Source organism: Cygnus olor, chromosome 1, assembly GCF_009769625.2.
Source record: "Cygnus olor isolate bCygOlo1 chromosome 1, bCygOlo1.pri.v2, whole genome shotgun sequence".
Taxonomy (NCBI): domain Eukaryota; kingdom Metazoa; phylum Chordata; class Aves; order Anseriformes; family Anatidae; genus Cygnus; species Cygnus olor.
Window position 1 is genome coordinate 197,433,815 of NC_049169.1, and position 142,641 is coordinate 197,576,455.

Here is a 142,641-nt window from a genome sequence, read left to right on the forward strand (position 1 = left end):
TTCAGAAATTACAGGAGCTTGTGTGTCAGCGCTGCTTTAGTGCCTTGCTCTTTGGCATATAAGCGGTTGACATCCCAATGCTGGAATACGGCCAGAAATGGCATATTTGGAGTTGCTTGTGAAACCTGAGTTCAGCCAATGCTTATGTGCAGCCATTAAAACAAATTTTAGTTACACAGCCCTGTCGTGCTTTTCTTCCTTTTGAATCTTCACTAAATCCAGAGCACAGATGGGATGTCTGCATGGCACCCATTCAGGTTATATGGGGAAATTAAAGCCAAGCACTTCCTAACTTTTGGTACACATGGCATCGTAGCCTAAATGTTTCTTTCATGCTTTCATTTGTTGAATGCAACACAGATTTGACTACAAAACGAGTGGCAAGATAGGCACAGGTTGGCTGCTACCCAACTCAGCCTTGTCTTTAGCAAATGAAACAACACACAGCAAGGCCAATTAAGAACATCCTACACTGGTCAGCGTTTCCTGTGCTAATAGGAACAGTCTGAGACTGCTTGTAGGCCACCGCACACTCATTTTTATTTTGGGGGATGCTCCAGACCAGCTGCTACAAATGGTGACCCACCAGGCAGGTATTTTCGTGGCAGGAAAGGACGGGTATGCCGTGCACATCTGGAGGCACTGGGGTGTTTGACAAGGCACAGCTCGGCGGCACTGTGCCAGAGGATGCGTAGGGTGCAGGGACCTGGAGCAGACCCATCCCTGGCTTGCGCAGTGGTGATTCTGAAAAGGCAACATGTTTGTCACGAAGGCAGCAGGTTGAAGTGGTCTCTCCACCCCAGTCAGTAAGCTCACAGTTAAGCAGTGTGATTAATCCCGGCTCCAGCACTTCGGTTTGCTCCTCGTGCTTCTTATTTGTCAGCACTGACAGCGCTGTGATCTGCCATCTCCAAATGCAGTACCACTGGAAATGGAAATAAGCCATTTCCCTTGCTGCATCCAGCGGCATAGCGTGCCCTCGCTACCTTCCTGACGGTTTTCCACAGCTCACCCAGCGCAGAGAGGTTAGCAACACAGAGCAGATATTCAAACACCTCTCGAATACTTCACTTTTATTGCACTCTCTGTTAAGCCTGCAACTTGCCAGCCCTTTCATCACCAGAGCTGCACACCCTATTGCTTCTAAAAGAAAGCCAGGCAACTGTACGAGCCTTCCATGTGGAAATCTGAGTCATCAAGGTAAATAAAAGGAATTAATTCCTACTTCATTTTATATTCTAGATGCATCCTTCTTGCTTTTAATATCATTTCCAGATCTTGCCATCATCATTTCACTGTTTTATTAAAACAATAACACAAATGCACATTTTCCTTAATAGGAAGAGAAACGTGAATGAGATAAAATCAAGAATTCTTAACCATTTCCCTAATTGTAGCTATTAAATACACCAGTTGTAGATTAAGATTTCACTTTGAGAAATCTGTGCACACATACACAACCTAGAGACAGTGCTATTTCAGATAATGCAGATATAAAATTACCGGTATTTAAAATGAATGCCTGAAAATTGGTGTGTCAGGATTATCAAATAGATTAAAGATTTGTGATCCAAGAGGTACAGAGACTCTCGCCCTGCATATAAACACCACTTACTGTTAATCTTAACGAGAATGCTCTGTGCAGATGCTGTGATCTCAGAAAATCACTCTCCTAATGGTTGATAATGTTTAAAAAAAATGTTGCCTAAATGTCCTTCTGTCCTGCCTGATCACCCTACAAGTTCTGGAAATGCACTTATTTCCAGCAGTGGTGGTTTAACAAGTGCCAGAACTTTCAAATTTAACTCCTGTGAGTTATTCTTACTTAGCCTTTGCCAGACTGGAGACCATTACACAGATGGCAAGGAGCTGCTGAAGTGTTGCAGCCCAAACCTGTAGACAGCCAGACAGCTGCTGTGATGTATTTAGTCCTCCAGGAAGAAAGCTACAATACCACTTTATTCAAAGTGACATTAAAAATTGATCTCCTAAAATGACGTTGTGTTTCGCAGCGTGTAATGGAGGTCCCATCCCGAGAGCCCCCGGAAAGCAGCACGCAGCTGGTGAGACAGCCTCCTGCTCTCAAGAACGGGGTGTCTGCACCTCCAGGCTCCAGTCTGCGACAGCACTGAAGCACCTCCCTCGCCAGCCTCGGACTGGACTGCTGTTGCTTAGCCATAAGCAAGCGCACGCTGCACTATGCTGCAATAAATCAGTGTCTGCAGATGCCATTAAAAATTAAAAGCATAAGGCAGTCGAAAGGCGGGTGAAGTGCCTGGCTCCAGGCAGCGGTCCGTACACACCAAGCACACGTTGGAATGGGTCCTGACACAGTCATTAGCCCGTCTGATGTGTGATGGCTCACTGCTCCCTGCTAGCTGGTGGTGGGGGTGAGGGCGAGAAACCGCTCCCCAGGCGGAGCAGCAAGTGGGATAAATACTCCGCCTTTTTAGCGGTGCTCTGAAAACAGGCAGCAAGATATCACATGCAGGAGTAGGCTCCTGCACAGATCTCCACATCTGTAGCACCCTGTATATGTGCACAACTACATAAAAAAGGCATCAAGTGACAAAAAAATAATAATAATGTGTCAGAGGCCCACTGATCATTAGCTTCTGCTTCTATCAGGCGTGTGGGCTGCAAGGCAAAAGCACGCTCTGGGTGTCATCGCAGCCAGTAAAGAACCACACCACGGGTGAGGCAGGGTAACCACTCCGATCAGGATAACCTCAAGAACAGTAACCCTGGAGACATGGTGACAACTGAAGTGTGGCCATAAGCCCCTCTCTGGGTTTTGACGAGATTCCAGCTTTGACGGCACAGGCACCGTGCATCAGCAGGACCGAATCTGTGCACGTGCCCCATGACCATCTTGTAACAGATGTTCTTGCAACCACAAGCAGCTCTAACTCCAGATCGCAGCCACAGCATGCTGTTCTTCATCAGCCTCTGTGTGTGTGTCAAAGCTCTCGCTGTTTCTGACCTCATACTCTATCAGCTGATGGAGCTCAACAAAAGGAACACATGCCACCTCCGACGTGCTTTGGTGATCATACATCACAGTGGGATCCAGCCAGTGACAATCTGCCCTTCCCAAGGCACTGAGAATCTTTTATCAGCTGCCCACTGCCCTTAAGCTGTACATCAAGGAGACAAGGAAACGTAATAAATCTGAGAGCCATTTTAATGAATCAAAGGGAGAGACGAGGGTGTCTCTGGTTGTGTGGTTTTCAGAACAATTATGGGATTGAGTCATGCTCCAGATTTGGTGGACCCACTGATGTGGACTACTAGAGAAGAAGGCACAGTATGTGAAGCTGCTATTGCCATGAATTATTTAGTGCTGGTTAACAGGGCACAGGCAGGGGTACAGGAATGCATGAGTAGCATGGGGAAGATATGGGAGATCCGCAGAGCTCCATTGAGGAGAGCGAGTTTTAGATTGGATATGATTTTAATATTGGGGTTGGAGTGAAGAAGACAAGGGCACCATTTTCAAAAGGGATTAGGGCACCCGTTCCTTATTATTTACAGGCTTTTCAGATAACTGTGTTGGGTTGTGTGACGGGGAGGAGGGGGAGGGAAGGGAATGCCTGATGAGCTGTACCATGCAAGGGCAGGTTGTGACAAAGATTGCAGTGGGAAATGCTTTCTTAGAATTGATTCAGCACGTGGTCCTGCCTCACGATGCACCCTTTGACCAGTGTAGAAGCATGACTCCTCTGCTCCGACACCCGATGCCCCAGCTACATTCAGTCAAGGAGTCACAGACCTTGACCAAACATTCCCACAAGACCCCTATGAGCAGGGAGACAGAGCCAGGTTGTGCCAGGATGCTGGGCAGCGTGACTGACCTTAGCTTTGGGGAGTGCTGTGCTCATAAGGCCTGTGTGTGAGACATGAGAGCCTGTGTGCTGTGCAGCAGCAAAGCCAGGGAGTTCCAGGCATGGGATATTTGTAACATCTGGCACATTCATCTGTCTTATACCGGATGTGTGCGCTACACACACACACAGAGCTAGAAAGGCACTTACTTAACAGACACGCAGTTTAAATACAATGGATGCAAACACTATCTCCCTTTCACACTTGAAGGACTGAGCCAAAAATTTTACTTCCTCTCACTTAATCTTGTTTTACATGGTACATAAAATTATCCCCTTTCCTCTGTATTCACTGGAGTTTTGACAGCCTCTAAACACCTAAGAAAGAGGGGCTATATATTTTACACTTCTTTTGTGTTATAATCCAAAGTTAGAACCAAGTACAATTTCAGAACATACTGGAGGATGTCTGCTCATCCTTTACTTGGGATGTATCTTTCATGCCCTTGCTTCAAGAAACATTCTTGTTATTCTTTAAGGACTTAAGGATTTACTTCAGCTGTGTCAGTGACATGTCTTTAGAGATGAATACAGATCATTTTATTATTTATCCTTCATATTAATGTTCTTCTACTGTTTCCTGTGCTCAAATCACAAAATGATGGTGCATAAAAAAACAACTGATGCTACTTGTAAAATAATGGTAATAAAAGGGGTGTGGCAAGCAAAAGTAGGCTAACATACTGAAATGTGCTTATTTTGTATCAGTTATAAAACAGTCTTGTGAATTGCCCTTAATTGGTTTTGGTTATGTCAGGGCCTTTAGTTAATTCTCCATCACTTTTAAGAGCCGTGAGGTAACTCACTTCACAGACAGAAAATTCTGACTGACTCTGAAAACGTGGTATTGTTGAGCAAAAAGACTCGCTGAGCAGACTGGTAGTTTCTTTCAGCAGCAGGAGAGATCCAGGAGGTGATTAGCTTTGTTCTCATTTACAAAGCACCAGTGGGAATTTCTAAAGGGCTTCACAGGCCCTGGGGATAAGGCCAAGAACAAAACAGGGCAGTGAAAAGCAAATAGAGCACTTCATCAATAAATACTTAGAGATGCCACATCAATGGCAAATTAGGAAGAAAAGAAGGCACTCTAATACTTCCACATAGCAAAGGGGGCTTATATATTGTTTTTATTCCTACTTGACTTTTTTAAACAACTGCACCACTATCAAACTACCTTGGGCAGTGGGAGTAGAGGTAATAGCAACTCACCAGAAGGCTATCAGTCTGGCAAGACTTGAAAGGGAGCCCTGCACAGCTCCACACTACTTCTACAACACCGGCCTCTCCAAAGGGTTACCACTTTCAGGAGCTCAGTCCTGAAAGAGACTGGGAAGAGATTGCGGCAGGGGGAAAAGGTTTCCAGGAGGTATGTGACTGCTTCCACAGATGCACATCTACTGCTGCTACAGCACCCCCTGCCAGCTCCTCTCCAACAAAACGCAGCGGCAGCTCTGGAAGACTGCCTGCTTGCCCAAACGCAGGTGGGCATGGAAAGATGAAGCAAAAAAGAGTGGGGGGAGACAGTATCGCATTTGCCATTAAAAAATGGCACTTCTAAAAGGTTTCCTGCCTCAAACTAGGGGGAAAAAATCAACATCTGAAAAATTTTTACAGCAAGAACAAAATCAGCGCAGGTCTATTAATCATTTTGATAATGTCAAAGCATTTCGTTTTGATTTTAACCCTGCAATAAAACACTCATAATTAATTTTAATTAATTTTAAAAACAAAATTCTCATTTCTAAACAGAAAACAGTTTGCATTTTACAAAAGTTTACACGAGCTCTGTTTTTTACGCTAAAAAGAAAGGCTAGACAAACTCATTTGCCAATTTATAAACTTTTTTTAGAACACCAAGTTAAAAAAAATACAGTGAAAAATTGCCTTAACAAAGCTGTGCTTTCAAGTTCAAACCAGCTTGAAAACCATCCCACATCCAGCTTGCTCAACAGCAGCCGAAAGACACCGCAGGAAAAGCGAGGGAGGAAATTTCACAGCAGCTTAATGCTGTCTCAGGCGGGGCTGCTTCAACATCCTGCTTGTCTTCACCGGCGTGCGAGTGACTCAAAGTGCTCTGGAGTTATACCCCAGTGACAGGAACAGAACGGGAAACAGGCGGAGATATATCATCTAACTCGCTCTTTGGAGAGCAAAGTGATGTTTGAGTAACCATTTTAGAGCCACAGAGCATTCAGGCTGTTTGTGTTTCAAGTGGGGACGTCCATTTGGGGTGATGTTCATGGCATTGGGTGTTCGCTTTACCAACAGGCAGCACAGACAAGCAGGGTTTAGTGGAAACCCACCTGCCTATTAACAGGTCCCCAGTGTTTTGGTTTCTTGTCTGCCTTGTAGGATTTTTGTCAAAACAGCTGTGCATTCAGCACCCTCGCTGTGCGTGAGGGAAGCATCGGCTGCAATTCCCTAGTCTTTGTAAATAATGCTAAGAGCTCTTCTCTCGCTCGCCAGATTGCTTCAAGGAACTGAACGTTGCCCTTCCTGCAGAACTACCTGCATTTCGATAGCGATCTTTGACGGTAAAGAAACGGGCACAAACCATGACATGCTGTCAGCCCAATAACTTCTTGCTCCACACGTGCACAGCGGATCCATGCCGGCACCCTGTGGAGCTGCGTAATTTGGGCCTGGCATAGTGCACAGCACCGACCCCATCATCCTCAAATGGGTTCCTTGAGCAGATAGAGGTGATTAAGCATTATATAAGGGCGATTAAGGATTTTGGGAGCACAATTATGTTTCAGTATGCGAACAGAACTTGGCGTAACAGGGGGTCTGTGCCTCCTGCAAGCTAGTGTAACAGAAATAATGCCACAGACAGAGCCTCCTCGCCTCTAGGAATGACTTTGGTGTTCAGATGCACAGGGTGAATGCACAGGGGAGAGGAAGGGGGAACAGTGACTGGATTTGGCCAGGCTACCAAGGGCGGCTCCTCGCCCATTCTGACCCACCCAGCCGACACCCCACCGCTCCCTCCCTTCTCTCCCCCATCCCCACCCTTCTTCCCCCGCTGCCACCCCACCCCACACGACCGCAGCCCCCTCGCCACCCCCAGCCACAAGCTGATCCCCCGGGGGGGGGGAAGCCTGCGGCTGCTGGGGGCCGAGCCGAGCCCAGCCGCCCCGCCTCAGCCCGCCCTTCCCCGCGCAGCACGCCGGGCCGACATGGCCGCTTCCTGCGCCCTGGGCTGACAGCCGCCCGCCCCGGGGCCGCCCCGCCGCCCGGCATGGAGGAGAGCTCCAGCTGCGAGAGCCTCGGCGCCGGGCGGCCGGCGGCCGTGGTGAGGCCGCCCAGCGGCGATTCCCTCTCCAGGTAACGGGCAGGGTCTTCCCCCAAACCCGCCCGGGGCCGTAGCGGGGCGGCGGGGTGTGGGATGGGGGGAGAGGGTGCTCGGCGGCATGCAGGGCACGGCGTCGGGGCGGCCGCTGGGCAGCCGAGGTGGGGTTTTTAAGGCGTTTTGGTAGAGATGGAGGTGCCCCCGCCATCAGCGTTAAGGGAGATGCTCTCTAATTAAAGCTACGTTTCTTCGGTGGGTTTGGGGAATAAGCAGTAAAGGTGGGGGGGGGGGGTTGCTGGGAAGGCAGGAGGGATGCCAGGTGCATCCGGGGGTGCTGGACCCCGAGGTGTGCTCGCTGTGTGCTGGACTACCCGAGCTGGGCCTTGTTCTGTATCTTCAGTAACAAATCTGCTGGGATATGCCCAACGCTTGTAGTTTTGTCCCCTCCCAGCTTTAATTTGCAGTCTTAATGGCCTTTTAATTCTCTGTGGGTAATTTCCGAGGTCACGCAAACTGGAAAGAGGTGTCCCGTGCCTCGCACAGGTTATCAGGGAGGAAATGAGAAGTATGCAAAATAGTCATCTAATATAGCATCTGCATACTGAATTTATACCCATAAAAATCAGTTTTCTCTGTTGGTATTACGTGGATTTGGGATTGAATAAACAAGAATTACGTTGGTCTAAAGTTCACGACTCGTGCAAATGCTTGATAATTACATTTCAGGTAAAATTCATTGTAGAAGTCGAGGGGAGACCTCATCAATGTGTATAAATATCTGAGGGGAGGGCATCGAGAGGATGGAGCCGGTCTCTTTTCAGTTGTGCCCAGCAACAGGACGAGAGGCAACAGGCACGAACTGAAGCCCAGGAGGTTCTGGCTGAATATGAGGGGGCACTTCTGTACTGTGAGGGTGACAGAGCACTGGGACAGGGCGCTCAGAGAGGTTGTGGAGTCTCCTCCTCTGGAGATATCCCAAACCCGCCTGGATGCCATCCTGCGCAATGTGCTCTAGGTGATCCTGCTTGGCAGGGGGGTTGGACTGGGGGATCTCCAGAGGTCCCTTCCAACCTCGGCCATTCTGTGACTCGAAAGCACGTCTTGCTGTAGGGTGTAGGATCACGAGGCAGGGGAGGGATGGGACCTTGGAGTGCCTCAGCCCTCTGTCCCAGCAGGGACAGCGCTGGGGGCAAGTCGGGCTGCTTGGGGCTTTTATCCAGCCTGGTCTCAGAAACCTGGGAAGACAGAGACTGTGCAACCTCTCTGGGCAGTGCATCTCCTGAATACCATCCATGTAGGCACTGTGGGTGCTCGTGGGTTCCTCCAAAGTCCACTCTGCTCCAGGCTGGACAAGCCCAGCTCCACCAGTCTCTCCTCAAAGGGCAGGTACTCCAGCACCCCAATCCCAGCGGCCTCTCCCAAGCTCCCTCTGGTTCATCAGTGTCTTTTCTGTAACAGGGGGCTAAAAACTGTATGCCAGAAGCAATCCAGTTAGTGCGAGTAGAGGTGATGATCCTTTCCCTGGATCTCCTGGCTCTGCCACTGTTTCTACAGCCCATGGTGGGGTTGGCCTCTCTAACAGGTCACCCCACAGGCCCACGCTCAGCTTTATTGCCCCCTAGGAAGGCACAACCCAGTTTTCGCCTGGGATTCTTCCTTCTTGAGTCCTTCATGACTCCTCATCCTCATTTTTCCCTCCTTCATCAGATTGTTCTGTTCTCCCTAACAGTTTCTTTGTGCAGTTTACCTGTGCCCTGCCAGATGCCTAGAGGCCTCTTTTCACCTTTTCCTCACGTCCCCAGTATACATTTTTTTTCCCCTCTGCATCAGCTTGGGCAACTTGGACCCATCTGAAGGTCAGTCACTGTAAGAGACACTGGGGCCTGAGGCCATGGGAGGAAAGCTTTTCTTGGAAGAGCCTCTCTCAGCAGCATGCCCTGCACAGATGGAATCACTGGGAAATTGGGATGGTAAATCTGTCTCTACTGAGCATGCACAAGACACTCCTCCAAGTCTTGAAAGGGCCTACACTTGAACAGATTTCTTGGGGCATTAAAAAGCTTATCCAAAAACTTTCAGAATTTCAGGTCTCTGCTCCAATGTCTAACTTGTAGGAGAAAGCTAGCCAAGTTTTTGATGTGTTCCAAACAACGTTTCTTCTTCTTCAGCTGGATATCAGAAATACATCTTTTTCATTTGCTGTTATTAATTGAAAAGAACTCATCTTGAGTATTCTGTGAAGTAGTTAGTTGGAATGGTTAAGATTAGAGCAAAATTACATGGAAGTAAAACGAAGTTCTTGTAATGACAGATGCCTGGGGACCTTCAGAATGTTTATTACCAGCGCCGCTTACAAATCTAGTGATACTTGTACACAAATAATCAATTTTCATATGAACTGGACTATGATCCCTTGCTCATTTATTTTTTTTTTAAGATTTTTTTCATTAAATCTACAGTGCAATCTGATCTTATGCACCAAAACAATCTCTCTGAAGCTACTACATTAAACATATTTGTACGCACATACGTATTTTCATCTCTTTGTTATTGTGTTTTTTTTGTTTGTTTTTTTGTTTTCTAAAGTTCACGTTGGGGTTGATGTCAGGAACACAATGAATTGTGAGGGTGTTGTCACCAGTTTCTGTAATCTCTTTTAAATAAAAGGAATGACAACAACAAATGGGTAGAAAGGCACTCATCCCAGATTCACAGTTAACTGGCAATGTGAAGAGTGAGAGTTGTGTTTGACTGAACTGTTTTATGCAAGATTCCTAATACTCGGAAAGGTGCTGGTATCAAATATATCCAGCAATACATTCTTTGGATTCTTTCAGCTCCAGCTCAGAAGCTGAGTGAGTTTCATATTTCTAGAGATATTTACGATCTAACACCTCAGCAAGGCACGTCTGATAGAGTTTACTCACACGTAAAGTTGCTCACATAAATAAATGCCTTAAAAAAACACATATTAGTACGTTCATTTATCTTTCAATAGTGAAAATGGGATATTATAATAATGGTATTTGACAGCAAAAGTTGCTTTGACATTTTAATAGACCCAAGTAATATGCAGTACCAGTGCTCCTTGGGTAAGATATGAGAATGACCAAATAAATGTTATCTACTTTCCGTCCCAACTATAGATATTTGAAAGCGTGTGAGGCTCACAGTATAGCTGTTTGTGCATTGTAGAAAATCCCCAGCTCTGGGTGGAAATACTGAATTGGTTTCAAATGAGCAGGTCACAGGTAATTAACCCAACTGCCCTCATAATCGGGCTGATGCAGCTATTCTGCTTGCGAAGCCTGAGCTGTCTCACCTCATGCTAGCTTTGGGTGGCAAAGCACTGGGTTCCGCAGCTCCCCGTGGTTTCCAAAGGACAATATTTAGGATGGGCTTTCCCCCTGGATCCTGTTCGTGTAGAAGACAGGTGAGCATGAGCCAACTGCTCCTACAGAGCTGCAGTGGTTGGGAACTAGCAGCTTGCAAGGAGCATTTGTGTGCCGATTCAGGCCGGGAACAACCCATGGGACAGAAAGGAGCAAGGTAAAACACTGATCCTAATGTTGTCTTTGATAAACTACAGCATGACTACATGCAGAAGAGCAAGCTTTACTCAGTGGTTTGGACTTCTTATATATCTTTAAAATGGCCTGGGGATGCTGGGTGAGTGAGAAATACCTTTCACCTGTGGTAGGTAACCAGACTTCTTTGGAAAGACCTCTCGAAATGAATTTTTAGGTAGAGTTGTGGTTTTGCTTCTTAATTTGAAGCTGCACGTGGGCCCTCTGACCTTTGGAATTCAAAGTAACAGCCAGCAAAATTCTGCCGTGACCTTTCCTTTTGTGAAAGAAAAGCCAGATATAGCCGTGTATGACTTTAACGAAGTACATGACTTTAAGGAAAAGGTGACATCAAACTTCAGATATCTAATTTACTTTTCATTAACGGGGATTAGGTGTTTTGTTTGTGCAGCCTGTGACTATGTGCTTTGGTCTCCGAATGAGCGTATCTCCTTGTGTTTCTATAAAACGTTCCCTGAAAGGCATATTACAGCCCAGTCTGAACAACGGTCAAAGAAAACAGCTGAGAGTCTTCCTTTTAGATCCGCTGAAGGTAAACTTGTACTGCCTGTGCAAACGTGTGGAGGTGATTGTACTGGAAGGAAACTGCTGCAGGAGATGTCAGCGATATTTCAACCTCGGTATGAAATGAGAGAAAGAGATAAGGCAGTGGGCAGATGTTTCCTGCCAGCGTGAGTGTAGCAGTGTTTGATGTTACCACTTTCTGGTTGCTTGTTGCCACCTCTCTGCTGGTGATTATCATTCGCTGAGGTCTGCAGCTACAGTGGATCCCGTGCACTGCACTAATGCTGCTGCATATGAAAATAATCACGCTCCTTGTCCTTGTGTTTGCAGGGATAACGCTGAAAACATAAGCTCTGTGTAAATCAGTGCAGCAAGGCCTGCTGAAGCAATAGCTCCATGAGGTATGAACTCCCCCGTTCATCTCAAATAAGGTCCTGTCAGTACCTGGTCTGATTTAAGGCTATGTTGAAGGAATTCTTTCCCCACAGATGAGAGTGATGCTGGAAGGAGCTGGGTCTGTAAGCTGTTGGCTGAGGAGGGCTCGCTAGCACCACATTGCTACCAGATGTGTGAGATTTGCTGATTGAGTTGTTTTGTGATGAGTCATTGAAGTTAGAGTTTGAAAAGGAAGATTTTTGCCAGTTCTGGTGTTCGGTGAAATGTGAGTAGCTGTCTTTTTCTTCCTGGAGTTTGAGAGCATTTCTTGCATTTGATTTCTTATATGTACAAAGCAGGATTTCTTGAGGGTTATTGCCACTGAAGACAAGTACATTGCTGGCTGAGTGTTGATAATGAACTGATTTTCTGTATCTGAGAAACTTAACACTATGCCTCGAACCAATTAGCAGCTCCAGGCAGGCTCATTATCATTAATTTTAATAAGTGAGTGATAATTTATAACACTTGCAACTAAGGTCTGTTCTGAGATAGGTTCTTCAAGTACTGTATATTGTGAAGATAAAGAACGCTTTTACCTGCATGATTTGTAAAATCATAGCATCACGGAGTGGTTTGGGTGGGAAGGGACATTAAGGACCACCCAGCTCCACCCCCCTGCCATGGGCAGGGACACCTCCCACCACACCAGGTTGCCCAAAGCCCCATCCAGCCTGGCCTTGAACGCCTCCAGGGATGGGGCATCCAAAACTTAAATGGGAATCTGTTGTTAGAATTTGAGGATTTGGGGCAGAAAATCATGGAAATAAGGATCTAAAGTCTGTTAAGACGGCTATTTTTTGCAATGCACTTGGGAAGAGAAACTACTATGAAGAACATGGGAATTGTTTTTAGTAGCAGTTTTTGGCACCTGTGTTTCAGCTCCTGCCTCTCTTGGCACGCGAGACCTTCAGCCTTAGTTTTCCTGTCAGGCACATGCAAATTCCTTTGTCCAGGCTCTAAACGCTCAGTAAAAGTGCACACGTTTGTTTTTTAAGTATGTTTCCATTTGAGAGTACAAAACCCAACTGACATTCACCTGTTTCTTGTATCGTAATTAATGTTATATCCCTGTTTAGGGGCCTCACAGGGGTTTGGGGTGTCATAGCTCTGGCTGCTGTATAAATAGAGAAAAAAGCCATTTCTGTGTTGAAAAGCCAGGGACCAGCTATTGAAATATGCTTAAGCCAGCACTACTCTATTTTTACTAATGCCTGGCGGGTAACTTCACGAAGCTGTTGGACGTGCAGCAGAGTGCTGAGGCTCCTTGCTGAGATACTGGGCGAAGAGCGAGAAAGTCTGGGGATGAGATGAAAAACCGCTGTGGAGAGATGAGGCAAGAGCTGACAGCTGGTGAGGAGTAAAGCTAGGCTCAGAACACGGCTCTCTTGGGTCCTGTCAGGCGCTGCCTTTTCTGAAGAGAGATGGTGCTGTTATGTTGACTAACAGCCTGTTTGCTAGACGGTTTTAAGTCGTACGCATGGTTCCTTAACCACAGGCTGTTTACAGCAGCGACACCATCGCAGAACCCGAATGTTAAGACTTCAGCTGACCTGGTGAAGCCGAATTACACAACCCCTATCCGTTACGTGATTGTCCGCCTGCTGTAACTTAAGTTACAGGTTAACACTGATCTTGAACCGTGTTATCTGTTTCTGATATTTTACTGGCCACTTTTCCTTCCTTTCCTAATTCTTTTATCGCTCCTGTACAAAGGCAAGAACTGCATTTGAGAAGGTCGTAACACCTCTTGAATGGCTCAGCAGAGTCAATAGTCTTCAACTTCTTTTTCATGAATGTTCTCCTGATGACCTGCTTTGCTGTTACTGCTTTTTCATTCTGAAGGTATCAGGTGATGTAAAAAGAGACCCGATCCATACCCCAAACAGCTTGTGCTACCAGAAGGTGGGGGGGGGGGAAAGAGCAAGCATATGTTAGAAATGTGTCAGAAGTCTTCCAGAGGTCACGCTGATAAGGTGCTATATACAAGGTGTAGTTGTAAAAGGGGACGGGAGAAAAGTGATCTTGTCACTCGTCCACGGGAAGCCCATTTCAGCGTAACGAAGAGGGTGACGGGAAGGTAATGAAGTGCTTCGTTTGTAGAGGTGATCGGGATAACCCAGCGATGGGAGACTGCAGAAGAGATGTTTTCACAGTAATTATCCCAAGTCTTCGTTTTTAACTGAAAAACATCTGGCTGTTTTATAGCCCCAGTAACTGGGAGCTAATTGAAGAAAAATCCTGTGAAAGACAACAACAGAAAATCAGTGGAACTTTTCAAAAACACACACTTTTTTTCCTTTTCCTACCATCTGTGGCTGCTTTTGCCAGACAATGTTCTCACTCAGTAATTTTCCAGTGATTTCAAGGTAGTTCTGTTCCTTGCTTCTCTTTTGCCTGTCTGCTCCATATTTTTTTTCCATTGTTTTCTAAGCCCTGATGCATTTGATGAAGGGAAAGCGTTAGCAGTTTTCTCATCCATAACCCCTACAAAGTGATATTTCTAGTCATTTTGCTCCCACTTGACAGATCTAGTCTTTCTGTAGTCTCCTGGCTGTGGCTCCAGTATCACTGATGTTAGATCACCTGAAGGTTTGCATTTGATTTGGATCAGGTGTGAGTGTGTGATAATGTTTCTGCTGTTAGTTAGAGAACGCAAGTTTATGGTGTTTTTTTTCTTTATTCTGGGAAGACAGGCGACACCTGGTTAGAGTAAAACAACAGTTTTATCTAGATGAATTTACTGTGATACAAAGAGCCTATGTGCCAGCACAAAGTGTTGCACTCAAAATTTTGTTGATGGGCAAAAAGGCAACGCAGCTTTATATAGCCAGGAATTTATTGTTAGGGTAACTGAAATCCTGAAAGTCAAATCGTTATTTGTCCAGATTAAATTGTTACAGAAAAAGAATAGTAATGCAGTTAAAACTGTCATACATGCAGCTGATAGTTTCTGCCCATTTTCCTGGAGTTAGGCTCACCCCTTTCTTGCTCCTTTGGTTTTTAGGGTGAAGGTTTTATTCTGGTGGTGGTGGTTCTTGCAGAGAGTTGTCGGCATAATGCTGGGAGGAATGAAGTTCATGGTGGTTTCTTCTCTCCTTACTGCAGGATCCACCTGGGATCATTTCAATATATTTGCTAGTACAACTTTACACCTTTCTTCCTTCATCAGTCTGCAATTCCATGTTGCATCTGTTTTTTACTATATCTGGTTGCTTTTACAGATACTAGATACTCTTTCTTTGTTCTCTGTTACCCCTGAAACCAGTTTTGTCCAGGTCTGCATTTCTTCAACTGACCGTTGGTGAGTTGTTTATAGCCATGAGGTCTCCATGCCAAGCCCTTATCACCCTCTGCTTGTGCTCCTCTGTGCCACGTCCTGCATCCTCACTTCTCCAGGCCTCTGCTGTCATGCTCGGCTATTGTATTTCTCTATACAACATCGTTGTGTTAGTTGTAAGTATCTCATTCCATGTAGAATAACTGCTTAGTACTGCTGTCCGTACAAAACTGTGGTTGCACCATACACAGATAACAAAAACAGATATAGACACCTGGCCAAAGAGAGAAATTGCTGTCACAACTAAACCAAGTGCAACAAAGCTGCAGGCAGGGCAAGCCTAGCAAGCCTCAGTCCTGAGCCCTTGAAAACTCACTGCAAAGCTTACAGGCTATTACAACAGGATGGGAATACTTTATTACAGGGCTAAATGCTTAAAACGTTAACCCAACTGTATTTCTGAACAAAAATTTAACTGGTGGAGTGAGTGTATGTCTTACATTTATTGATGTATCTTATACTACTTGGTGTTCCGTGAGCAAATTGGTTTTGTAGTTGTTTGTTTTCTGTTTTTTTTTCTTTCCTGGCACAAAAGACACTGATCCCTGAATTACTGAACTCCTGAACCACAGCCTCGTTCGTACCTCCTGCCTCTCCTGAGAGTGAAGCATCCCTGCTATTTTTATCGCTCTGTTAGGAAATTCCATCGTTGATTTCAGTTGGTACCACTGCTGTGAGATGGTGGCCTTCTCAAAGGGAAAGACTGTGCAGGTAGGTGGCAGGACCAACCTCATCAGCTGTTTCAGCTGACTGCACTGAGCCGTTCGTGTGTGTAACTGGAGGGGCTGTCCTGCTGCTGTGGAGAGCAGATGCTGGAGGTAGTGGGGAGCGACTGCAACCTGTGCTACCAGAGGGGCACTGCTGAAGGGACTGATGACTAAACCAAGCTCTACTTGACTCAGAGCAGAGCTTGGTTTAACCAGCGGTTGGGATACCTCTAACGAGGACAAAACGATCAGCATCTCATTTGTAAGCAGAACACCTCTGGTAAAGAGATGGAAAGTGGGGGATCTTCTGCTTCCATTTTACCCAGGTTGGCTTTCAGAGTAGGCTTCTCTTGAAAATCCAGGCTAAATCCTTCAGTCTAGGAATCATCATCCCATTTCTACACTGAAAATGACACCCCACACCCTTGACAAAGTTTTTCCCGAGCCTTTTTGCTCGAAGGTTAAGGATGCTACCGGAATGGTCACTGAACGCCAGGGCGAGAGGAAGAATGGGATGGGGCTGTTTGTGGATGTGCTCAGGGCTTGTGCCCTTCACTTGCAGAAACTGCTGGGGTACGGCTCCTGGTGGCCGCTGCTGCTTCTAGCACCACGGGGCTGATAAGTCTCCTTTTTTATTTCTTCTAATAACTTCTAATTAATTAATAACTTTCTTCTAGTGACTTCTGATTCTGGACTCCACCTTGTGCTTCCACCTTTCATAAAGAACAATACAGGCATCCTGGATGAGATTTGCCTGCAGACCTCTGATACACATCTCTGCTAGTCTCTGGGTTTCTTTTTGTAGACAATGGGGAGGACTGAGTCATCTCGGTTTCTCCCCAGTGAATGTATGAGAGCCTACAGCGACGGCTTCAGATGCAAACACCTCCACCCCCTCCTCATCTTGCGTCAGGGACAAAAAGTGTATTGAGTTTGGCTTGGTCTCCGCTCCAAAAAAGGAAGGAGCTATTTCTTAACACGCTATTCCTCTTTTTCACATGGTAGCTAAATCTCTTGGCAACTGAGAGCAGAGATTTGTAGCCTGGTTTCCTAAGCCACGTTTCTGCATTTATGGGTGTACATCTGTCCACTTTGACCACCAATAGTTTTTGTAACCTTTGAACAACTTTATCCATGCTTGACAGAGGAGTAAAAGTAATAACTTAGGACAAGTTTTGCGTTTACACAGATGGAGATGTGAAGGGTGTCCACATCAGCTTTTCCGTTAAGGAAAACACTTGTTCCCTTTTCAACATAAGGGAATACCTAGATGAGAAAGATGTCATGAACGTGTGCAGGTTCTCTTGGACAAGACTTCTCTCGAGTTGAAGTATGTAATCTGTCTCTCATTTTTGCTTTTCCTTCTTTTCTTGTGCCTTCTCTGATGTCCACAAAAGGCTGTGCTCAATTGAAAACAAAACCAAATACAAACTTCTCCGCCACATGGCACTCATCTTGTGGAAACCAGGGTAGGACCCAGCTCAGATTGCCATATCTCCATGTGAGGCAGGTATCTAAAACCTCCCTACCCTCAGCAGCATCAATACATTCCACAGGTAATTCAGCTGAGCAAAGATGGCTGTCCACGCTGACAGAGCAGAATTGTGTTCTCGACTCCACTGACGGGATTTCCATCGACTGAGTGGGAGCATGGAAACTGCTGGTTTGTGCCAGGAGGAGCTGAGCCTGTCCAGACCTTGTTGTTCCTACTCCTTATTGAGTTACGTAGATCTCTGCATGCACTGATTGCTTCTTGAGGCAAGCAGAAGTGTCGGGAGGAAGTGGCTGTGGCTAGCGGGTGATGGTGGGAGATAAGCTCACATTCAAATGCACGGGAACTGGTACGTACAGAAAATCTTCACCTGAGCTCATAAACTTTGTATGTCTCATGTCAACGTAAGGTGTAAGACCTTTGTTTTCAGCGTGTACCCAACCTACAACTGGCCAGTGAGGTGAGTGTGCAGAGCCCTTTCGCAATTTTGGGCCGTAACAGGAGTCAATGGCTGCTGAGCACTTTGGAAACTGGGCTTTGTATTTAGGTAATAAATGGGATTATGCTCTTGGAAAACCTGGACCGAGGTGTGAGTGGCGAATCTGGAGACTTTGAAGAACCTCAGTCTTCAGAGTTGTTGAGCAACCTGTATCTTCCATCAGCTTAAGGAGAGCCCAACATTTATGAAAACCTCCTGTATTGTCTTGGTTTGAACTTCTGGAAATAAACCCACCAAATTATCAAACACTCGATAGTATTTTAGCCTTGTAACTCCTCTGGGGACCACCTTTGTGGAGGGACTGTGCTGTCAACAGAGCATTGTTGTTCCAAATCCTTTTTTGAGCTGAGTGTGGAAGAGCACACAGCTGCACAGTGTCTGTGAAAGCGTATCAAGGTGTTACACCGCCTCAGTTTTGCTAGGTGATACGTGACTCTGCAGACTGGCTGTATTTATATATTCTTTCCTCCTTCATTTGATTATTCCCAGTATGGAGCAGCTCCTGTCTTTGATGAGTAAATTGCTGGTATTTTTAATTCCTGTGGGTGTTTGGTTTATTGGGGTGAGGGGGTTGCGTGGTACGTGTTTGAAAGAAAATCAGAACATTTAACAATACGTGTTACTTTCTTACTCAGGTGTTTTTTAAACAGGGAAATAGAAAAGAATCTAAGGAAAAACTGAAAGAGCACATGAACCGGGGGAAGTACACGTACATTTGGATACACCATACGTAACTGGGTCTTAGCATGTAACTAGAAACAAGAATTACCAGAATACGAGTAGTAAAAGAGAAGTTGTTATACCTGTCTATTTATCCAGATTTCCTTCCTGTCCTAAGATAAGTACCTCCTAGGTTAGGTAGTATTTTGATTTCTTTTCTTGATCAAATTAATAGGTTAATTTAAAACAGAGAACAAAAAACCCCAAGGTTTTTAAAACAAGCAAACAATTTATTTTTGATTATAATGTTTTGTTATATGAGATCCTATGCTGCTCTCTGTTTGTCTGTTTCTCCTTGCTCTCAAACTGTAGAGTTATTGCAACTCAGCGTGGCACTGTCAAAAACCTAATCATTTTTTTTCTTGCATGTTTTACTCTGGCTTCATGTACTTTAAAGGAACGAGGTGGAAGCTTGTATAGTAAATACTGTAAACAGCAAACGTGGTTTTGAATAACATTTATGATTTCCATAATGACTTTTGTCTGTATTCAAAGTACCCAAGGAGGAAGTTGGCTGTTGCCAGCCCACTGTCTCCTGGCGGGGGTAGCCAAGGTGGTAAATCCGAGGTGGTTCTGCTGGAGGAGGTGACAACCCCACCCAGGTCTCCTCCTTCTCTGCATGAAATGTCTTGAGCCCTGGAAATGGCCTCTTGCCCAGGTAGAGCTAAGAGCCACGGATGGTTTCGTAACACCAGCAAATGCTTGGATTTGGATTCCCGAGGGTCTGCCCTGGAGATTGCAAACCCCAAAGTTTTTAAGCACAGGTGCAGAAACACCTGCAGAAAGTGTGTCAAACCTCTCTGACATGAGCGGTAGGACAGAGCCGGAGCAGCTGGCCTGGCTTGCCACTCATCTTGCCTGGAGGTGGGTCGCTGGCCCAGCTGTTAATGCTGCAAGTGAAGTAGCTCACAGCAATGGTGGCTGCTGCAAAGCAAACGTATTTCCATTAGGAACTGGATTCAGACCAAAGCGTTGGATTATCAGCCTGCTTTCAATAGATAATAACTAATTTTGGACTCCGAGAAGCTGGTGAAACAGGTAAAACGTCAGTTCCAGTCTAAGAACTCCTTGAAAAAACACATTTTTTTGGCTTTCTGTTTCCTTCCTCGTAGCTGTGTATGATCCTATACCAGCCTGGAGCTTGTCAGAAACCTAACGCCCCTTTTGTTCCTCGTGTGAATACGGATCGTTTCATAATTATCTTCCACGTGCTGATCAGGACATATTGGTTCAGGCCTCTCATCGCTGCTGTTCTTCCTCTTTTTTTACCTTCTGGGTCGTTTGACTCATGAAAGCATGATGCTTGGGGCTGCTTGCCGTTATTAATTACGTGCCCCATATTGGTTTGTCTTTGGGTGTTGGCTTTCTATTCTTGGAATCCTGCAAATAGTTTAGACAATCGGCCTATTGTTTAGCAAGTGCTCTACGCGCACTGTAGGCCTTTTGTGAATTTCTGGTAAGAAAAAAAAATAGAAGAATGACTAATGGAGCATGAACAGTGCTTGTGACACTGTAGTCCATTGTGTAACTGTTGAGAGCAGCATTTGCATTCCTAGAAAAGCGTGTTCACGGTCAAAATATAGGACGTTCCCTCTGTGGCTCATGGGAAAACGTGTACTCTATATTCAGCTCGGGATGCTGCTTAAAAGGACCAACTTTCACAAAATGACATTTTCTTCCCCTGGAACGTGAAGTCAGGCTGAGACCCGGGTTTGCTTGGCAACAGAAGCGAATCCTTTCCATTCAGGCAAGTGGCACGGGGGCTATTTTAGACCCGTCACGCGCAGGCGCGACGGTTTGTTTGCTGAAACGGCTCCTTTTTGTGTTGCGAGCTCTGCCGTCGGCAGCCCTGGTGAATGGCGAGGGCACGTTATTTTATGATATAAACTGGATGCCGGATAGAGCCTGGCACTCGGTTCTCTTCTTCCCTTCAAGAGCGTGTTTGCATGTGGCTTTCTGCCGCCTCTGAGCCTGTGGCAGGTCGAGCAGGGCTTGGAGAGGGATATTGAAATGGTTATAAGAACTGTGAGTTCCTAAATGTAGCGGTGGTGTGTCCTGCATGGGGGGGAAACGAGGGGCCTGTGTGTCCAGGGAGCGTGAGGGTGCATCTTATACGTGCTGTAGGTGGTTTCTGTTGGTACCTAAGTGCCATTTTATATTCCTCTGTGAAGATTTAAGATCGGGTCCCCGCTCGCTGGCCATGCTGCTCCTTCGTAAGCTCCTCAGGAGAGGGGCTGCCAGTTGTTGTGGGCGCGTACGGTGCCAGGCACAGCAGGATTCCCATCCCGGGACAGACGGCGGTGTGAGGGCTCTAAAACTTAATTTGTACAGCTGCAGAGCTCGGTACGGCCCTGTGGCGGAGCAGATGCCCACGCACAACACCCGGCTCCTGCTGCAAGGCCTCGCTTCAGACAGACACCGGCCATGCTGTAAGTGCCCTCCTGGAGGAGGGTACATGTGGAGGGGACTTCCCATACAAACATAGGTACCTATAAGGACTGCGGGGACCTCCTCGCCTTCCTCAGCCCCACAGGGAGCTGCGGGAAGCGGGAGAGCCTGATCCCTCAGCAGCTGGGTTTCCCAGGCAGTTCCAGCTAGGACAAAGTGATATTCACGGTGAACAAGCGCTGGTTTGTCTCCTGCTGCTCTGATAGGACCCAAAAGGTTTTTTTGGTATTTCTCTTCCCTTCTGTGAAGGAAACGGGAGCCTTAAAAGTATTGAAGAGGGAGAGTTGTCGGCTTGAATGTGGGAAGGGAGCAGGGAGTGCTGAGTACCTCTGTGTAATTATGCTCTTAAGAAAAGTGCCCAAGTGCTGCAGGTGCTCCTATTCCTGGCCCTGCTGTCAATTTGAACCTGCTGGATCCTGTTCCCTTGGCATCTGAAGCTTCCAAATGAAATTGTATTTGCCACCAGTCAACATTAATTTGCTGTTTCCACCTTGATTAATTTTTAGGAATGTGCATAATGAGAAACTTTCAGAAAAACAGGAAGAAAGGAAATGGAAGTTTGCACTCTGCAGTGCTTTTCTCATTTATGACCTTTGCAACTCGGACTGTATCGCAGTGGTGCGTTTTGTCACCTGTTCTCCGTGTCGTTCCTGTGACTATTGAAACAAAACACACAGGCTGATAGAGAAGAAATGGTGTGAGCAGCCGATGCCAATTAGCATCTGAGTAATTGGCACACCTTTGCAGGCAAAGAAGCAGCTGCTTGTAGTGGCAAGGAAGGAATATTCTTAAAGAAAGCGTTGGAGAGATGACTTGATCATCTGTGGCTGCATTTGGGTTGCGTTATTTATCGGAGGGAGCCAGGTTAGTATTTTCAGGTGTTGGTTGAAAAAAAACAAAACAAAAAAAAAACCATAAAACTGTCCTAAAGCCCTATGCATATGCTGTAAATAAAAATGGCTTATTTTCCAGAGATATATTTCCCTCGTGTCTCAGCAGGTTTTCTGAGAGTTCAGGGTGTTAAACTCACGTATATTTTCAAAGTCTGAAAAAACGAACAGCGAGTAGTTTTTCAGAGAGTTGGTACCCAGTCCCTTTCTGCACAGGACTGTGACTTATCTTTAGGAAAGTGTATACTTTTTATATATATATAATGTTTTTGCCAAACAGAAAGAGGCAAGCCTCCGAAGATGCATTCTTGGAAATGGTGATTCTCAGCATTTGCAAGGAGGGGTGGTTCACCTCGATCATCTCTCACGGTTATGCCGTGACTTTTGTCTAATTTTCAGCCAGAAGTTGCTGTGAAGTTTTATGTCGTAGGTGAAATCGGTTGTCATGACTTTCTTCTCATATCACACGACCGAAGAGAAGAGGCTGTGGAGAGTGCTTTGTCCTTCGGCCTGGCTTTCACCAAAAGCTCTTCCCAGAGATCTCCTGGGACCTGAATTCACGGGGTTGCTCCTGGACCCTCATGCGGTCAAATTGCCACCTTCAGAAGTTGTGTTTGTGCTTTCTTCTTCCGTGCAAAACTGTTGCTTATATACTCTAGGAAAGCAGTAATCTCATACTCAGACTCGTTAAATAACAGTGAGCAAAGCAAATAGCAGTGAGTTTATGTTCCGTGTCCTTTGCCTTTTTATACACCACGTTATTTGAATTGAAACAAGGGTTGGAGGGTGGAGGTTGCCTCGGATGGCTCTGGCAGATGTTGTTTGATGGCAGTTTTTGAAGCGACCTAAGACTTTACCACTGCTTTCCCCTGCACCTTCACAGCGTAACAGGACAAGTTTGCGTGCCTCAGACACTTGTTTGCAGTTTCTATACATCATTGCTGACAGTTTAAGCTGAGCGTGCTGGCATTCCTTCAGTTCTGCTGCAGTCAGTAATACCTTTCAACTGCCTGAACAAGAATCACCAGAGGGCATCTGTCTGGGTTTGAGTTGCGTTTGAAAACCACCTGGCGTGTTGTGGGATAGTCCTTAATAATAACAATGAGCACTTTATCAAGAGTTGAGTCGTTATGCTTGGTTTCCATTGTACTTCTCGCATTAATTGTGTACGTGTATTCCGTGTAGCCCAGGGGTTAATGCTGCATGCAGGTACTGTATGAGACCGTTGTGCTGGCAGATCTCATTTGGGCTCATTTATCATTCAAAATCTGGCCATAAAAATGCATTTAAATAATAATAATAATTACCAAGATGAAAGACATATATCAGTGTTAATGGCATCCTAAACCCGCTTTCGGCTTCTGCTTGGGGAGAGAGGAAGGAGGAAAGGGAACAGCAGTAACAGGAGCAAGGTACTTTCCCTGAACTGTTGCAGGGGTCTCTTCTGGCACCTAACAGAGACATCAGGATGGGTGCTGTGGAGCTGCCTGGGCCTGCAGCATGGTCCTTGGTCTTCATGGGTCTGTTCTGGAGCATCTGCACTCTGTTTCTTTCCTTTAGCAAGAGCTGAAAGTACTTGGTGAGCCCGAATAAACGCTGTGTCCTAGAACCTTAATGAGGTTCTGAGACAAGGGCTATTTACACGCTCCCCGAGCTGTATTGAACCAGACTTGCAGCCAGCAGTGGCTGGCACAGCTCCAGGGGTCTTTAACCCTTGCTGAAGGGTGGCCACACGTACCTGTGCTCTAAAATGTTTGTAACCAAACCCAGCAGTTACATCTGACCGTCGTGCTCCTGCTGTCACGCAGGTTTGCCCCGTATTGCCTTATTTGTGAAAGTCAGGTGTTTGGGGTATTTCTCTGTGAGAGTACAGCATCCTTAATGGGGTCCTCAGCATTTTAGGCTAACATCAGAATCACCCCATCATGCTGCCAAAACCTCTGTAGGAGTCAGCTTTAACTTTGTGGAGAAATTGCAGCAGAAGCAGGATTTGCCCAGGTCTCCTCGCCTTGGGTTTGTGTGGCAGCCCCAGGACCCGTCCCGAAGACGTGTTAAGCTGCATGGCTGGAGGATCTTTCTTCTTGCATTGGCAGCAGGGAAGAACTCCGGATTGACTAAACCACTGAAGCTAATCAACTTCTCGTGTGCCGTCAGGTTAATTAGTTCTCCAAGCAGCGGATCTGGAGCCGTGCAGCTGCCTGAACGTGGCAGGAGGTAGGGAGCCGCGAGGCAGCAGCGGTTCGGTTCTCTGCTCCAACCTGTGAGTAGCTGAAGAGGACAGACGCGAGCAGCCCCTGCACGACGTACACGGAGCTGTGCAAGTGGGATTGTTTGTGTGCACGCAGGCACTGCTTTCCAAAAGCTGTCCCTGATGCCACGGGAGGCTTCTGCAGGAGCACGGGGATGCTGGTGGGTGCTGGTGCTGGGAGCCTCTGAAAAATCCCTTCTAAAATGCAAATGCTTTCCTTCATTAAAACCCACTTGAAGCCAGGCGTGATCAACAAACACAAAACACTTTCACAGCTCAGAAACGCTGTGGATTGTGGTTCCCTTTCTTTTTTTTTTTTTTTTTTCCTGCACAAAGCAGTTTGCCCTTCAGCCTGCCAAAGCAAAATTAACCAAGAATTTCGTAAAAATCTTTGGTTTATTATGATTAGATAATCACTGCTTGTGTAGTAGGTAAAGGCTGGGATTGTACGGGGGCAGACAAGTTGTGTAAGCAGAAAAACTGGCGATTTTTTTAATCCTTTTGTTAGTGCTTTCCCCTGGGAGCAGTTAGGAGCAGGCTAGACAGAACGTGGGAATCGCTTGGGTGTAGCTCGTCCTAGCTTGGGGACAGAGGAAGAGGCTGATACTCCTGGTGAAAGGTCTTTCCAGCTTCATTTTCTGTGACTAAAGGACATGAAATCCTTGATGTAAATGTTTGTATTAATACGTTACTGCTCAGTGACTTGGTGGTCACTCGGTGAGGGTGCAAACGAAGGCCAGGCACGTGGGTTAGCCGCTGGTGCATCCCTTACTTAGTTATTTCCACCTGTGCTGAATGTCTTGAAAACGCTGAGTGTTGTCGCTCACCCTAAACACGCATTTCAATGCACACAAGCCTGGGCTGGTGGAGGCTCCTGCTGAAGCTCTGGCTCCCCCGGCTGGAGCTGCCGGAGGAGAAGGCGCAGTGGGGACCGAGGGAGAGGTGTCAGAGCCCACGGCCCCTCCAGCATCTGCTGACTCTTCGGTGAGAGCCTTCTCCGTATGGGCTGCTGTACAGTAAGTTAGCGCTGCTTTGAGGAATGATTAAATTGTGATTTTTTTTTTCTTTATCTGCCTTAAAAAATCAAATGAATTAAACAATTGCAAACATCAGGGCGAGCGCTTGGAAGATGAGGTCTGAATGTGAGGAAACCGGGCTGAAACGAGTTTCAAGGGCGCGCATCCAAGGGGTCTGAGCCGGTTCAAGTAAAGCAACATAACGATGTGGTTCAGGGCTAAGCCTAATTTAGCATGCCTGCGGGCTGCTGCGAGCAGAAGTGCTCTCAGCCTTCCTCATCGTCTCCAGACACGGATTCCCTCCTCCTCCTGTGTACTGCCTCTGATTTATACGGCCATGTAATGAGTCCAGCCAGCTTTGTTATGCAGCACGAGACTTTCTTCAAGTTTAGCAAGCGTTTGCTGCCCCGAGAGATGAGCAAGTGGAACCGCGTGTCCCCACGATGCCCAGGTCGAGGAGGGGAGGAGGAGGTCAGTTTGGTTGTCCCATGAAACCACGCGCTAATTCTGCGGACACAGGAGGCCCTTGGGTCTGTGAGAACAGCAGGCTTTGCTGATTTGGTTCCCGTTACGTTGGTGTGCGATTATTTTCTGTCTGGGCCAGATACGGCGGCGTTGTGTGCTCGGGTGATGCTGTCCGTGGCTGGTAAACTCAAGAGTTAAGCGAGTTGGAAAGCTGAGCGATTAGCTGTTGAGCTGTGCACAATAAATGCATTCAGTGGAATCGTGCTATTCAATTGGCACAACAGTATCGTTTATTTTATTTTATTTTATTTTTTTTTACTGTTCCCAAAACTTCCATTTCTAAGTTTCGGTTTCAAGGATTAAAAAGTTGCCAGTACTCTTTAATCCTTGGAGGGAAAGGAGTGACTCCCAGCAAGAGCCCAATTTTAGCATAGTACCTCCTGTTTCTAACGCTGCCCGTGTAATACTTTGCCAAACTTTGAAGAATAGAAATAAAACCAGAACATTTTGGCCTTTCGGTGGCTGTTTACCAGCAGTTAAGCAGCAAAACAGTTTTCAGACAATTAACAGATCTCCAGGCCCTTTGGAAGCTCAGATAACGCTGTTTGACCGTCGTCAAATGTCTAATTAATACGACTACTAATGGTAATACTCCTGAGAATATCCTGCCTTTGCCAGGGCTCGGTTTGCAGCTCGGTAGCTGCTCCTTAAGGGTGCCTTTACACCCAGGTAAAACCTTTCTGGGGTCACTAAGGGCGTGGGAATGAATTGCTCCAGGTATCATTTGCTGCCTTGCTGTGGCTTTGGGGGGGACGTTGTTCCACAGAGGGTCTGTCTTTACAGTCAAGAGGGGTTTTAAAAGCATTAGTATCAAATGCTAATTTCAAGCAATTACGGTTCTACAAGAGCTTGCAGCATAAAAATGCCATAAAATAAGCTTATTTTAATTGCTTACAGCTGTCCTAGAAAAAAACATATAGAAAAAGGTGATGGCTGTTTTGCTTTGTTTTTTAGCAAGTCGCGCTTCGTATCGCGGCAGAGGTGTGCTGGTACGCTGCAAGAGTCTTCCTAATTCTCCCGGGGGTTGTGCTTACACCTGAAAGAGGAAAGCTACGTGTGATGGAAAGAGTTTTAATTCTGAATTTATTCCACGGCTGTAAAGCTGCGGTTGGAGTTGTGCTGGCGTGCGTTCAGGATCCTGTCTGTTTTCATCCAGTTGCAGCGCACTAATTCCTCCCATCTGAAGGCCTGAAATTGAGGCCCTTAGTTTCGGTGACTTAGGATTTGATCAAGTTTGCGATCGTGATAGTGTTGGCTCGCTCTGAGCTGGGATTTTGTAACGAATCGTGTGCGCTTCGGTAATCCGTAGCCAGGGAAGGTAAAACAGGGTCTCAGAAATGACTGCTGGGGACTAAATAACAGAATGGGAAAGGTGGAAACTGGGGGAAATTGCCTGATTCCACTGCAGGTGAGTGGTCGTATCTGTAGGCTTTTGAGTAGTCGTGAGCACGGTTTGATTCTGTGGTGTTTGTCATTACAGTGCTTCCACTTCTCACTCGGACCATTCTGTCCATACCAAGTCTGCTTCTGCTGTGTCATCGGACTCGGTCTCTACCTCAGCAGACAACTTTTCCCCAGATTTAAGGGTACGTATGCTTTGTCTCAACAAAGAAAAAGAAAATATGTGTGTCTGTGTGTGTATATATAAAAATATGTATATAATGGCCTCCTTCGCTGGCTGTTTCTTGCTCCTCTGAGTTTGGATACAGTAGAATGATTTCAGCTTTCAGGTTAATGCCAAATTTTATGTAGCCAAGGCATGAAAGGTCCCAAAGTCAAACAAGTGAAATAGAAATTGAACTTTAATCTCTGCCATATTATTTCCCTCTTTATAAAGTTGTTTAATCTTCAAAAAGCTGTCTCTGCAACCCACATTTGGAGATGAATTTTCAAAGGAATTCCATTTTCTTTTAAGTGCTTTAAGTAAGTGAAGATCCTCAACCAGCCAGTTACGTATCCTTTTCTTCCCTTTTTTTGTGTGTGTGTGTATATCTATGAGATGTTCTTTTTGAAAACTCCTGCTTGTTTGTAAACACTGAGTCCTTGGAAGTATCTTCTTTCAGAGAAAGATTGTTATCTTCAAGCTGATAGTCTTCTGTTACGATAAATTGCTCTTGCATAAAAAATTCCAAACAAGGCTCTTCTAGGTCTGTTATTGATTTGTTAATGTCACATCCAAAGCTTTAGTTTAGTGTCAGAAAAGTTTTGAAAACTACATATGCATTCCTCTTACAAAACCGAGGGGTTTGCTGATATTCATTAGCTTTGCAAAAAGGTCCCCTGAGTACAGAACTGGTGGTATCAGTGCGTTCTAGTAATGACTTCTAGCATTTCTCAACTGTGGCTGAGCAGCTCTGTAAAATTTAAACACAATTGCACAAAAACTCTAAAGGCAAAACTAATTTCTTCCTCTGACAACCATGATAATTTTTTGTTTTGTGAGTTGTCTCAGTAGTTCATAATTAGCAGAAAGTCCTCCTGTTCGTAAGTGACAAGAAAGCAAATGTTGTTTTTTTTTTTTTAGAGGACTCTTATTAGCCAGTATTAAGCTATGATTTGAAAATGAATCAGTAGTTTTTTAAACATTATTTTGCACCTTTTACCTACAGATACCTAAAATAGTTTTCAGAACGTGTCTGGATAAAATTATATGTAATAGGGCTGAAGTTTTTCCCCTGTGAAGTGTTCAGTTTCTCCAGCATACAGAAAACACAGAGTTTAGGCTAAGTAATTCATTGATATAAATATAAATTAAATTGCAAGCACTGCTACAGCTGTAACTGCGTATATAATGCCATAAATTTTTACACTGACTTTTTTTTACACTTAATTTTGCACAAGCGGGTGCACAACTTGACTGCTCTTTTGCAATTTTTGTTGCATGTGGGGATTACCTTTACTGATAGAGAACCAAGCAATGTTCCTCATCTAGATTCAAGGCTTTCTTTGCTTCCTAGTGGTTGCGGTGGCTCAACACGTTTTCCTTGTAACTCCGGATGAGTCTTGTGTCTCCTTCCCTCCTTTTGTCACCTTGTCTGCATGACATTCGAGCCCTTTGGAGTAGGGTCTCCTCATGCCATGTATTTGCCTGGTTCCCCCTCCAGCAGGGCCCCCATAGTCACTAGCAATCAAAAATGATGTTTGCAGAGGAATGTTCACTTAGCTACTTAGCTGCATGATACATTTTTCAGGCTGAAGATGCGTATGTATTGTTTGCTGGAGGTCATTAAAAACCACTACTTCCTTGCTGTGCCACAGTTCCTGTAATTTGCAGAATGATTTCTTCACAGCCTGCCTTTTTATTTTTTTAATTTTAATTATTAAGCAACCTAAATTTCTGCCATGGTTGGAATAAATGCCGCTCCCCTTTCATTTTACAATAGAATTTAAGGAGAGATGGTGAAAGCAGAGGATTATTTATCTACAACAAAGGTGCTTCAAGCCAAGTATGAGCACATGCCTCCGCTGGCAAAATGCTTCCTGCTGTTAACGTGCATCAGCTCTGTTGGGCCCGAATTTAGCGTCTCCTGCTGTGCTCCACCTCAAGCCTTCTCCCACAGAGGTGGTGCGGGTGGCTGCGATGCTGTCGTGTGTAAGCACAAAGCTGGTTCTTGTGTTTGTGCTTGAGTGAGAGCTCGTCGATGCTGGCTGCAGAAAACTGATTCCTGTGCTCCTACATGTAGTGGGGTATGGTGAGGAAAGCACAGATTCTGTTGGGACAGGTTGCCTTTCTCTCTATTCCAGAAATTCCAGCAATAACCAGGTCTATCTTCATGACTGAGAGTGGCTGGTGTTGGCAAACAAGCCTGGGAGGATGCGATGGAGATCTGTCCCCTTCCCGTGGACAGCTTCTTCTGTTGGTATCGCCAGTGTGGCTGCAGTCCCACAGCCTCTCCTCAAAGCAATTACAGCCAATGCTAGTGCATGTGTGTGTTCTGGGCTTGTTCTTGCAGCCCAGTGCTAGCTCCTCGGTGAGAAGGCTCGGGAATGGAAGGTTTGTTCTGTCTGCTGATCAGCTAAAACTGATTTCTTTCCGCTCTCAAAACAAGTAGGACAGATGTACTCGCTCTGGGCTCATCATTCTTTGTCCAATTTTCTCTCAATTAACATCTCTGTCATGTGACACTTTGTTTTTTTAAGCCTGTTCACTGAGATCTTCAAGGTCCTGATTGTTCTTTCTATTTTCTTTGACCTTTCTGAGATGTGGCTTTGCCTTTGAGATTGCAGATAAGTTCACAGCATTAACTGGAACAGCAGCACGAGTGTGCTCTGCACACTGGACTGTTCCTTGCACACCTGATTGACACAAGGCAGTGAGAACTCCCAAGTCTTAATACCTACTGAGGTTTGAGCTAAGCACCTTCTTTCTTCTAAGAACAAGAAGTTTGTTCCACATTGCTCCAGGAAAAATGTAAGAGAATAAGCACTGAAGTGGGAACTAACGCATTTCTGGTACCTCTGTGATACGGGAGGCAAGTGCCTGGGCTCCACGACGTTCTCGCAGGAAGGGGTTGCATCAGTGAGCTTTAAGAGGCTGAAAATAAGCATTTCAAGATTTGGAAGTGGATCTGCCAATTGTGGGGTTATGCTCCTGATGCGTATTTAAATTTTCCCCGCTAGAATGAATTGCTGCATAGATCCATCATCACTCCTACCTCTGCTTGATCTCTGCCTCTGTGTGTGCATCGACTCAAATTTAGGAACTAAGTTTCTGTGGTGATGGAAAAACACTTTGTGATAGCTACAATTAGCACTCTTTTTTTTTTTTCTGTGGGAAATTTTTAGCAGGGTAGTAGGCGTCCGTCACGGGGAGGGAACGAGGGGAAGGACCCACATCATTTCTTGCGGTCTGTGCCTGCGGATTCCTTTTGGAGTGCAATTAACACTCAGTGTGTGCGCGTGCATGTGTGTAATGAGGTAAATGAGACAACCACTGGGGATTCCTACTGGATGCGTGTGCAGTATTTTTCCTAAGTCTTTCTCCAAAGTAGTTCATAATAGCTTTCATGATTTTTTAAATGTGTATTGAGCATCTCAGTATCTGGAGCTAAGATTAAATTTATACTACACTACAATTTATAGAATTTTCACTTCATAAACTAACTCTAAATAACTTTTGGCTGCTTTAGTTGGCTGTATTTTTAAATAAAATAAATTAAAATACCACCCCTCGCCCCCTTCGAAAGCGTAAAGCACTATTGGGTTCTAGTCGCCTACTGCCCCATCCCTGTCTGATCTCAAATCTGAAGCTGTTGAGGATTGATTTAGGGAATGCGCTTTTTGAGTGAATTTTTAGCAAATACCCTGCCATGTGTTTTAACATACGTTATTGATCAAGCAAGGCCAGAATCGAGTAATTAAAAGTGAAAACGAACCGGAAATTCATAGATAATTTGTAACTTGGGATGGGAGTTTAAAAACCCTTTGGAGCCAGCGTTGCCAAAGGGGTTGCCAAAGGTGCATCAGTATCTCTTACAGATGTGGGAACTTGGTGATTATTAAAGTATAACGAGATTCTTGCTCCAAAGTCCTAAAGGTGGTATCTTCTCTTATGCATGTGGGCAGATGAGGCTGTGCAGTTTATAGCACTTCTCTTAAGCTTTGTTGCTAATTGCTCTAGCTTATCAGTCGGGGCTTTCATTTTGAGTTGGCTGTTGATTTACAGGATAATGCCTGAAGTTTACTATGCTGAAAGCTTTGGAATAGCTCTCAGAGAAGGGTTGGATCCCTTCCATCAGCAGTTGGGAAGCAATGCATGCGGCCGGCAGAGTTTGCTGCCACTGTCCTTAAGAACAATACTTTTGCCTGAAAGTTAAAGGTTGATTGTATTTAGTTTGGGATTGTATGCAGCAACAGGCGGAACCAGAGCCTGGAAATTCATAATGTTGGCTTTATGTTGCTTCTTGATGCTAGTCTGTGGACAGAGGAAAATCCGTTAGCAAGCCTCCAGCATGGCAGACCCATATGTCACCTGCTTGGTTGTGCAGCCTTCAGAAGAAGTGGTCCTAATCTTTGTTTTTGCCATTGTTGTTTGTGACCACTTTGTTTGTGGCCTCCCCTTTGAGGACAACACTAAGATCCACAATTCCTGTTATTCCTCTGAAGTCCAGCAAAATATTGTACAAGCACATGTCCCATTCGCCATGATGGTTTGCTCCATCCACAGTAACATTTTTTTCCTTTAATATAAGAGGAATCAGTGGATTTGCAATGGACTTATATAAAAGATACAAGAACACTTTTATGGCGTTCCTAGGACTCAAAGGTTAGGAAAGGGAGGAAACACACAGTTGCTTGCATAACCTTCATTTGTTATTCATTGCGTGTATTGTCGAAGACTTTAGACAAGCCCATGTGGTTTGTTTTGTAAGATACATAACTCATGCATGACAGAAGGTATATGAAGTAGTTTTTTCCTTCCAAGACAGTAAATGGATGCCATCCCCATCTTCGGTAGGTTTCCAGAATGAAATTCTTTCGAGCAAGCCTGTATTCAAGCTAGCCAGCCACAAGTTCTCTGTAGTCAATGGAAAGAAAGACGTCGTTTACAACGTGATTTATCGTGGCTTTAAGCAAATGCCACGCTAGGTGAGAACACGATGTAGCTGAGCCATGGAAGCCCTTGCTGCAGGACGTTGTGAACGCTGTTGGAGGGGCAGCAACTGGTTGTTCAGAGTGGAGCTCACCTTCAGCTGTGCTCCAGAAAAAGTGTACTTTTGTGTCATTGGAAAACTCTCTGTTTCTCCTCCAGTTACGAAGAGAGTTCAGAATAACTCGTCCAGATGTAGACCTCTAAAATTCAAGTAAATCCCGTCCCCCAGGCCGTGTTGGGTAGGATTAACTGAAACGCCAGTCACTGACTTTGCCACCTTCGTGTTACTTTATTCTAGCTGTGGTGCAAAGTGGCTTAGACTAGCTTTATGTAGAACATGTATATTGTTAGTAGGAAAACATATTGAAGAAAGATGTGATTTTTTTCCCCCCTATCCTTTGCTGTAAATCACTAAAACTAGCCTCAGCGAGCTTTTCCATTGCTATCTCCCTGCCAACGCAGGAAGTGTGTCAGGCTTTGGTTATGCGTAACACATGTTTGACGAGAGCTGGGTTGTAGAGAGAGGCATAACTTTTTAAGCTTTAGGCATTCATTTAAGCTATGTTTTTTACTTTTGCTTTTAAGGCGCTCCTTGGTTAGTGAACGATGCTAGCTTAGAAGCACTAAATCATGGGGAAGACATCTGCCTGAGCACCTTCAGGGCAGTTCAGGGCACTGTCCTGCCAGTCGGTCCCACCCCTCGCTTGGCAGAGCTCTCCTACTTCAGCCTGGCCCATGACTCTTCGCATGGGGCTGCCCACAAGAAGACTGGTTCACAGCAAATGCAGAGATGTCTCTCGTGATGGGAGCCCTCCTTCCCAGCTCACCGGACTGCGACTGCTATTAAATTAGAGCCCATGTTGCATAAGCCACCAGATGGGGAAGATGCTTGACCTGTGGTCACAGAAGGCATGGCTAGATGCGAACCGGTGATGCTGCGGTGGATGCAAATAAACAATCCATCTTTCTACTGTCATTTGTGAAGACCTGACCATACGTGTTGCTCTGTGTCACCGCTTTGGGCTCTGTGATAGCCTCACACAGAAGGGACACCTCACGTTTCTGCAGGTGTACTGAAGTAGAAGCTTCCAGGGCAGAAAATCCAAAGTGGCTGAACTCGGTGCCGAATCCAAGAAGGGCCGAAACTTCACACTATCATAGGGATCAAGTAGGGGGACTTAAGGTGTCTGAGAAGTAGGAAAATCTTAGGGGGAACAATTCTGACTGTGTTGAAATTCTGATTTTTGGCTATACTAGTGGCATATGCGTGTCTGTGGGAAATGGGCTTCCTTTCTCCTCTGGAGCTGACAACGAACAAAGGCACAAAAGGCTGGTTCTGGAGGATGAATGATGCTCTTGTCCATAAGCATGGTCATTCCAGGACAGCCCAGCGAGTGACTGGAATTCAGCCCCCGCCGTTAACTTGTTTTTCTAAGGCTCCAGTTTCCAGGACTGTAAATGCTGTATATTTTATGAGAATTACAAGCTTTTTAATCTGTTTTAAGAGATGGAAAATCTTGGTCCCCTCCCTCCAGGCTCTAGCCTCTAAGTCCCTCTCTGTACCTCCCCTGTCAAGGAAACAGAAACACTGAGTAGCCAAACTCTGCGTTGCAAAATATTGATTTCATGCAAATTAGATGGGGGAAAAAACCAGATGCAGTCGGTTTTCTGTCTCCTTTACACGGAAATAATACCCCGTAAGTGCTTCTCTAGTTAGAAGAGAGCAAAGACAGCAATCGTTGCTAATTTTTATTATATAGAGGTACCTGAATGTTTGAATGTGAAGTAATGCGAAGTGAAGGAAATCTCTGGAAGTGTTTATGATTGCCATCTACTAGGAATGGAAAATTGAGGAGAAAAAGCAAATGGCCTTCAGATGTTCCTTTATAATATTTTCAGCTCCTCCTGATCAACTGCTGTGTTTCTCCTAGCTACAAAGTGCAAGAGTTCTCCTTTGGCTGATTAAAACTGGGTAAGAGGTGGTTATTTATTTTTCCTATAGTTTTAGTTTTGTAGATCGAAGCACGAATCAGGCAGGAATGAACAAGCACGGTATTTAAAAGGAGCAGTCAGATTTGTGACTGCATGTAGCACCTGCCAAGATTTGATTTTTCCATAGATGTTCTTGCATCAAATGAAACGTCCTCTTTCCCCTGTGTGTGATTGTTTATTGGTTGTAACTATATAATTATTTATGTCTTGATTCCTTGTCATACATACCACTCATCTCCTAACTGAAGTTCTTGGTAACAGAGACACTTTTCTGTGGCTTATTTTAGTTGGCAGAATTTGTAACTTTCATTGGTCAGAGCCTTTTTCTGTTATTTTTTCAGACTGATGGTATGAACTTCACTGAACAAGTTTAAGGCTTTCCTTGAAAATTTTAATATCTTTTCCCTTATCTGTTTGCTGAACAAAGCACAGTAAAAGCAAAAAGAGGAGAGGGTGAGGCTAGAGTGCTGTCCAAAGTTTTTGAGCAGCCAATGGAGAACAGAACCGTTGTCTTTCAAGAACCCTTGGCTCCAAGGAAGGTTCTGTATTAAAAATTGTTGGACTTGTTTGAATAGACAATATCGGCAATCTTCTGTGCCAGGGACTGTTGCTGTGTTGAGTCAATGACGACTTTCTGCCGGAGCCTAATAAGAGAATTGTCTTGAGGCACCAAGCCATGCAAACTTGAAGAGACAAGCCAGCCGTGGTTGAACGAGTGGCCCTCAACAATGTGTTCCTTTGAGCTTCTAAGCTTTGCGTTGTATTTGTGCAGCAAGGGCCCACAGGACTCACCAGCCTGAAGAGACTGTTCTTCACCACTAGAAGCTTGGGTCTGAGTGGAGAAGGTTCATTGTGGAAAAACAAAGCAGAAAACCCCAAGGAAATACTGCAAGGTGGCTGCTTCCTCCTCCAGAGGAGTTCCTTTACTACCCACCTGCGTGTATTATTATTTTTTATTTGTAACACACTAGTCTTCAGCTTCTTTTTAAAGATTTTTCAAGGCGGTAGGAAGGAAGCAAGTGGATTTCTCAAGCCTTTTTATACTTTCTCAAAGCATACACGGTAGGTAGAGATCACAGTTTGTGATTTGTTTTTTTTGGACTAGGAAAGCATAACTGAAAGGCAGTTGCAGTGTATGTTGTATGTGACTATTTTCTTCTAGAGTACCGTAATAATCTGTTATCAGAACATTTTATTGATAACTTAAATGCCTCTTATGATGTTTTTTTGACCAAGCTAGGTCTTTGGTTGTGTGCTTGCTTAGGAGCCGAATAAGTTTGATGTGGTCTTGAACAGTATGTTTGATTCTCTGTGTACTATTCTGAAATGATCCATGCGCCCATGGTGTTTTGTCTTTTTCCCCTATTCAATTTCTAATATCCCAAAAAGAATAAGACACAAAGCATTTCCCTGCGATTAATATCTTGCTGGTCTGAATGTCTAACAGTTTTACAAAGCATCTGGTCATAATCCTCAGAAAAATTGCTGTGCCTCAGACATGCAGAGATACTGCTGTTCTTTCTGCTGTGGTATTCTTAATGATTCAAAAATAATCAACAAAGTCCATTTACTTGCTCAATTTATGTTTTATTACATTTCCAGTAGGATAGTACATAAATCTTCTCAGAGTGCACTTGAAATAGCCACGAGTGGCAGCTGAAAATCTCTCCAAAGTAGCACAGCATTTGCAGTTTAGAGGAGGATTTATCAAGTAAGCACAGCCACTGTTTTACAGCTCTCCTAATTGAGCGTTAGGAAGGCAAGAAGCATCTTGGCAGCAAAATGCTAGAAAAAAATTTGCCCTCAAAATTTACCCCTTCTCTGGTGTAAGAAGTGTTTCATTTAGAGATGAAATCAATGTACCAATGAAAAATTATCCAAAATAAGCATGTGGGTCTTGATTCTGCACATATTAGTGTCAGTTCTGCAGCTTTTGTTAACACAGGCTGGACAGAATTAGGCCTCCATGTGTTTTCTAAGGTGAGTGGAGAAAGAGCTTCTGTATCTGTTTTATTTCAGAGGTTTTCACACCATCACTGGTGTAATGATGTGTCCTGATACACCCACCGTGGTGGCACTGTCCTTTGTTGATTGGCATGCTTGATAACAGTTGTAAAAGAGGAAAGGGTTGTGGGGTGGCAATTCAGGGGAAGCAGCAGATGAACGTGGTCTGAGACAACCAAAAGGCAGTTAGAAGGAGAAGGGCATTGGTTACTGTGATTTACAAAGATTAAAAAGTAAAATATCAAGTATGCAAAAATAATCCTATGTCTAAGCCTTTGCTGATGTGAGACAGGAGAAAGGAGCCATCTCTAACCCTAAAGCTGTCGCTGGTAACTCAGCTAACAAGCCCTGTGCTTTGAGATTGTGCCTGTTTTAATGAAGTTGATGGAATTTTTGGGTCTGAGCATGCTCATCTTTTGCTGCCTCTCTGCGCACAGTAAGTTTGGAGCTCCCTGGAAAGTACAGGTTCTCTGTGGGATGTCCAAGAGACAGGGCACTGCTACACTGGGCACAGTGAGACACAGGAGCTGGGCTTCACCCTGCCAGATGTGGATATCTGCATCAGATTGAGTTACCCTAGTTCTCAGTCATCCTAAAGGTGAATGTTCCAGGTCTCCTCCTTTCCCCCGCTTGTACAGAGAGCCTGTGGTGACTAGCTCGGACGTAGATCTGTGGTTTTAGGTGAAATAGATATTCCTGCAGTGTGCTGGCTGCCCTGCCTGCAGGGTGGCACGAGTGCTGATTCAGGAGGGCACTTAGTCATCTGCCAGTCCTTGAGAGAAAGGCTAAAAAAAAAAAAAAAAAAAAAAGGAAGGCTTAAATTTGGTAACTACAAGCAGATTCCCAGGTAGACAATTACAATTTGAAATATCAGACAAATGTTTTCCTGTAGGAGATAAAACCTTTCCTTGGCTATCAAGTTTCAAATCCACAGCATCACTCCCGTAATTTGAAAACAACTTATTCTTACACACAGAGAAGTAGCAGATTTCATTCTTACATACACGCATACACAAATTCTTGTGCCCCCAGCATGAATCCTGCCTGCCGCTGCTTGACCGGCGCACGAGACAGACGTGCCAGATCTGTGAATTCAGGGGCTGCAGATGCAAAGGCTTTTTTTTTTTCTGTGTGTGTGTGTATAATGTTTGTCTGTATGCACAGGTTAAATATGTTTACGTCAGGGGACCAGTTAAGAGACCAGTTTCCTGCTGTAGGAAACAGAACAGGGCTGTGTGTTGCTGGAACAGACGCAGCTCCAAGCCTGGAGAGCTTGGCTCTTGAATAGACAGAGCAGACATGGTTTTGGGGGAAGGAATAATGCAGGAGCGAGGTGGTCAGTGTAGGCTTGGACGTGTCGCACCAGCGCCGTGGCTTTATACATAATTAATCTATTCAAATGTGCAAAATTCATTCGGAGCGTGTAGGAGGTTAGCAAAGAGAGATTAACTCAGAGGGGGGAAAAACGACAATTTTTAATTGTTGTGCATTTTGATTTTGTCTAAGACAGAAACGATTCATTTGGTTCATTCTGGTTGTGGTTCAGAATAAAGAAATCTACGCAGAACCGGGGAGAGACTGTTACACAACGATTTAACAGAAACCTGCAGTCTCCCCTTGAAAAAAATGCATAAAGACAAAAAAAAAAAAAAAAAAAAAAAAAACTTTGTCTGTTTGGGTTTTGGGACTCAAGTATTCAGGAGAAAGTAGAAGAGAATAATTAGAAAATGAGAAGCCCCAGGTGCTCTCCTAGCTCACCTCTTTGTCCTGAGGCTGCTGGTTTGCTACCAGAAAGTTTGAGCTGTGGATGTTGGTGTCAGGGCCGAAGGTACTGTCCCAAATCACAGAATGGTTTGGGTTGGAAGGGACCTTAAAGATCATCTAACTCCAGCCTCCCTGCCATGGCCAGGGATGTCACCTACTAGATCAGGTTGGCCAAGCCTGGCCTTGAACACCTCCAGGGATGGGGCATCCACAGCTTCTCTGGGCAGCCTGTGCCAGGGCCTCACCACCCTCACAGTGAAGAACTTCTTCCTCATATCTAATCTAAATCTTCCCCTTTTTAGCACCTCTCCTGTGAAGACAGGCTGAGGGAGTTGGGGTTGTTCAGCCTGGAGAAGAGAAGGCTCCGGGGAGACCTTACAGCAGCCTGCCAGTACCTAAAGGGGGCTACAGGAAAGCTGGGGAGGGGCTCTTTGTCAGGGGGTGCAGTGTTAGGACAGCAGGGGAAGCCTTTAAACTAAAAGAGGGGAGATTTAGATTAGATATAAGGAGGAAATTCTTCCCTCAGAGGGTGGTGAGGCCCTGGCCCAGGCTGCCCAGAGAAGCTGTGGATGCCCCATCCCTGGAGGTGCTCAAGGCCAGGCTGGATGGGGCTTTGGGCAACCTGGTGTGGTGGGGGGTGTCCTTGCCCATGGCAGGGGGGTGGAGTTAGGTGATCCTAAAGGTCCATTCCAACCCAAACTATGCTGTGATTCTATGATTTAAAAAAAAAAAAAAGTCAAGCTAGCCCAGGCATCTTGTCTGAACCAGATATGGGAGCAATTATGTGAGCTGCTCTGCTGGCAGATTTGACAGGAGGCGGTAACCCTGGCTCAGCCTCAGCCAGAGCAGGATGTGTGCTGTCATCCTGGCCGTGCAGCACAGCCGGTAGGTAAAAGCCCGCAGGAAATACAAGAGGAAAACATCAGTTGTTCTGTTCGCAGGCACAGGGAAACTCTGGATCCAGAGTTTCAGGCACCCTCTCAGGTACCGTGCCCCAGCATCCAGCGATGCTCAAAGCTCTGAGACCTGCACGTGGGTTTCTGGAACAAGGCTCACCCTGCACCCCCCGAGCTGGCTGCAGCCACGCAGGATTAGCTGCCTGCATGAGTCGTGCAGGAACATGAATCGGGAGAGGGATTTTCTGGCTGCTGCATTAGGAAGCAGCGCGAACACGCGTCTGGAGAGGCTTGGCAGAACCGCACCGTCCTGAATCACAACAGGAAGGCGTGAGGGATGAAGCAAGGAGCAATCTTACCCCCTTAGCAGGACCTGAACCTCCTTGCCTGACCCCGTCCATGTGAGCAAAGGAAGCGATTGCTTTGTTGCTGAGATCTGGAGGTTGTGCCCGCAGCAAAGGGTTTTCCTGCCTTTGGCACCGTAAGTGGGAGGGTAGGAGAGAGCTCTGCTTCCTCAGCCAGGGGTGGGTGGGATTGAGCTGACACAGGCTGGGATCCCGGAGTACGAGGAGCAGCTGTGAAATGTCGCGAGTGTGGGTTTGTTCTGCCAAGTCGCCGCTTGAGAGGAGGACAAAGGTAGGTGGTGGCATGAAGTCCTCGCACCCTCCCCGAGCTGAGGCAGGGCTGGGTTAGGTGCTGAGGTGCCTGCTCACTGGCGTGGAGCTGATGGGTGCAATGGGGAGATGATGTTACTTGGTAAAAGAAGGCAAATAAAGGTCATTCTGGTGTGTAACTAAACTCATCATTCTCCTGGAGATTCAGTTGCCAAGCATAATATTTTTCCGAGGAAAAAGATACTGAGGACCTAGTTTAGCTTAGAGGCAAGGCAAACTAGTCTACGGGTTTTTGGTGCTTGTATTTGTTTGTTACAGAAATTAGTGATGGCTGTGACAGACATGGCCAGTGCATGGCTCTACATCAGAGTGGTCCCATTCCTAAGTAACATGGTTCTGCCCAGCTCTGGCCCCAGTCTTCACTGCAGGTCTCAGAGCACTGTTTGGTTTTGTTTCCACTGAAAATTCAAAAACCTGAGGCTCAAAGAGGTGCAGCATTTCACTTACAGATGTATATGATTGCCCCAGCAGCATTAGTGCATCAGTAGCCAGCCCACCTCTCAAGGCTGCTGGACTGGCGTCCCAGAGCTCACCTACCTGCTTCCTTGCCTCCCTGTAGCCCTTACTTTTGTTTTGCAAGATGTGCAGAGGACTGAATTTACATTTTCTTTGGGGTCCAGGAGTGTTATTTTTAGAGCCTTGAAAATAGGCTAAAGTACATAAAAAGATTTTTCTGACAGCTGATGAACCATTATGGGGCAGGGGACACACACAGTAAGACAGGGAGGCTTTCACACCATTCCCTTACTCATACAAGGGGCAGAGGGTCCCTCCAGGGAGCTAGTATTCTCCCAGAGCTGCACATGGCTGCTTCATCATCCCCTCCCTTTCTTTCCCCTTGATCTGTTTCCAAAAATGTTCTTTTCTTATCCACCCGTTTCTCTTCCCTCCTGTAGCTGCCTGTCCTTTAGTGCTGCCCCAGACGTCTTCTCCCGTGCCCGCTGCCTGCGTTGTCAGCTGTACACAGATTGCATTTCCCCAAAATCAATGTGAAGGAGCCATCAGTGGAGGCGGGTTTCAGCAAAATGCCTACTGCTTGTTTCTAGGTTTCTGCCAGGACGGGTTTCAAGTATTCCTGTTCCAGTTCGGAGGCTCTTTCAAGGTCTAGAGCCAGGCAGATGCTGCAAAGACCGGCACACCAGAGAAGTGTTTGGGCTGGGCTTTCTGACCCTTTCTGTCACAGCCTCTTAGGAAGGGTGAAAGTTATATCCCTGGGGGATGTGCTTTGCAACCATCAGGAAAGCAGTCCGTGCAGCCCTGAGGTGCGTCGTGTGCCTGAGGTCAGCTGGAGGATGGTAAAGATGATGATTTAGTCCTTAACTCTGCACAAAAGAACAAAATTAAGTGTGTGTGTGTGGGGGGGGAATAAAAGGCAAAAGCCTCGACCCTTAAGTGCTGTGCTTGCAGGAGATCATCTGTCCGCTGCTGTGCGTGGAAGCGAGCGCAGATTTGGATCGCTAACCCCTTCCTCTGACCCTGGGGACTCCGTCTTTCAAAGAGCGTGAGTGAGCAGCTGGATTTTATTAGGCTTAGAAGAGCCAGTTTTTAAACCAAAAAGACTTTCAACTTTGTCTTTGACAGGATGGTGTGGACACAGATCTGTCTTCCCTCCTGCTTTCCTCTTTGTCCTTCCCTCCCCTGCTTTCAGTGCGGTCTAAAGCCCACCTGGTGACCGCAGCAGCTCTTTGCCGTTCTGAATGCTTTCTCTACACCTTACCTCATACTCGTTTTGGCTTAAGATAGAGCTCCGTCCTCCGAATGTTTACTGCTGGACCTGCTCCCGCCGACATCTGCGGGAGGGCGGCGAGTCCAGCTGGTGGCCCGGGCGGTCCCGCAGCAGCTGCTGCCCGTTTGGGCACGGACCTTCGCGGAGGAGTCGTGCATCGTGTCCCGAACACAGAGCGTGGTTTTCACTCACGTCCTTCCAAGATAAAAGGCAGCAAAGACCACCACCGCTCAAGGACTAATTAGCGAGAAGCCTCCGTCTCATTTGGCATAATCCGGAGAACATCTGGATTACGCCAAGTTTCAAGCCGGCTGATTTCAAGGCTGCTGTTCGAGCGCAGAAATTGACGCAGAGGAGTTGGGACTGGGGCTACATCACAGGCTTTCGCTGGGGAGGCTGTCAGTCAGGGCTTTGATGGGGCGTGTGATCTTTGGCCAACACAGCTGTGCTGAGGAGAAGTCCCCAGCACAGTTATGCCAGCAAAGCCCTGTTTTCACCGGTGTATTACTTTGGGGGGGGGGGAGGGGAGAGGGAAGAGAAGTTTTCCTGCGTGTTCAGTGCTGCCAGTGTGAGCAGTGTCAGTGCTGACCTCCCTCTGTCCATCCCCTATACCCCAGCCCTGCTGCACTGGCAGCCTCCCAGGTAAGAGCTGGTGTAAGTGGGTGTGGTGCGTTCCTGTATTGCTCTTCCTGGTAGGAAGTCAGCACCGTGCTTGCTCTTTTGTCTTTTTTTTATTATTGTATTTTTTTAAGTCGCTGGAATGCTTTTTTTTTTTTAAACGTACATCTTGTTCTCAAGAAGGCTTTGATCTCGGTAATCTTTTCATCTATCCATCAATCTGTTGTGTGAAAATGCTGGAGCGTGCTTTTATTGTGGCATGGGATTTCTTTGGGTTTTGTTTTCATTTCTCTGCATAGTTTAGAGAATTTTTCCTCCCCAAGGCTCTCCCTCTGGCTTGATCCTACATGAAAGTTGACCGCAGATGTGTCAGGGCTGTAAGTGCCACTTTAGGCCATGTCTTTGAATTTTCTTTGTAGGGATTTCCGGATATCAAATTAAACCAATTCTTTCTCCTTCCTCACATTAAGATAAAGAAGGCATGTTGGCCAGGTCTGCACATTTTTGTGAGCAGCTGTGAGCCCTCTCTGCCTATCTCTACCAGGAAGGATGCACGCCAACTTTAAATCCAAACTCTTGTGGCTGTTACAGGATGAGGCAGAGGCTGGACTAGCTTTCCTGCTCTTCTCTGCCTGTTATTAGGTTGAGCAATGTGGTTGACTGTGTTTTTTTTGGCTGTTTCAGGGCGTGGGCATTACGATTCAGATCCATCTATGTTTGGCCATGTAGACTTAGCCTTAACCCTGGTCACTCACATGTGCTCTTCTTGCCTACTTCTTACCCGATGTCTAAACCTATGGCTATGCTTCCATAGTTAGGGACGTGCTTTCTTAAAATGGCCATCTCCTTGTGCTGTTTTCCAGTGAAAACTCTCGTTTAAATGCAGTTATATCTGTGAGAAGTAACGCCCTGTGGTTAACTTCTACCCAAGGGAAGATGGAGGAGGAGGTCGTTTGGCAGCCACCCCTTAACCCAGATACCCCAGCAAACCTTATGACCTTTTTTTTTTTTTTTTTAACAAATTATGACTACTGAGCCAAATCAAGGTCTTTGCAGTTGTCGGACCCTCATTGAGGACATCAACATGATAAGGTGTCTCCTGTCACTCTCCTTAACGTGAACTACCAACTTCTCTACGCAGTAGTTGATAGCATCATGGTACTGGCTGATCACTTTAACTGATCCCTTTGGTTGTGTGTGTAGCTGTGTGGACAGAGAGTTTAGCTTGTGATGGTGTATAGGCTGAGGAGGAGAAGGTTGGGATGTGAAAGCCCCCTGGTAAGTGTCCTGCCAGAGCACACAGCCCGCTCCAGCAGCTTCTCCATCGCAAGCATCCTCGCTTAAACACTTCTGCCTGGCCCAGTGGCATGCTCCAAGGTTGCGGGACTGTGCCGAGGTCTCTCACGTGCTCTGTGTTGACCTTACAGAGGCTGAGACACTGGGCAGTACCTCAGGATCTTTGAATATTTGTTGTTCCTGACATTGTTGGCCTGTTGCAGGTAGGTGTAAACTTCTCACTGTATGAAAAAGTAATGATTTGTTTTTTCTGCCTCTCTTATGTAGGTCCTGAGGGAGACTAATAAATTGGCTGAAATGGAAGAGCCACCCTTGCTACCAGGAGAAACCATTAAAGACATGGGTAAGTGAAGAGTAAATTTCCTGTTGTTTGCTGGACCAAATAAAAGATCGTAGAGCAAAATGCCTTGGTGGTCGTTGACCAACAATAGCAAATTGCTGATATTTTGTGACCCATGATCAGATTTTCATTAATCATTGCGCATCACATGAGCCAAGGTAACTGTGTGTTTCCTCTTAGCGTGGATCAAATACAACGCTATTCAATCTTCCCTTTGTCTTAAAGTGATATGGAAGAATGTAACTTCAGTCCTAAAAACAAACAAACACACCCCCTTGTTCATCCCTCCCCCCCAAAAAGCCAATCCCCAAAACCAGAACATCTCAATGCTCAGTCCTTTTCTCTGCTGCTTTCCTAAAGACTCTGAACTCTTCCTCTAACTGCGGACTGCAGACTGACATCTAACTCGCTCCACGGGCACAGTTAGCTCTGACAGCAAGACTCTAACCTGTTCCTGGGAATTGTTTCCAGCATCTTTCTCACATATGGATTCTTATGTCTAACAAAGACTGAGCTTCTTAGACTTTCCTTTGGTAGCAGCACTAGTACAACCCCTCTTTCACACTTGGCATCCATTCTCCCAAGCACTGAAGGAATTTAATACCTTGGAGAACCCTGTTCATCAATGGATGCTGCTGGAATCATACAACCATGGTAGGGTTAAAGTCAAATAGCCAGGCGTATGTATCCATGTGTGTAGGTATGTGTGTACGTGTGCAGGGTAATTAAGTAAAATTGTTTCCTTAGGAAACCAAGCTAATAAAATGTAAACATGAAGCGTGGTGTGGTTTGTAAGTTGGTAAGACCAGCTGGAGATCCAGCCTAGGACTCGTTACCTGGAAAACATTTTTCTAGCTCCTTTTTCCCTTTACTGAGAAGTCAAATGTATGTGCACATTTCTCTTATTGGATGATGATGATTATTATTATTACTACTACTATTATTATTTTAGAATGTTTGGAAACTGCATTTTCAATAGAGAACTGTAGTGGAAAACCCAGGCAGGGAGCCCTTGCCCTTATTATGTGTTTCATGAGTCTGCTTTCAAACCTCTGTCAATCCGCTCTTTGAAAAGTGATTAATAATCAGCCAGTAATGAAGTATTGGTTTAATTAGAGCTGAAACATTTTGTGTTTAATAGCCCTTCCAACAGCGACATTTCAATTTACTTAAATAATGAAGTCGCTAGCGTATTTATTTATTTATATTTTAAACCAGACATTCTGCGCTGCCTGTTTTGCTCCGAACTCGTCGCTCCCCAGCCCCTTTCTCCCCTGAATTTTCTAGCTGAGGCTCTGAAAGCAACCAGAGCTGGTTCAGGCTGACGTTACCGCTGTGCTGCAGACCCTGCCTGCTGTTGATTTTTCAGGATTCCTCGGGAGTCAGCGATGACTATGTAGACGCAGAGCTGATGTGAGGATGAAACGGGTGCCCTAGAGCCAAGGCAGTTTGTCTCCCTCCCTCCAGGCTGAATCTCTTGGGGTAAAGGTGGAGGAAATTTGGGGTGTCAGGATGAAGACCCAGCAGCTTTGTGCCTCTTGTGCATGGAGGCTGTCACCTGGCTGGGAGGCGAAGCTTTCTTTACCGATTTCACGCAGCCCTTGCAAAATGAATCCCCTAGGGCTCGGAGGCTTAGGGTTATTAAAATGGCCCGGGGATTTTTGTTTTCTTTTCCAAATTTCGTGGAGCTGTCAGCTATAGTCGGAGGGTCTCCTTCTGAAAGGATGCCTGTGTGTTTGAGGAGTATTGCTACTTGTCGGTAACAGCATCAGTCGTGGCCACGGCACAGCCAGCCAACTGTTCAGTGACAGAAGGTGTGATGGGTCGTGGTGGGCGCTGGGGGGGAGAGAACAACTTGAATGTTGGCGTTTTTAATTGATGTAAACCAGAAAGGCAGTTAGGAGAGGTGTTTGCTGTGGAAAACCAGCAGCACCTCTTGCCTTTTGCTGGCACAAGTGAGCAACGTTTGGGGCCTTTTACGAAGGGGACTGTTTTGAGTCACCGTCACTCAGGTTCAGAAGTAATTGAATTGTTGCAGAGTAACTTGATCACCGGCTTAAGGCTTCAAATCACTGGCAATTGGGTGTTATCCAGATTTTTGGCTGCTGGAAGTCACTGTAGCTCCACTGGTTTCAATCAGGGCCATTAGCAGGGACTCTGCATCCCAGGGCTGACTCTGTGTGTAAGGGTGTACAAGAGGACCTCAGCATCCTAAAAGCCATCTGTAGGAGAGCTGCTTTCTCTTCCTCTTGACGGCACAAAACAGATTACTGGCAATCATTAGTTTTTTATGCAGATTGATGTCAGCTTCAAATGCATGCATTCAGGCAGGAATTGCATCCACTTCTCACACATGGTGTTCTCAGCTACTGGTAATGCATTGCTTGCTAAGTATTGCACCGAAGTTTGCACCAAATACTGACACCCCTACTGGGGTTGTGGTTCTGTACAAATGGGGGATTGTAGGTGACGGTGCTTGCCTGGAGCTTGACTTACACCCAAACTCTTATCTTCTCAACAAAACTAAAACTTCCATCTTAGCTCTAGGCTAGCACCCCTGATTAAGCTTGTTTTCATTTCATGGTCTGAAAGGTAGAACCCCCTCAGTGCTTTTGGTGTAATAATTTTCCTCCCATAAATTAACCATGAAATTAACTCTTTTTTCTTTTTTCTTTTTTAAGCTAAGGATGTTACATACATCTGCCCCTTCACTGGAGCAATCAGAGGAACCCTCACTGTTACCAATTACAGACTGTATTTTAAAAGCATGGAACGGGTAAGCTTTTGTAACCATCTGCTTTTGTGGGTTGTTCAGTCTTTAGACCTAGGTGTGTTTTGTTTTCTTTGCTTTTTATTTTTATTTTTATTTTTTGCGTTGTTCTTTGTGAATCATAGTTGTATGGTTGGGCGTATAGGCATAAGGGAACAGGAGATGGGTTTTTCACCCCCCTCTCCTTTATAAACTCACAAATTTCAACTGTCTACAGGACCCTCCTTTTGTCCTAGATGCATCTTTAGGTGTAATCAACAGAGTGGAGAAAATAGGAGGTGCTTCCAGTCGTGGCGAGAATTCATATGGGCTGGAGATTGTATGCAAGGTAAATTTTTATGTCTGTTTTACAATGGGGGAAGGGGGAAATATATTTTACAAGGTTTTCTCTATAGTACTGTAAGAAGTTCAGGATGAGATACAAACCTTTTTTCAGGATTTATGCTAGATAATGTCTTTCTTCGTAGTAGAAGCCTAGGTCTGCATCCTAGTAATGCAATCCTCAAGGCTTCCGTGTTGCTCACCGGGATATCCCAGGAAGACTCCACTCATTGTGCTGCATGGGATGACTTTCAGGCACTTGCATTCAAGAGCAAGAACGGGGTGCATGTTTCTCTCTAGATTATTCACTTGTGTCCACCTGCTGCTGTGCTTTGTGGTGAGGGACGGGCGAGTAGCCCTCAGTTCTCCTTGAGGCTATTCCCTTCCTTTCAAGGGAGTAGACAGTTGAAGTATGCTTCTCAAGACCCCTTGGAGTCTTTGAAAATGTAAGCTTTAATAAAAATTATCAATTCACTTCCCACTGTCTATTTATTGTAGACCCAAAAGTAGGTAAAATCACCATCTCCAGACCTAAACCCGTACCTCCTACCCACGAGGGCACAGCCCCTTTGCTTTCCTGGGTGGCAATGTGGGAAGAGCTGGATTCTGAACCTTGTAGGTCTCGGGCTGCTTAGAGCTCTCGTCAGACCCCCCTGAAGGCAGAAAGAATACTACTTTCTGGATAAAAACAGATGGAGGCATGAAAACGAGCCCCAAACAGCTCTGGTCACTGCTGTGATGTTGAGGCACTGGGAAGCTAAGCAGACTCTCAAGCTGCGGGCACGCTGAGTCACGAGCGTTGATATTATCTATACCAAATCATCCAGCTGCTCCCTCAGCCTACTGCAGTCGTAATCCTCTCTGGCTACCGTGGGGTGCCTGTGCTGGCAGGCCAATTTGTTCCCTCTTTTGCTTTGGATTCTTAGTCCTCTTCTCAGCCGTTTTGCCTAGACGCAAACATGCACACACAGTCAGGTTTGGAGAGAACTGCATTGTTTCCCTGGGTGGGAAACCCAGGCACAGAGTAAATGATAGATATCTTGGCCCTATACAGTGTATTTATATACATATATATATATATTTATACATATATATATATATATGCCAGCCCACCTGGTCCAGGCAATGCAGAGCAGCTTAGTGCTGGTAACAGAGTTACAGATACAGCTTCTACAGCCTGAAATTTTCTGTCTGAGACCTGCCACCTCATCTCAGTCTTGTAAGACAGCTAACTCTTTAGCCATTTTTCTCACTCTCTGACTTGCTGTGCTGTCTTTGTGTGCTTGACCTTGATGGATCATTTCCTGCTGGTGGCTTTTAAACTGTTTACTACAAGTGTTTGACTTGTAGGCTTGGCTGAAAAATCTTGGCACCTTAGAGATGCTTTATTTAGTTTCTGAATTTGATTTTGGAGATGAGTTCAGAAAGGAGGTCCTGCCTTGCCACTCGTTGTGGAAACTGTGCTGCTATGCAAAGTGGAGGAGTTGTCAGCTTCACACAGCCTTTTGAGTGCTCTGAGGTGGAGGCTTTAAAGGAAGATGGCTTTAGTTACTTTGCACTGAACTAGCTGGACTTGGGCTCCCTACGGAGCTCTCTACGGAGATGCTTTGTGAGGCAGTCCCTTCCAGCTGTCTTCTGGCACAGCTCAGCTTGGGAGCCCAGTAAGAGCTGGGAGGTCTGTCTCACAAAGTCCTGCTGATCAGAGAGAGCCTGTCCCTGAGCCAGGTCTCTCCCCTAGGTTTTCAGCAGGTAGAGAGCTTCGTTTAGAGGCAAGACACTGCTGATTAGTTGCACCTCTGCACTCCCTTTGCTCTGCTGTGGTTGTGGCAGGCTTTGTTGGAGGCTTTGGGCCAAGCTGAGTTGCTGTGCAGCACTGTTCAATGTGCAGTACTAAACTGGTACTACAAGAACATCATGATGTGAGCCTGTGTTGAATGCTGGGTTTTGGAGTTCCTTTGGCTGCTCAAGGGAGTTGGAGTTAGAAATCCTACAGTTTGACTTCCTTCTTTTTCCTAGGACATTAGAAACTTACGATTTGCTCATAAGCCTGAAGGGAGAACTAGACGATCTATATTTGAGAACTTGATGAAGTATGCTTTCCCAGTTTCAAATAATCTGGTAAGTGTTTGGGGTTTTTCTCCCCCTGCCCCATTACCAAAAGGTGTGGCAGAGTGGCAGTAAGCTGTTCTGTTGAGTCTCATCTGTCTGATACAATATTCTCATGGTGCGTTTTTTGTTGAACAAGTAGAAATGCTGATTTTTAAATCAGTCTGAAAATTAGTTCAGTAGGAATTTAGATTGTATAGAAAACAGGAAAAGTCTACAGCTATGGGGCTGGATTACTTCATGAATGGAGAATGACATACTGATTATCCTTGTAATGGATGGAAAATATTCAAAGCACAGTGACATCCATCAAAGATTTGCAACTAATGGTGACTGCACTGCTCCCAAATCTGGAATGCAGTTCATCTGTTCTGTCATTTTGTGACTCTGCAATTGTTGCTTCAAATACTGGCTGAATCACACAATCGCTGGACAGTTGAGGTTGGAGGTCATCTGGTCCAGCCCTTCTGTTCAAGCAGGGCCACCTAGAGCAGGTTGCCTAGGATCATGATCATGTTGAAAGGGTCTAGTTCTTAATGTGTAAGAGTGTTCTTGCACAAGTAGTCTTTTCTTTCTCTCTTTTAGGATAAACCCCTTTTTGTCCGTGAAGTATTGGGTCATGGGCAAGAAGGATCAGGGGTACAGAGGAAGGTACATTGTTGTTGTACAAATTACCTACTACAGCCAGTCTGTTGATCTTTTTCACAAAACCCGAAAAGAAAAGTAGTAGGACCAGTTGAGAGCTGTTATTGTAGATATTAAACATCCTGAAAATGAGCTCTGAGTGGGCTCTTAAGAGCAAGTTTTTTTCTTTCAGCCACTTTTTGCGTTTGAGTACAAAGAGGTTTTTCCAGAAAATGGATGGAAGGTGTATGACCCCATTTGGGAGTACAGAAGACAGGTGAGTACTGTGCCACATCCTTCCTCATCCTCTCTACTTTTCAAAAGTGAGGCTCTGTGCAGCAATGTAATTACAGGTTGCATGGAACAGAGAACAATTCTGCTGACAAATGTCTTGCAAAGTGGACTAGGACATTGTTCTCCATAGTGCAGTGACTGATGACAGCGGTACAGCTTTAGAGGTAGTAGCATCCACCGATGGGAGATTGTTCAGGCTGCAGAAGGCTGACTTCAGGCTTTGGTAGAAAAGACTATTGCTCTGGCTTAGTCGTCAGCCACTGCTGGTGGTAAGGAACTGAGGCAGTTATTTTTGCAGGTATAGGCATCTCATTATTGAGTTTCACGCCTCTATTCATGCTGCTATTAGTTCTAATTCTTTGCAGATTTCTATAAGATATCTCAAAAAGGAACTTGGGAGGAAACAAATAGTGTAGAATGTCTTCATTTTCTTGGGGAATCAGAGTAGGGACAGTTGTAATGTATCTAGAAAAGGCTGGTCAAAGGTTTTAATGATTGTGAAGTCACAGGCTGTCAATTAGGAATGCTAGCATAAAAATCAGAATGTTTCTCCCTGGGGAAAAAAATATAAGTAATTATTATTATTTTTTTATAATGCACTCATTCTTCTCGTAAAATCCTCAAGTTGAGGAAACAACATGATTTGGTGGCAGTTCTGCCCTGGATACAATAAACTTTTGCCTCATCCAGATCTGTCAGGATAAAATCAATTTTCCTGTGTAAAATTAAGACATTTACAGCCATGTAATTTAAAGATTTATTTGGATCTTACCCATAAAACAGAAGAAAACAAGACCTATGTCCCAGTATAGTTGTTCATCTGATTCCTAACATCCAAAACCTAGGGAGGGGATTCATTTTACTAGCTTTAGTCTTCTAAAATCTGGGCATGCCTTCTAAATTGCTCATCTAGGCCTGTCATTAACAGATGGGGAGAGAGCGCTTCACTGTTGGGGGTGATTTGTTCCCTCCTAAAATAGCTGCCTAAGATAGATCACTGGCTTCTAGGCTGCTATTTGAAAGTGAGATGAATTTTACCCCCATCTTCATTGCAAAAAAAGTATGTATTTTGCAATGAGATAGCACAATGCAAAATCATAGAGACAAACTCAAATTAGTTATGATCTGTTTGACTTTGACTAGTTATACCAGATAATGCAGAGATTATTGCTGCATTTACAGTCTTACCTCCTGGTAGTATTTTAATGATCTGTTTTATATAGAAGGATCTGCAACCCAAGTTGTGTGGGAAAGATGTTTCTTTATAGGACTGGGAACTTTGGTGTAAAGACTAAAGGGTATGTGTTTGCTATCAAAATAATCTCTATTGAAAAGCACAACATATACTTAGCTAAGCTTCAGTTAAAAAAGATGGAGGATAAAAGACATTCTTACAATACCTGGAAAGAAGGAGGGGTGACCTTTGAGGATTTCAAGGAAAATTAATCCAGCTTCTCAATTCTGGCATGTCTGTTTTTAGCATATACGGCTTTTCTGTCCATATTAGCTTTTATATTGTGACTGGCCATACCTTAGATTTGTCAGGAGCTTGATTATACAGGGGAAGCATACAGGCTTATTTAAGTGCATGAGATTTGAAGCTTTTCATGGTCTTTCTGGAAAGCAAATAAGACTCAGTGTCATGGGGTCTTTGTTTCTGGTCGTGTGAGGTTGTGTGTTAAGAATCTCACGGTCGTGACATTGCTTCAACATGAGCTCATCTTGTTATGACCTGCCTTTGTGTCATTTTTGAGTGGACAGGAAGAACTTAGCCCGACTGCTTTTACGTCAAGAAACCAAACTGGTGTCCATATGCTAACGCCCCCAGCCATTTGCTTATATTGGTAACTGCAAAAACGAATCCAAACCGGGATGTTTGCAGCCATGGCCTATCTGAATTCTACGCATGATGGACCACAGTCATTCCCATTCCAGATCACACAATCCATCTGTCCCAACAGTTTATCTCCCAAAGTGACCAACGCCAGCTGCTGAAGAAGTCGTCTACAATGATCTACCATGCTGCGGTAGATGTTTGTGTTGTAAGCTGGCCAGGAGGAGAATTTCATCCCTTTCGTTAGAGTTGATTTAGGTCCTGCAACATGAAGTTTTATTTTCCCTCCAAAACTTTAAGATATTTCAGTCTGTTTATTTAATTTTGGCATTTATAACTATGGATGTTCAATTTATCTGTGTGAATGTCTTAGCCTTTTTTTTCTTTCTCCAGCCATGTTCTGTTAAAGCAATAACTACTACTACAATAAATCAGGATTACGTCCTGAAATAGCAGCAGGGATTCGTTAACAGTGAAACAAAACTGGCATCATCAAATCAGATAATGGGATTACCTGTCTCTGCCTGTATGAATTGTGATCAGAAATAGAAGAGCAGGACACGTGCACTATCTGCAGGACCTTTTGGAATTGGTTTAAAAGCTAATACAGAAGAGGTGGCCTAGGGCATAAGCAACCCAGCAGTACGGTCAGGCGTTAACTTGGTGCATTTTAGGCAAGGCCAGTTGGTTCCCTGTGGGAGCAGGGACACAGAGAGGGGAGCAGAAGCCAACTACAAGGCATCTAGAAAAGACTTTTAGAGGAGGGTCCATGGTAGGATCTATGTCTACGCTGTTAGACGTGACAAGTTCTGCGTGTGGCAAGGATTTTTTTCAGATTAATAGAAGTGTGTTGATATGATAGAGATTTTAGCAATTAGGAAAGACATTCAGTAAACCTCCAACTTCGCTGCTAGTGTTCTTGGGAAAGATGGAAATATGTAACTTATTAAAAATCTGCGATTGTGTAAAACTACGGGGAGTAATAAACAACCTGTGGAGAACAAAAGGAACTCAGAGAGATTTGGGATTTAGTCAGTAAATGGAATCACATGTGGCAAATGAAATTTAAAACTGAAATTGCTCCCTGATTTTTATTACACACGGGCTGGCAGAGCATGAAACAGAATTGCAAAGTGAGTAAGACTCAGTTGAAACCAAAAGGCCTTGAGATGCCTTTGGAGTAACTTAAAGCTTTCATTTTCCTTAACAAGGTGGGGAGGATTTGGAAAATATTACAAGGGGTTGTGAAGTTGGAAATGTGTGATGTTTCGCTACAGAAGTTGTGCTTGTCTAATCCTATGCTCTGGTCTTAAGTACCAGGGAGCCACAGTACAGGGCTGTGGCTGCTGCTTTCAGAGAAGGCATGTGGAAATGAATTATTTAGAAGAGAAGCTGGAAGTGGCAAGCATCGGTTCACAACCAGAGTGGGGGAGTTAGAGCACGAGAACAGAGACCTACAGAGGAATGGCGTGTACAATTTAGGAGAGAGAAATGAGAATTGAATCATTAAATGTCCCGTAGTTTAACTGAGATTCTGCTTGTGCAAGGTGTGTCTCTACTGCAAAACAGGTCACAGCTCTCTTGTGACAAGTGGAGACAACCTGGGCTGAGCACATGGCAGAGGGGCCAGCTCGGCTCTGGCAGCTCTAGCCTCTGTTGGTGCAGGGATGTGCCTGAGCTAATATGCTCAGCATCTTGGTATCTCGTGGCCCGAAACCAGTTTGGGAGGGGAACTGCTGGTCTGTAACTCAGGGTCCTCCTTGCCTTGCCTACTGCAGCTCAGGGTGCACCTGCGTGGCTAAGCTCAGCATCGGTCGGTTGGGTCCAGCAGAGAGATTCTGCCTGGCGAGGACATGATGTTTGTTTTTTCCTGTCAATGAAAGATTGTCATCTGCTTAAATTTAAACACGTCTGTGTGCTTTGAAAGGTGCTGATTGAAAGTGCTGATGGTTTGTCCAGCAGTTTTAACCTGCGGACAAAGTGAACTCCAGAAGGCATGCAGCATGTAGGTCAAGTGATAACTGAGCACGGGCGGCTGAAGTAAGGCAGGAGTGACTAGCCAGAGGAAAACTGAGTCTGCTTTGTGCGTGGAGATTGTGCAACAGCTGTGTCTTTTTGGTTAGATGATGTGGCTGTAAGGAGCGTAACCGAGCACTGGGGCGACTTCATCCCAAGTTCAGGCATAGCTTCAGTCTCTCTTTTGAGTGATGGTGTTTGAGCATCTCTATCCATGCATGAAGATGCTCTGCCAGCAGATTGGAAGTATAAATGTACTGGGTAACACACAAAAAAAGATAGCTGGGATTTAACTAGATGTTAAGCTGAGCATTAGTACTTATCCCAGAAAAGGCATCAGAAGAGCCTTGGAGAAGACAGACCTTGTGCACCAATTGGGGCAGCATGTCAACTAACATGCTTATTTGGCAGCCACGTTCCCCAGCAGCTTCAGGATTGCTGTACCCCGTTAGTGAGGCATGCTTGAGTTCGTCCTGCTCCTGGTGCTGGTCCTGAGCCTTCAGATGATTCCTGAGTTGCATCAGTAACAATTTGGGTTGCCTTGATAGTAGGCTTTTGGGTGCTTACCACTTACCAGGAAGCAGTGCAGTGCATCTTATATAAAGCACGTTGGTATTTCCTCACATCATGTTTAACTTTTTCTATTGATTCCAGCTGGAGAAAGTGCAAATCTGACGCAACACGAATAAATGCATTAGTTACACCGCATCACAGCAAATGTCCTGGGAAGATGTGAATTCAGCTCCTCCTCTTAGCCCACTTTGCTTAATTCTGCTTGCTTCGAGTCCTTAGAGAAAATCATGATCTGAATCCAAAGTCCTCTTTGGGTGGTGCTGTGATTCAAGGCTCCTGTGCCGGGGAAAGCAGACATCCCCTGTGATTCAAAGGAAGTGAAAACCTCAGTGACACACACCCTTTTCTTTCTCTGGAGGTTGTCATGGATTTTCTTGGTCTGGGCTATTGTAGAGAAAGGATTTCATTCGGATTTGTCACGGTGGCAGCAAGAGTGGCAGCTGCAAGACTTGGAGCTTTGGAGGTGTCAGTTCTGGACTAAGCAGCGTGTGCTGAAGCCATCCTGCCCAGTGTTGTGAAGAGGATGCTTTGCAGTGCCACTGACTGCTTAATCTTCTCTGTGAGCATCAGTAGAATGAAAGGAAGCTCTTCTTCCGTGCAACTGCTTGTCAGCCCGTTTTACTTGCCAAGACTGTGCCAACAGTATAGTTTTGATTCTAATTTGGGGGTGGAAGGGGTGAAATCTCCGAGCATTGTTGATGGATGCAGCACAGTCACGTACTGTGAGAAACATCTCAAATAATTTTCTTCAGACAGGATCTTCTGTGAAGCTACTTTATTCGCGATTGCAATGGCGGGCGTCCTGCCAATCAGGAGTGCATTTTAGTAAACAAATCATAACCTTCTATTCCCTATTACACGACGCCTGATCACCTCCCCTGTTTCCTCCTTGGCTGAGTACTACAGGCTCACAAGCTACTCGACGCTCCTCTATACCATATATGTACATTTTTTTCTTTTTTTCAACCCTTTAATTTCTCCTTTCTTATGTTTTGAGAACTTGTGATCTTTGTTTTACTGTTCTCACACTGCTCATCCTGTTTTTCTCAACCTTCCACCTTCTTTTGGAACAGCGAGGCCTTCTACTGTCCACTTATCTACTTAGCATTTCTCATTATGACTACCTAACTACCTTGAAATACAGAAAATTAGTTCTCTACTGCAAAAACACAACTTTGTTTCTCACAGTACTCATTAGGATAAGACTGAGGACAATTTAGTCATTTACTGTTAGTTCACTTCCAGGTAGCAATCTGTTTGATCACTGCTGATGGACAGTGCCAGCTTTCCCCTGGCACAGGAGCCTTGAATCACAGCATCGCCCAGGAGCAGGAGTCCTGCTGTTCCCTGGCTGGCTGTAGAGCTGGTGGACCTAGGAGCTCTCAGCCTTACTACGTACAGCACAGCACACGCTGAGCACAGAATCACAGAATCATTAGGGTTGGAAAGGGCCTTCAAGATCGTCTGGTCCAACCATCACCCTACCACCAACGTCACCCACTAAACCATGTCCCTCAGCACTACGTCCACCCCCAGGGACGGTGACTCCACCACCTCCCTGGGCAACCCGTCCCAAGGCCTGACTGCTCTTTCTGAGAAGAAATGTCTCCTCATTTCTAACCTGAACCTCCCCTGGCACAACTTGAGGCCATTCCCTCTAGTCCTATCACTAATTACCTGTGAGAAGAGGCTGACCCCCAGCTCCCCACAGCTTCCTTTCAGGTAGTTGCAGAGAGCAATAAGGCCTCCTCTTCTCCAGACTAAACATCGCCACTTCCCTCAGAAGCTCCTCACAGGACTTGTGTTCCAGGCCCTTCACCAGCTTCGTAGCTCTTCTCTGGACACGCTGCAGGGCCTCGATGTCCTTCTTGTACTGAGGGGCCCAAAGTTGAACACAGCACTCGAGGTCAACACTTTTCATGAAGTTACACTTTAAAACAAAAGCAGTTGGTCTCGCAGGGCTCACACCCATCAATAAGTTTGGGCTGTGTGTATGTGTAGTTTATTCAAGGTTTCTGCCGCTTTTTTGGTTTCGGACAGCACAAAAACCAGCTTTTCTCTGAGGTTTTTGGATACGCATGATCCTAGCAGCTCTGCTAATTCCTTGTAGCAGCATTTCCATCCCAGGGCGGGCCTCGGGACCAGGGTGGTTCACAAGCTGGGCGTGAGCAGTATGAGACAGGAGGTCTGTCCTCTGCCTCCTCAGCTTTCTGTCCACAACCTGCTCTGACAGTATGACTCACTGCTCCCATGGGGAACTGCTTGCCATCGGGGTGGGTCAGCCCTAATTGCCACAGCTCATCTGACTTGGGTTAGATTTGTCATTTGTTTCCCCCGGGAGCCTTGGCAGCGGTAATCAGCCTCCCACCACCCTCCTTAAAGTGAAGCAGTGTTTATTAGAGCAAAAGCGTATATTTAGAGCTGATCTTCCTCTAAAACAGGCTCTCTGCTCAACACCCTGGCCATACTCACTGCATAGAGGACCTGTAGTAGATGTTACTTCTTCCCAGAGATGCTCAGTGTCAGTGCTCACCCCCAGCATGTGTCTAAACCTCTCCGTGCAGGCATGCAGCAGGAACCACACTGTTTTTGTCTGCTGCCTCCCGGCGTTTGCCAAACTAAGTCTGCAGGTTTTCAGGATCCTGTTGTGCTTCAGGAGTTACCTGGAGGGCATCGTCTGGGAAGCTGTGAGTTGCTTCTCACCTAGGGCACGCTGAGTGTGTGCCTCTCCCAGCCCAAGTCAGACTGCCATAGCTTAGGATGAGGGGAACACTACAGGTACCCATCCATGTGCAGATCACATACAGGCACACAGCTAGAAACATGCAGTTATGAGGCTATAGGTGATGTTAGGGGATTGCACAGCTGTGCCACAGGCACTGAATAAGGCACGAAAGAGAAGTACCCTTTGCTACTTTCCTGTACAAAATGCCCCTGAGCAAATGACACTGGATGCACTCCTGTGCCATACAGTAGTCCTTATTTACAAATGGAAAGTCTTTGTCGACCCAGTAGTCTCTTCATGTCCCTTGGCATTGATTTTTGAGGTGTTCTACTGCCTGCTCTCCCTTCTGACCTCCCCTCCATCCTGTCTGGGAACTCTGCTTTCTGTTTCCAGTTGCCACTCACCACGTTTGAGCTAAGTGCTGTGGGAGGAGCGGGGCTGTCAGCCACTGGTTCTGCCCTGCTCCTGGCCCTCCTGTAAGCACCACTGTGAGAACAGGAGTTATGTTAAAGAAGCTCTCAGGGGATCGCCTCATCTGTAGCCTCCACGGTTCATTTGCCATGGATGAGCCTGCCTGCAGTCTTCTAATTTTCCTTTTCTTAAATGACCTGAGCAAAACATCTACCTCTCTGAAATGCAAGTTAGCAAGACAATGCAGTCTTGGGCTCTGACCCTAAATGTCCTTCATTAACAAAAGTTGCCTTGAATTTCAAGTCTTGGAATTTGACTGTGCCGAGGCCTCAGAGCAACTTGTTTGCTAACCTGCTGTTGTTTCCTCTTTAGGGAATTCCCAACGAAAGCTGGAGGTTGACCAAGATTAACGAGCGCTATGAGCTGTGTGATACGTACCCTGCCATTCTAGCTGTGCCCGTAAACATTCCCGATGAAGAATTAAAACGAGTAGCATCTTTCAGATCAAGAGGACGCATACCAGTGAGTGCAACAAGAGAAGCTGCTTTGATGTGGCTTTGTTACATACCTTTGAGCCATAAATAATGCCAAGATCGGGCTGAGTGGATTCCAGGGAGCAAATAAATGGTCAATGGATAATAAAAGTGACAGCAGCATGTTTGAGGAGTTAGAACACAGCATTGTCTGCTGGAACTACTGTTGTGAAAGAGATGTAGACTAAACCAAAATGAGAAGATAAGATAGCTTAGCACAACCCAGACTGAATCTCAGTTCAGTTCCTGGGAAATGCAGAGTAGTCCTGTTTGGTTGTTGACATTTGTCTGGCCTGCTCTTACTTCTAGGATAGAGGAATACTTAGGGATACTTGTAGAGAAAATGCTCATTAAATCAAACCAAGACAAATGACATCACTGTGATGTTTATTTCAGCAGTAACAGAAAATGTACTGTTTTACTTCTCATCCTTACAGCAAATTAAATCTGTTCCCAAAGTGCTTAAATTTTATATGGTATAAAGTAGGGTAAGACATAGCCCAGTGATTGCAGAGTGAGGAGGTGTGTTTGTGACTCACACAACAATGACTTTCAGACTTAAGCCTATTCAGTCACCTCTTGTTTGTTTCAGCTTTGGGAAGGTAACCAGAATGAATAAGTACAGAGTGAATAAGTACAGTAAGTTTCATTCAATCACGATTTAATGGATTCCAGCCTTTTGGAACCAACTAGTGTATGGCAGGGTCCCAGAGCAAGCCATTGCAGGTGAAACGCCTCACTGGTTTAACGAATCCATATTTTCCCTCATTTCTTTCTCATTTGTTTCCACAGGTATTGTCATGGATTCACCCAGAAAGTCAAGCAACCATCACTCGCAGTAGCCAGCCAATGGTGGGAGTGAGTGGCAAACGAAGCAAGGAAGATGAAAAGTACCTTCAAGCCATCATGGATTCTAATGCTCAGTCCCATAAAATCTTCATATTTGATGCAAGGCCTAGTGTGAATGCTGTAGCCAATAAAGTAGGTTTTTTTTTTTCTTTCCTTTGTCAAAAGCTGGGAATCTAGTCATCTGGAGCACACATCACACCAACATTTCAGATCATTCCTAAGGATCACAAAGAGTTTTCCAGTGAGGATACATACACACTGATCTGATTTGCTAGACGGAAGATTTGCTAAACAAGATTTTCTAGACAGTTTTACACCTGTACTGGTAGCAGTAGATGTCAGCATGACTGCTAAAGGTCCATTTGGATTAATCCATAAATTGAAATGAGATTGGAAGAGGAAAAAAAACAAGGTGGCTGAAAAAGACACAGGCTACTGAGGTCAGTAGTATCTACCAGAGAGACTCTAGCATGCTGAATCATGTACATCACCATTTTTCACTCTATGTAGTTGAAAAACTGCCTCCTCTGGCTGTACCAGACTCTGTACTTGTTAACCCTGAAGGGAGCAGGAGATGCTCAGCACATCTGAAAATAAGGCATCATGATCTTTAATTTCAGAAGGAAGCTGGGGTTCTCTAATGTTCAGGAATGTCACTGTGTTCTTCCTGCTGTTGTCTCATGCAGTCACTGTAATCCATGTTTTAATGGTAGAACTGCTTCGCTGCACTAATGTTGAATTATTTTTTACTTTCCCACTACTTAGGAAAGGCAATTAGTGTGTGGGATATACTCTTCTATAATAGAATGGTAAATTTGTAAATGACAGAGTAGTGAATCTAATGAGCTAGCAGCTTGAATGGGGATAAATGATAATTACTGAGAAAAAGAAAGCTTGTAATGTGACATTATTCAGTAAAAGTTATAGCATTCATTATTATTGTAGGAAAGAGAGACAAAGTGTGTCTGTGTACATGCTTGTTCTCAATTGTAAGATATATCCAGTGTTTTCTGCCTGCTTTAGATAGCATAGTCACTGGAGTATTTTGTCAGCTGATACCTGCTCAGGACAAACTATTGGGATCAAATATCAAATATGCTTTCACTTAGTTAATTTTCTATGGATTTTCTTTTTCTTCAGGCTAAAGGAGGAGGCTATGAGAGCGAGGATGCCTATCAGAATGCAGAATTAGTGTTCCTGGACATTCACAATATTCATGTCATGAGAGAGTCGCTGAGAAAACTGAAAGAAATCGTATATCCCAATATCGAGGAGACTCACTGGCTGTCTAATTTAGAATCAACTCACTGGCTTGAGCATATCAAGGTATGCATCCACTGGATGAGGCCGAGTAGTCACAGGTTTGTACCAGTCTGTTCATTGGGAAATATTATCCAGAGCTAACTCCAGTGACAGACTTTCAATTAATAAGAAAATTCAAGATTAAAAATGTTGCTTTTAAATAGGAAATTTTAAATTAACAAAACCAGTTTCTTGGAATGGGGAATTTTAAAGAGGTGGGAGATAAAACCAGAGAGGGAGGTTTTGAAATACTGAAAGTTGGTGTTTTCAAAGTGAAGTGTGTTCCTGGGTAATGTGTAATCATAAAAACCCTTGGTAGAGCACAAGAGTCCCAGAGTTTCCAACCTCTTTGCTCTGGGATTCGTGGCATCCTGGTATTACTGCCTGGCCCAGATCAGCAGGTGTTGGGAATTCTGCCCCCTCAGCCTTTCGGGAATCCAAGCAGAATCAGAATGACCAGGGCAAAATGTTTCAGCTTCTACAAATGTTGGCTTTCAAACTAGGCTCTTTCTCTCCTAACAAATGTCCAGATCGCACTGTCTGCCTGTTAATGCAGAAAGGAGCCAGTCTGCTTCTTGAGCAGTTGCAAAACAATGACCAGTTGTTTTCATGTTCAGACATAGAATGCTCCTGGGCTCAAATCTTGACCTGTCCAAAGACTGAGCTTAGAGCAGGGGCTCTTTTAGAGTTGTGCCTGCATTATGGTTTAGATGTGTTGTCATCTTGCTGGAACAAAAAATGTGTTCACCAATTTGCTCTCCTAGCTATGAAGTAGTTGGAATGGATTTACCATTCTCCTTGAGGCGGATGGAGCCCTTGGTTTGCCCTGTGTTGTCACTACCCATTTCTCATGCGTAGTTTCTGTTCCAAACAGATTTTTGTAACTTTTTTTTTTTTACTTGTCCCAGCTCATTCTCGCTGGAGCCCTTCGGATCGCCGACAAGGTGGAGTCAGGGAAGACATCTGTGGTTGTACACTGCAGCGATGGCTGGGACCGGACAGCCCAGCTCACTTCCCTCTCTCTGCTCATGTTAGATGGCTACTACCGAACCATCAGGGGCTTCGAAGTACTAGTGGAGAAGGAGTGGCTGAGCTTCGGCCACAGGTTTCAGCTGGTGAGTTACTGGCCCTTGGAAGGGACCGAACAGAAAGTTACTGCCCAACTTGAATGATTTCAAAGGAGTTTAGCCTTTTCTGTGAGAAGTCTCCCGGCTGAGCATGCAGAAGAAAGGTGGATACTACTGGTACTGTTTTCTGCCCATAATTGCAGTCATCTCTTCATCTCCTTGGAGGCAGTCTTGGTGAGATATGAAGAACAAGGTGGTATTAAACCTGTCAGGTGCCTGAGTGATATATCAGGCTCCCATGCCCAGGCTTACCGTAACAGTGTGCCCTGGGTTCAGTATAAGGATTTCTGCTGGGAGTTGGCAGGGACCACTGGGGTGTTTTGTCTGTCTTTTCCAGTTCAGTCCATTTTCTGAAACTGCTCGGACACTGTCATCTAACAAATGCCTTGGTATTGAAGAGGCTGGGGATTTTGTTGGTGGCCTTGATCTCACATGTTCCTTGGGCACATTTTGCTTTTGGGGAGGCTTGTTAATTGTTTAGGCAAAAGACCAGCAGCTTGAGTAGTTTCTGGACGAGTGCCTAGAGTCTTCAGAGGGGCAGCTGTGTCAACCTGTGGCTTGGCTGTTTGTTACCATTTGCATTGATGGGAACTGGGAGAGCACTTCAGTAGTATCCTTTCAGTCTGTGTTCCTATCGTGTTTTGCTCATAGCTGTTCTCTTGTGGTTGTTTAATTTTGGCAAGGGCTAGAACAAAGTCTGTTTACAACGTATGCAATGACGGTGGGTTGTGTGCTTGAATGCTGTTCACCACTTCCAAAGAAGGTAGGATAACTGAGGCACCAAGTAACTCAGGTTCTGCATCAGCAAAACTGTTATCTGGTGTTTGAACTACGAGCATTTTAGCTTCCAAGTCTGTAAAAAGGAGATGATACCAATTTCCTCTGCTAAGAGAACAGTGTTACAGAAGAGGTAGGGGATTGCTCCGTTACTTACACGCTCTTGTTCTGTCTTTGTACCGTGCTGAGGGCTCACGGGTAATACACGCCAGTAATGTACTATCCTAGGAATAAGGAATCTTGCCTCACATGTCTTATCCAAGGCCACACAGCATGGTCGGGGTTGGAGGCCTACTTCTAGGGATCCTTTCATAATTGCCTCTCCTGAGGTGGCAGGAGATGGGCTGGGTTACTGTTTGTACAGGGCTTGGAAGCTGCGAGGTGTTGCGTGATGGTTATCACCACGTGCTGTGGCTGTAGGTAGTGGTTGGATCCAGCACACTCTACTACTGAAGTAGCCAGGACAACAGCTGCAACCGAAGCAAAAAGCATGCTTTTTTTCTTTTTTTTTTTCCCTTCTGAACTTTAGCTATTAACTGAAATCAGTGCCAGCATAGCATCTGGAGCCTCTACTCAAACAACTCTTGTTTTAATTTAACATGAAAATATCCCCATAAAGAAATTTCACTTCAAAGACTAAGGGAGTAGCTATCATTTACTCCTTTACCCACTAATAAGGACAAAGCAAAATCAAGATTCATTTGAACCTTCTAAAAGCTGTTGATATAGGCTTGGGTGACGGAGATGAGACCCCCAGCTTTTCCCCATGAAGCCCTGAGTGACTCGTGTTCTTTGTTCTGCTCTGTTTCAGAGAGTTGGCCATGGAGATAAGAACCACGCAGACGCGGATCGCTCTCCTGTCTTCCTCCAGTTCATCGATTGTGTCTGGCAAATGACAAGACAGGTAAATCGCTGGGTGGCACATGTGTCCACAAAGCTATGGTACCCCCGAAGGCAAACACGTTGCTCCTCATTCATGCTGGAGTTACAGAGCCAGGAGCCGAGTTCCTCACTTGAGATCAGGCATGGCAGAGGCATAGTTTAGGAGGGATCCCTTATGGCTGGTGGGTTTTTTTCTCCCCAGGTATGTGAGACCTGGGAAGTTCTTACTGTCTGCTGTGATCTCTGTGCTGTATTTTGAAGCAAATATCAGCAGTGGTCAGGCAGTTGACTGAAAAAATCAGGCTCATCATGGACTATACCAGGTGAAATGGGGGGTAAAAAAAAGGATGCCACTCCATATGAAGCTGTTCTGTATCCAGGCAGAGAAGGAGGGAGAATTACCTTCCTCAGAAGTCACTTCCTTTGTCCTCTCCTCAGAGCTCTGAGGAGCCCACGCCCTGATGTGCAGCCAGTGAGGCAGGAGCTGCAACCAGGGCAGTCTGGGAAGAGAAGGGTGTTTTCCGAGGGAGGAAGGCCTCCAGCTGTCCCCTCCATCTCCCCAGCACATCTTGCACATAGACGCAATGTACTGCGTGTATTCCTTCTGCCCCTTTGTGGCGCGCCAGTTCTCCCTGTGATGTTTGATCGTTTCTGCGTGGTACATCAACAGCAACCACGGCCCCATCCGCGCACCTCCGTTCGTCCTGCTGGTCGGTGTTGCGTGCTGCCTCCCTGCTCTTCCCTCTGCAAGGTGCTCTGTCGGGCACAAAGGTTATTTCCTTTTGGCGCCAGGGAATTTTGGTTTCTTTTTATGTATTATTTCACATATGCTCCAGCCTTTTGTCCACGGTCTCGTTGCGTGGTCTGTCGTTAGGTGCAGAACAAGCTTTGACTTGAAGCGGCACTGTGTGTGTGTAAACACAGCGGTCAGACCCTTCAGACCTCTGGCTTTTGCTCAAAATTCCTCTCTGCACATGTAAAGCAGCTTTCCAAGAGAGACTCTTGCTCCTGGAAGGAGCAAATATGATCCTGAGTATCCAGACAGCCAGAGAACAGAGAGAAATCGTGTTTTAGAAATGAGACTAAGACCACAGAGTGGGAGAATTTTATTTTTATTTGCAATTTACTGTTCTAAAACCCCAACCACCTATTTTCTGGTTTTGTCCAAAGTTTCCTACAGCGTTTGAGTTCAACGAGTACTTCCTGATAACCATCCTGGATCACCTGTACAGCTGTTTGTTTGGGACGTTCCTGTGCAGCAGTGAGCAGCAGAGAGTGAAGGAGGTAAGACTGCTTCTCTCCAAGGTGAAGGTATGGTGCTGTGATTGCTTCAGCTGGCCAGATGTTGCCCGAGAAGTTGTTTTAGCCCCCAAAGCTAGTTGTAGGTGCAGTTCTGGGTACTGTGTCAACTGCTGTCAGTTGGGGATTTTACATTTCAGAGCAACACCATTCCCTTCTGGGCAGGTCCACTCTTAGCGTGGCCTTCAGCTGCTTGCTGCTGGCTCAGTAGCTCTTGGCGTTTCCCAACCAGTTAGAAATCCATTTTTCCTGTGAACTTTAGTTTAATGTAATCTTTTCTGCGGAAACTGGTACCTTTTTGCCTTCCCTTTTCCTTGATGTGGTCCTCTTAGGTTGGTTTGAGCTAACAAGCGTGCATCGCCATTGTGTACACACAGGTTACAGCAGGTAACAGCTCTCAATCTGTGTTCTTGCTGTGCTTGCATTTTGCTGCAAGCACGAGGCAGGACGTGCCTCCAGGTCCTTCCGTCGGCCAGCTCTGCCCTGCAGGCTGCTCTAGGTTTGTTCGTGAGCAGCTCCAGGGGAGCTGGGTGTAGATGTGTACAGTCAGATGCATTCAAACGCTGCCCTGCTCAACCCCAACTGGGACTCAGAAGGAAAAGGAGCGATGTGCATTCTCTCCCCTACCTGAGGATGAAGGATTTTATCACTGAAAGGTTGCAGCCTAACATCCCCGAGGACAGTGCTGTGTGGGCCTGTTGTGATTGCATTTGACACCACACCGGTTAAAAACTGGAGTAAAATTACTACAATGCAGAAGCGATAGCATTACACAGAAGTGAAATCAGAGTCCCTGTTTCTCTGGAGTCCACAGTGATTGAATAATGGTCATTTCCAGAGATGAAAACCTGCCTGCTGTTTGTGGGTTTGGATTTTTGCTTCGTTTTTGTTTTTTCTTCTAAGGCCTCAGCTTAGTGGAGTACTTAATCCACGAAGCCCTTCAACTCCAGTTTCACTGGGACTATTCACAGGCCTAATTACTCCACTACATCAGGGCCTGAGTCAAATGCGGTGGATGGTTTTGTTTTTTTCTCTTTCCCCTCCAATTAAATCCTCCAGCAAGTCCTCCCGGAGCTCTTTAAAGAGGTGAGGTTTAACCAAGGCGCTGAGGGTTCACGCACCAGCTCTGCGGTGTCCCCTTGCTGCACCGGTGGCGATCCCTGGGCTGTACTGGGAGCTGGGTGTTTCCGTGCCAGGGCACATGTGTGCCTGCCTGCAGGCATCCATGTGCTTCGATTACAGAAACCACATCAAAAGAAGAGTGCTTTTTTTTTTTTTTTAAGCTACGCAAAAGCAATCAGATCTGTATTAATGACAGGCATATGTATGTGCTCTTGTAAGTACTCATAAAGCTTTGTAGATAAATGCTAGCGTTCATATGGGAAATAAAACCTCCTCTACTCCTTCTGTTGCAGGGCCTTCCGAAAAAGACTGTGTCGCTTTGGTCTTACATCAACAGCCAGCTCGAGGACTTCACTAACCCCTTGTACGTCAGCTACTCCAACCATGTCCTGTACCCTGTGGCGAGCATGCGCCACCTCGAGCTGTGGGTCGGCTACTATATCCGCTGGAACCCCAGGATGAAGCCACAGGTACCAGGCTTGTTTCAGTTTCTTCCACGGATTCTGCTTTCCCCTCCCTCTGTGCTAGTACTAACGCTGTCGTGGTGGAGCTCCAGGCCTTTAAAGCACGAGAAGTAACATTCAAACTTAAGCTGCCACTGCTTAAATCTACAAACAAAAACGTAAATTCAAATGCAGGCAAATTCAGAGCAGCGTTACGGCTGGCTGGTGCTCGGCTGGAGATCGCCACCTTGTGAAATCTGCCGGAGCTGCTCAGCAATTTGTAAAACAGTTTTGGGTAGCAGCAAAAGTACCCAAGCGTCGTTTCTTTACAAAGAAAGCCTAAAAACCCAAGACTTCTTCGGGTGTCTGAGCTTTGGGGCTGCAATTAGATTACTGGTGGTTGGAACCTGCTGTGAGTTTTGTCTGCCTAAGGCACAGGGGTCTGGCTGCAACTTTGATAAGAGCAGAACTGGCTTCCCCAAGGCAGGCACCTGAGACGAGCAGTCTGAAGATGGCCCTAAATGCTTAGGTCGCTTTTAGATAGAAGGGATACAAATTCTGCCTCAATATCTAACTGAAGTTAGCAAAGTTTTGCAAATCTGGAGTCCAACGACCGCTTTTCGGTACTAACTGTTTAACAGCCAGGACTATGGGAGAATACTCAGAAAAATTTATATTGCTCTTTTCCCCAGAGCTCTGAAGTTATGGCCTGGCTGAGATGCCAAGGCCAGCGTCCCCCAGAAGTGTCAGAGATCAGAGCTCTGTAACTGCCATCTTTCAAAAATACACACTAAGTTTTGTTTCGCCACTGTTATAGTAGCTACATGTGTTGGGCAAAGTAAGAGTGTCCCAAAGGTACCGCTGTGTGGTTCAGATTCCCACTTCCACGCTTCCCTTCCAGCACTCAGCCAGGTGTTTCCTTGCAGGAGCCTGTCCACAATCGCTACAAGGAGCTTCTTGCCAAGCGGGCTGAGCTGCAGAAGAAAGTGGAGGAACTGCAGCGAGAAATCACCAACCGTTCCACCTCGTCCTCGGAGAGAGCTGGCTCTCCCGCACAGTGCGTCACCCCTGTACAGACTGTTGTATAATACAGACTGTTTTTTTTTTTTCCAACTACCTTCCCAGGACCACCAGGACAGCTTTTCCGAAACCCTCTGGATTTCCACGATGGTATCTGGGAGAAACCGACCTATTTATTTATTTCTCTCCAGGGTAATTTATTAGTACTGTAGCACTAGAGGAAGCTTAAGCAAAACCAGAAGAACAACCAAGGCCCCCTGTGCAATTAGCCTTCTCAGTGGCTAGATGATGATACAAGCTACTTGCACTTGCCACTTAAAAGAAACCTAGAACTCTTTTTTTTTTTTGCTCACTTGTGTTGGAAATCACTTTACTTTCAAAAAGAGGACTGTGTGCTAGAATGAAGTACTATGTAGGAAAAAAAGTCTACTCAGGCGTTTGAAAAAGCTCCCTTTTGCTAGGTATGGAATCTGACTTTGTATGGGAGCCTCAAATACACCTGTGTTAAGTCACGAAAGTGAGGTATTAACACATGCATAGCAGCGTGCGGCTGTTTGCCAACATACTAAAAGAGAAGTCGTGCTAGAATCCAGAACATATCGCAGTTATTTTTCCTTTGACCTAGATCTAGGAAGCCATGTAACCGATGCCTTATTTAAGAAAGGGCATCTTCTACCCAGGAAACACAGTGGTAGAGGAGCAACCTCCATAACTTTATAGGACTATGTTTACTTCCACCTCTGCAACTTTAGATTTTTGCTTATGGTTTACATGGATCGTGCCAGGATGTAAATTAAAGCACCTTTGTTTCTGAGGGATGGAGCAGAGCCTGGATCCCTCGGTGCTTCCTGCAGCTCTTTGTTCTCCCGTGCCTCATCCACAGCAGGAGGGAGGCAGTAGGATACCCTGGGGCACACAAACTGCTGGGATCAGTGATTTCATTTTGCTTGGGTAAGCATAATTAGTGGCGTTCGTGCTTCTGTGCAGGCTCATAGTGGCATACGTAACAGGAAACTGAACTATTTAACTAATGGAAGCGACCGTTATCAACCAAAGAAGCCTTTTTGCCTACATTGCAACTGGTACTTAACACTATTCTGGTAGACTAAACAGCTTAGCTGGTTTCTGAGCCCTAGCTTTGAAGTCTATTTCCTCATAGCACACTTCAAGAATTAGTGTCACCTGACTAAACCTAAATACAAATTCAGTTTTAATAGGAACTTTTATTGTAGGAGTAGCAATGAAAAACATTTGGTGAAACCACAACTGCTGCGTTGCTTTTCAAACACAGAAATAAGGGGTTGGAGGTGGTAGGGCTTACACTGCCGTGGTATATGCACAAGGATCTTCATTTACTGCAGGCTGCTTCTCACCTCTGTAAGGAAGAAAGTCATGCATGGCTTGGGCTGGGTCCTTGTGCTGCTCTCATACAATAGGGCCCCACACTGTGGTCTCCTGCTTAATCTGCTCATCAGCATGCTTTTACTCTTAGCCTTTCTCCCAAGATTGGTATTTTTTGAGAGGGTAGAAGAGTGGACAACATACACATAAGGAATTCTTACACATAAGGAATTGCCTTTCAAAAGCCACATTCCACCTAAGGAAGGAATGAGTTCCAGCTGCAGTCTATTTCTACCTGCTCTGCTGCAATCCGTGGCTCAGTAGTTAGAGGGAAATCCACTGCCACCTTCTGACAGAACAATTAACAGCTGGTGTAGCATTACTGCATTTGTGCAGGGTGGGCTGAGAGTTCATGGCTTAATAGTGCAAAGAACCCCCACAAAATAGCTTCTGAAGGACTTGAATTTGCGTTATGGTTGAGGGGCGGATCTGCTCTCATGTACAATCACTCTAAGATGGCTCATAGCATTATTGTCTATTAGCTAATTGGCTGTGTGTATATGTTGCTTTTTTTAAATGAAGGCTGTTTGGTTTCCTTAACACTAATAAAAATAGCTAAATGGATTAAGTTCTTCTTGGGCTCATTTTCAGCTACGTGGTTAGCAAAACCAAGGGATGTGTAGGCACATAAATGAAAATAGCACTGACCTTAGCATGTCAAATCCAAATCTTATTCATTCTTACTCACACAGTTGGGTTTGTAAAATGCTCTTGTTCCAACTCTGAAATTCAGAATCGCAGGGAAACAACTGCTTTTTGGACAAGTTTCTCTTACCCTGTACAGACCACTGGTAGCACAGATACAGTACATGGCTGCATAGTAGTACAAAAACATTTCTGGAATGAAAAATAACCCATTTCTGCAACTTATAGTGCAATAGCACAGTAACTTCTGTGAAAAAGGAATGTTCACATTTTTCCATGTAACTCACGTTAAGTCCAACATCAGTGGGATAATTTGGGATCAACAACTCAGTGCTTACTCCCTGACACTCCTAGTAGGCATGTGATGCAGTGCATATGTGACTGAGATACCTATGGAGCCTAAAATACTCCTGAGCCCCAGCTCATTTAAGACAGCCTGAGGTAATACTGACATTAGCCCTCCTCCAGCCATCCTTTCCAAGCAAAATCAGTGAGTGTAACTTCAGCTACTGATTCCAGGTCCCTCCAGGAAGAGCTGCTGTCCCAGGGGTTGCCCCAGCTACCCAGAGCCCACGTCCATGAAGTTAAGGAAGCTGGCATCAGATGTGGTAGACAGCTTCTGACTTCTCTCCTCGTAGCTAAAACCTCCTGTGCCTTCGATGCAAGGAGATGACCTGGGTACATCACCTAGAGATAATTCAAGTCAAATTAAAACTCAAATCCCTTTCAGCAGGCTCAGTCTGACTTGCATTGACCCTACAGCCCTCTCTGCTCGATCAGCTACACAAGGATGGACAACTGACCTCACCTTACCTGCAGCTTGCTTGCTCACACCACCACGGAAAACATACGGGGAGGGGCACAGCGCTGCAGCACTCAGCGAGTTTAGAGGAACTGCAGCTTCCCCACACTTGATTCAACAGGCAAGCTGGCTTTATTGTTTTTCAACTGTATAAACAGATAATCTGGGTCTTCTGTACATTCCATTAATAGGAAATTCTTTACATTATTAACATAATAAATAACATTCACTCAGCTGTGCAAGTCAGTGCAAAACGAGTTGCACCACTACCAAAAATCGATAGCTCATTAAAGCCCATATTGCAAGTTAAAAGCAAGATGCCAGGACTGAATGGCATAATTGAGGCACTTGCAATTTAAAACACTTGTGGTTTATCTCACTCCTTTACCGCCCAAGGCCATGGACTAGAAGAAGGGATGTTATCCACATTTCCTATAGCCTTTTCATAAAACACAGTTTCTGAAGAAAATTCACTCTTCAGACTTAAACACAATCATTAAGCAAAATAATTTGGAAAAGTCACTTTGCTCCTCTTGAGTACACAAACATCCATTGCCATTAATGCTGACTAATGGAATGTGCAGAACTTGGAAAGCTTTTTGAGAACTAAGAACACTTAAAAAAAGGAGTTTACCTGTTCTCCCTTTTACACTCAGTCTGAGTAACTGCAGCTGCACACAGCTCAGAACTGACAGAAGCCCTCAGGACTTCGGGACATGGCACTTTTCAAACAGACGCGTCTCAAGAAGCCTCCCAACGCACAGGAGTTCAACAACAGCAGTGTGAAATCACACTGGCATTTCACACGAGCCAGCCCACAATAAACACCGCGTTGTTTGGTGTGCTGAAAGAAAAAAGGGAGGGACTGCTGGAATCCTAACACGAGAGGGACTGGTGGGGGGAGACCTGTGCTTGGATACCTTAAAAATGGAATACACTTTGAACTAGGCCACAGTATATCCAACCAAACCCACAGGTGGAGGAATTAAGGACCCATATTTCCAAAGTGCACTTGGCATACAGCAGTCTCTTCCACGCAGCGGGAAAGGCAGCTGCTTTATATCCAGAATGTGAGCGAGCTTGACTGGGATGGTTTCAGGAACATCTCCTGTAGACCAGTCAGTAGTCCCAGCTGATATCGTCTTTCTGTAGCGAGGTTTGTATGCTCTGCATGTCTCTCAGCAACTGAAGATTTTTCCGACTCTTCTCTCCAGGTTTCACTTTGATGGGACCAGCACCCTTCCCTTTTGTGGTTACTGTAGTTGTTACTTTAACCTCACTGACGGGGCGCCTGCTCTCTTTTATTTGTTTAGCAGGAGTCTTTTTGGACTTGCATTCTCTCTTCAGTCTCTCTAGCTGAAAGAGAAGCCCAAAGGAGAACAAACTGAAACAAGGTCATTGCTTAAAGCTCTGCAATTCTTCCAGACAGCTGGAACATCCCACCACTCATCTCACTCAGCTAAGCAAACAGATGCTTCCACGTCTCCCTGAGTAAGTAGTATTTTATTTTCCTTACACAGCATTGCTGTAGTCACATCTGTAGAGACGTGACTACCAAGCTGCAGCACAGGTAGCTTCCACAGCGCCCCTCGTTTTACGTAGTGCTGGGCTCCCCTCCCAGTTTATAGCAGGCAGCACTTCTCTTAAACGCTGACTCCGAGAACTTCTGTCAGGAGCTAGTCAGAAGGCTAGAGTATGTGGAGAATCTTTACTACTGGGGACTACTGCACATCTGTTCCTCTGCAGCAGTTCCCTTGCAGATCGCAAGAGAGATCAAAGGTAAAATACTTTTAACTGCTTGAAAACATAATTTCACATGCATCCATTTTGGATGTCGTCAGTGCGCTCAGTACATATTTGATGTATAAGCTACATCAGATGAGGGTGAGTCTTCTTGGTTCACATGAACTGAGCTGGATTAAATACATCAGGTTAAGCCCTTCGGAAAAATTTCCACCAGAATGAAGATTGGAGAAAGCAATCAAAAGGCTTTTATAGCTTTGAATGAACAGGTTATGTTACTCACAAAATTCTGAAAGGGGTTTGAAGTGAACAGATACTTCAGTTTTTATAAAGTGCAAGTTAAAATACAAATAGGCTGTTAGCACCAACCAAAGGAGAACCATTAAGGGTTAGCTCAGTGAAAGCCCCTGGGAATCTACCTCTCTTTAAGTAGAGTTTAGGTTACTAGAAGCTCAGAGTTTCCTTCAATGTAAAGAACAGCATTTCATGAGGCCTTTCCTCTGCACGCGATATGCAGCTGGCTGTTACTAGGATCTTCCTGCAAAGCAGATGCTTTAGTTAGTCCCCCACAGCTGTTTTACATACGCTGGAAGCAAGAGTGGGACTGATCTGAACACCCAGGTACCTGATGTGTTTGGAGACATGACCAAAAATACTTCCAGACTGACTGCTGGGTGCCCAGGAAGTAGATTCACACCCTCTTGCCCTGTAAGCTGTTTGTCAGCTTGCGTGCTGCTCAGCCAGCTCGTGCTGTGTTTACAGACTTCCAACAGCTGTTGAGTTTGCTATCGTACTGTACACTACCTTCTTCCTGTTTTGGGAACGCAGTGTAGGAACAGATGCAAAATTCTGCCTGGGATGGGATGAAGAGCGGGCACAAGGTAACATGGCAAGAAATGGAAAGACGGAGGCACGCAGACTAACTTTGGGACAGCAAGCTAAATAAAGGTAGGCACGATGCTCTACGGTAGTTATTTCTACTTTACTCTCTTGCTGCTACGTTAGGATGTAAGGCTAAAAAACATCTTATGCCAGGAATTTTACAGAAGCATGGACGTAGGCACATAACTCACCTGCAGCCGATGCCTCCGGACCTTGCTGATCTGGTCTGCCTTTGCCTCCATCTTCCCCACCAGTGTCTCAAGTTCCCTCTCCAGATCTTCCCTCACTGCAACGGTTGGAGCTTCCTGGACCAGCTTTGACAGCTGCTGGTGGTCACTAGCACGGGATTTAGACAGAACAAAGCTTGCATTAGGCTCCCTCAGTTTCTAGTGCCTGTGCACATAGTTCAGAAACAACACCTCCAGGAATCCACAGCATCAGCAGCCCAACACATTCAAGGTGTCATAACGAACCAGCCTGAACAGTCTTTCTGGTGAGCAGCATCACGTCTTGGCAGCAGGCTGCTGCAACATTAAAGTGTCAATGACAAGCAGCTTCAAACTTCAGCACACACATTTAAAATTACCAGATGACCCCCAGAGGAAGGCATCTCAACACTTTTCCTGTTACTATTTTGTACATTTGTATCTCCTACAGTTGTGCAGTTGGGTAACAATTCACGTCCTGTTGGCCAGGATGAACAAAATGGGCTTTGGAGTATGGAATATTTGTCCACTGCATCGGGGCTGTTACCACCCTTTTCCCCTGCTCCTCAGGAATTTGATAGTGACACATAAGCGCGGGCATGGAGCCCACACTGTTTTATCAGAACCTACCTTTAACTGCAAGGAGAAATGAAAGCCTATGCAGCCAACAGAACAGATCAATTACATGCCAGAGATTTTATACCAAAAAATAAAAACAAGAAAACAAAACAGCAAAACCTTTGCAACTTTAAAGCAAAGATAAAAATATAAAGCATCCACATTCATAATCTGCAACATCAAATATACCAAACTTACAAACTCATCTGCCCGAATTCATCCTGTAAAGTCAGCAGAACCTCTGAGAGTTCTTCGTGGGATGAGGAAGAGTCCTTTGGCAGCGATGACTTTCTGCTCTTGCTGGCAGGATGACCAGTACTGATGGATTTTGCTAGCGGGGTGTCGTTTACCACACGGTTGTTACACAAAGCTTTGGTGTGCTGCTTCATCAGGTGCAGGACGTGTTGCACGTTGGCGCCAACTGAATGGCTGGGACTAGTAGACTGGAAGGAAAAAGACACTTCTTTAAATGACATCATCAACAGCCTACTTGATTATAATGGAGAACACCAGAACAATATTTATTTTTGTTTAAATGCGCATAACAAGAGCAGCCTGACTAGCAGCATGGAGGGAGCTCATTTTAGGAAATACCAGCTCAGCAAGTCACTGATATGCAACAGGCCTTTTGAAGATAAACTGAAAGAAGCTCGTCAAAGAAAACAAGATGATCTGACCGCTGGGTGTCAGGAGTGCACCAAGCCAAAGCCACTGAAGGCGCAGCAGCTACCGAGCGTGAAGCTTTGCAATTCGGCAGCTCACCTTCCCAGCTACAAAGGGTACATCGCCCAGACACAGTCTGTAATGGGGCTGCGTAGTGAGATGGCTTGTGAGAGAGCATTTCTGCAAGGAAAGAAGAGAGAAACGTTTATCAAAGATGACACTACAGCAAACCCATTTTTTGCTTTGCAATAGGAGATGGAAGCTTACTTTCTCATTGCATGCACAGATCCTTATTTTACCCCTCAGTAACTGCCCTTCTCTCCCCCCCCTTGTTACCTTCTCTGGCTGCTTAGTTTTCTTCCTGGGTTTTCTTGCTTTTGGAGAAAGCAGTGGTGATGCTGCTTGAATCAACAGTCTGTTGGTTTCCAGGCCTGTCTGAAGCTGTAATTGAAGGAACAATGGAAGTTATTGAAATTGTATTAATAGATTATCAGAGAGAATGTGCTAAGATTTGCAACACAGCAAGTTTTTAAAATACCAGCTCTCCGAAAGTAAGGGCTGCAAGTGTGTAGGATGCCTCTGCAGTCTAATTTAAACATTAGACAAGAATTTTTCCTCAGATAACACGTCTCATCACTAATCCTAGTAAGTTAAAGAATCAGTCGTACCAAATTACTCCCATGTAGGCAAGTGTCAAAACATGAGCTGTGTTTTACACTTGACAAAATATTAAGGAAGTCAAGTAACCAACTCTGACTGCTCAGTTGATTCTGTGGCATAGTTAGCAGACCACTATTCCTTCTGATCTATTAAATTTGACAGGAAAGAGAAAATCTCTTGAAAGAGCAAAGATTAGAATTGTCACTGTCAAAGACCTCTATACACTTTGTTTCTATCAACATAAAGCTAAAACGTGGCTTTAGAACTCATCTCCTAACCAACCTCATCGAGAAGCATTCACAAAACAGTTATGCATGATTAATTTGAGCTTAGCACTCATTAGAAAGGTTAATGCCTGCCACGTTACTTACATACTTCTTAGCATACAGCTGATGAGTACATAAAGACCACAACACTTCAGGGTTAGAAGGCCGCTGTCCTTCCAGGCCCATACCCAACAGTACAGGGCCCTTTTTTGCCTCCTTCTGCAATGTATCTAGTTGCAATTACGAAGGAAGGAGTATGCTTTTTGACCTTGATCTATTTAAAGCGGAGGTCCTTATACATCCTCAACTACAAATCAGCCTGAATTAATTTTCTTTTCCCACTAGTTTCTTTCATTGGAAGAAATGAAGCTCCAGCGCAGATGCCGTTAGGAATAGATTTCTGAAGCACTCTGAGAACTTCAGACGCGGGGTGGAGGGAAGACTACAAGGTTTTCATTATTCTCTCTATAGGAGACATTATCAGCAAGTTTAGTTGAGAAAGTTGATGAAAAGGAAGAGCTAATTACAATGCGTACTAGTACAAGAGAAATTTCCTGTTGTTACCTCAGCTGCTTTTTCCTGAACAAGCTTCCTTGCGTGTTCTTCCTCCTGAAGCTTCTGTTCCAGCTCTTTCATTTTTTTCTAGTCAAATGTGAAAGAAAACAGTGTTACTACTGAAACAAACTTTTTCCCCCCCCCCCGAAGTGTAAAATACCAAGAAATAGAGCAAAATTGTATCAGTTCAACTTGCAATTTCAAACTAGGCAAAGACTTCAGAATTAAAATCACTGCTGAAGTTCTGCCTATACAGGCATAAATACAGAAGTCAAGTTCTTATGCCTTGAGTTTCCTATTTTTATTTCCACAACTGGTATGTGAATTTAAGTGAGAGCCTACAGGGAGAGTAATACACAAGGTTGAACTCTTAGGTGAGGAATCTTTGAACATCTAGCCACCTCCTTAATAAAGGACAGAGAGGAAAGTTTGTCTGATGCCTCTGAGATACCCTTAAGCAAACATTTCATCTTTTTATGGTAAAAATATTGTAAGAATTTTTTAAAGCCCTTTTTCAAAGAAAAGGGTTAACAGGAGAGAAACATTTCTTTGTAGACCTTTCAACAAGATGAAAAACCTGTTTAAGCAGGATACGCTTAAACTCCCAATATGAAAGTTTTTAAACAACCTTCTAATTTTATACAGAAGAGTGAAAGTGATCCAGAGTTCCAGGAGACAAAAAAAATACAACCTTCCCTTCTCTTCCCCCAAAGACTGAGTATTATTCACAGAGCCACTAACCAAACCTAAGCCAGAAAAGCACGCAATTCAAAGCAGCAGCTAATTTTGGACACTTTAATTTGCGTTATTTATAAACCCAGTACCCTGAAAACTTGAAGAGGTGTTAAGTATTTCAATTCACCTTTACTTAAGCATTAGCTGTAAGATTAATATAACCAACTGTTATACGAAGGTGTTAAAATGCAAATCCTGGATACACATCAAGGACAAAGGCACTGTATAAAGGAACCAGCTTTTCCTGTTGAATCTTTTTCCCCCCCCTTTCCATACAAATCAGAAATATTTCAAGTAACTTAAAATCATCTTCCACCCTTTACATGTCAGTTTTTGATTTCCACACAGACACTTTTATGAAAATCCTTCTTTAGCCTGTTACACATAATGTTTAGCACACAAATGCTGAAGCAAACCTTCTCTTTGAACTGAAGACTGACATGAACCCAAGCCACTGCTTTTGTGCTGAAATGAACCAAGTGTTCACTCACTCGGTTGTCCTAGCTGCAATGTGTAGCTCAAATTGCGCAGCAAGATTGCATCGTACTAAACCTTCAGTGACAGACCACGTTGGAAATTCTCTGTGTGATATTCCCAAAATATTTTTTATCTTTCTTATGGAAAAAGAATATGAAACCCCTCTTCCAAACTCAGCTCTCAGAATGGCCACATCCCCCAGGCAAATGCAGATTACTGGTCACATCATGAAGAGGGAAGCAAGCCAGAGGCCTGGCTGTTCAGGAAAGCACACACATTCCCTGAGCACACTTCCCATAACACAGGGTAGCACAGCACAAAAGGGAACGGCAGGTCAGCACCAAGCTGACTAAAACACTTTCCCTAGTCCCCACTAACCACTGTAAAAAAAAATCATATAGAAAGGCCAATAAATAAATATTTCAACATACACTTTTGCCCATTTTCTAGAACAAATGGAATTTCATGGAACCACCACATACATCCTTTGGGCTGTCACTGAAATAAGTTTCAAACAACTTCAATCAGAGGCAAAAAGGTATGACCTCAAAGACACAGAGCGCCTTTACTTCTGCAAACAGGGCTGCTGGGACAAACACCCAGTTAGGTCCATCAAGAGGAAGTGCCTCTGGTGTGAGGACAGCTCGCATCTGTGCTTCACTACCTTGCAAATCAGCACCTGCTTGACAGCTGAGCAGTCAAGTGTTGCACCTGGTGCAGGTGTTGCTCCTCACCACCTGGCAAATAGGGGAGACAAGAAAAATAAGAGGGGTGGGTGGCATACCTATAGTTACTTCTGTTCACAGAATGGTGGGGTTCTGTTCTCTTTTTTTTTTTTTAAAGTCTCAGTGTTAAGAAAAGATTGATTACTACCAACTACAGCTCTTCAAAACACATGCATTCAGATTCTGGCCATCTGACACCCAAGACCAGAGCCCTAACTGCTCCTTTAAGGCACAGCCGTCCCCTACCTCCATCCACTGACACGCTCAGAGCCTCTCAGCGAGCTGTCCAGACACTGCACTGCAGGGCTGCAGTTGCAATGAACGTACACTAGAAATTGTTTTTGAGGTCAGCACTCTGATTAGGAGACCATCACATGAATGAGAACCTCCGCATTTCCTTTTTATAAGCTTATATGGCTAGGTAAGGTAGCAGCTCTGCAAGTTTTGGTGATTAAATGCTCTCAGTAAGACACCCACAGCTTTCACTCTGACAGTCTGAAATCAGTCTTAAATCCTTGCTCACTCATGAGCGGTCATCTCACCAGTTTGTCTGTTTCAGTACACGGCGAATGGAAATAGTCCTCCTTATTTACTTCTAGCTTCAAATTAAACTTGCAGATGTTCCTGTGGTCTTGCCACAACTAAAGCAGAGATCGCCAGAAGCAACAGCTGCGACTGTTTTAAGTAGAGTGCAGCCACCCCTTCAGGACTGTAAGGTCCTGAGCACACAGAGGCTTGCAGAGGAACGCGGCCAACAGGCACAGAGGCAGCCGGACCTGCTGACCAGAGGGCGACTCGTGGCAGGAAAATGATCGTAAGGAAGAACCACCTTTGGACAGAGCTCAGTCTGGATTTCTCTTGGTTCTGAGAGCTGATTAAAAACTGTAAATTTAATGCCTAAGTCCACTAAAACTGATCTAGTTACAACCACCATTGATTTCTAAAGATATCAAAGGCTCAGTTTGATCCAGGAGAAAAAAAAATGATTTTTATGCTGAAATTATGTTCACTAGCCAGGCACAAAAAGACAAATAACTCAGCCCCATCAAACCTCAGCTTCTACCAGACAGGAACTTGGTAAAAGCTTGTGAAAAAGCAATTCCTGTTGCTGAACCAGTAATTTCAAACCTGACCCTGGAAGAACCTACTGCTACTTTCAGGGAACGAGACATGGGAGACGCTCATCTCTTTGATAGTTCTGCCCAAATAAAGAACAGCCTTTTTTACTCCACAAAGGCAGCCCACCACAATGGGGTGTCAAGATCAACAGCTTGTCAAAGTTGCCTTGGGTCAGACTCCCAAGAAGAGCTGTAGTGTCTAAAAGGTGCTGTAGCAGACCAGCCTGATGAAGATTTACTATCAAACATCTTAAATACTCCTGGAAAAGCACATGGGAAGGGCTGGTAAGCAGGTGGCAAGTGTAAAGTTTCGATAAGAGTCCAGAGCTACCCCTAATACCACAGGGTAACAACACACTAACCACTGCTGAAAGGGGGGAGAAAAATATGCGGGTGGGAGCCTCCCCCGCCTTAAGCCTACTGCAGTTCCCATTCTTGGGAGTCTTGGGGTGTCTCTAAAACAGCAGGAACAGGTAGGATGTGGAATGGATTTCAGAGGCCAACAGCACAGACAGTACACAGAAAGAATATGAGCAAACATGGCCACGCTGAACTTTTAAAGATGCAAAATGAACCCTGAAAAAGGAGATGGGTTGAAATGCACTGACAGACTGACGGCAGCAGTGCTGGAGGCTCAGCAACACCATGCTCTGAAATTCTGCCAGCAAAGTAACTAGCAATAATTGTGTTTCTTAAGAAAGAGGGCAAGTGGCAAAGAAAAACACCAGCAAAACAAAAAACACCACACCCTCAAGTCAAATCTGGGCCATAACTGACTAACTGCTAGCATTCAGCAGAGTGCAAAGTAACTCCGAAGCGTTCAGAAACTCACAATCTTCTGTGCCTGGGTGCTGCTCAAACAAAAGATGAACACCAACAGATCTGTTAAGTCTCAGCTAAACTGCAGTTCTTGTAGTGCATAGTGACTCGCAGCAGTAACTGGAAGTTTTTACACCACTTCAGCTTTAAAAAGACATTTTAGCTGCTCTCTCCCTATTTCTCCTCTTTCAGCTCTGTTATTGACCTATAGCTACGAAGTGTTGATTACAACAAACAAGATAAGTCTGACGCAAGTACAAGTGACAGACCTCTGCTATGGACTGCATGGTAGTAAGCCTGGCGTACTCTTTTTCCAGCATATCCAGCTTTTCCAATTTAGACTGGACTTGGGACTGATCGAGCCGGTCTCTCTCCAATGAGCCCTTGAAGGGAGAAATAAAAAGCAAAACTATTATAAGCACAATAAAACATCTCTATAGCAAGCCTTACATCTGCAAGATAAAGAAGGAGCACAAACAGACCAAAGGAACTACTTTCTCTGCACGATTTTAAGTGCTGCTACAATTAAGGAGCAACTGGGCATTGGGAACTCTTGGGAACTCTGTGCCAATGCTGGGAGTCTCACACCCAGCCAGAATCAGATAGGAGTTCTGCAGTCTCCCCTCCCGCTCAAGCCAAAATAATAAAAACCCTTTATTACTCAGCTATCAGATAATTTTATTAATTTTATTTCTTCAGTAAATATTTAACAGACTGAAATAGGCACACAGAGACTGTGGAACAGAGAGCTCTAGGTAATCCCTACTCCTATAAAACCAAATTCAAGCTCATTTTAGATAAAGGTCAAATCTCACAATCGCTGATGGCAGGAAACAAATTTTACTGATTCTCTAGAAATAATAGTATGTCAGACCCAGTTTATCCAGAAAAGTACCAGTAAAAAAAAAAGTCTCCAAAGAGTTAAAGACTGTAAACATAAAATGCAAGGTTTTTCCACCGGCACACAGGTATTATCCTCTGAGGGATACAGATGAGCTGAGGCAAGCCAGTCACACAGAAGCAATTAATTCTAATTAACATCAGAACCTACAGAATTGTCTTAGAGACAGATGCACAAAGGCAGAAAATACCAAGGTCCTCATAAGACTGAAAATTAAGTAGGGCAATTACTCATACCTAAGTATATAGAGGCCAGCTCAATGACATCTACAGCTGAAGGTATCAAAATCATAGTAAATATGAGAAGTTGTGATGGAGTCGCTTTATTTTTTTTTTTTACTTAATCCCGAGATAATCTTGGGAACACACCTGTTTCTCCAAGAGATGTGTCTTCTCATTTTCTGCGTGCTGGATCATTTTTCTCATGTAGTCCAGCTGTTTCTCTAAGAGGCTGCACCGAGACTCAGCAGCTGCCAGCTGAGAAGCCAGCTCTGTAGGTAACAAGGCAGACAAACGAAATCATGCACTGCTCGTGCTGGTTATTTTCTGATGTTTTCATGACAGTTCAAAAACAAGCAAGAGAAGGACCATCTAAAACTCGGATTAAGATGAATCAACCATTCATGTATGCAAATTCCTAAAGTTAAGTATGCTTTTAAAATTATTTCTTCAAAATTCCACTGTAAAATGTACTGACCAAAGATAATTGAAATAGTTTTGTGCATTGGTAAAACTCAAATTTTATCCACATCAGTGCTCAGCAGTATGTTCACAAACATTGCAAGCCACCTTGATTTTTCTTTGACACCTCAGTTCTGTCCTGCTCCCTGTGTTGCATTTGCTCGCTCAGTACTTTCTTGTAGTCTGCTGTTTCTCTGCTGAGGTGTTTGACGTTCTCTTCTGCCTGCAGCCGCTCCAACTCCAGCCGACGAATTTTTTCCTGGAGATTCTTCAGAGCAGAAAATATTGCTGTAATTGAGCAAGTACCTTTTGTTAGTTACTCTTCAAGACAGCACTGAATTTGAAGCGCGTTACGTGAGAAAGCCAGCGTGTTCCTCACCACCAGCCAGGACCCCTTCCATGAATTATTCCCCTAAACTGCAACCAATCCTAAACCAAGTCTTAAATGAATAGATAGATGCCTTTGGTGTCTTCGTCTGAAACGTTTGGGAGAAGAGGCATCCATTGCCCAGGACAGGTCAAATAAATATTCTGCACATTAAGCACAAACAGTGACTCCTCTGATTTTTTATCAAAAGGAAATTAAAGGTGACAACTGAATAGCTGAAGCAGTGGAAGTTCTTTGTATGCTTGTAACAATTCCCCTACAAGTGCACACTGGTGGGACAAATATAAAACAGCATTCACGTTAATGATCACTGAACAGAATAAGTGTTAGATATCAGAAGAACCATAAAAGATGTTTATTTCTCCAAGCATCAGCTCTTTTGGTTTTGCATTTGTGATGGCCTCATGCCCACAAGACACGCGCCTCCTTTGTGCCAAACAGCTTTCCCACTTTCCCTCCACTTCCCTGCTCTAACAATTCCTCAAAGCCTTTACATATTCGTCACACAAAAAAAGAAAGCAGCTGTAATACAACTCGCGTCATCTTGCGATTAGACCATCTGCTGGTAACCTGATGTACTGCATCTGCTGGCTGTATCGTTTAAACCTGCAAAGGGAACCAGAACCATCAGCCCCTTCCCCTACAGTCCTATTAAAGGAAAACGTGAGAACTACCCTATAGGCAGCTCATGGAGCAGATTTATCTGCGAGGTCACGTTAGCCTACTCCTTTGGGCTCAAACACACTCTAGAGAAAGAATGGAAACACAGGAAAAACACAGGAAAAGTTGAGGCTGCAAATCTGGTTGAACATCACGTTACAGAAAAGGAAAAATAGTTATCAGAATGAGTTTTCCAGAGTGAAAACGCATCAAATCCTGAAACGCTGAACAGAACCGAGTATCAGAATTACCTACTCAGAGGTAACTTCACTAATTAGGAAGTGGGTGACAGCAGCCACAGTTAAGGGAAAAGTTGTCAATAGCCTGATCCTATGGGCAGGGTCACCCTCTTCCCTGTGTTTATGGCACTGTTATCAGGATTCAGTTGAAATGGGCACAGCTGGAACCGTAAACAGCTTTGCTACAGAATACTTACAGCTCAATTAAAAGCTCTGTCTATTTACTGTAACAACAGGCAAAACACATCAATGAAGCAATCTGAGCAGCGGGTAGATAAAGGTGAAACCCAACAGGGTGCCAGGTAGCATGCAGGACAGGAAATAAATGTCAAAGTAACAGATACGTTGTAGCAGCCATCCTTATTAGAGTATTAAAGCCAGCCACGTATGCTGAGACACAGATACGCAACATAAAGAAATTAAACCCCAAATAAGCAGAATTTACTTAATTTCCGGATTTTTTTGTTTTTAAGTGTGAGGCAGGAGCAGTAAGAGCCCCCAGGCACAACCAAATCTATTTTCCCATCTGAAGAGAACTCCCAAATCCTTAATCTTACTAAACTATACACTCCTGAACTTGTAAACTTACTTCATACTTGGAAAGCCTCTGCAAAAAAAAACAAAAAGGCATTGGATAAACTGCCTGCTGGATTTTATTTCCCATATGCATTGATATTTACATAAACATTTTAGGAAAATAAAGGCATTTTATGACTTTATGACTCCTAAAAAGGGATATGGCTTTCAGATTCCATCCCTCTAGCTGTATTTATTTTGGAGTTAACAGACGACCTGCTCTAAAAGAGTTGCCAGGTGAAAATTTAGAAGTCAAAACTTCTGGTTTTGTACTGGTACTGGAGCCTACTGTGCTGTGTTTTTCCCCCCGTTTTATATTTAGAATAATTTAAGAGTTCGTCCTGAATCTCTCATTTTTCTCTCCATAAGGAAAAAAAAAATACCAGGTTTTTCATAGCCTTAGGCAACACCAGTCTTCAGGGATTATTTTCTCAAGGACCCTGAGCCAAGCAGCTCACAAAGGATCCACCCTGCCCTAGCCTCCAATTCCCTCAGCTCCCTCCTGTACCTACCCGGAGGCAGCCCTGGGGTACCTCTCCTTGTATGAGAAGCCAATTCACTAAACAACAGAAAACTAGCAAAGAATGTTTTTGTTCATCTCCGGTCAGGCAAAAATCAATCTTTTGGTTCTGGCGTTCACTTCCAGATAAAGCGGGAAAGAAAGGAGAAGGAATAAACCAGAAAATAAAAAAAAGAATGGGAGTACAACTTTCTTCTCCCTGGGGTAATGGTGAGCTCTCAGTTCAGCACTTCGCCACAAAACACCTCTTTTCTTCTGTATGTTGTAAATACTTCCCTGACTCCCACCACCCCCTTTGTACATGACAAACCTTCTCAGTTCAGCAACACCAAACCTCTTCCTTTGCTTCAAACCATTCGGGGAACTCGAGTCTCATTTCAAACTCAGCCGTGAGCTGGGGAGTGGAATGACTGAGGGACAGGAGGAGCAAAGGAGGGACAAAAAAAACATTTCAAACCCCTTTCACTGAGCCAATTTTACAGCTCTCCACTACTGACAGGGAGCATCCTTCTCCAGCTGTAAGACAGCCTTTTTCATTAGGCATGCTTCAGACAGAGAAGCAAAGAAGATCTACAACACAGGTGACCTGCACATCACTGGGAAGGGATAAAAGGCTGAAGAGACCGCATTCTCTGTGGACACAGGATTTCATACGTGATGTCTTCACGCACTGCACAGGTGACTTGGAAACGGGTAAGGGAACAGCTTAGCTGAAGTATTACCTCTGCTGTTACTCTCAGGATATGGAATTACTGGTTTCCGTGGGGAGCGCAGCAAGTCTGAATTGATGAACGGCTTGTACGTTGGGTAATCCATATACGAAGTTGCAGAGAGTCCATCTGTGGCTGACGCAGACCTATGAGCTTTGTGTAGATCACCCTGAAAATAAAACAAAGCTCGTATTCAGCACGTTTGTTTCTCTGTCACAACAAAAGCAGAATCAGTTTATAAGACGTGGAGAAATACTGCCGCAGGAGACCTGTAGCTCAAACGCTGTATTTCCTTCCTTGGAGTCTCGAATATGTACGTCGAAGTCCCCTCTGCTAAAAACAGTACCAGAACAAGTTTTTCAAGCTAGTTTCCAATTTCTGCTTTTGTTTGCTACTTATTTATACGCTTGCTTACTGTGAGAAGGCACTACACCAGATAGGGTGGACAGGGCTCGCTCCACTGCAGCCCCAGCCCCTCTCTTCCACCTTTATTTCACATCCTTCCATGAACACACTGAACCTCCCCAGCAGAGACATCAAGATGACTTCACCCCACACCCAACTAGTGGCATCGACACAAGAAAACCAGCAGAAAAATCAAAGCCAAGAAAGGAGGTACCTCTGCCTCTCAGTGCCAACGGGCTGCTAGAGCAGTTTAACACTGGTCTCAAAACAAGTGTCCATGAAAGCCAGATATTTTCCAGCACTCTACATCTGCTTTCCAAGCGTTTGCTACATTTTAGAGACTGCAACGACCAGAAGGGATCACCTTGTTGTGAAAATGCTACACAGTCAGGACACCAGTAACTCGCAGGCTTTCCAGCAAGGCTCTCCCAAGCCAAAGGGCCACAGCACCCTGCAAGCCGTGTCTGTGACTTTCACTCAAACCTACCTGGCCTCAGCTTTGTGTACAAGCTTGGTGGAAAAGAGTGAAATAAAAACACGGCTGCCTAGTTTGAATGTGCTAGAGAAATTCCTTTCAACCATGCCCACCACTAAACGCTGCCCTGATACAAGTTGAAGGTGCCTTCCTGCAGCCTGAGGCAGAAGTGGGCTGCCAGAAGATGTGATGCTCTTACAGCTCCTCACAGAATATTTACTTCACTAATAAGGCAATCGAGCAGTCACTCACCTTGGCAGGGCTTTTCTAAGCTTTTGCAAATACCAGTTATTGCGAGCATATTGTGACCTAAATTAAAATACAGAACGTATTTGTGCAAATACCTCGTAGCAAGTTAGACAACACACCCAAAACACAGCGTAAGAAAATTAATACAAAGGAAAAAATTACGAAAAGTCGTAAGTTATTTGAAGCCTACACACACCTTAATTTCCTATTACAAAGACAAAAAATTGAAGACCCTAAGCACCCCGAACGTTTCAGGCGGCGTTTCGGTTTTATCTGCAAAGCAATACTTTGTGTTTGTTATCTCCTGCACAACATAAGCACTTTTCTTAGAATAACTGCATTTGCACAAGAACTTTGGCCACCACGGAAAGCTGATTAAAACACAAATGCCTAATTAAGAACATATTAACAAACATATTTTGAGCAGACTCTTGTGCATATGGGCACTCTTTTATGCTCAGTAGCCACACAGAGCAAACTTTGCAGAATGAGTAATGTTAAAACAGAAAGAAAGCCTGTTAGCAGAGACCTCAGTCCTGCAGAAACACCAGCATTACAAGGTGTTGGATTGCTGCAAGCAGAATAACGAATAAGATCAAGTAGGAAAGTAAAAGTGAATGAAGCAAAGCACAGCACTGCATGCAACAGGCAACAGAGCACCAGCAGCAGCAATGTAAGCCCAAATGGCAAAAGCTATCGATTCAAACACCAGTCTGCTATTTTTATCTGCTACGGGTGCAAAACAAAAGTATCTGATGATCCTCCAGGCTAAAAGACGGGGATCAGTTTGAAATCAAAGTAGGGCTGCCAGACATCAAAATTTTCCTAGGTCTCTATTTTTCACCTGGAAAACGTTTTCTATGCAGAATTAAGAATAACTAGGTAAAACAAGCAAACAAAAAGCAAACAAAAAACCCAACCTGCTGCCTTCTTTTTTTTTTTTTTTTGCCTTTTTTTCTTTTTAAACTGGCAAAAGCGACGCTTACCTAGCCCACAACAGACTGACCCCTGGAAAAAAATCATATACTTAAGCAAAAATTACACAGAGCTAAGCAAACATAGGCTTTTTGACTAGTTGTATTTCTCCTGTCACCTGGATGCGGGCTACGGGCACGAATTTCGATGGCATCCAGTCAGTGCAGCCCCTGGCTTGAAATAAATGCCACAACATCTGTGCTGAGGTACCGCCGTATCGGTCGGAGTTGCTACCAAATATATTCCTGTTACACCTTTCAGCAAGCCAGCTTTGCGTTCTGTTTCACGAATAATGACTGCTAAACGCGCCTGACTGAAAAAAGTGACAGAATTTAGGAAACAGCGCCAAGGTTAAGATCCATTTAAGCCCCCTTCTGCTGCTGGACGTCCCCGCGGGGAGCACCGCGGGGCGCTTACCTCAGGAAAACGCTGAAAATTAAGGAAAAAAAGCCCCAAACGGGTGAAGATGAGAGAAGTTATAATTCGTTCCAGCCCCCAGCCGCCTCCCCACCCCTCTTTTTGGGCAGCCCTGCGGCTCCATGAGGCTCCCGGGCCTCCCCCCCCCAGAGGGCCCCCCCCGCCCCCGGCCCCGGCCCTCACCGCGCGCTGCTGCTGCCGCCGCCCGTTCGCCGTCGCCGCCGCCATTTTGTGCGCGGGCGGCCCCCCTCCCCCCGGGGCCTGTCCCTTTAAGGGCGCCGCGGCCATGCGGCGGCCATGAGCCGGCCGCGGCTTGACTGACGGCCCAACCGGCGAATGGGAAGGGAGGACGGCGCGGTGAGCCCCGCCCCGTGTGGGTCTTGCGGGTCGTCACAGAGCCGCGCGTGAGTGGCGCGCCAGGCGCCCAATGAGAAAGAAGGGCGGGGGCTCTCGGCCAATGGAAGGCCGACCCCCGCGGGGCCCCTCCCCTCGGGCCCCCCGCCCCCCGGTCCGGGTGCGGGTGCGGGCCCCGCGTCCCCGCCGGGAGAGGCGCGGATGGCGGCGGCGGCGCAGGCGGCCGGGCCGGCTCTGTACGCCTGCACCAAGTGCACGCAGCGCTACCCGTTCGAGGAGCTGTCCCAGGGGCAGCAGCTGTGTAAGGTGAGGGCGGGCGGGGCGGGGACGGGGGGAGACCGGGATCCGGGGGGAGGTCGGGATCGGGATCGGGATCAGGGGGAGGCTGGGGCCAGGGAGAGGCCGGGAACCGGGAGAGGTTGGGACCCTGCGGAGGTCGAGAGCCGGGGGAGTCCGGGCAGGAGGAGGCCAGGAGCCCGGGGAGGTCGGGATCCAGAGGAGACCAGGACCAGGGGGAGGCTGGGACCCGAGGGAGGCTGGGCAGGGGGAAGCCAGGATCCAGGGGAGGACAGCACCTGGGTGAGGCTGAGACCCGGGGGAGTCCAAGCAGGGAGAGGTTGGGAGCCGGGGAAGGCAGGGATCCAGGGGAGGACAGCACCTGGGGAAGGCTGGGACCCAGGGGAGTCCGGCCAGGGAGAGGTTGGGAGCCGGGGGAGGCCGGGATCCAGGGGAGGCCAGCACCCCGGGGAGGTTGAGACCCTGGGGAGACCAGGACAGGACCAAGGGGAGGTTGGGACCCAAGGGAGAAGCTGGGATCCAGGGGAGGACAGCAGCCGGCAGAGGTTGAGACCCCGGGGAGGCCAGGACCTTGGGGAGGTTGAGTAGGGGGAGACCGGGATTCAGGGGAGGCTGGGACCTAGGGGAGGTTGAGACCTGGCGGAGACCACGACCCGGGGGAGGTTGGGACCCAAAGGAGCCTGGGCAGCTGGGATCCTGGGGAGGTTGGGACCCAGGGGAGTCCGGCCAGGGAGAGGTTGGGACCCAGGGAAGGCTGGGATCCAGGGGAGGACAGCACCGAGGGGAGGTTGAGACCCAGGGGAGACCAGGACCAAGGGGAGGTTGGGACCCAAGGGAGGCTGGGCAGGAGGAAGCCGGGATTCAGGGGAGGACAGCACCAGGGTGAGGTTGAGGCCAGGGAGAGGTTGGGACCCGGGGGAGGCCAGCATCCCGGGGAGGACAGCACCCCGGGGAGGTTGAGACCCAGGGGAGGCCAGGGAGGGGGAGGTTGGGACTCAAGGGAGGTCAGATGCAAGTCCCGGCAGAAGGAGCTGACCCCGGTGTTTTCTCTCCCCCCCCAGGAGTGCCGCATCGCACACCCCGTCGTCAAGTGCACCTACTGCCGCTCTGAGTTCCAGCAGGAGAGGTATTGGGGTTGGGGGGCGTTGGGGTGCCTGATCCGTGCTGTCAGCACCCATGGACAGAGCGTGAGGGAATAACCGGTGGCTGGTTCAATATCTGTGCGCTTTTGTCTCTAGCAAAACCAACACCATCTGCAAGAAGTGTGCCCAGAACGTCAAGCAGTTCGGAACGGTGAGTAGGCTCTCGGTTCTGAAAGGTCACGTTAGGTCCAGCCGTCTCATAGCTCTAAAAGTTCAGGTTAGATCCATCCCTTTCTTAGCTCTAAAAGTTCAGGTTAGATACATCCATTTCTCAGCTCGAAAAGTTCAGGTTAGGTCCACCCATCTCTCATTTCTAAAACTTCACCTTAGGTCCTTCCATCTTTCAGTTCTAAAAGTTCCCGTTAGATCCATCCATCTCTCCGTTCTAAAAGCTCAACTTAGGTCCATTTGCCTCCTAAATTGAAAAGCTTTCAGAACCAAATAATAAAAGCTTTTGGAAAGGTGATGAAAACTACAGGCAGCTCTTCGTTTCCTTTACGGCTTACAGTTTCTGTTTTTTCAGACTTAAAGGCGTTGTGGTTGTGTGTGGTTTAACAGTTATGAATAACTGCAATGTAGTTATTCACAGCAAAAACAATGTTAATTCACTTTACGCATGTAAAGTAGTTCTTTGCATATGTTTATGAATGCACGCTTGACAGCAGGAAGACTATTAGCTGCCTGTGTTCTTAATGAGTGGTAAATGGGAAAATCTAATCATACCACATCGCTTATATTATGTAAGTCTTCAAGTTTTAGATGCGCGTTAATCATCGTAAGCTGCTAAGTAGAAAAGATTTACTTTATTCCTGTTACTTTGCATTTGCCCATCTTGAATTTCAGCGTCAGTTCTGTTAGAGAAATTAAACTTCTTAATATATGAATGCACGCGTTGTAGCTGAGTGCCCTGCAGACACTTGTTTAGAGAAGGTATCAAGATAATCTTGTTTGGGAAACAAAAGCCCGTAACTTCTTCATACTTGACATCAAGCACACTAGATGAAATTCAGCTTACTGGAGAAACGTAACAGCTGTTGGTATGTAGTCAGGCATTTTGTGAATGTAAATGATGTAAACTGAACAAAGAACATTCTTTGAAAAGCTTGAAATGTAGCACAATTAAGAACAGGGCAGATCCAGCAATGTTTTATCGGTAGTTCGTCAAAAAAAGGGAACTGCAGGGAAGATAATCGGCTATTTCTGACCTGTGAAAACTGCCAGGAATTTTATTTTCTACCAGTATATTACTCTAGCTTACTGTCTAATCAGAAACTTGATTATCTATCCCAGTGGTGCCTGAAGGGTGTTTTTTGTTGCTTCCTTTTTTTTTTTTAGTTTCTTACAGAATTGCAGAGATGAAGATGCACATCCTGGAGGTGCAGGGCTATCAAATCCCTGAGTAGTTCAGTGGAGAGGGATGTTTTCAGAACCTCCGAAGTCTAAAAATGGCTTGATTACCCTTCTCTTAAATTTCAGTAATTTGTTTAGTAATGTAGTAAAACAGAGATAAAAATGTGAGTGTTTAAAAAAAAAGACGGGTATAGCAATCAAAAAGTATTTCTTTCACTGATTTTGTACATGAGCTTTCATGGAAAACGCAGAGTGTTTTTTGATCTTTGAAGGACTATCATTGTTATTACTGAAGACACAAAAGGTAGGAAAAACGTTTTTTTAAGGCATATCATATGAACCCATAGTAGTTTAGAAGCATCGCGTGATTTGAATGAACTGCGTTAATGCTTTCTGGTTTCTGTAGTGAACTAACCTCAGTTCAACTTACCTCTTTTCCAGCCCAAGCCTTGTCAGTATTGTAATATTATTGCAGCATTTATTGGCACGAAATGTCAGCGTTGCACCAACTCAGAAAAGAAGTATGGCCCACCTCAAACGTGTGAACAGTGCAAACAGCAGTGTGCTTTTGATCGAAAAGAAGAGGGAAGAAGGAAGGTAGGCTTTGTTCCAGAGCTGCAATGGCTTGGATTGACAAAAGATGTTCCTGCTTCATAAAAGAAAGATGAACAGGAGTGTTCGAGTTCACTAATATTAGATTAAAGATGCTGTGCTTTTCAGTATTTGAATTACATTCATTAACTTGCAATTTTTAGATTCATTACCGGGCTATTTTATTTTAAATTAAATCACTCTTTTTTTAAGTAGGCTTAAGAATACTCTTGACAGTGGTCGCTGGGAGCAGAGCAGCTGAATAGTTCTTGATGCTTTGATTTTTTTTGCGTGTTTCCCTATTCATTGCCTCTTATGTATGTTCTTAACTTGATTCTGTCACTTTACCTCTTCCAATTTGCCTGCCTTGCCTTAAAATACAGCACCAGAGAGGTAGACTCTTTTTAACCTCCCCGTGTTTTCTTAAATAGCTTTGGTGAGTGCCACTTTCTCATTCCAGAAGGTGCTGAGGAAATGACCTCAAAAGCCTCTTGCCCGAACCCAAGACTAGTCTGGTCTTTACAGAAGAATTTACTTGGTAAAAGTAACACGTTGGCTGGACATCTTGATTCCGCCTGGAGTACAGTGGGTTGAGAGATGTTACATGGCGTCTAAGCTAAAAATGATTTGCCCCTTATAAAAGTTATTGTCACTTCTGTGGTATGGAGTAAATCCAATATTTGCTAAGAACGCCTTCTAGCGTAATTTCCAATGACAAAAAGAAAAGGAATAAGCTTCACTTTATTAAAGAATAACACGTGTATGTTGGAGATACAGCAGTGCTGTTTTGTACCGAAGCGATGTCTGAATTTTTCCTAAAGATATCAGACAAATCGAAGCAATTGCAAATAATAACAATAATGATAGTGAATATTGAAATACATAACATTTTAGTGCAAGTATACGTGGGGAAAAAAAACACGTATGATTTATTTTCCAACAGGTTGATGGAAAGTTGTTGTGTTGGCTCTGCACCCTGTCCTACAAGCGAGTGCTACAGAAGACAAAAGAACAGAGGAAGAGTCTAGGATCTTCACATTCTAACTCCTCATCTTCATCTCTTACTGAGAAAGACCAGCATCATTCGAAACACCACCACCATCACCACCACCATCATCGTCACAGCAGTAGTCATCATAAGTAAGTATTTCAAAAATAAAAGTAGCTTTAGGTACCTCTTCTTATTCAGTGTGCTGTTAGTACTGAGATCAAAGTAAAGGAAATCAGAAATGCGGTTTAAAATATGGCATCAAAGGCAGGAGCAGAAGGTCTGTCCAAGTCTGTCATAACCTTTGTATTCTCACAATTTGGCTGAAGAGAAGCCAGCCAAATGCAGAAATTCTTGGTGGCCATTAAACTTGTTGATTTTACAATTGGTAGCGAGTCTAGAAAAGATACCCGCAGGATGGCTGCAGAAAAACAGGTTACTTGGGGATAAACTTGGATTTCTAAGCAGCAACTCCTGTGCGATACCTGCTGTGTGGCATGCAGTTACCGCGTACATATTAGCACCCTAACTTACTCCATTGTGCCTCGTTTGTGTGCACATCCTTGTTGTTGAATGGAGAAGCAGGAAAGGCAGGGGATCACCGTCTGTCTGCGAGCAGTTTGCATCTCTTTGCTAGTTCTAATCAAATCCTGCTGGAAGAGGCAGTTTGTGAGTAGCTGTCCGAGGAAGACATAGGAAAATAACGCTGTCAGTTCATTTACTGTCACCGATAACATTTCGCGTAGTTCTGTCCAATCTCCTGCAACTTTTCTCGGCGTGACATCTCTGCCTGTGGTACAAGCAGAATACCAGCTTTAAATTAGATACCCAGCTTATCAAATCACAGCTCCCAGGATTGATTTGTTTCTTATGGTAGTACAATAGCCGTCATGATTTTTATTTTCATTGACGGGCTTATAGCAGTGTAACTTTAGAACTTCTTTTGGTTTCTGCATTTTGTTGGATAGTGAATACTACAGCTGCAGTGGTAATGCCTCCTGTCATGAAAAGACACTCAAACTCTCATTCCTCAAGCTTCACTTTTCCAGTGCTTTTTTGTTTTTGACTGAAACTTGTCTGACTAAGCGCAACATAAAGATAGAAGCACAATAAGCTGCAATAATATTGAGAATGAGGAGAAGAGAAATGTAAATACAATTAAAAAAAAACAACAACAACTTTTTAGGAACTTGAGGAAGAAAATTATTCTTGTCATACAGACAATTATGTACTGTTTCTGTCCTCTAATCTGATGAAAATTGAGTTACAAGGAGTTACAACATCTATTTTAATGCGTATGACAGGTGTAGTGAGGATTAAATAAAAAAAGTTAGCTCTTTACTATAGTACAGAGCTTCTAATATATTCAAGAGTTATGAAAAAATATGACCTGGGTAGAGATGTGCTTAATGTTCCTTGCTTAGCAACTTTTTTTCTATAGGCTGCCCTGGGTCAGTTGCTTCTGGTCCAATAAGAATCTCTTTCCCTCTCCATTTCAGTTATTGTTGAGGTGAGAGAATAATACAAGATAGACATAAAAAATCATTGAACTATTTGATTCAACAGAGTCTTCTAAATTTTACTATTCCTACGTCAATGCTGTTCAGTAAAGTTACTTTTGAAATTATTGGAAACATCTTTAGAGTTGAAAAAGTTATTTTCAGGGATCTAAAACTTAACATTGTTTATATGGCACCACATAAGCAGCATTTTAGGCAATGTTCATACTACAGTATGGGAATCCCAAGAATGCTGTTTTAGGTCAGCTTGCTGAGCACGAGATTAGCAATATGAAGTGCACAAAAATTGGGAAATATCAGAAAAAGCTTTAACTGTCATTCTTGAAATCTACCCCTTGCATCTTATGGTAGTGTGAATATTTATCTAAAATATATTTTTTTAGCATCCAGACGTAATAAAGAGTGGTCATGAGTATGACTGCCCATCTGAAAATTCAAAATCGGTAATTTTCTTTACTTACAAAGAAAAAAAAAAGGAGGGGGGTAGTTTTTCTCAAGTACAGATACCGTTCACACTAGCTTAGAAATAATGGCATGTTTGGTCAGTTACCAAGTACATTTCACATATTTCAGAATCAGCAGTCTGAGTCCAGAACAAGATCAGGGACTATGGAAACAGAGGTAAATATGATATTATTTGTTAATTTCTTGTTAATTTATCTTGCAATTTTTATTTAAAGGACTTTTTTCTTGCATTTCTGGCTAGTCTCTAGCATTCCAGCTAGGAGCATTAGTTATTTTACATGTACCAAATGGTGTTGTTAGAGAGTTACATAGTACAAGGCTTTAGGTTTACATTTTGTTTGATTTCAGCCATAAATCCTCTGCAGCTATTCAGAATGAAACTCCAAAGAAAAAACCCAAACTGGAATCCAAGCCATCAAATGGAGATAGGTAAAGTTACATTTTTGTAAAGCTGAGCCATTTCAACCAAGCACAACTATTTGTGGCCAGTTTCTTCCTTTTCCTTTTTTTATGTTCGAAGAATGAGGGAGGTGAAACTGTTGTCCAGCCAAACAGATTATTGGGTGGCGTCTGAGTGCTGTTGGTCAACTAAATTACTTTATTAGCAGAAACCTGGCACTGCATTCCTTCTTTTAGGCTCTTTGGGGCAACATTAAAGGTTAAATAACAAGGCAACAGTTAATGAAATAGTATTCCCTAATTTCACTGTTTTTTTAGATTAGGTGCAGGGTTGAACCCGCTATTTGATGTTAACCTTGTATCTAAAGAAGTCTTTTGGGCCTTTTAAGTGTGAGACTGAATATTTATTCTGTCTCTGACGTAACAGTTGGAATAAATGTAAAAGTGGCTGCTTTAGTCAAAAGGTATTTGTCCCCCTCAAAGCTAATACTTAATTATATTTCTGCAGGTGTATGTAATGTGTGCCATTAGTAAGGTAATTTGCCAGTTGCATCCATTTCTGTCAGGTACATACTTTTTTTGCATTAGTCCTTAAGGATGTTTGTGGAATTATTAATTATCCAATATGAACTTTGAAAAAATGAACTGTTTTTTACTATGGATGTTGCAAGTAATTATTGTTTTCTATTTTTAGTAGCTCTATAAATCAATCAGCAGACAGTGGGGGAACTGACAACTTTGTTCTCATAAGTCAGCTGAAAGAAGAAGTAATGTCGCTTAAACGTCTTCTGCAGCAAAGAGATCAGACTATTTTAGAAAAAGATAAAAAGGTAAACTTTTCATTTACTTAATGAGAACTTTATCGTTTTATTGTCGGTTTTGTAGACTGTTAACAACGTCAAAATGGTGAGATTAAAAAAACTGCATCTGATTTTTATTTTTATAGTAACTACTCAGATCTTACCTTTTAAAGGACAAGTTTTGGACTTGAATATATATCATATATATATATTCACTAAAATATATCATGAATATATTTTGGCTCTAAGTCAAAGAGGAATTCACCTTACCTTACTTCAGCCACCTTGAAGTTAGCCGTCTGGTCCACTGTTACTCAGGCAGCATGTGCCACAGGTGACAGACAAAATGCCACACAGTAGTTTGTGTGTTTTACATATTTTAAATTGAATCACAGCAAAGGTCCCAAATTATCTCTGTAGGCTGAGGGACACCCAAGATAAGAGGAGGAATACGAGTAGTAAGCATTTCAAGTTTAGCATAGTTTTTGCTTAGTTTTAAATTTAAGCTACTACAGCCATAATTCATGAGATGGAGTACAAACGTACATGTATAATGTACGAAAATTGTTTAGATTTTTAAATACTGTTAGTATATGTGTAGTGTAGGTTATCAAGTCTTGGTCAGTGACTGGAAGAGAAGCTTGAATTAGATGCCTGGCAGTCAACAAAAGTTATGTGAAATATAGTTAGGCCCAAATGACTGCAGCGAAACTCATACAAGAGATTCAGCTTTCAAAAAACCTAATGACTGGCAAGAAAAGAGAAATAACTACAAATATGTACTTCATTTAGCCTTTATAAGAGCTTATTTCTTTGCCATCTTCAACTAGATGGGTTTAAGACACTATCTGTAAAGGTGGCTCTAGACTCTCTATTCAGGATTGAGTAAGTTATGGAGTTATATTAATAATTCCACTTATAACATTTTCAATTCAAAATTTGATTATAGATATGCATGGTAGTGTATCAAAAATTTCATGGTTAGGAATGTTGATCCCAAAAGGAAATTAGGAAATTGCTTCCACTTTCAGGCTACAGATCAGTATCTGAACTTCTACACTTGAGTCTGTTGTGTGAAGGGTATTGAAACTTTTTAGTGTGTATTACTCTTATAATATACTTGCTAAATTTTAGAACTGCTTGCTATTTCAAGCCTTTAAGTGGTTAATATGAAAGAGCTGGATAGTCTGTCATGGATGCTCTTTAGGTAGTTTTTTAAAGGACAAGCATTAAGGCCCAGATCTCTCTGTTATAAAGCCTATAGGATGTCATGAGTCAGTAGGAAATTCACTTACCTATTTTAAATTTCATCTACCGGATAAAGCTAACAAAGGGTTAGGTAAGGAAATGTCACCTACTTCTGCATAGTAACTTGTTTTATGCTGTTCCCATAGGGAGAGCATTTAATAATTTTAATATCCCCGCTGTTCAAGCTGTTCGTTCAACCTCAGAGATCTTTGAACTTAAAGGCTCCTTGAGGCATCAACTATTCACTTTCAGAATGTCACTTCCTTCAGCTAGTAGAGCAGGGGAAGAAGAGCTGCGCACACAGTACAGTGTTTGCATAGGTGAAAAATTTACAACAAATGAATGCATTGTGGGGGGGTTGTTTCTTTTTTTACTGTGAAATAGTAAATATAAAGATGCTTGCTTAGATAAAAGTCTGCAAATACCAGTCTTGAACCAGATTTGTGGGAGATTCTTGTCCTAAGATTTGTGTATGGACAGTGCTTGAACAGTTTGGAGTGCTCCAAAAGAAAAATCTTTCAAATGTATAACTTGGGGCAAAACCAGCAACTCAGTACACCAGCTCTGTAGTACTGTGCAATACTCATTCATCTTTTATTTTAGTCACGATCTCAGCCATGTCACTTCCAGCGCTTACCGACTGGCATTGTTTGGCTTTCTGGATTAAATGTGAGACACTGAGACGTTTCCATAGGTTCCTGAGATTTGACTCTCAGGGAGGAGGCACAATTTCCTGAAAGTTCTGAATGCATACTTTACTGTAAATAATCCATAATCCGTAATGATTCCACAGACTGATTAGAAGGCATACCGCAGCAGTCCAAGGAATCTTCACAGAATTTGTGCTTTTAGTTGACAGAGCTGAAGGCAGACTTCCAGTACCAGGAGTCCAACTTGAGGACAAAAATGAACAGTATGGAAAAAGCTCACAAGGAAACTGTGGAACAGTTGCAGGTAAGTAGCTGCTTCTGGATACCTGAGCAGTACTTCAAATGGAATTATGTATCAGGCTGTTCACTCACTGCAGTGAAATAATACCAAGTCTGGAATGATCATTGCTACGTTTAAGTTTGTATTCATTGTACAGCAGTTCTGCAGTCAACAATCTCCATACAAATTAAACTTACTGTAAGAATTGCTTTCTAACCTGAAGAGATAGAGGCTTACCTCCTGTGCCTTCTAAAAGGTTTTGTTTTTTTTGTCTGTCCTCTGATACTTCATCAGTTGTCAGTGTGCTGTTGATCTGATTTTTCGGCTTAGCATAATGCAATCAGCAGTTAAATATTTCATGTTAAACTACGTGTCTACTTTGACAGGAAGAAAACCTGAATTAATTGCCTTATAAATCACTGAATGAACAGATGTTCAGTGCAATACCTCAGACACTGAATTTTGCTATGCAAGAAGAGTGGTTGCCTGTTCTGTTAAACGTGAAATATACATATCAAGTCTTTGAATATTCTCAGCATGTACGTTTTGAAAATTTGTTTCATAAATGCAATGGGAAATTAGTGCATGACACTACTATCTGAGGCTTTACAGTAATTCATAAAACTTTTTCTTTTTTTTTATCTGTATTGCAGGCCAAAAACAGAGAACTGCTCAAACAGGTTGCAGCATTGTCAAAGGGTAAAAAGTTTGATAAAAGCGGGAGTATATTAACGTCTCCCTGAGGAACTGGTTATCCATGGGGTTTACTACTCAACGTAAATTTGAGTAATTCTGTGAAGCCCTTAAAATCCTGTGTAGTTGAAAAAATATTTTTGCACACCAGATTAGTTGGCATGTTTCCTACACATTTTTATAATTAATAAGCAGCTTTTTTTAGTTACTGTTCAGATAAAATACTTCAACTGGCTTGAAGAATGTTTTTTATTTTTTTTATATTGGAAGCTTTTTGCCAGCAATAGTATTAAAAAATGGCATAGAGAACATAGCAGTGCTCTCTCTAAAAGGACAACATGCAATAACAAACTAGGTGTACTTTTTACAAAGCAGCAACTGAGTCTTTTAAACTGTACGGATGTCAGCCAAAAGTTCATGAATCTGCAGTGACGCTGAACACTGGTTTCTGGCAACTGTTCTTTTGCTTTGTATCAAAATACAAATTTAGAATGGACATCATGGTGCTCAAGTGAAACTAAAAAAAAAAAAGACGTATATGTATTTGTAAATACAACTGTAACGGTTATATTCTTAGTTATAACAAGTAATTAGTGTTTTACATTCTTGTGATAGGGATTTACTGAAAGATTATCTATTGTACAGTAACAGAGGCAGCGTGGTTTTTGTAAGATTTACTGTAGATTTTTCTTGCAAGTGCCTTTCTCCAACTGTTTATTTATAGGAATGTTGGTATTTTGTACATAAGGTTTTTATGTTTTAAAATCATGTTTAATAAATGTTTTATGTAAATATAAATGTGTGTACAGAGGAATCTGAATCACAGATCAAAGTGGCTAGTGCAGTGCTTGAAGCAGCATCAAGAGCTAGCTAATTCATGGACAGTGAGTATTGGCTTTAGATAACCTTTGTAGCTTGTCTGTGAGCTGTAGAGTTTTGTTAGTGCTGCTCATGCCAAACACGTCCTGAAGAAAAAAAGAAATGTTTTTTGTTTGTTTGTTTTTTTGCGACACTAAAGTTTAGCAGTTTGTTTACATATCTCTCTGTTTGGCACAGTGCTATAATTTTAAGTCCATGGCAGGCATTGTACCCCCAATGTAACATTTTAAATTAGCAATATACACTCAAATTTAAATATATATTCCCCACTCTCTGATTTAATTACTTAGTTGTAAATTATGGTTACTCTTCTTAATGAACTGCAAGGTTCTCATTCCCTGGTAAAGACAGACAACGTGAAAAGAGTAGCCAGAACTAATGGTCTTGAAATGGAGAATGGATATGTTGTCAGAGGGAGGGTGTTTTAATGTTTTTGGGTAGATTTTGATTCTAAATTACATCAGTTTAGGTTTAACTCTGCTCCTAATGGACATCAGTCATATTTAGAAATTTCTATTAACCATAACCTAGTATACCCCAAGGTCTCTGTTCAGGAAGGTGAGTTACAACTCAGCATAAAGTGAAGTAGACTTACATGAGTAAAGGTTTAGTTCAGCTCTGGGTACTGACTGGTAACAGGGTAACTGTATTTCAGTAAGTTTAACTGTGTAGAATAAGCTATACGCCTTTTAATAAAAGAACTGAAATCTAAAGTTACTTGGCTGTCCACCTGTGTACTCAACTGTGAATGCCTTTTCAGTAGTTCAAACAAGTTCCAGCAGTGACAGACTAGCGAATGATTTGAAAAATCATGCTAGCTTATTTCGTATGGTTTACGTGTATTTTTATACACTACAATCAACTTCGTATGTTTATAAATTCTCCTTCTTTAAAATTCCTAAACTAAGCTAGAGACTGCTGCTATCCTTTTGGGATGCTAGTCCTTTTTGCTTTTTAATATACAAATTTATGACTCGTTAATTCAGAGTAGTATTTTGATACTATTTTTTTCCACTTGAATGGCAACCCACGTTTGGTGAAACTGGTTTTAGAACATGAAACTGCATAGCAAATTGAAATATTTAAATTAGAATCACTTACTGATACCTGTTCAAGCTGCAGTAAGGACATTTTAAAGGAACAAACTGAAGTTCTGTATATGAAGTAATTCATTTTATAATCCCAGACAAAAACAAAAACTTTTAGGGGCTTCACAGTATTTAGTTCTAATTAAATACCTGCTCTTTTGTTCCATAAACTCATTTTTTTACCTTGAATTTTTTAAAGTTAGAAACTAGCCAGCTGAATCCCGATCTTGAAAATAGTGTCCTGGAGCTGTAGGGTATTGACATAATAAACTGATGTTCTTTGAACGTGGATCTGCAAGGAGATTGTTGTAATGTATTGTGCTTTTTAGCCTGTTTCCAGATGTTGATTAGCGTTGACCAGTAATGGCCATTTTGGCTCAAGTTATTTATGTATTTTAAGCCTGTGAATATTGCGGCCCCCTTTTAGCTAGGGGGTCTAAATACGCGTTCTGCAGTGAGGCTCTTCAGCTGTCCACTTGTATAGACTATTGAAATACTGTACTGGCACACATCTGACTGTTGACATTTTGTACCTTTTCTAAATCCAATGTTTCACAATAAAATCTTGTCAAAACATTAATCTGTCCTTCTAAAATCATTCATAAATTCGTATTTCATGTTAGTCCTTCACGGTATGTCAATAATTAAGACTGTGGCACAAAAAAGACAGAATTTAACGTTTGCATTTGATACTTAGATTTCTGGGAAGATTAGGTACCTTGGGTTGTCTACAAATCGTTGCAAATTAGAATTTCAGGTTAATTTCTTAAGAAAAGATTATGTTTTTCTACAGCAGGATCGTAATACGTAGAAATCTGTTGTTGAGAAGAAGGAAAAAACTTCAGTTTAGGAAAAAAAAAGATTTAACTGAAATCTAGTGAAATTTAGTAGTCTTTATCAAGCTTTTTATGTTCTTAAAATAAGGAGGGAAGATAAGCATCAGCACTTGTATTTAAAAAGTACACAAAAAAAGTACACAAATTTCTCTCTTGGTTAGTTACCTACAAGATTGTTCTTCCTTTACAAATGTTGTGTACAGGGGGGTGATTGAGACTGGAAGTGAAGCTGACAATTTCTGTGTCCATTTTCCTTGTTTAAGGAGAAGTTGGGCGCCCATATGCCGTGCTCTAAGTCACAGTGGCTCCTAGTGCTTTTGTGCTGTAATTCATAGAGGTTTTTGTATTTTTCTCAGACATCAGTTCCTCTTCCCAAAATGTAGCAGAATGCTTCTCATTTAAGAATTAAAGTTCAGAACGGGGGAAAAAAGTCAAAACAAGAAAGTAAGAATCTGTAGCTTTCTGGTCAACACGATTATCTACAAGGGGGGGAATATTTGGATTTCCGAGCCCTGCTCTTACAGCAGCGTGCATTTTATATTAGATATAATAATAAATAATATGCTATTATAATACTGAATTGTTCTTAGCCACATCTTAATGCAAATTTGCAGTGGATTTGGTGAAGCCATTTATTTTTAAAGCTGACAACAAAGCAAAGCCATGTGTGGTACCTAGTTTAGATGTAGTTTCCACGTAACCCATGCTAAACTTGTATAACTGGCTATGCAACAGATTGCCTCCCTAAAAGAGATTTGCATCATTAGAAGCAAATTTGTTTAAAGAAGTTTTATTTAAAACTGATGTAGCCTGTGTATAAGCACTTAAACTGTTCTTGATGGTTTTCAGTAGCTTTAGAAGCTCTAAATCCACACTGATCTTTTTGAAAACGTTTAAGTTTATGGTTGCAAGCTGTAATCTTAAACTTTTTAAAATGGAGTAAAAGCTGTTCATGTGATGTTTTGTGGCTTCACATGAGTTGAAAATACTGCAACAGAAAATATGTTTTCTCATGTTATGTGCAATTCCTGTTGCTTTCCTCATGGAAAAGGTATTGATAAATAAAATGACGTATGCTGAATCACACAGAAGTAGTAAGGGGAATGAGCCAAGGGGATTATTGGGGTAGAAGACAGATGTTTGACATGTTCCTGGGGAATGAAGCAGGGTGATAAGGGCTAACAGAAAGAAACCTGTGAGCTGTGTTACTCATTCAAGTGATGTGCTGAATCACAAGGAAGTTTTCTTCAAGCCACAGATTATCTATGTATGCAAAAATGACAATTCTTTAAGGTAAAACGCAGCATTGTCTAAGGGAGGGGTTTTGGTTTGTTTTTCTTTTCATGATAGTAGAGTACAAATTCAAGAAGCAGACTAAAGAGCTCGAAAATATAAAGATGTAAAATACATACTTATAAGAAGTTAGTCATACTGTTTAGGCCTAGAAAAAAATAGGTAAAACTGCAACAGGGTATTGTATACCTTTACCACAGCTGGGTAATGGTAGAAGCTTCAACATATAACTCAAACCCATTTTGTCTGTCTGATCTGACACATTAGACAGAAATCATCCTTGAACATAAACAGCAAATGAATCATTGATGTTTTCTCTTGCTTTAGCCCAAACAGAAAGCAAGTCTGGATTTGCAGGTTTCCCTGTAAAAACTTTCATTTCAGTATGCTGGCACTGCTCTAACTGACCTTCTTACCCCGGGAATTTCTTGTCTCTATTTCTCCTTCTGCTGGATAAAGGGAATTTTGGATTTTGACTGAGTGGAGTTTAAGTACCAAGGATGCTGATGTGCTGAACAAGCCAGGTGAAAGTCAGGTGAAAGTAGGGATTTGTGTTTTTGTTTGTTTGTTTGGAGTGTAGATTTTCCTTCTGTTAAGGTTTTCTTACTTTTAGAGTGCCTGTCTAAGTTCCTAAATTTGCAATTGGAAAAGAAGCTTTCCAACCTCTGAAGAATACTAACGGCTGAAGGTAAACGTGCATCATCTTTGCATGTTAAAGGTTGGTTTTAGAGGCATAAGCAGAAGACTGCTTTTATAGTGATAAGTTTTGCTTACAGAAGGCTTGTGGACAAACAAAAGTCAATTGGACCAACAAAGAGGCCAGAGCCGCTTCGGGCCATGGTGATTGTACTGTGGGTTGGCTCACAAGAATTTGGTGCGTTCCTGCTCTGGCTTTTACAGGTATTAAAATTTGCAGCCTAAGCTGATTTTTTAGTTCCAGATGTAACCCCTCTTTCAGTAGTAGCTCATAACAAATTATTTCAAACTGTATGCTGAAAAGCTGGAGATGTTTTCCCTTATTTGAATCAACAGATACATGTTTTGCCTTATTTCAACAAAAGTTACAGTACATTCACAACTTGACCTTCATCACGTATATCCATTCATGTCCTTTCCCTTTTAGGGAAATCTTGAGAGCAAGTTGTATTTACAAATGTTTCTTGAGAAACTTTTTAAACTTTCTTAGACAACTCTTTACATACTGCTGCACATTTTGCAGAATCGTGTGTTAATTTCCGCTCATATTTGTATGCTCAATATTCCACTGCATAAATGATAAAATTATTTCCTGGAATGTGTTTGTCCAGTCATGGTCTGCTCTTGAAAATAGTATATGCCTATATTGATTAGAATTCAACTTATGAAAATTTACTATCAACTAAAAACAAAAAATGTTTGCTGCCAGAAAAATGTCTTTTTTTCAGGTAGAGATTATTCCACTTGTTGGATGTGAAGGTTAAAGTGAGGCATTTTCTTTCACTGCTGAAAGTCTGATGTGTTAATCTAGCTGAGTGCACTGAAGCAGTCTAATAGCTCTCCTACAACCTGGACAGTGCCATAGTTGCACAACACATTACCAAATGCAGCTGGGAACAGTAATTTCAGTAATTCCATCGGGATCTGCAAGAAGTTGCTTGCTAGTGACTTGTCTGACTCAGGCTGTGCATCATCAAAGTTATCTTGGTGCAAGATGGCTTTATATCATACAACAATAACATCCACCAAAGGTTGTGAGTACTCATTCTTACTCTTCCTGGAAAAGCATGAAGTCATCTTGGTTCAAAAATAAAATAAATTGCCTTGCAAGATTCAGCTGAAATTTAATTCCAGTGCTCCTGGGTCAAAGATTGATCTTTTCTCCTGTAATAACTCTGCTCCAGTTTCTTAGCGTGTGATGTCTTTTTCCTCGTGTTTTACATTAAAAGTAATTATATTTAAGGATTTCTATTTTAAAACAAACCCAGCTTTGGATCTTGTTTATCTGATGGAATGAAATTCCTTTCTTCCTACATTCTAAGTTTACTAACTGAAGCTAGAGCTAAATAGGAATGACTGTCTACATCAGATTAACCACTAGGTGCTGCTTAAACCACACAGTTTCTCAGAAGAGTTCAGCTGTAAATGCTTTTTGCACACAATCTGGCACTCACAATGGATAGCTCTTCCAGTTCAAGTACAATGCTAATGCTAAAATGAGAATATCCTAACTACTGAAGTGATTGTACTTTGGAATATATATTAGAAAAATTGAAATATAGTTTGGAAAAATAAACATAGTGATATTCAGTATATTTAACATAGTTAGATATATATGTATATATGATACTATATAGTGATTTCTCAGATTGATTTACCTTAAGAAAGAAGCACCCCTGTTTTGTAAGTCAGGAAGAATATGTTGAAGTCTTACTCAGTCAACATAGATGTGTGATAAATCCATAGCGTTAGTCAGCTGACTTAGCATCTGAACCATAGATTTAATAATGTAAATGATTTACTCATACTGCAGTAAGCAATACAGAGGTGAAAAGAATATACTTGGAAAAATAAGGTTTAAAGCACACTGTTTTCCTCTTTCTTTGAGTCTGACACACGCTCCTGATACGCATTTTCCCCAGTTTGATTCAGTAGGTATGCGTATTTAAAATCTTGTAGCTTTCTAGTGAAAGAGAGAGATCTGCTCATCATCTAAAGGCAAGATGTCTTGGGTTCACAAAGACCTATCTGTAGTAGAGGAAAACATGTTTTAATTTGTACACTTTATAGGCATTCTTTGCATTGTAATTATATTTTCTACAAGCAGTAACATCACATCTTAAGGAGGAAGATCAAGGGATCCGTGTCTGCAGATGACACAAAACTTGAAAGAGTGGCTGATGTGTCATGGGGTCGTGCTGCCATCCAGAGGGACCTCGAGAGGTGGGCTGACAAGAATCGCATGAAGTTCAGCAAGGAGAAGTGCAGAGTCCTGCCCCTGGGGAGGAACAACCCCAGGCACCAGGACGTGCTGGGGGCCACCCAGCTGGAAAGCAGCTCTGCAGAAATGGGCCTGGGGGTCCTGGTGGACATCAAGTTGAACCTGAGCCAGCAGTGCCTGAGCCCTGGCACAGGCTGCCCAGAGAGGCTGTGGAGTCTCCTCCTTGGAGATCTTCAGAAGCCACCTGGATGTGGTCCTGGGCACCCTGCTCTGGGTGTCCCTGCTTGAGCAGGGGTTGGAGCAGGTGAACCCAGAGGTGCCTTCCAACCCCAACCATTCTGTGATTCTTTGATCTTGAAACTTAAGTGGGTAAACATATTTTCCTTCATTTGAACTATTAAAATACATGACTCTGTTATGAAAAAAAGATGGCTAAGCAATGTTTTGATGTTTTCAGCTTTTTATTGACTGGGTTCAGTTTAATAGAACTAAAAAATAAAATTCACCTGTTAAGCAGTGTTGCATAGTGAAATACTTTAACTGAAAGTAGATGATTGTTATGTAATCACCAAGATAATTTGCTGAGCTTGGAAAATAAATTGTTTTGCTTGAAGAAGCATTTCTATAAGCTATTTTTGGAAACATTTTAAGTAAACAGAGCAGGGAGCTGTAACTTCCCATCTATTTGTTTCCTGTTAATCTGTTGCCAGCATGATATCATTCTTTTACAGCATGGCATAATTTCTTTTACGATCAGAATAAGTCTGTTTGAAAATAGGGAAGTACCAAAAAATGTTTATCTTGCTATCCAAAACCTTAAAGCCCTTTTCCATTATTTTTTATGGTTAGAAACAGAGTTCTAAATAAGTTTGATGTGAAGGTTGTATGATGTTAAGACTACATATAGTTTTTGTGGTGTTTTCCCCTTATCCTAAGTCATATATCTTTTATTAAATATGTATGTTTTAAGTAGTGTCATATGTGAAATGTCAGTATGTAACATGACAGTGTATGCTCTTTGAACACCTTGGTTTTGACAACAGAGCATTTAGTATATATACCCTGTCTTTTTTTTTTTTTAAAGTCGTAAGTACTATATTTTTAGAGGAATTTGTGTTTTTTTGTTGTGTTTGATCTGGTTTTGTTTTTAGGTTGCTGTCTGATCAGGCCTCATGTTAATTTAAACTTCGCTTATTCATCAAAATCACAGGTCATGCAATCAGAAAAGCAGTATTTTGGAACTGATGGATTTTGTTATGTGTTTTTAGTCTATGCATTTATTGTAATCTATATGTCTAGCCTATACATTCTATACATAAAAGAGCTAATTTGAAGTACAGAGTAGTTCCTCACTTCTTTCTTTGTGGCAGGAGCCTGGAGTCCTGCAGTTCAATGACAAATGTAATTTCCCTTTAGTTTGTTGTTTTGATATGAACAGATGCTTTTTTTTTTTTTTTTCCTGAAAAAGTATCTTTGCAACAACACACAGAACATTACTTCTGAGTGAAAACACAAGGAAATAGAAATCACAGCAAAAATCAGATAACATCTTAATCCATTTATAATACTGTCATACTTTCCATTAAATTGAGTAAACTAGGTGATAGTGGAAAAAAAAAATTAATCCAGATCATTTTGAAAAGCAGTAAGTAGAAATTTTATGGTGATTCAGAGTGCACTCATAAACTTAGTTCTGCTGTCAAGATTGCTATCAGGCTGATAAACAAACATTTGATCTCATAAAAAAAAAAAAAAAAGAAAAAAAAGCATGTTTTACAAAACAGCAAAACATGTTTCCCATACTTGGACTATAGTTAGGAACATAGATGTTGATATATTATTTACTGAAATAGTATCAAAGCTTATAAAAACAGTAATTTATCTAGTCTAGAAATATCACTGTTACTGCAGTAGAAAGTGAAAGAGGTTTGGGGTAATTGATACAAAATAACCTCTTAGCAGATAAGTTTTAATCCACATTGAAAATTTTTCTGTACCCTAATTTGTTTCTTAAATCTTGTGCTGTAATTTTCAGCTTTATATTGTGAGGAAAAGGTCCACAAAAAGTTATCTACCTGGTCTTGTGCAAAGCATTTGACACTGTCCTGCATGATATCCTTGTCTCTAACTGGAAAGACATGGATTTGATGGATGGAGCAGTTGGTGTGTAAGGAATTGGCTGGATGGTCGCGCTCAAAGAGTTGTGGTCGTCGGCTCAATGTCCAGGTGGAGACCAGTAACAAGTGGCATTCCTCAGGGGTCAGGATTGGGATTGGGACTTACTTAACATACTCGTCAGTGACATGGGCAGTGAAATTTAGTGCACCCTCAGCAGTTAGCCGATGACACCAAGCTGTGTGGTGGGGTCTACACGCTGGAGGTAAGGGATGCCATCCAGAGGGACCTGGGCAGGCCTGAGAGGTGGGCCTGTGCGAGCCTCATGAGGTTCAACAAGGCCAAGTGCAAGGTCCTGTACCTGGGTTGGGGCAATCCCAAGCACAAACACAGGCTGGGCGGAGAATGGATTGAGAGCAGCATATTCAGAGATTCTCCTAGCATTTTTATTAAATTAAACAACTAGTTTGTTGCTACTCAACACCAATGACTTTTTCTCTTTGCAGTAGGATTTGTTCTTCCAGAAGTAAATATGTTAGTCACTGTGCACATGAAAGAAAAAGGACCATCACCTCCTCAACATAAAATGCATTTCCATCTTCTTGACTTTTGTTCTAGTGCTATTTTTTTCTAACAGTAAAAATGCATGGGATTGGGTGCCAGAGCTAGTGAAAGAGCTGTTCTGGCACCCTGTGAAGTGACTCTGCTCTCCAGTTCCTCATCCCATTCCATCATCATCTCATTCCATCTCATTCATCTCATTCCATCCTCATCTCATTCCATCATCATTTAGGAGGCTGTAGCGAGGTGGGGGTTGGTCTATTCTCCCACGTGCCTGGTTACAGGACAAGGGGGAATGGGCTAAAGTTGCGCCAGGGGAGGTTTAGGTTGGATATTAGGAAGAACTTCTTTACTGAAAGGGTTGTTAGGCATTGGAATGGGCTGCCCAGGGAAGTGGTTGAGTCACCATCCCTGGAGGTCTTTAAGAGACGTTTAGATGTTGAGCTTAGTGATATGGTTTAGTGGAGGACTTGTTAGTATTAGGTAAGAGGTTGGACTGGGTGATCTTGGAGGTCTCTTCCAACCTAGACGATTCTGTGATTCTGTGATCTCCCCCACTGAGCTGACTGAGGTCATAGAGCCATAGGATGATCCATCCTGTGTCCACCCGTGGTAGTTCCCGACAGCCACCGTGCGTTAGTGCATGATGGAGCATGAGAGAGGTAAGGGAGGGTGAATAGGGATCCTACGGTAGTGATTGTAACAAATTGGTGTCCCCATGCTTATTTGGTGGTGAGAATATGCTCTACAGCAGTGGTTCCCAATGTCAGATCTGGAGCCCCGTGGTCATCATTAAGTAGTTTGGAGCTCGTCTGTGAAAGCATGGTGCCTTTGCAATGTGTCCAGTTATACATCTGTTAGTGAGTGTTTGTAGTCGAGTGCACATGGTCTTAATGACTCACAGCAAAACACAGTTACAGAAAAATTGGAACTATTCCTTCAGAAAAAGAGTTTCACTTTAAGCATGGAATAGGGTGTTGCTGGGCAGTAAGCCTGGGCTGGATTTTCTCTCTCAATCCTTTCGTCCCTGGAAAGGGTGTTAAACGGAAGGGTGTTTAAAGGTGTACAGTTAACCTAACAACGCTTACTGGGGTACAGTCAGAGGATGGAAACTCAGGGGGGAGCAAATATATGAAGCTTATTTGAGAAGGAAGGGGCAATCCAGGTAGTAGACCCCTGAAGCAGAGAGCAGACTGTTCAAGTTGTCTTTATTAGCTAGCTCGAGATCAAGTTGAGATATTTCAATATCCAGTTCTACCAAAGGGGACTGACTGGGTCCAGCACATTCTTAAGGCCATTTGTGCTGCCCACGTGAGGAGGACAGTCAGTCTAGGCTTCCCATCAAGTTACCAGGTTCTTCTAGTCAGCAATGTAGAGTAAAACATGAACTTTCAAATTTGTCCTCCGCCAATTTTACATCAGCGTGTATGTGTCCTAATTCCCTAACATAGGAAGTGTGAATACTCACAGAGTAACTTTTCCAAAAGAGGGTCTCAGTTGGACTTATTTATTAAACTAGAGTACACATGTAAATTCTAGCCAGAATATGCTAATGTATATTATCTCCTGCATTCCTGCAGGAAATCCTTTCTTTTCACTTATCCAGTCTTTTAAAACGCAATTGCACTCGATGCAATTTCCAGGCAGAGTTCTGTGCCCTGCTGACCATAAATTAAGGCTGCTGAACAGACCTTAAGGAAAAAAAAAAAAGAAAAAGTATCTGAGTAGTTCTAATTTATGAATATATTGAGAATGTCTGGTTACCTGTCTTTACTTTCATCCAATGCAAAGCTATCTAACTACTACTGGAAACAGTAGCTTGGGTCATAGTCATGCTTTCTCTTGTTTGTAGGCTTGTTTTCTTTTAAAATCAGGGAGGCTCTTTCCACTCTGCTGACCTCTGATCAGTCTGTAGATATCAGTAGGATTCTTTTTTGATTTGAAACCTAAATGGGTGGAATAGGGAGTGGAGAGTGGTTTGGTTTTGAAGGTGTGGGGTTTTTTTTGGTGTTTTTCTTTTCAAACATCTCTTTTCCAAATACATCTGGTCATCCAGTGAAAGGTCTCTGTTCCCCCGCAGGGAGGGACTAGGATCTGTTGTCGTCTCCAACAAGTAACACCTTAATGACAGTTCCCACTCAACATTTCCAAAACAGTCTCCTTGATAAGCCTCCTGCAGGACACCTCCCAAGTTAAGGTGCAAATGGGTGAGAACTGTAAGGGCTAATCTCTCAATGGACAGGCAGCAGCTTAGATAAAAGAGAAAAATACACACGTAAATCATACCTAAAAGAATTAGCGCACCTCTGATTAATATTTTACACTCAGCAGCAGTATTTATTAAGCCCAAACCAATCTCAGAGCTGTAGTGTAGCAAAAACCTGATAAGGTAACCCCAAATCGAGCAGGAGGACAGGCTAGCCACTCTGGTGAATGTAGGTAAGAGATTTCCTGTATGCCCCAAGTGTACTGTCTCATCGTTAACTCATACTTTTGTTTTCAGTCGAGCTCTTACTGGATGTAAATTACTAAACTGTTTTCCACTTTGTGCCTTCCTCTTATCTCTGCAAATTCTCTATGATCACATTCTTAACTTCTTTTCAATAATAAAAAAAAAAGAAGTGAGCAACCTTTTGTTGCTGATCTGCAGCTGCTGAGTGCGATGCTATGGTCCCAAATAACACAAATTCAGCATCACTGTATCAGCTAGTAGTCGAGCTTGTGTACTTTAGAGCATTTCTGCTTTCTGCTCTGGGATACTAAACATCATATGTGTTTTGCAGTAGTAGCATATTTCCAGCCATCTGTAATTGCCTCCTACTTGCATATGCTTAGTCACTGCATACAAACATACACCTTCTGCTGAACTTTAGAATTATGCTCCCCTCTAGTAAAGCTCATTATGTTTTTAGCCGTATGGTATTCTACAAAGCCTCTTTTGACAACGTTAGAGCCAAGTAATCCAGATTTACCGCCAAGGAGGCCAGAGGAGATAATTTAACCAAACCATTATTGTAAGTACTTACTTTCTCATGTGATCTGGTGACATTTTGATAGAACTTTTGTTGTTGTCATCAGTTTTGCCAAGTAAATGAAACATGCTAATATGAAAAAGTAATGAATTTAATAGTGGTAGAGCCAAAATAACATCTTAAGAATACTCAAAAACAGTACAATTTAATAACAATTTTACTTGCCCCATATTTTTTATTATAGGTCTTATATTATTCTTCATGCTTTTGCCAGCTGAATACTTCTCAAAATCATGGAGTACTCAGAGGTGCATTTCTCTCTCCCCTCCAGCTACTGGCCTGTAACTTAATAGTTGTCTCTTATTATCTCGTCTATGAGTCTGTTTTTTCCAAAGTGGATTTTTGGGGTGGGAGGTTTGCCTACCTCTGAAGTCTTGAGGTTCATGACTACCCAGATTTCTTCTGCTCATCATTTTTTGAGTTTATTGGCAAGTCTACTGTCCAAAGAAGTCTGCCTCCTCCTACCCCACCATTTGAGCATTTAGCCACAACACAGCTCTATTTGGCATTCCCTGTCAACTTAGGGAGAGGTTATTTGGGTCAGTGATCTCCGGGGTCTGGAAACCAAGGACGCACACTGTCCTTGTTCTCCTCCCTCTGCAAATATCAGTCTGCAGGACATTGTGGAGTGGAGATAAATACCAGGTTAATGCACTTTGGGAGGCCTTTGTCTTCCAAGCAGATGGCTTCCTGGGATCTGGACCAACACTCACAAATGGGTCGTTTCATCCTGAAGAGAGGAAAAATCTAACAATAATTAATTGTATTTGGGTGAGGGAGAACATGTCTTGGAAACTTGGCTCACTTCTGGCCGAAATCCTGAAAGAGGAACCAGATACTGATAACAAAGATATTCTTTCCATGGTCACAGATATTTGAAAATTCCAGAATAGGGAAGTATGTGAGGCTGCACCCTGTCTTAAGGATTTAAGGATCCTTTCGCCCTCAGAGTTTGATAGCACAGAGGCTTTTAGAAAAACTCCTTTTCCTTAAATTTCCTAAATTCAATTCAAGAAAGACTTAAGCAAACTGGACATTGGTAAGTCCATGGGCCCTGATGTGATGCACCCATGAGTGCTGAGGGAGTTGGCAGATGCAATTGTGAGGCCACTCTGTCTTTGTTTGATCATCACAACTGGGAGAGATGCCTGAAGACCAGATGAAAGCAAACATCTCTCTTATCTTCAAGAAGGGCAAGAAGGAGGACCCAGGGAACTACAGGTTGGTCAACCTCACCTGAATCCCTAGAAAGGTAATAAAACAGCTAATGCTGGAAAACATTTTGAGGCACGTGAAGTAAAAGAAAACTGTGAGGAGTAGTCAGCACGAATTCACCAAGGGGAAGTCATGCCTGACCAACCTGATAAGCTTCTTTAATAAATGACCAGCCTGATGGATGAGGGGAAGGCAGTGATTGTCTATCTGGACAGCCTTCAGTAAGGCCTTGACACTGTCCCTCATAAGACCCTTGTAAAGAATATGTTGAAGTATGGTCTGGATGAGCAGACAGTGAGGTGGATCAAAAACTTTCTGAACAGACAGACCTAGAGGGCAGTGGTCAGTGGCACAATGTCTAGTTGGAGGCCAGTAACAAGCAGGGTACCCCAGGGGTCAGTACTGGGTCCAGACTTCTTTAACATCTTCGTTAATGATCTGAATGATGGGATAGAGCGCACCCTCAGTAAATTCATGGGTGACACAAAACTGGGAGGAGTGGCTGATTCACCAGAGGGCCATGCTGCCACCCAGAGGGACCTCAGCAGGCTGGAGAGGTGGGCTGACAAGAATCTCATGAAGTTCAACAAGTACAAAGTCCTGCACCTGGGCAGGAACAGCCCCAGGCACCAGGACATGCTAGGGGCCACCCAGCTGGGAAGAAGCTCTGCAGAAAAGGAGTTGGGGGTTCTGGTGGACACCAAGTTGAACTTGAGTCAGTTAGCAACGTGCCCTTGCTGCTAAGAAAGCTAAGAAGTATTCGTAGCTGCATTGGGCTAGTATTGCCAGAAGGCTGAGAGAGGTGATCCTTCTTGCCCACTCAGCATTGGCGAGGCTGAACCCGGAGTCTTGTGTCCAGTTCTGGGCTCCCCAGTGTGAGAGAAACATGTACATACTGGAGAGAGTCCAACATAGAGCAGTAAAGACGGTGAAGGGACTGGAGCACCTCTCCTATGAGCAGAGGCTGAGAGAGCTGGGACTGAGAAAGATGAGCCTGGAGAAGAGGAGGCTCAGGGGGATCTCATCAGTGTCTATAAATACCTGAAGGGAGGGTGCAAAGAAGAAAGAGACAGGCTCTTTTCAGTGATGCTGAATGTCAAGACAAAGGCAATGGGCACAAGCTGGAACACAAAAGGTTCTGTCTGAACATTAGGAAGCACTGGCACAGGTTACCTAGAGAGGTTGTGGAGTCTGCCTCCTTGGAGATTAAAAAAACATCTGGACATGACCCTGGGCAACTTTCTTTGGGTGTCTGACCTCCAGAGGTCCCTTCCAACCTCAACTATTCTGTGATGTTCTTCCAATCTACGCCATTTTACAGAGGTCTAAGAAAATCCTTTGGAAATGTGTCTAGTCAAACTGTTATTGGCATTTCAGTCTATGCTGCTGCATAAGCTCTTCCAGTCAATCCCATTCCTGTAGGGTTGAACTCTGGAGGACTGATGTGTCAGCTACACAGGTAGAGCAGCTATCCTGGGGTATCCTGAGAGAACTGGATGAAGTCACTGTATAATCTTACCCTTCTTTCCCACTTCTGGCCAAAGAAAATGAAATAATGAGCTCTGCAAACACTTATGCCAAATAGTGCAAAGGATTTAGTAGCTTGATTAAGGATTTGTGGTACCTGCTCATGAAAATGAGGAAATCATCTCTTGCTGCTCACTGCTCCTGTTTGATCTGAGTCCTGGCTTTGTGAGAGAGTTTCAGCATATTGCTAATATCCAAAAAGAGTTGGCAGGCTTATTCTGGAGCACTGTACAGACTTCTAGAGGAGGGATATATCTGTGCTACATCCTGTATGTTGAATTAAATTCTGTGGGGAAAAAAATAATAAACTAAATATTATTCCCTCTCAAAATTACAACCGGTTCATAAGAGAGTATTTTAGAAGCTGTTTCATGCAACAAAATGTTTTATCAGGCAGAAATATGTGGTCCTGATGCTCAGAGGCAAAGCAACTGTGCAGTTCTGTGGCTGGTGGGCCCAGCTGGCTGCGCCCCGGTGCCCGAGCTGGTGCCTGCACAAGGGGACCTGTGAGCACGGCACAATGGGAAGACACGCTCAGCCTCTCCATCAGCACTGCGAGCCTACATCTGTTCATGCTTTTGATGAAACCATGCTCACAAGCTCACCCTCTTTGCTTCAGTTCTCGATCCAGGCATATGGGGATAATAGCTCAGGTCTATAAAACTACATTAAGTAAAGTGAGATGGTTGAACACCAAAGTAATGGGGAGTGCAGAAGTACTTTAATGGATAAATAGAGAAGGTTGTAGTTAAGATCTAGATTTTATGTTGTTGTTTATTTGGAGTGTTGTAGTTGTGTTGTGATTTGATTAAAATACAAACCTTTCAGAAAGAACAAGAACAAAACACATTGTCTCTGCACTGAGATTGTAGAAATAATTCTTAAGATGATGAAGAATAAGCACTCTTTATAAGGCAACACTATAATCAGCTAGTTAAAATAATGAGCTGTTTGGAGAAATTATCAAGGGATAAAGCAATTCTAAGGGAATAAGAGGCATTACGGGAAGAATAAATGCCATGCAAGACAACACCAGGAGTTCTTAGTTATCCTTTTCTAGGTTTGTATTTATAAATTGCACCACTATTAACTTTGTCTATGGACACACAGTTTTCTATTTGTTTTCACATAGTAAGACCAGAAAAGCATATGGATAAGGTAAAGAGAATAGAAGGTGTTGGAAAAGATCAGTAAATACAGTTACTTTAGTAAAACACAGGTCCCTAGATTTGATAGATATGTGGACTGAGAAGCATAGGAAGGAAGACAAATAGAGCTCAGTAAACGTGATATTGCTCTCTCTTCATTATAATGGGGAAAAACATTCAAAAAAAGTATGAGGCAGATCTATAACTTTGACATTTAACTTCTGCAATGTGCAATGTTTCGAAGAAAAGAAAAAAAAAGATTTTCAAAGCTCAGATTAAATCAGATGAGTGTGCTGATTAGTCTTAATTGCTGCTCATAAAGGTAGGAAATTAGAGGGGATTTAAGACGTTTTTATTACTTTAAAACCTAGCCGAGCTACTTGCTGGATGCTAGATATTTAGACACATACCGAGTCTTCGATGTATTACGATTAAGATAATGGAAGGAAGATTTGAGCTTGACACTGCAATAGTTTTAAGAAAGTGAATTGCTTTTCTGGTTTCTCTGCTAACCATCTCTGGACTTCACCTCTCCTTCTAGGTTCCCTTCTTTAGATGGAATTCAGGTTACTTTCTCCTATGCTCCCTTTATCTTCCTTGTGCATTTTGACTGGAGATGCTCACACTTCTTTCATGTTCTTTGCCTTTCTGTTTGCTCCTATTCATTTTGCAGAAGAGGATGATGTCTGTCCCTCCTTCCCCTGCAAAGGTAAGATCTGCACGTGTAGAAGATCCTCCCTGTTCTTAATATCTATGTATGCGTAAATGTTGGTATCACCTGGAATTTGTCACCCTCTGTTGGTGATATAAGAATAATTCAGGAATCTTGCTTATGTCCCACTGGAGAAGGGTATGCCCACTTCCATTTCAAGGAAGACACACTTTCTTTGTGCCAGTCCTTTGTGGTCTTGTTGAATTGCCTGGTGTGTAAGCTTCATTTGTCTATCACTGTTGCACAACTGAACAGCTGTCATCCTTGATCTCCTGATTCCAAAGCACTGGCATTATTTAAGTTAATAACACTATATGTTAAAAGGGGGTTAGCTGTGCCTTTGTGTCTTACAATGGTACATCATAAGAAGATGTGGAAGGCTGATAAGAGGGTGAGAAGAAAATGGAGGCACCAGCTGGTTCATCTCATAACTTTTCTTCCCTTAAAGGGCTTATCGATTGCTTCTATCCTTTGCACCATTTCTTACCATTCTCTGCAAAGCAGTTGTTTGATACTTCTTTGCACATACAAGTGTGCAGAGTTGATTCTTCTTGGGTATTAATGTTTCAAGCCTATGCTATCATCTTATATTATCTGTATCTACTCCAACACCATTAATGGCTCATAGTTTCCATCATTTCAGTGACTACTCTTGGGACATTTATGTCTGAGATAAGCCAAGGATTTGTATGTTTCCATGCCTCCTGGGCACTTGAAGCTCTTATATACAATCTAGAAAATTGAATGTTATTTTCATTTTCAGAGACTGAGATAAAAGAGAAAATAAACTGAAACCCACCAAAATATGCATGAAACCTCTGGCCCAGAAACTTATTAGAAAAATTCATAACAGCTCTTGACAATCTTGGCCCTGTTTTTCTTGCCCCCAATATATTCTTTCTCCTTGTAGTCATTAGGGTAAGCACAGTATGCTAAATTCAGCCCTTCAAGAAGAGCCATCGTAAGGCTTTTGCATTATTTATGTCCCACTTGAGTCTTCAGAACTGGCCTTTTCTACAGAGGTGAATTTTACCCAGTGAGAGCTAGTGTTTTGTCTCACTGTGTAGCCATCAGCCTCTCATACAGCCAGGTCCCTGTAACAATATTTATAAGCTCTTTCACATCTACCCTTTCAAATAACATAATAGTTTGTTCTCCTGGGTTGTTGTTTCCCCTGCTTGATTAGCTGTATACTGCTGAATAAATTGCCTTAGACATTTCAATGCCTCAGACACTTCGTACAACTGGCAATTATGCCGCTTGGCCTTTCAAGAGTGTTAAGCCTTGTCCAGATGTTGCTGTCTTGCCTGGTAAGCATTACTGCTTTGGCCTCTCGGTCGTTTGCTGTTCAGTTTTGGCAAAGGCAAGGCTCAAGCTTTTGTCCTTCCTTTTCACTTTGAATGGTTCTCTGAAAGTTTCTAATTCACATTCAATACAGAGCTCAACTTTTCCCTCATATCTTATAATTGGTTTTAATCCTATTAACGTGTATGGAAGCTTACTGCAGTTTCTATTGCAGGACTTTGAGTCATCCATGCTTTTTCCAGTATTTAGTTTATTGTTCTTTTTGTTTCCTGTTTTTCTTGAACTTGAAATCTGATCTTAAATTTTCCAAAATCTTTTCATCTCTAAGATAATAGATTTTGCAATTAGTCATTAAATTACTAGCATAATGCGCTTACTGGAACTGTCTGGAAATTGTTTTGCCATTTGAGTATTTTGCTCGTTAAGTATCTGAAAAGGTATCATATGCTGATCTCATTTATACTTGCCTAAATCCAGAAAGACTATGCTGAAAGCAGAGGAGACACCTTCCTGTTAAGTTCATGTGTTTAGGATAAGAATCTGGGTCCACCTTATTTTTACTTTAGTCTTCATTTTGTGGAGTGGAAGAATTCACTTCCCTATACAACGATGTTTAATAAGTTATGCATCCCAAAACAGAAAATGCATTTTAACAAAAGCAAATAGCTCTTGCTATTAAACTTTTTAGAAGTGATAATTTGTCTCAAATTCATTTATTTATCATAACACATCTCTGCCAAGGGAGCCATAATAGCAGAAACTTTGTTACTGAAAAAATAGCATGATGAGATGCTGATATTTACTTAGCACTTTGTTTGCATGTTAAAAAACAGTTGTCTTCCACTACAAACCTGCACACCCTGAGCTTTGTTTGGAAGAAGATATGTTTCTTTCCTAGGAAAAATGCACTGAAAATAAAAACACAGCCAATTTCTTTCTTTTTGCAGCTCCCTATCAGAAAGTGCAGAAGAATATTCCCACCTGTTCCTTGTCACTCCATAATCCTGACTCTTCAAGGTTCATGAAACTACAGTCCTTGTAGTGGTTTGAGATGGAATTTTTTTTTTGTATGGAATATACTGCAAAATGTTTTGTTAACAGCATTTCTGGCTAGGCTGGTAGTCTAAAGAATCAGCTTCAAACAATGGGTTGAAGATCACAATTTAACAATGCACACATGTATGGAAACAGAGCAAAATGCTTATCCACAGATGTTCACAAATGTGTAGAGATGACACCCAGTACATTACATGAGCTGTGGGGTGAACTAGAGACAGATTTCTCTCATTCACTGATAGTGTATGTATGTCAAACCATACTTACAGCAGGTTAAATCAGAAGCGTTACGTATGGTTAGTTATTCTTAGTTGTTTACTATTTCATCCTCTATCACTTAAAGCTTCTCAGTCTTCCAGTGTTGTCCTTCTGCTTTATACATGCCTCAAATCTTCTCTCTGCAAAAGTCCCCTCCAGTTTGCCAGTGGCATCAGCTTTGATGTGTCATTTGTCATCATCTTCCAAATATCACCTTTGCCTTGCCCTACACTCTTCCTATCCACGTGGCCCCTGCCTGTTTTTTCAAGGATGTTCCTCCATGCTTATGGGCTGATAATGACAAGGGTGTAGGTAAGCCATGACTGGTAAAATAATTTTATTTTTTATTTAAATTCACACTTCATTATGTCACTAAGACCGTGCATTATCTGGAGCAGAGGCAGTCATCATATAATTTCACGTTTGCTTTTCCTTTTCTCAGCCCTGCACTTCCTTGTCTGTCTGTCTGCACTTTTAAGTGTGCCAGATCTCTAGAAGCAGCCGCAGTGCAACACACAGGTTCCAGTCTAGCAAAGTACTTGACCATATGACTAACTTAAAGCATCTATTAAGACATATGCTTATGTGCTTTGATGAATGCTTTGCCAAGCAACTTCTGTGTCTTGCTGGGAAAAAAATATAACGATAACATGCCAAGAATTTGAAATGACTATGAGACAGTCATTAATGTATACGCCAACATGGAATATTTGCTTTTTCCAAATAGGCTTTCACTATGCATTCTCCTTTGTGCGTGGAATTTCAGAGCAAGGATTGAGTTATTTAACTGATGAATAGCTATGCAGCTTAGTTATGCTAGCTAATAATCATATGAAAGATCTCTTTATTATTGCAAGGGGGTAGACTGGAGGGAGAAGAAAAATCAAATATGGAGTAATAATGTAGTGAGTGAGATAACTTTTCCTCTTTAATGGCCATCAGTACACCCAGTGGAGTTACGCCAGTGCCAAACCACTGTAACTGAGGAGAATCCAAGTAACATTATTTAGAAGGTTGCAGTCCAAGGTGGATTAAGGTGCAGATGTTGTTCCAGCAATGATTGTTGCTCAGGATGCCAGTATTTCAGCAAGAAGAAAGCCTGTGAGACTGCAGAGAAAGAGAGAAATGAAGTTTAGCTACTCATTTACAGAGGCAAAGAAACTGAGATAAGGTTACCTTTTTTCCCTCTATCTGCGTTGCCTCTGGGGTTGTGTTATGGGACTGTGGTGCTCTCTGACAGCTGCTGCTGGTGATGTGCTACGTCCTGACTTCAGCCCGGCTCCTGGTATGTTCACTCCTGTGTGAGAAGACTTGGCGGTGCTTCCTCCCTTGCTCCGTGAATCAGCCGCAGAACAAAGCTATGATAATGAATGGGTCTCTAATTGCTTTCAGTCTGGACCGGTTGAAACTTGCTACCGTTGTGGGACAGAGGAGAAGCAAGAATTAATTGTGGCCCTGTGAGGAATCTTGTGCCATGGCTACTCCCAGGACTACTCCCGAGTCGGAGCAGCCTAGGCTAAATATTTTGCCCCCCTGCAGAGACATGTGGTTGTTTCTATCCATTGCTGATCTTCTCTCCAACAACAACACTCTAATGAGTGGCATATGCAAAATGCTCATCCTAAGATTACATTCTCCCCAGCAAGAAATTAATAGAAGGCTAGTAGTGTAGTGGCACTGAGAATATTCCGCTCCACTAGAACAATAGATCGAAAGGAGGTTACTGTGAGCACACAAACTGAGGTGAGAAAATGCAAACCTTAAATGGAGGAGGAAAAAGAAGAAAATGTGGCATCACGACATAGTTAGGCTCCAACTCCCAGTAGCTAATTTTTCAGGAAGAATTTTCCATGGTGGTGGTTACGTGGTGGTGGTTACCTGGTTGTTTAGATGTAAGGAAAAATTCCTTATTTCCTCACCTATGAGGGTGGTGAGGCACTGGTTGCCCAGAGAAGCTGTGGATGCCCCATCCCTGGAGGTGTTCAAGGCCAGGCTGGATGGGGCTTTGAGCAACCTGGTCTGGTGGGAGGTGTCCCTGCCAATGCCAGGGGGGTGGAATTAGATGGTCTTTATGGTCCCTTCCAACCCAAGCCATTCTATGGCTCTATTCTACCTAGAGCCATAGGTAGTGGTGGGATGGTAGTGGTGGCAGTACTTGGTAAGCAATTCCTGAAAGGCAATGCAATGAGTTTCTTGATGTTATGAGTACCTGTAGACCCTAAAGAGAATCTGTGGGCAAAAAGTAAACCACTGAATTTCTGTATTATGTTACCTAGAATGCATCACTTTCCCCTAAAGTTCTTTAAATCACATTTTTGTAGAAAATGAGAGTGAGCTTGTTCTCCTGCACTTAAGTAGATGTATTTACCAAGTCTTTTTAAAAACTCAGAACAAGAGCACTGTACTTTCTGGGGCTCTCTTTTTTCATTCAGCTACATAGTTTTTGCTCACAACAAACTCCCTTTCTTTCTCAATTTGTCTGCTTGTACTATAGGTTAATATTTTATTTCAGAGCTGCTAAACACCCACCAGTACTCCACCAAAAACATTTTTCACTGCACCTGAGTGCAGTGAAGTTGGAAGTCTTCAATTTGCATGTCACACTAAGTACCCATTAGCACTGAGTGGAGTCCATACTGTTAAGTGATGCCTTCACAGACATGTCTACACTGCCTGTCCTTTGGTTTGATCAGTGGTGTGTTCTCAAGTCCCAACAATTCCTGTACACCCTCTACTTTAGCATTTGCAGGATCAAGGAGAATATTTTCACTCTTATATTACAAAAGTTGACTGCAGTAAGAGGAGGGAGCAATTTTCCCCCTTTTCTTGTTGACGGGTGATGGTTTGGTACAGTGTTTCAGTGTGGGTATTTTGCTGTATGTCAGCTGCCTGGTTTTGCTTGTTTTGCTAATTGCTGAAGATGTGATTTGGGATCACGAGTTTTCTCCTACACCAGATTGACAATATCTGGGAGGAGGAAAGTTGCTTTTCTCTACAATATGGGACATGGTTCACTTTGAAAGGCTGGCCTGATTTTCATATAACTAGTCTCCTTCTTTTGTAAGGGATGACCTAGAGCATTGGCCATGCCATTTGTTTCTCCCGCTGTCTCCCTATGGACAATGTATTGACTTCTTTTGGTCTTCCACTAGGACTGATGTCCATTAGAAGTGCAGGAGGACAGCAGCCTTGCACACTTGGCACAATCTCTTCAGTACCTGAGGCTCACCTGGAAAACCTGAGTGAACAAAAAACAGTTTCCTAGGAAGGAGATTTCTGAAGGAGAAAGGTGAAGCTTTAGAGTTATGCTTTTCCTGAAAAACAGTCTTGCCTGGTGATAGTAACTGTGGAATGAGAGAACAGTGAGAGAAGGATCTTTATTTCCCTCTTTCATAACAGAACACTTAGGCACAAAACCCCATAATTTCCAAATGAGTCATTAGAAAAGGGTAGGTTTCAAAGGAACCACCGTGAAGTTTGCAGCAGGTGAAACCAGCCAAAAATGAGATAAGGGTGAGGCATTTCATGTTCATAGCTCAGTCAGCAACTTCATTCCAGTCAGCTCATGCACATATTGCGTTCATGTGGGAGACCATAAAACATGGTGGGTTTTTATGGAATGAAAAAACAAGAGTCTTCAGAACTACACAAGGACTCTAAGCCTCTCAGTTCATCATTTAATCTTGCCTTCAAAGATATTTCTTCTTAAAAGCCTACAGTTGTTAACTGGATTAGCCAAAATATACACTGCAAGTCTGCACAAATTTAAGTAAAAAATAATCGGCTTTCTTTTTTATCAGTTTAGGTCACAAACTGAATGTGAAGAAGTGCAGCAGATCCTTCATCCTTGTGTTTTTGCATCAGAATTAGATAAGTCCTTAAAAGAAATTATCTAAATACTCCAATGAAGACTTATATGACAATACATAGATAAAGCTCTTTGCCATGTGCTAGTCTGCAGCTCAGACTTGGTGGCTTTACTTTGCCTTTTAAAACCTGTATTCTGTACAGGAGGGTAAGACTTCTCTTTTTTCTACAGCAGGGTAAGATTTCTCATCATGCCTTGAATTGTCAAGCTACGTGAGACTTGATCCAAATGTCATTGAAATCAGCATGAGCAGTGAAATCAGCATGAGCACCTTCAGAGTGCTAGGCAGGAGGCCCTTAAAGTATATGTTTCTCAGGCTAGTTCATCTTCTGTGTCTTTATAGAGAAAAAAGCACGATGAGCTGCAAGGAATATGACTCGTCCTAGCCGTGGTACTAGCTACACGAGTGCCTTGAGGAAGTCACAGCCTCAGCACCTACCTGTGAAAAGGAGCAATGGCTCTGGGAAGGGCTGCAGAGCCCTCTGCAAGGGGCCAATTCAACCTGTTGATCCCACCCCAAATCCACTGTGTTTTGCTGGGTTGGTCCTCAACTAGTTTGCTGAACTGAATTAGCTCATAGAGGGTTTGCATGAATGCTCACAGAAAGAGATGGGTCTGTATGGTTATGTGCCTGAGCTTTTGGTGTGTATCAGTCTACCCTCAGAGACGGGAGAAAGCATTCGTGCTTGAAGCTTCTCTTTTTCTTCCTGTATTGATGAGCCTAATATAAGCTCTTACCTCTTCCTATAAACTTGCTTGCTTTATCCTTAGACCATCACAGCTCCAATATTACTATTCAATAATGCATACAGCGATCCCTTTAGTCATTAAAGGAAATCCCCAGGAGACATCCTGGGTTGAACAACCTCTGTGAAGACCTTCGCAAAGGCTAGTTATTACGTGGAGTGGACAATAAAGGGAAATGAGGTTTACGTTTGCTTACCCGAAAGGCCAGAGAGAGTTCATAGATTATTCGTTGCACAGATAAGCTAGACCTAATGTAAACACTCCTCACTGGAAAGTATCTGCTGTTTGTTTTCCTAACTTTAACCATGTGGCTAGCACAAGCAGAATAAATGAAATAAAAGACAGGCATTTCAATAATAAAAAGACAGTGTCTTTGAAAACTCATGTTACTGGCCCCTGAAAAAAACTTAAAATGATCTTTGCTACTCGCTGCATGAAACACATGCTGATGTGGCTACAAAGCTGTCTTGTACAAAAAAAATTGCTAGGATTTCAAAGCCATGCCATCAGATATCTTTCATCATTACATTAGAGCAGAAGGGTCTGCTCATTTTACTTAAATGAACCACTGCTCCGATACCCTTTATTTGGGCAACTGATGTTATGTCAGGTTTGCAATGAAATTAATGGGATATTTGTCCAAGTGAGGGCTGAAGGATTATAAGGGAAGGTTCTAAAGCTTTCCAATTCTTCTATAGAAAACTCCAAACAAAATCCTTGGATGAATATAAATTAGTTTAGTATGGCTTTTAAAAATCTCACCCACTACCCATCTGTATCTTCAGGTTCATAAATATTTGAGGAAAAAAAAAAAACTTATCTGCCAAAGCTGTTTACAGATTATTTCAAAACAACCTGTGATTAATTTGTTTGCTCTTCACTGCCTTTTTCAAATGTGACTAAACTTAACAATTTATCTCATCGAAGTCTCCACTCTCCATAGTAAGTTGTCCTACTGTGCCTGGATATTTCAGAGCTAACCAAACAAGCACAGCTTTACAATGACTCCTTTTTGATAAAACTTTCCACTCAGATGAATAATACTTTTTTTTTTCTTTTTTTTTTTCTCTTTTTACATGAAAAAATACCAGTGTGTTGTAGAAGAGTTGGAAACATGGGGTTGGGTCAGGGAAAGGAGGACTGGCCCCAGAATCAAAACAGAAGACCTGCCTGTTCGAGCTGGTCCAACGCCACGATGTAGTGATGTTTGTGATAGCTTCAGTTCCTATGGCAACGTGACAGCATGATTTACTGCAATAACAGAGGGAGCGAATGTGAAGCTTTTGTTTAACTTCAATGCCATGAGCTCTGTGTTGATACCAGAGCGGGGGGAAGTTCTTTGACTTCTAGTAAAGCACATTACTAATGTGTCTTATGTATAAAGACAAGTCACTAAAGGAGATTGGGGTGTTCAAATTTCCCTTGCTTGCTCATGGAGCTTGCATGCACATGCATACCATGAGTTTGGCTTCCCTATGATGCAGCCTGCAATACCTGTCCGTGATGGAGAGCTCAGGAGAGCAGCACAGCTGAGGGTACCGAAGAGGCAGTGGTGGAGCTGCTGGCTTAGGCTGCCTTCTGTGCTAGGTCTTCTGGCTGGCAGCACTGCAGTTGGAAGGCTAGGTGAGTTACTGGGCTAGGATGGCTGGGGACATCCATTTCTGGGATATTTCAGTAAGGAAGGGTAAAGGTATGGCATCAGCAAGCTGAACAAGTAGGTCTGTTGGAGTCTGTGAAGGCTGCAGGGTCCTGCTGAGGAATGATGGTGTTTGTCACTGATGCTAGGAAAAGAGCATAGGTTTCAGAGAGGATCCATGTTTATTGTGGGATTTCCCAAGTTTTGGAGGGCTAAGGTGGAGCTTGTGCTGGTAAACAAAAACTGCTTATAGTTGTATGAGCTGCTTATAGTTGTGACTGAGGTCTGGTTCTTTCTACTGGGTTAGAGTGAAAGTTTGGGACAAAGAGGCAAAAAAAGTATGTTTACTACCTGCTCCTACAATATCCACAAGGAAAAAATAGAGGCTGGTAGGTTTGGAAGCTAATTAAGATTGACTGTAATGAAAACTGGAGCTGACATAGGGAGAAAAGGAGAGGATCTGGGACAGAATGGGGCTCCATATTCAGCTTTATCTAATTAAAGGCTGGTGTCAGGCACGGAAACCATCCTTTGTTTAACTGTGGGTAGATGTGTCTGGCTAGGATTAGGTGACAGGGGCTGGGCAACTTGACTCTGCTATCACCTTATTTTGAATGTCTTTTCTCTTTCTGTCTTTCCCTTGCTGATGTGCCAAGCCATGAGCATGAAGGAGTGGGATCATCCAGGACAAACCCAACAGGGAACTGAAATCCCCCCAAATAATTCTGGTTCTGCCACTGGCTGCCCATGTGAGTGGCTCTGTGGGGGCTGCTCAACACCAAAAACAGACCAAGAAAGATTTCCCAGTTTCCAACGGTGCATCCTCGCCTGAAGTTTTTGCCTTACTTGTTTTGTGACACTCTCCCATCTGAGAAAGCAGGATAATCCTGGGTCCTCTGTGCCATGGCAGTGCCTGGTTTGGGTGCCAGGCATGGCAAGGGCTCCAAAGAACCTCCTCTATTCCTTCTGTGTCTTACGTTCATCTATCACTGTTGGCTACCGAGCTCTTCCAAGGACAGAAAGCTCAACTAGATAGCTCCCATCTACTCCACTAAGACTCTTCGAGAATGTCATTATTACTACATAAAGCACCATCTGATGCCAACCAGCACTGAGTGGCTGGGGACCCTACCAGCAAGTTCCCTATCTTTGGTCTGAGCTCAGTCCTGAACCCTGCCATGCAGCTCCACTCCTCTAAATGGAGGTGCTGCTGCTCTGAAGCAGTGCTGGTGAGATACATATCAGCCCTTGCTGTCCTTTGTAAAATATATCTGATGTCATGTAATGATATTTTTTTCCCCCGTGTAAATAGCACAATATCATACATCAGCAGTAAATACCATTGTTGAAATGGCACAAAGCTTTGGGGATAATTATAGGAAAGATCTTGCCCATTTGCTTTCCTTATACCTTGTAATTATAGACGGGTGTTTGTTTATTCTTTGTTTAATCTGCACCAGTTCTTATTCAGTAAGATCCTTCTGTAGTGTGTGCTGCTGGAGTGCATTTGTAAAACCAAACGAGCAAAGAGGACACAGATGTTGCTCTGCATTCTCTTTTTAGCCATACAAATTATAAACAATGTCTCTTTATATTAAGATACACTTTTCTGTCCCATATTGGTTTTAGAGCTGATTCTTTCAGTACGTTTTCTGTTTATAGCAGCCGGTTCTTGTTTAAATATCCCCACTACTGTAATTCATGTGAAGCAGTATTGCTATCACATTGACTGTGCATACCTGAAATCCATCTGTATATTACCGAACTGATGTAAGGACAAAAGAATTAATAACATGGTAGAGAGCCACATGGATAATGCATCTCTTGCTGAAGTCTACACTGACAAGTCAACGAGTGTACTTCGGTTCATGTGTAACGAGGTAAAAGGTAGCAGCTCCCAGAGCAAAAGTTCCTTCATCACCAATACCTGGTCCAAGCACGATAACAAGGAGTCAAACAGGTGATGATGGTGGAGGCTGAGTTATCTTTCATCAAGATGTTTTTCTGAAACAAAACAAACAAAACAAAAAACTTTCTACTGGAAAACACTGCATCCAAGGACTCTAATGCAGAACATTTCGTAGCATAGATTTTTCTTTTTTTCTGTCCAAAGTCAAAAGAAATTGTCCATGTTTCTGGCATTGCTTTCTTTTCATAACTGTGATGTTGAAGGCATTCAGACTTTTGTCAAATGTTGATTTGATTGACTTGTTATTGATCTGCTCATAAAAAGATGTACTTAAGGCGAGTGTCCTTTTTTTCCCCCAAATCAATAACCAGGTCATATGGTTTTTAGTTTGATACATGGTCGCACCAAAACACATTTTCAAAACCAAGTGTGTTAACATCACTGCTCTCAGATTCTGAGTAAACAGCAACAGACAACAGCAAAACAATGAGTGCATGTCAAGGGAAGGAGTGTTATAATTGCCCCAAACTGGAAGAAGTTTATCATGAAACTGCGAACAGCTGTTATTAGGAGTCACTCTGAGCAGAAGAATGCACCTCCTGATGTTTCTGCTCATTCGAGACATTGCTGTGCCACATGTTGTCCATCATGCTGAATGCTTTTCCTATGGGCTGGGTAGCTAATAAGACAGAGCAAGCTTTATGTTGAACAGTAAGATGCCTTGACTCAGCATGTCATATGTAATAAAAAACTGTGGACTTGTGTGGCGAAAATGAATTCAGGATACCACAGATCTGCTGACAAAAAATTTTCTCCAGCAGTGAGCATCATATGAAAAAATGAAATAGTACTACTTGACCGTATTTTTTTGTTTGTTTTAGTTTTGGTAACAGGATATTATCTGGGGCTTTGACTTGCTCTTCAGCAGGACTTGACCTGGATTTTAAAGATTTTTTAGAATCGCATTGCTGTTTGGGTTTTTAGTTATAATTGAACATGTTGCTGCAACTGCTGGCATCATCTGGAGCTTTATTAAACTAGAAACTTGGACAAGGTAGGGTATTGGTCTGTGAGGGATCTTAAAATTGGAAGTCCTGTCTTGTATTTGGGAAACTAAAGAGACTGTTTGAGAATGGCCCTATCCGAGGTAAAGAATAATCTAGTTTATGAACTGTGATGGATTTATGTGTATTAACTCACCACTTAGCTTCAGTGTTGAAACCAATGCAACTGAAAAATAAGCAACTGTGAATCATCTAAGAGAAAGTTTCATTTTTACCTCTCCACTTGTAACTAGCATACCTGCACTGTGAAGTTTGAGAATACATGCTTTGAAGAAGATCATACAATGCGAGAGCTTTCCACTTGACTGTTCAAAGCATGAGACTATTTTCCCTGTGTGCCCCTCAATTTCTCGCTCACTAAGTTTGGCAAGGTGAAGCAGTCCCAGACCTAAGGCAGCCATTTTGCAACCAACAGCTGCTTCTCCCTAGTCCAGCTGGCAATCACCCTCACCTCTATTTTCTCCTTTTTATTTCTGACATGTTTTCTCTCATTATGTCTTCCGAAAACACTTTGCCATTGAATGGCAGTCCTTTCAGACTGCGTTGGAGCTGAGCTCTGGTGAAAGGTCAGACGATTTCCCGTCATCCTCTCTCACATGCAGCCTTCCTTCAAAACAGCGTTCAAAAATAATCCAAATGCATGCAAGAAATCCACAGCTGGCTTATATGAAGAATCATTCATTAAGTGTGCACGGAAGAGTTTATATAGCTCTCTTCATAAAGCGGAGAACAGGAGCTGGATGGATTCCAGTTGGTGCCTTGTGCATCTTGTCCTGGCTTAGTCGAGTCCTTCCCCTTCAGCCTCAGCCTGTCCCTCCTTTTCTTCTACTTCATCTCAAACTGTCAGCCGAACTCTTCTTCCTGTTTGCTGTTGTGCAATCGCTTTGCTTTAGCTGTCAACCTCAGGGTGAGATGAACTGTGCTTCAGAAGTGCCTATCATCATGCATTAACCGAAAAGGAAGCTGAAATGACTAACTCGTATGCAAACATCTATCCTGCAGCCATCTAGAGACAGGCAAGAGATTGCGCCAGCCTCAGCACTCTGAAAGCGACGGATTAATAGAAAAGGGCACTGAAAGCAGAGGAAGAGCACAGGGCTTGCAAACATTTCATCACAGCACAGCAAGAGGTACTGCTCTCCTTCATGAAGACAAGGCATCAGTCACTTGTTCCAAACAGTTTGTCAAAGAACCAGCAACTGAGCTTTTTTTTTTTTTTCTCATTTCACTGTTTAGCCCACTATCAGAGCCAGTGTGTTTTTTCCCCCTTGTATTTTTTAGTATTGGTAATTCATAACCGAAAGGTGCCCAGGGAACCTCTGTCTTGGGGGATTAAGATATAAATGTGAGACCTGGGAAACAAGTTTGCCGTCTGCCTATGTACAGACCTCCTTCCAGCTTTTTGCAGGAGGCAACTTTAAAGCTCTTTAAGATTTTTTTGTTTGTTTTTTGTTTTAAGCAACTGGGATAAAAGCCCCAGTCCTACTGAGGCTTTGTCATGGACTTCAGCACAGCTAGGATTTCACTTTCTGCGTATCTAAAGCACAGCTGATCATCTGGAAAACAGAGGACCTTTCCTTTCATTTCTGTTTTGTCTCTTTAGGTTGTCAGCTGCTCAAGGCTGAGTTCATTTTCTTACAAACTAATATAGCAGAAGCCTGCGCTTAGCTCAGACCACAAGGCATCAGATTATTATTAGTGTTACTCCTGATGTCCTGGCCAGGAAAACTTGTAACACTTCCTATAATGAGCAGGTGAGAACAGGTAGGTATTTTGACTTCATGTTTCCTTTGTATATCCAGGATAAAATTTTCAAAAAAAAAAAAAAAGTAGAAGCTTTGTCCTCTAAACACTCATTTTGTTTTTCAAGCATATCAGAAGGATAAAAGCAGGATTTGCTCCCTGTGTGTGGACATGCAGGCTTGCATGCACGCACACAAACACACGCATGCCTTGGGAGCTGCTTGCAATACTACCGTGAAGCAACCTCCTGGAGCTGTGCTCTAGGTCCCCAGGGGAAATACTGACTTTGCTCTTTTCCATTTGCTGAGAAGAAACATTTCATTTTTGAGTCTGACGCAGTGAAAAGACTGATAGCAGCCTTGCTGAGAAGCCTGCCTTCTGAATAAACACTGACTTGCTTATCCAAAAGGCAGTAAAATCACCCTTGGTTTGATGGCTTCAGCTGCAGTGTTGAGTAATGAATTGAAAAATAACATTGCACAGACCTGTCAAGGCACCTCTGCGCGATCAGATTCAGCTTTACTTAAGCTGACAGCAGCCCGTGGTTGGAAGTTACCCAGTGACAAGCTTTTTCAAACCAAGCCAGCTCCTGGCTTGTACCACGCAAGTCACAATTGTCTCCTCAAGTCCTCTCAGAATGGCTTCCCTTTAACCACTGGAAGCTCTCCTGGAGCCTTTTCAGCTTTCATCTCCACAGGCAATGACAACTGTGACCTGGGCTATGTGGTCGCTGTGGCCTATAAGGACATCCCTCCAACCTGGTTGGGAAGACGTTGGATTGAGGCTGCTGCACGCATCCTGGGCAGTGTGCTCGGCTCCATGCTGGAGTAACACCCAGTTTGGGCTGAGGGCACTCTGAGCACACCACGTGCACAGTGATGGAGCCTGGGGGGGACCCGCTGAAGCAGTCCTTGATGCTTATTTTGGACTTGTCCTTTCTCTCTGGGGCGGCAAATAGCCTTCTGTGCTGCAAAGTACAGCAAACCCAGAAGAGGAACAGCATTTCCAAGGCCCACTGCAGACTACTTCTTTTCATACCAGTCGCTCTCCCACTCCTACTCCTCAAAGGGAAAAGGGGAGAAAATACAAGGAAAAGTGCTCAGAGGTTGAGATAAGGACAAGGAGATTATCCACCAATTATCGTCACAGCCAAAACAGACTCAGCATAGGGAGATTAATATAATTTATTGCCTGTCACCAGTTGACTTGAACAGTGAGAAACAAAAAGCAAACTAAAAACGCCTTCCCCCATCTACCCTCTTCCACCTCCTTCCCCCGAGCGGCGCAGGGGAACGGGGAATGGGGGCTGCGGTCAGTCCCTGACGCTTCGTCTCCGCCGCTCCTTCACGGTCACTCTCTGCCCCTGCTCCACGCGGGGTCCCTCCCACGGGATGCCGTCCTTCCCGAACTGAGCCTGCGGGGGCTGCCCACAGGCTGCAGCTCTTCAAGAACTGCTCCCACACGGCTCCGTACCACGGGGTCCATCCCCCAGGAGCAAACCGCTCCAGCACGGGTCCCCCACGGGCGGCAGCTCCCCCCAGACCCCCTGCTCCTGCGTGGGCTCCTCTCCACGGGCTGCAGCTCCGGCCCGGGGCCTGCTCCTGCGGGGGCTCTCCATGGGCCGCAGGCTCCTCCAGGCCACATCCCCCTGCTCCACCGGGGGCTCCTCCACAGGCTGCAGCGTGGAGATCTGCTCCATGTGGGACCCATGGGCTGCAGGGGGACAGCCTGCTCCACCAGGGGCCTCTCCACGGGCCGCAGGGGAACTTGTGCTGCGTGCCTGGAGCACCTCCTGCCCTCCTGCTGCACTCACCTTGGGGCCTGCAGGGCTGCTTCTTACTCTTCGTTCTCCCAGCTGCTTTTGTGCAGCACTATTGTTTTTTTGTTTTGATTTGTTTTGTTTTGTTTTACTTAAATCTGCTCTCACAGAAGTGCAAACATTGCTTATTGGCTCAGCTCTGGCCAGCAGCAGGTCTCTTTTGGAGCCTGGGGCTGTTTAGCCTGAAGAAGAGAAGGCTCTGGGGTGATCTTATGGCAACTTTTCAATACTTAAAGGAGGCCTATAAAAAAGATGGAGAGTGATTTTTTGCTCAGGCAGGCAATGACAGAACAAGGGGAAATGTTTTTAAACTAAAAGAGGGGAGATTTAGATTAGAGGTTAGAAGGAAATGCTTTACTCAGAGGGCGGTGAGGCCCTGGCACAGGCTGCCCGGAGAAGCTGTGGATGCCCCATCCCTGGAGGTGTTCAAGGCCAGGCTGGATGAGCTGTGCGCACCTGTCAGTATATCCTGGCACATCGCTTGCACTGGAGACACCATACAAATAGTGACCTGAAGAAAGGCTTGTGTGCCTGCAAACTTATCCGCTTTTCCAACTGCAGAAGTTGTAAAGGCTGGGAAGCTGACCTAACAAAACATGTTCCTTCTACCTATAAAGTTTGTATTGTCTATGTCCTTAAACTATCAAGGCTACAACAACATTATCAATAAATGCACCTGTATTTCACTGCATAGCCATTTTGTAAAAGCCTGGTTTTCTTTGTGTGAGATCCTTCCTACAGCACAAGAAAGGTAATTCAAAACAGACTCAGGAATAATGGGATACAGTATCTGCATAGAAACCAAGGTGACTCTTTATATAATCTTTAAAACCTGCAAAACATTAGTCTCTTTTTCTGTCTCATGAGGACAGAAACCCTGAAAACCTGATCCTTAATATGGAAAAAACACATGGGAAGTGTGAACATGACATAAACTGATCATGATACTTCAAGCTAGGTTGTGTTCAGTTGAAGTTTGCCATCTCTTTGCACAAGTAGTATATATATAGCCTTATCTGATGATTAATGTCTGTTATAAACATATTAAGAATATGTCAAATGAGTTACATGTATTATAGATAGTACTGTAGATAGATGCAAGCCATTAATGTAGGCAACCTATTGATGTGTTAGTGTTTGTAAAAACAACAACTCAAACAAACAAAAACAAACAAACAAGCAGAAAACAATCAGTAACAGCTCATTAAAAGTTAGTATAACGTGAAGGGTGACCCAGCTTGCCCTAGGATGGGGATGCTTTCATCCAGATGACAGATGTTTTAGATAAATTCCCTATATCTGTCAGCATGTTTCAGCACTTGCTCAACAGTTGCCCTATTAGCTCTCACATAAACCTTTACTGCTTACCTACTAGGTTGTGATGGCAGGATAAGTTTCACGTGGCTTTATTTACTGTAATGCCCTGAAAATACCCCCTATTATCTACACACAGCCTGCCATATTCCAGAGACACGCAAGAGAAAGGTGAGATTTAAAAATCATCGTGGCCAGCAGGTCAAAGGAGTAGATTGCCCCCATCTGCTCGGCCCTCATGATACCCCCACCTGGAGTGCTGCACTCAGCTCTGGGACACACAGCACAAGAAAGACATGGAGCTGTTGGAGCAGGTCCACAGGAGAGCCACAAGGATGATCAGCGGGCTGGAGCACCTCTCCTACAGGCTTTCATCCATAGACTTGTGTGCAGGTACCTATCACGTCTGGCCATCACCTGAATGCTTGAAGTTTTAGTGATGCCACTGACATTTACCTTGAATGTGCTATGCATGACATATGAACAGAGACCCAGCCCCAACCCCAGGCTCCTTCCCCATCAGCCTGTCTCCTGGCTGACCAGGGAACTCAATATAATGTTTTGTCTCCCACTGCATTCTTCTTAAACACCGGCGGTCTCTTCCTTGGAGTCCACCTGAAACATCTCAGTGATTGTCCCATGAGCACAATACAGACCAAGCTCTTACCTCAAAGTGAAGCTATCCCTACTTCAGGCAGAATTTGGGGACAGAAGATCTCCAGGGGTCTCTTACAACCTACATTTTTTTCCTATGGTTCAGTGAAAAAAATACCTATAGGCTGATTTAGTTGCAGAAGAGATGCTAGGACCAGACTGCAAAGTGCACTGTATGGTGCATGTCAAAGCAAAGCTTAGGGAGAAGTTCACCTGCCTTTCTGAGATTAGGATCCAACTTTTTTTTTTATTATTATTTAGTTATTTTTGAGCCCTATGCAATATCTTATTTTTACAAAACCCTAAAACCATTTTCAGGCAAATCCTGTTATGTACTATTATCACTGATAATAAGGTTAGAAAGATGTGAATGATAAGGAAATGTCCAACTTACTTTCAAGTATTGATAGTCATGGACTTATTCTGGATATGCCAGTAAATTTGGGATGACTCAACCAGGGTTTCTGGCTATCTGATGTGCAATAAAAAATGCAATTTTCTTGTATATATATTTTACATATTTGCAATCATAACTTGCAGAAAATGATAAAGCCATCACAACTGTTAGGGATATCTGCCTGGGATTCACATGTGTCTAGGTAGCGTTTGCTCACATACCCTTGTTTGTCAACGTTGTAGCTGGATGGCACAGGGGGAGGCCATCACTCCAGCCATTTACAGATTTCTAGATTAACAACCACACCTTGAAATACCATCCTTGTGAACTGGGCAGCCAGTCAAGAGCCTGGAGCACACTTTCATGTGTGGTCAGTATGCAGCTCTGATTTACAAGCGCACTGTGTTTTGTTCTGATTTCAGATGCCTGTCTGTTTTTGACAGCATGATCTCATCGCTGGTTAAGTGAAAGATGACTGCTTTGCTATACTGCTAGTGAGCAGGAAAACTCTTGTAGAGTATGAAGTGATTGTGAGCCAGGCCTTCTTCTCCATTGCAAAATCCTTCCTGACAGGCTCCCGGGACACTGCCACCTACTGAAGGTGTGCTTAAAATGCTGTACCAAGCCAGGAGCCAGCGCTGTGGTCTCTAAGGACAGCAGTGGGCAAAGCAAGCAGGCAGCTTGGCAGCGTTCCTTGAGTGAGTGCAAGGAGGCAGGTTGCAGAGTTGTTTCTGAGAAAGGAGATAGTGAGAGATCTAAATCAGGAAAGCCAAGTTTTACAAACCCGTACAGTGTGTCCTAAAAAGCAGTAAACATCATTAAAATGATTTAATGATTTTAATATATGTGTATGCTGCTTTCCTTCTGACCAGAGTGTAACTATATGGCTTGCGTTTTCCTGTGAGCAACTGCTTGCTGCGTTGACTTTTGCATATGTCTTTCTCATATCTTCCTCTTCAATTTCTAGCCAGTGCATGCCTTCTTCCCTCTCCCTCCAAAGAAGCCTCCATAAGAGATCTCTGGCCCTACAGCACAGAAGTAAAAGACGGTCTCAGAGCAAAGAAATGAGCTTTCATGGACTGCTTCATCTGGTGACTCCAGCAAAGCTATAAACAGTTAGCCTACTAAAGATGTTCCCAAAGACTTGCTCAGCATGATAACACAAGGCTGGGTGCCAGGGGTGAGGTAATACAGTAATTACTTTACCAACACAATAGCCGAGCCAAAGGCAGAATGCAAAGCCAATCACTTAAAATGAAAAGTGTTTATTGAACTGCAGAGTGCTCTGATGGGGCTGTGAAGACGTGTCTGCCCATTGCTTCACCATACCTCCGTCTTGATGATCCCCTTCTCATCAGGGACACAGGTTTACAAAAAGCCCAGAAGAGCAAACTTCGTATCAGGAAGGGGAAGGAGAAGCTGGTTCATCTCCTAACCCCAAGAAAATATGCTGTTTTGGGGTGCTAAGCACTGAGAGGCCATGAAGTGCAGGAAAATGGTACCAGGATTGTGTTTTATGGTGGAAAATGCTGAGCTTTTATGAGGCATATTTTTGTTTGCCTTGTCCTTACATTTCTAAAAGCATGCTGGAGAGAGTCCCTGCTTTGTAGTGGGTTTGGCTGGACCCTGTTAATAGTAGGAGGATCACCCCATAATCCTACACACAGATTATGTGTCTGTATTACGTGAAGACTGTCATCCTCTGATGATATTAAGTAAAGGAAATGTAACTGTGCCTACTGATAGCAAATGCAGTTCAAAGCTTGCAGCTATCCTTTGTGTTTGGAAAAATAGGGACTAGATGGAGTCCAAGTCTTCTTTTGGATTTCTAGTCCTTCTCTAGAAGGTATTGTCCAACCTAGTGCCCAGTCTGTACCCTTGTATGTTTAAGGATGAAAAGCTAAATCAAAAGAGAAATTGTAAATTAAGTCGTGAATCTACAGAGGGCTTTTGTTCAAATGTGGGCTATGTCTCGGTTGGACATTGATGAATCCATCACCTCATTAAGACCATCAAATTAGGCATTCCCTTGCCTCAGTCATTGAGAAACCTGAACTTCAGATGTGCTCCAGATTCACACCCTTCCCACTCTGATCTTGCAGCTCCCCTCCAGGGCTGCTCCTTGCAGATGGGTCAGGGCGGAGGGGCCGATTCTGTGCTGTTGGGCTGGGGTTGAACCTCTGAACCCCAGCACTGGTGTTGGACGGGGGATAAGGACATTGGCCCTGGGGATGGGCAGCGCTCTGGGGGGATGCAAACTGGCCATTCACACTCTTTCTGTGCATGTGCTGAGTGTTTCCCAATTTTTCTTTGCCTCTTTCAGAAGAGGGTAGTTATATCCTCCTGCTGCTCCCTCTGCTCTCCTACCTAGATCATCTTTCAAGGCCCTGCAGAACCGGACTGGCTTTGCTTAGGGCATCATTACTCAAAATCCTCCCCTGTCAATGTGACATTTCCAGGTATAATGTTACAATGCCACTCTGCAAGTTTTAGCACTCAAATCCTCAGCAGTGTGGGAAGGGAGGAACAAAGGACTGAACATGTTTCTCTGTTTGCTTTCAAGATGCTTTGACAAATCAGGGTATGGGAATTATTTGGCTGAAAATGAGGGGGCTCAGAAAAATAGTGCCAACAGGTGGATTTTGAAAGGCATTTGAGAAAGACCTTTGGTCATCGGGAAAGCCAGCAAGGAAGAGGCAGCAGGCATGAAAGCACGAGCTGGCAGGAGTCTGACTGGGTTTGGGCTTTGGGGGCTAAAGGCAACACAGAAATTTGGACGTGCTATGAAGGAAAGCAGGGTCTGAATGCAACAGTTTGGAGCAGAGGAAAGAGTAGACTCAACCTAATTAAGACTGAGGCCCGAATGAGTATGTTATAATAATGGAAAAGTCAGGGACAGGAGGAGTCTTGAGAGGGGAGGTGCTGCTTGCCTCTTCTCTACTCAATGGGCAACAGCAGTGTCAAATCTTCCTTAGGCTTTGCATCCATCCCACACTTTGGTCACGGGTTGGATATTTAGAAAGTGTCCATGGCAGTCTGGTTCCCCACTCCCACCAAGCTCCGGAGCAACGTGGATGCTCCACTTTCACAAAGTGACCCTGAAAAATCTCATCCAAACAGAAAAAAAATCAACCCTCTTAGACAGCAGCTTCAATGAACGTGTAATGTTCTCTGGCACCAGGCTGGGACACGAGATGAAAGCTGACTCAGAAAGGAGATTACCTCCTACAGCATGACTTCACTGCCTTCGGGAGCAACCAGGTGTTTCTCGAGAGACTCCCATCCACCCCGGCCAAGGACATCCACTGGGTGGTGGAGGGTGGTGGGAAGAGAGAACGGGGAATATCACCGGGCAAATTATCTAATTGCAGGAATTGATCAATATGGCACACTGTGGGTAGAAACATCTCTGAAAGATGCTCTTTTCAGATGAATCAGAGAGGAAAATTCGGAGTAAGACAACAAAGCAGACATGAGGCTGTAATTCTTTTATTTATTTGTTTGTTTGTTTATTTATGACATTGTTTATAATGCAACAGTCCCCAGTGGTTCTAGGGGCCTCATCCAGGCATGGAACAGGACTGCCATACTGTTACCCCATAGTTTATAAGGCAGACACTTAAAGACACGAAGAGTGGGATTTGCACCAACCTGAAAGTAGTTATGGCAGCAGAGCTTCCTCTGTTTCAGCAGGACGTGTGTCGTTGAATCACAGAAGAGTTTTTGAAAATCCTACCCGAAGGGATTTCTGCAGAGAGACAAGTAAGTCACAGGAGGGATTGGGCTCAGCATTCCCCAGTTCTCACCAGTCCCATTCAGAACCTTGCCCATCATGGTCTAGGCAAGTGTTTCCCATGCAGTGTCACCCACAGCCTTCGTGAAGGTCAGCAAAGGGTCTGTAGAGAGCTGCAAAACATCGAGGAAAACCATGATAAGTGAAGCTTAAAAATTTCTCCCAAGTCCTCAGGCCACCTAGGGGCTCATACCAAGGCAGCTGTGCCAAAAAAGTGCCTCGTGCTTTCAAAATACGAAAGAAGCCCTGGTGGAATTCACGCTGCTGCTCCACGGGAATGTTTCAGGGGGAGGATTGCCCTGGAAAAACGGCACAGGAGGGCTGTAATGCTGCAGTTATACCTTGCTGGGGAGCTGGGTCACATCACTGCTGGCATCTCATCGTATCCGATGCCCAGCCTTGAAAGAAAGTCAGAAAAGCAGCTGGGAGCCTGCTACGATGGACCGAGGCAAACAGCCCAGACCTCCATCAGCACGGAGGGGGGCAGAGGCTGGGATGAGGCCCTTCACACGGAGCAGTCCCAGCATGTGTCCCAGACCCCGTGCTAATGCACAGCCCCCTCCGTGCACAGGCAATTTCAGCCTTTCATCCTTCCGGTCACCACCCCGACAAGCAGCTGGCCTCTTTCAGAGGCCGAGAGCCCACTGCGGTAGCACAGAGACAAGCCGCCCCCTGCCAGCTGGCCTGAGCATCCAGATGCTTTCTTGGCACAGTTAATGAATGTAGTGGTACATGGAGATAAACTCCAGAGAGAAGAGCCTTGCTCCTTTGTAGGCCCACTGAGGTATTTCTCCTGGAACCAGAGGATGTGCATATGGGGATAAACAGGAGCAGCTCTGTGCAGGGCCAAGCCTTCCCCACCAAGAGGTAGAAGTGACCCCAGTGCACTGCAGTGTCTGACCAGAACCCAAACGGAGTGTTTTCCCTTGCTGATGCTGGCAGTCTGAACAGAAGAACAGCCTCGCACGGAAGAACTCACTGTCCTGAAGATGTCCTGAGTAATTTCACCAGGGCGGCAGCAACAATCAAGCTGTTTTTCAGCATCAAGCACCCCTTTCAAGAAGCATGAGTTTATGGGAGGGGATTTCAGAGGGTGCACCACCACTTAAGCATCAGCATGCAGAAAACCTCATAACATCCTTGCCTCATGACTTCAGTACTTCCTTCTGCTGTGCTGGTGCCTCGTGCCTCCAGGGAGGGTTACACAAAGGGCATGGTAAGGATTGTGGTGTTCGCCATGGGTGGGAGCTCTCCAGGTTGTGCTTACAGGCTCTCTGAAGCAGGAGACTAGAGTCAAAATCCATCTGGGGCTGCAGATTTAGGATGTGATTAGCACAACTTGCTCTGCATCCAGCATCCTGTACAGGAGATTTTGCAGTGGGCTGATTTCTGAGACATGTGCGAGGAAATTAAAGGGGACAGATTAAAGCTTACAGTGTGAATAAACAGGATGCAGACTCTGTGCAATTCTAAGTACTCAGAAGCTGCAAGAGCAGATCTCCCTTACAGCTTCTGCGCCTTCCTGTTTGCTGATTGTGTTCATTTGGAGCTGCTTCTGTAAATGAAAGCCACGAAGCATCGGCTCAGCATTGCCTGAAGTTTCTGCATCTCGGGTTGTAGTCTCAGCTCTCTCAGCTCACCACAGATGTCAGAAAGTCATCGTTAATGTGCCCTCATCTCTCCACCCCCAGCCCCACACCCTCTTCTCCACCAGGCTGCCAGGAATGGGCAAACATGGGAATGGGCGGAGGGGGAGCAGTTAGAAAATAAAGGTAGGAAATGCTGATGTTTAGCATTTAATTTTAGTATTTTGTCTTTAATCAGGAGCCTAAATGAAGCTATTTTTTGCTTAGGGAAGTGGGTAAAACTTCTGTAGCTTTTAACAAACACAATGCCCTGCTAGAAGGGCTCATCTGAGCAAGGAAGATTCATCGTGGGCATTTGCCGAACCATCGTCAGGCACTGAAGACATCTTCCTGACAATGTTAGCAAGCTAACATCTGGGCTACACTTCTCTTTCAACAGGAGAAAATAGGAGTGGAAAAGTGTCGCTCAATCATATGATCCCACAGAAGAGAGCTTTGGCTCTGGGACGTTGAGCGTTAAACATCTCCAGCTCGGAGGACAAGCAGCGCGAGTTCTTGGTCTGGTTACATCCTTGCTCCGGGTGGGAGCTGCTATCTCATGTAATCTGAGGAGTTTACTTTAAAGATGTGTGTTCTGTGTCTGAGCTGCCTCCTTGGTGCAAAAACCCCAGAAGTGGAGGCTGCAAGGGGCCTGCTGGGCCAGCGAGCCTGGCTCCTTTCTGCAGCCACAACGTCAAACAGTGCCTACCGTGCCCCGAGGAGCGTCTGGTTTAAAGCAACTGGTGTCCCTCGCTGCTCCTGCTGGATGACCCCTTCTCCTTGCTGTGTTGGTTGACCACCTAAACTCACTGCTGGTTTAATATTATCTCCAGCTTAAACAGCTTTTTTCTCCTTCCCAGGATTTTTTCCTGATGTCCCTGTAGGCAGCAATCCTATCAGCCAGGCTTTAATTACTGGGTCAGATATCTCCAGCTCTTTCCAGGTCTTGGGAGGACCTCACTACCAGCAGCTCCTGGCCAGGGCCAGGCTGCACTTCCCTGGGGCCAGACTGAAAATGTCAGGGGACCTGTCAGCAAGGGACTTGCCTTGTGTACGTGATGGCAAGAGAAGCCTTGAACCCTTTTTGCTCCCTTCCCAGCAATTGGTGGCCAGGCCCTGGGTACCCCAGGTTCACGGGTGCTTTGGCTGGCCGGTGGGGGAGATTGAGCAGAGAGGTGGTTGAGGGGGGGCCTTGGCAGATGTCTGCAGCTGTCCAACAGGAGAAATGTGCGTCTGCCAGCTGACCCTGCAGGCTGGGGAACACGCTCCAGCAAGGTGGGCATGAACAGAGCTGTGTCCTTCCTCCTCCTCCTCCTGTCCTAGTGGCGGCATGCCTCCCAGCCTCCGTGCTGTGACCTACCAAGGGACGTGTTTTGTCCCTGGCTTTGCAATCTTTGTCTGGGACCTCCCAAGGAGCCAGCAGTCCAGCATTGATGAGACCCTCCAGGTGGGAAAGGGTCTCAAGCAGTCTCCTCACACATGATGGATTGCCTACGGAGCACCCACGTGAAGACTTAAAGTTTTGGCTTCCTGGCTTTGTTGTCAGAAGTGCAAAGATGGAGAACCATTTCTGTTTTTCGTTCCCCTGCATCTTTGCCTACAATGCCCAGTTTTGTTGGATTTGGACCCAACATGCATTTGCTGGCCAAGCAGGCATGGAAGAAGCTGTGAGGTTGTGAATACAGCGTTCACTGGGGGGGATGTGCAACGAGATCTGAAGGGAGAGCAAACACAAAGTAAGCTTGAGTGAGCTATGAGATCGCCCACCATGGACAAGTAGGTCCATCTGGACTGGCAGATGCAGCACAGGACCTTGGGGAAACCCGTGGTCTTTTGGAGCAGCAGCTAGAGGTGACGTGGGGATGTCCTTGGGCATCTCAGCTGGGTTTAGGTGCCTGTGCTTAGGTGAAGGAATCTCCAGCAACTAGAATGGGAACCTCGATATTAAGGTTGAAAATAACCATCTGGTTGAGTTTGAAGTGGCTGAAGGTGCAGCCAAATCTCCCCCCAGTATCACAAACAACTTTAGGACCTTGTCCGTAATCTGCCTCTGGCATTAATCCAGGGCACCCATTGCTACATGCTGGAATATCCTTGTGCCAATAAATCTGGGATAAGCGGCACTCATCCCCCCTCCTCATCCTCAGGAGGAGTTGTGCAGTCCCATGGCTCAGGAAATCTAATTCTTCCCTTCCTAGCCACTCCTGACCCACTGCATGACCTTTAGTGGGCTATACAGCCACTCCAGCACTCATTTTTTCACTTCAGAAAACAGGGAAACACTAGCTAACTTGTACATGGGGTAGGGTTGTAAAGCTGCATCTTTTACTGGAGCACCAACTAACCCTCCATATATTATTCGATACATTCACAAGCAGGATTTTAGGACACATTTCTATGATCAAGAAAGTGCACCCAGTTCCGCAGTCCTCAATTCTGGCTATTAAAGCTATGAAAACTGCGAATCCGTACCTCTCAGGAAAAGAGTACCTCCAAAGAGCAGCACGTCGGAAGAGCTGTTCGATGAAACAGCCCCTGTCATAAGCACCAAATATATCACGCATGCAAACAGACCCCAAGTCCAGACCTTGGGAGCCAGTTGCGCAGATGCCTTTGAGGATCTGGGCCTAAGGGTTCATTCCAACCAGCTGAAGTCAATGGGACCGTCCCTATATATAAGTTTTTGCTGGCTGGAAGCCAAGGGCTCAGCATCTTGCAGAACTGGCTCTCGTGATGCCGCATTCCTTGAGAGCTGGGAAAGAGAGCAGGGCGATGTACAGCAGAAAAAGTGTCCGTCCGTATTACCGGGTATTAGGAACCGCCTTTAAAGGCCTAATCTATGCGAAAATGTTTTCGCCCCACCATCGGCAGCTTCCCAGCAGAGGCAGGGATTTCCCACGGCTGACACGCCGCGAGCGCACGGAGGAGCTGAAACAAAGGGGCGGGTAATTAGCTCGGAGGGCAGGCGGGGTGTGATGGGGCTTGACGAAGTGACCTGGAAAATGGATGTGACTCCGAAAGTGCGGAGGGTGAGGGTTTTAGCTGTGCCTTTTTAAATTTTAAATGGCGCTGCCTGTGGCTTTACAGCTCCATGCAAAGCCAGGCAGGCGAACCGAAGTATGAAAGGAGCCTTATTAAAACACACCATACATTATGTATGAACTTGAACTCTGCCTGACCTCTGCAGTCCTGGATCTGCCCCAATCCATAAGCAGCTTGGGCCAAATCTTGTGCTGCTGCAGTAAGTAATTTGAATAAAATCACAAGCTGTTATTTTCAAGACAGTGGCCCCAGTTAAGAAAGCTCAGGGTGCCGTTTATTACAACGATGCCTATCTGTCTCCAAAACGTACGGGAATAATGTAGCTAGATGTAAACACTTGTCTGTAGCTGTAACTCCTCTGTAAACCAAAGCACAGCCCCCTCCCAAGCAAGCTGTTAGCATTTCTCCATCGCCACTCGCTAGAAAAAAAAGTATATTTAGAATGGCAAATGTACGATTGCACTTAGAGCTGGTTGAAATATTCAGCATGAATACATGATCTGGCACATCAAGCTGTTTCCTGGACCACAGACTCTTTAACCTGATCTTCGTTATTGCAAAAGGCTCATATGCAGCCGTGGGTATTCATCTTTTGCTTGCCGAACGATGCACAACCAGACGGAGCCCCAGTGCTGCTTCCAGGCTCCTCGGCTGGGCTGCTTGCTGCTCCTGGCATGTGACGGGTCACCCCGCTCGCACGTCGCTGCTTCTCTTCCCCAATTCTCACCCTGGCACTTTTCATCAGGCCAAAAAGTCACATGAAATATTCTGGTTTCTGTGCAAAGTATCCTCATTAACATGCAAATGGGAATTTAATGCAAGGCAGGTAGCCGGCTCCAAGCTGCTCAGAGCCCTCCGAACCTGCCGGTCCCCGATCCCTATCCCACCTCGCATCCGTGGTCCGAGTTCTACGGGATAGGTTTGGGAAAACAAGCATTTCCTGCCCCCTTTGCTCAGGAGCAATCAAACCCAACCCCAGCCTCATATCCTTGGCACAGGATCAGCCCTCAGGGGAGGAAAAAGCCCTCTGAGACACAGCAAGGCAGCTCTCCTGCAGCCGCGAGGGTGTCTGAAGAGGTGTCCACCCAGCTGGGCTGGACATCCCTTCCGTGGCACTGAGCACAGTATAAGCAAGGTTTGCCTTTTCTCCGCCACCACCACGTTATGGACCCTTTCATGGGTCTCTCTAGTTAGAAATCCTTCTCTGAAGGGCAGATGTCTGCTGGGTGGGAGCCTCAGGATGTCAAAGAGGAGAACAGGAGGACTGAGATGGATTTCACGGGTGGTTTAAGTGAAATGGGTGGAAAGCAACCTTCCAGCGAGCCACGAGGCAGCAAGTGAAGTCGACTCATCAGCACAGGAGAGGTTTCTGCCTCGGTCCTGATCCCCCAGAAGAGAGGCAGTGACTGCAGAAGTGAAAGAGAGAACTAAGAGGACTACGGAGCTGTGTTATCCAGAGAAAACGAGAGGAAGTCCCTAGGACGCTTCTGAAAATTCAGTTAAATCGGTGGCACCTTTTACGCAGACATATTTTTAATGTAAAGGAAAGATATTTGGCAAATTCCAGGCTACTGAGATATCGATCGGTTCTTTAATTTTTTGAGCGAGTTAGGAACGTTTCAGCAGTGAGGTGCAGAAGGTAATTTGCAACTTGTTGTGCTATGAAGTGCAGCCCGTGAAAACAAAATATAAAGTGTCTCTGGAAACAGCCATCACAACTGTGATAATTGCTGGCAGTGGCTGTAATTCCCAGTAGCTGTCTGTACTCAGCTTTACATGAAATTGATTTGACTTTGCATTTACTTTTCGATCGGGGCTCAGGTGATTTGAATCCAGGCTCAAATTAAGCCTGGTTTCCCTTGTTAGGATGAAGCAATGCATCGAATACCTGAGGGAAAAGAGCAGTAGGGAGCTGGAAAGCACTTTGTTCAAACTTTTAATTATTTTAGCTCACTCGCAGTCTGAGTGGCACAGTGCTGTGTTTCCATGTGATCGCACCAAGCTTCCAGAGCACCACTTTCTCGCTGCAGCTTACGCGGCACGGAGCGGTTTCCCCACGACGCTCGCAGATGTGAGCTCTGCTCCCCACACGTTGTGGCTGGAAGCTGAAACCAAAAAACGCCCAGGCACCCACGTCCTCGTGTGCAGACCCAGGTTCTGAAGCGCCGTGGCAGCTTTCGGCTTCCACACCAACACCAGGCTTGCTTAAAACTGCCTGCACAGCAGAAAGCGCTTCTCCCTGGATCTGCAGAGCTGCTGATGAGAAAATCTCCTGAGCTTACAT

The 142,641-nt window shown here is 44.0% G+C and overlaps 3 protein-coding genes and 1 long non-coding RNA gene across 16 annotated transcripts; 2 read left to right on the forward strand and 2 right to left on the reverse strand.

Moving 5' to 3' along the window:
* Positions 1–7,026: 7,026 nt before the first annotated feature.
* MTMR2 (myotubularin related protein 2) lies at positions 7,027–68,482 on the forward strand. 5 transcript variants are annotated; one of them, XM_040544190.1, is made up of 15 exons: positions 7,027–7,211; positions 27,068–27,173; positions 43,417–43,492; positions 46,171–46,265; positions 46,477–46,587; positions 48,597–48,698; positions 49,504–49,587; positions 57,536–57,685; positions 58,489–58,677; positions 59,686–59,871; positions 60,756–60,962; positions 62,563–62,655; positions 63,804–63,917; positions 65,348–65,524; positions 66,424–68,482. In XM_040544190.1, exons 1-15 carry the CDS (start codon positions 7,126–7,128, stop codon positions 66,583–66,585), a joined length of 1,938 nt encoding a protein of 645 aa, XP_040400124.1. In that variant the 5' UTR covers positions 7,027–7,125; the 3' UTR covers positions 66,586–68,482. The 5 variants fall into 5 exon arrangements, with proteins under 5 accessions (XP_040400124.1, XP_040400129.1, XP_040400127.1 ...); XM_040544195.1 differs by lacking the exon at positions 7,027–7,211 and adding an exon at positions 20,182–20,207; XM_040544193.1 differs by lacking the exon at positions 7,027–7,211 and adding an exon at positions 25,043–25,062.
* On the reverse strand, positions 66,867–86,349 carry CEP57 (centrosomal protein 57). Of its 3 annotated transcripts, none has more exons than XM_040544196.1 (11): positions 86,211–86,348; positions 83,519–83,675; positions 80,522–80,701; positions 80,102–80,223; positions 79,102–79,215; positions 74,968–75,045; positions 73,814–73,918; positions 73,577–73,657; positions 73,013–73,257; positions 72,182–72,326; positions 66,867–70,721 (listed from the first exon to the last, which is right to left on the reverse strand). In XM_040544196.1, exons 1-11 carry the CDS (start codon positions 86,313–86,315, stop codon positions 70,485–70,487), a joined length of 1,569 nt encoding a protein of 522 aa, XP_040400130.1. In that variant the 5' UTR covers positions 86,316–86,348; the 3' UTR covers positions 66,867–70,484. The 3 variants fall into 3 exon arrangements, with proteins under 3 accessions (XP_040400130.1, XP_040400131.1, XP_040400132.1); XM_040544197.1 differs by lacking the exon at positions 86,211–86,348 and adding an exon at positions 83,763–83,781; XM_040544198.1 differs by having other exon boundaries at positions 70,687–71,119; positions 86,211–86,349.
* A 175-nt stretch (positions 86,350–86,524) lies between these two features.
* On the forward strand, positions 86,525–99,351 carry FAM76B (family with sequence similarity 76 member B). Of its 7 annotated transcripts, none has more exons than XM_040544199.1 (10): positions 86,525–86,687; positions 87,740–87,804; positions 87,917–87,971; positions 89,612–89,767; positions 90,705–90,901; positions 92,843–92,890; positions 93,083–93,163; positions 93,828–93,963; positions 96,034–96,135; positions 96,765–99,351. In XM_040544199.1, exons 1-10 carry the CDS (start codon positions 86,583–86,585, stop codon positions 96,852–96,854), a joined length of 1,035 nt encoding a protein of 344 aa, XP_040400133.1. In that variant the 5' UTR covers positions 86,525–86,582; the 3' UTR covers positions 96,855–99,351. The 7 variants fall into 7 exon arrangements, with proteins under 7 accessions (XP_040400133.1, XP_040400134.1, XP_040400137.1 ...); XM_040544200.1 differs by having other exon boundaries at positions 93,831–93,963; XM_040544203.1 differs by lacking the exon at positions 93,083–93,163.
* Positions 99,352–109,696: 10,345 nt separating this feature from the next.
* LOC121065196 lies at positions 109,697–111,239 on the reverse strand. Its single transcript, XR_005816936.1, has 3 exons — positions 110,331–111,239; positions 109,890–110,255; positions 109,697–109,804 (listed from the first exon to the last, which is right to left on the reverse strand). It is a non-coding gene; the product is annotated as an uncharacterized LOC121065196 (long non-coding RNA).
* Positions 111,240–142,641: the final 31,402 nt, after the last annotated feature.

Bases quoted from the DNA above. Each gene is read 5' to 3' on its own strand.
- MTMR2 (XM_040544190.1), top strand. From the start codon at position 7,126: ATGGAGGAGAGCTCCAGCTGCGAGAGCCTCGGCGCCGGGCGGCCGGCG. The intron at 7,212-27,067 runs GTAACGGGCAGG...TTGTCATTACAG, and splicing joins AGCGGCGATTCCCTCTCCAG to TGCTTCCACTTCTCACTCGG. The intron at 58,678-59,685 runs GTAGGTTTTTTT...CTTTTTCTTCAG, and splicing joins TGAATGCTGTAGCCAATAAA to GCTAAAGGAGGAGGCTATGA.
- FAM76B (XM_040544199.1), top strand. From the start codon at position 86,583: ATGGCGGCGGCGGCGCAGGCGGCCGGGCCGGCTCTGTACGCCTGCACC. The intron at 89,768-90,704 runs GTAGGCTTTGTT...ATTTTCCAACAG, and splicing joins AAGAAGAGGGAAGAAGGAAG to GTTGATGGAAAGTTGTTGTG. The intron at 93,164-93,827 runs GTAAAGTTACAT...TTCTATTTTTAG, and splicing joins AAGCCATCAAATGGAGATAG to TAGCTCTATAAATCAATCAG.
- CEP57 (XM_040544196.1), bottom strand. From the start codon at position 86,315: ATGGCCGCGGCGCCCTTAAAGGGACAGGCCCCGGGGGGAGGGGGGCCG. The intron at 73,919-74,967 runs GTAACAACAGGA...CTTCAATTACAG, and splicing joins TTCAGGAAAAAGCAGCTGAG to CTTCAGACAGGCCTGGAAAC. The intron at 70,722-72,181 runs GTGAGTTATGTG...CTTCTCTTTCAG, and splicing joins TCCGGAGGCATCGGCTGCAG to CTAGAGAGACTGAAGAGAGA.